A 121,896-nucleotide genomic window follows, 5' to 3' on the forward strand; every position below is an offset into this window, starting at 1 on the left:
TAGTATTTTATAGAAATTGTTTTCAGCTGTTTAAACTGTTTAGATTCTATATATTACAATACTATATGGCATTTTATTTTCTATATTCTGTTTTTATAAATTGGTTGAACATTGGGTTACCATGAAGTGCAAATCTAGCCACCCTGACAGACTGTTCATTAATCACAAAAACTGTTAAGCACAAAAACTCAAAAAGAAAACCTATGATTTATTGTTGAGCTGTGACTTTTTTAAACCATAGGTTGTCACTCAATCCCAACCCCAACCAAAGATTTTTCATTTATTTATTATAGGTCATACCCCACATAGCTGAAGCTCTGTGGGCAGTCCAGAACAATTTAAAAAGAATTTAAAGCATAATATAAAGTATAACAAATTAATATTGTAAAGTTAAGACTATGTTATAAACTAAGAGTCAGAATTAGAGTGAAGCCTAGCAGCAGTACAAAGATTTAAAACAGATTGAAGTTAAAATTCCTGGGAGAATTCCTGGGGAGAAAAGGACTTCACCTGGCACCAGAGAGTCTAATGTAGGTGGCTGATGAGCCTTCCTCAGTCAATTCCATAGCTCCTAACAGAAAAGGAGCTCTTCCTAGTAGGCACCAGCCTGACTTTCCTCAAAAAGACCACTGAGGATGGTTTAGGGGTTTGGACATGTTTATATGGGAAGAGGGACTTGTATTCAGTGAACTGTATGTCATCTCTGGCACAGGTTTTGTGTCTTCTTAGGTATCTTCAAACCTAAAGCAGGGTGCCTAGGCTGGACCAGGCCCCCATGGCTAGGAGAAGCAGACAACAAACACATCCTGGGTGCTGACTTTGAACATGCCATCTGGATGGAGAGGAATTGTACAAGAAATCTTCTATCTCAGGGGGCTGAAAGTAGCCTAGACTGGAGCAATGAAAGAAGTTATCAACAAGAATACTCACAGAATGCTTCTTGGTATGTTGTTTCGCTGTATGGAATCATTCCTGCATGTTGGATGAGGGTTAGGCTTTAGTTTGAGGGATATATGGTAATTATAACTTTATGTTAGGGTTGGGATTGTTTTTCAGGCAAGAGTTAGGCACACTTGGTTTCATGTGCATGTCCAGGGACTTGGAGGCCTAGACTGGACAGACAAAGCAACAGGCCAATAATGAATAATATACTTGTGCCTGACAGTGAGGGTTTGCCTTCATGTTAGGGCTAGGTTATTTAAATAGCAATTTAAACAATTTAAATTCTTGTTTAGCAGTTGTAAGGATCCTAAATGGGGCTTACAAAGTGAATGGTCCACAAGAACATGCTCAGTGATAAGTTTGGGTCATATCAGAATGTAAATCTTTCACAAATGATAACCAGATGAGGAGCTTTCTATAGACCAGATAATGTTTCCTTTGGAAAAACTAGTTTGGGAGACCAAAAGACTATTATTAGAGAACACGAAATTAATTTATGCTATATCAGAGCTTAATATACTATGATTAAAAATTGGAGAAGCAAATGGATAGCTGGAATATTTTGAGGGAGTGCCAGCTAACCTTTAGTGTTATGCTGAGGCCAGCAGATGGAATTTCCACTACAACTTGAGTTCTGCTATTTTTTCCCTTTAGAAATTATTGGTTCCATCATCATATCTAGGCCAAGTCATTAGTATAAATAGTAAATTCCTATAACTCCTAGAAGCAGGGGTTAGCACCTTGTGACTCTTCAGAGTCCTGAACAAGTCCTATCAGCCCAGGAAGCTTCAGCCATTGGGTGGTATAGAAAAGTAATCTAGAATAACATAGCAGGGGCGGAGGAACTGTAGGCCAAAACATCCGTAAATTTCTCATTCCCTGTCACTTAGGACCAATGCATTTCAGGGTCTCTGTTGGTGTTCATATGTTGGTAAGATGCCTCAGCAGCACTTAACCTACTTCTAGCTGGCGGAAAAGGCCTGACATAGCACTCTCGAGGAAAGAGCTCTCAACAGAGGCAAGACATTTCTTTTATGAAACATTCCTAAATTTATCGAACCTCCCTACTGTGCCAAAGCATCACGTAGCTAGTCATGGAAGTTGTGGGGGTGAGGGATCTGGAGGATTCTGCCAGATCCTTAATTGCTGGAGATGACCCTGAACCTACAGACCACATGTCTCCTGCTCAGAATAAGGTCTATTAGCATAATTACATTACTGCTGTTTCATTGCACTCCTTCTCATTGTCTGAGTGCTACCAGATCTCATTTGCTATGCCTTATCCAGTTAAACCTACTTAAGACATTCTGATTTATGCAAATCCTTCTGGTATGTAACACTTTATCAAATCCCAGATAGAGAAAGGGAAATTATATGTCATGCATAAAACTTCTCCACAGATGTAGATGTGATTTTAATATGCCGGAGTGAAGATACAAACTGCAGGGAAATAAATGATGCTTGTATTTAAGAAGGAAAATTCTATTCTGGACTAACAGCTGAACCTATTATTATATTAACAAAGAACAATATTGAAAGGGTTTCAGCTCTTCTTGTTTCTAGGGCGTTTCCACATGACCAGTCGTGTGGCGCATTTGCACAAAGTAACCAAAATCCTCCCAGCCTGTCAAAGACAGGAGCCCTGGATATCCTTGCTTGGGGCAGGGAGCTAGGATAAAGCAGCCCCCTTTAACTTGCTTTCCTTCGGATATGCTGAGCTACAGTTCCCATCAACCCCAGCCAACATGGCCAATAGTCAGTGATGATGCAAGTTGTGATACCAACCAGAGCAAGCAAGATATGTATCCTATATCTTATTTTTCATTTGGTGAAGTCCATGAATTTGTGCCTCAGCTAATAAGGTTTTTAAAAAACTTTTAGTATGTTTAATTATATATTTATGCATTTTTTAAAAATACATTTGTTTTCATAACTGCAGATGAGATACTGTAGTAATCTGCACTGTTGACAGATGTGAGAAACTTGGATTGATACGAGTATATGCATGCACAGTATATATTTTTAGAGTTTTTCCTGTACCTTTTTGCATACCAGACAAGTGACGCTCTATATAAGGTTGGAACAGATTCGGTTATTTCTGTTACTGAGTTATATGACAGTACGATTTTGATCTTTTCTGTTACACTCTCTTGATTCTGCTCTCTTCTATTGTTTGATAACTGTATGTTTGTACTCAGCCTGTATAAAGTCATGTCATCACGCTTTTTTCCCACCAGTTCACTTACCTTAACCACTTTATAGTCTTTTAAGAGCTGCCACACAAAACATCTGATAGGGGTAGGATACCATAATGGTGCTGTTAAATATTAGTAACATTTGCACTGTCTCTTGGAGTATTTTAATGGTGGTGATCAGTTATGGAATACTTTGTTGACACAGTATTAACTGCAATTATTGACCCGGTTCATGACAGAGCACGGCTTAAATAATCTTTAAAATCATGTGATCACCATGGCTTGTTTAAGCTGCAGCATGTTCCAGATGCTGTTTGCCTAATTATCTGACCATCTATGGCTTGTTGTGCTCTCCAGATCCAGGTGGTGTAGCTTGTTTGAGGGCAAACAACTCTCAAATGACCCACCAATGAGCCACCCAGGTAATCAGACAAATGGTTCCCACCATGTCCCTGCACAAGCCTTGGTTTAACAAACCTCTGTGGTTTGTGGAGTCAAATGTTAATATGAATCAGGGTAATAACCTTAAGCAACAAGGAAATGTAGAGAATTGTAACTCCACCAGTAACACGAGGGGGAATCCCACAGATTTTGCTGTCAGGTGTTCAGTCATGGCCAAATATAAGCAATCCTTTGACTCTTTTATAAAAGGCATTTTATTTATTTATATTTATAAAAGCAATCCTATTTACCTAAATCTACTCTGCTCCTTGTTTTTTAAACTTGGAATCCTAGCAATTTCATCAAGAGATTTTATTTTATTTTATTTTATTTTATTTTATTTTATTTTATTTTATTTTATTTTTTGAGGGGGGGGATTGGGTTTTTTGCTTTTTGCCTTTTGCTTATTACCTGTCCCACAGATAGGCCACCATAAACCGAGAGGCATTACTGAGCTCTCCTTGAAGGACAAACCTTACATGTTTTCTTTGTGGTCTCTGTGCAATCACACACAGGCATCCTGCTTCTGTTTTCTACAACTAACCCTATAAAGGCTGTCAGAGCTGTGAGTTGGAGAGTATTTTCCATGGAAGAGGACTTGTTGTGGAAATGTAGGATTTCCTTGCAAAACTCGTCTCCACCATTCACTGCTCATTCATTGATCAAAGCAAGGCATCATCTCAGATGAGAAGAAAAAATAACAGCGTGTGTCAATAACATTGACAAAGCAATCGCATGTCTTCCCCTAGAATGCTCTCCGGAATAGTCTTTTTACTATAGTGTCGAAGTCTGCCAAGTGCAGGTGCTGAGCAATAGCTGGCCCCCAGAGCAAAGTAGAATGATAAATTAAGAGTCTTCTATAAGCTGAGCCAGGAAGCCAGTGCTCTGACACTCATCTAGGGATTGGCAGGCAGAAGGAAAGCCAGCAAAGTGTCCCAGAAGTCAGCCAACTCAGGCCTGGCCTCATAATAATGATGGATCTCGGTCACCTGGTGAAGTGATCTCTCTCAACTCTAATCTAGGGGATCTATTCTTAATATTTCAGGCCTTTTTCATGCATTTTTTCCTACATGAAATCCTGGATAATCTACTACTGTGTTTCCCTGAAAATAAGACTGAGTCTTATATTAATTTTTGCTCCAAAGGACACACTAGGGCTTATTTTCAGGTGGTATCTTATTTTTTCATGTACAAAAGTTTACATTTATTCAAATACAGTCATGTCATCTTCTTCTGGAACATCGTCATAACTCTCTAAATGCCAAATTGGGTTGCAACAGACGTACTAAATGTGTTCGTCTGGATAATGATCTTAACTGGGGCTTATATTATGAGCATCCTGAAAAACCATGTTAGGACTTATTTTCTGGTTAGGTCTAATTTTGGGGGAAACAGAGTATGCGTCTTATTTTTTAAGTTTGGAATCCTAGAAATTTCATCAAGAAATTTTTTTGAGGGGGGAGGGGGACTGGTTTTTTGTTTGTTTGTTTGTTTTGTTTTTACTTTTTGTGATCAGCCATATAACCTTGACACTCTCACTTAATGCGGCGTTACATAAGTAATTGCAAATAATGCAGTTGCTCTAAACATGAGAATTAAATTCCATCCTGTATCTATACCATGACATTTCATTATTGATTGATTGATATCCCATCTTTTTTCTTAGATAAAATTCAAAGCTGCTTTCCTCCTGCTGCTCTCAATCTTATTCCTACAACAACCCTGTGAGGTAGGTTGGGCTGAGAGTCTGTGACTAGCCCAAAGTCACCCACTTGGTTCCATGGCTGAGCAGGGACTCGAACCCAGATCACCCAAATCCCAGTCCCACTACACCACACTGGCTCTCTCTTTTGTAAACAACCTCCCTTTCAACAGGATAAAAAACATGTATAATGGAAATAAAACATCCAGTAGAAGGACTCTTGTATATAATGTACACATCAATTCATCTGTCTTTCTGCTTGGCCTTGAATTGCTGTTGAATCCAGATAGTTGATTTTTGTTTGTTCTTCTTTCTCTTTTTTTCTAGAGGGGGTCTTTTCTAGTTTGTGGATCTGATCTACAAACTTTCAGTTTCCATTAGAGTCTCCCTCCCTCCCTCCCTCTGAGATCCTGTCCATGTGGTTGAGAATGTAAATTGGGTTTTAATAAAGTTGACAATGTGTATATTAAGAATCTATAAACAATATCTACATTGATAGCAATTTGCTTGGCTATAGCATAGGAAATTGCCTTGCTTATTATTGACTGGCTTCTCAAATCCTACAGTCATCTGATTCGTTGAGATTTATCCATCAATTTGTTATATTTCCTAAGGGGCAAAAAGATCCAGAAACTAACACATTTGTAGAAAAAAATGTTCTTTTTTCATAAATGTTTGGAATAATGATTATCAGGATAGAGGTTTAACACATACCTTTTTCTCTCTGATCTAATTATCTGTCATATAATTCATAATATTCTGTCTTTGAATATGAACTATTGATTTAATTTCAACTGTATTTCTACAGTATCATAACTTTTTCATTTTCTAAAAAAAGAAATAAATATAAATGAATATTTCAACATCACCTTTCAGGGTAAAATCCTTTATATGGCTATAGTAAATTGTACCATTAACAATGTGACAGAAATACAAAAGTACAACCACTGAATATTTGAAATAATATCATTTGACCTAGAATTTATATTCTGTCTTACTGTGCTGTCAACTTGTAGTTGCCCCCCTTTTTCAATGTGGTGCCAAAATCTGAAACTGTTTTCAGCACAACTAAACAGCAAGAGCTGATGAAAAAGAATGTTCAATAGCTGTACATTGTATTCTGTAAGGTATTCCTTTGCCTAAAGAAAATTCATTTTCAGGAATATTCATAGACCTTTATGAAATTATTGATTGTTCTCTTTCTGGGTTTGATACAAAAAAATGAAAAAGTTCATTCCTCTCATGATACATGGTTCTAAAAACTAAAAATATGGTTCTAAAAAACTCAAGAAGGTGTGGGGAATACAAGCCTTTTTGTACAATACAGTTGGAAAATCTAATCCATCATCCTCTAGACACTACTTTATTGCAAAAAAAAGCTTGATGTCTATTTAATGCAGCTGCCCCATGTTTGCCCTAACACACCATCTGTTTGCTCTGCCTCTCCACCCAACACATGTTTTGAACTAGTGCTCCTCAGAATGAAAAATGTACAGCCTACACTCAAGCTAATTTCTTTGACATAAACATGAGTGTGGTAGCCAAACGGGAGTCTTTAGAAAGAAGGAATTCTGACCTAGAAGGCAGAGTTTACAGCAAGAATAAACATAGCAGCAGGAAGTTATAATCCAATTAATTTCATTGCAGTACAAATGATTATGGTACTTATGTGTTAATTAATTTATTATATTTATATCCCACTTTTTTCATTCCATGGAACTCAAGGCAGCTTACATAAATTTCCTCCTTTCAAGCTTAACCTTTTTGTCCTGACCATCTAATAGTGCCACTAATATCCGTGTTTCCTGCCCTGGAGCAGTGGGAACACTCTGAGAATATGTAGGGGTTTGCACATGCTCAGATGCATACAGAAGCTGCTAAACTTTCCGGAGTCACTGCAGCAGCTCATCAAAGATGTTTTTCTTCTTTTTAAACCTTATCAGAGCCCATATGATAGTTTAACTATAGTTAAAACCACTTCTTGAAACTGGTCATGTAAGCAAATGCTGCTGTTTTTAGACAATTACTAATCCCCTACAAACCCATGGCTTCAGTTTATCATAAACAAAGCAGGTTATTTGTCATAGCCCAAAATAAGAGACCATGACTGTAATGAGTCTGTTTCTGTTTCACCACAAAGTCTTGTCCGACCCATCGCGACCCCATGGACAACATTCCTCCAGGCTCTCCTGTCCTCCACCATCCCCTGGAGTCCACCCAAGCTCACACCCACCACCTCAGTGACCCCATCCAGCCACTTCAACCACTGCCATCCCTTCTCCTTTTGCAAGCATTCATATTAGTCCATCAATACATTAATTAAAACTTGCCATTTTCCGTAAATACGGCATTCTTTTCCTCATGCACTTGCCCTGAAGGAAGAACTTTGAGAGGTGAGAACTGCCCCATCATGCTGATGATCATGCACTTGCTAAACAGTGGTGCCACTAAGGCAGGACTTTGGGGCAGAAATGTAGGCCCACATACTGAGCCGAATGGGTGGAAGGACCCCCAGGTACATAAACATGGCTATTTTGAATAGTCAAGGCATGCCTGCAGCTTGAAACAAGCAAGCCTGGCTTGATGACACGATTACCAAACCATCCACAAACCTAAACCAGCCCATGAGTGTTGGGTGCTTTGTTAGGGGACAATGTATGGGCTCAGATGACATCAGAAGGCCTTAGTTGTAGGTTGAATATTCAAAGTTACCTGGCACAGGCTGCAACTCACAGGGACTAAACTAAGCCACGGTGGGCTGCAGTGACTGTGCAAACACAGGTGTGCTCTGGATTTGTTGAACTACATCTCCCATTATCTATCGTCAGCATGGTCAGTGGCATGCTGAGGGAATCAGCCTGTGGAACGCTAGTCTGGAGAAACATCCCTGAGATTTATTCTCCTACCTTTTAGTTAAATAATACCAAGATCCCTACTATTTGCAGGATACCTGTAGGTGGTAGTGATATCTCCAGGAAGGAAACAAACTTAGAGGGTAGATTAATATGATTGTTATTGTTGTTAGTCGTGAAGTCGTGTCCGACCCATCGCGACCCCATGGACAACATTCCTCCAGGCCTTCCTGTCCTCCACCATCCCCCAGAGTCCACCCAAGCTCACATCAACTGCTTCAGTGACTCCATCTAGCCACCTCATCCTCTGCCGTCCCCTCCTTCTTTTGCCATCTATTGTTCCCAGCATTAGGCTCTTCTCCAGGGAGTCCTTCCTTCTCATTAGATGGTCAAAGTATCTGAGTTTCATCTTCAGGATCTGGCCTTCTAAAGAGCAGTCAGGGTTGATCTCTAGGACTGACCGGTTTGATCACCTTGTGGTCCAAGGGACTCGCAGGAGTCTTCTCCAGCACCACAATCCAAAGGCCTCAATCCTTTGGCACTCAGCCTTCCTTAAGGACCAGCTTTCACAGCCATACATTGCAACTGGGAAAACCATAGCCTTGACTATATGCACTTTTGTTGGCAGGGTGATGTCTCTGCTTTTTAGTATGCTGTCTAGATTTGCCATAGCTTTCCTCCCAAGGAGCAAGCGTCTTTTAATTTCTTGGCTGCAGTCCCCATCTGCGGTGATCTCAGAGCCCAGGAAAATAAAATCTGTCACTACCTCCATTTCTTCCCCATCTATTTGCCAGGAAGTGAGAGAACCGGATGCCATGATCTTAGTTTTCTTAATGTTGAGTTTCAAGCCAACTTTTGCGCTCTCCTCCTTCACCCGCATCAAGAGGCTCTTTAGTTCCTCTTCACTTTCTGCCATGAGAGTGGTATCATCTGCATATCTGAGGTTGTTGATATTTCTCCCAGCAATCTTAATTCCAGCTGGTGATTCATCTAGGCCCGCCTTTCTCATGATGTGCTCTGCATATAAGTTAAATAGGCAGGGCGACAGTATACAGCCTTGCCGAACTCCTTTCTCAATTTTGAACCAATCAGTGGTTCCGTGTCCAGTTCTCACTGTTGCTTCTTGACCCGCATATAGGTTTCTCAAGAGACAAATAAGATGGTCAGGCACTCCCATCTCTTTAAGAACTTGCTACAATTTGTTGTGATCCACGCAATCAAAGGCTTTAGCACAGTCAATGAAGCAGAAGTAGATGTTTTTCTGGAACTCCCTAGCTTTCTCCATGATCCAGCGTATGTTGGCAATTTGATCTCTAGTTCCTCTGCCTCTTCGAAATCCTGCCTGTACTTTAAATCATTGAACATTCAGGACCAGAGAGAATGTGCATGCACATCAAAGTAACGGATAAATTACTTTGATACAAACCTTTAATGAGATTCTGTGTCTTGAATTATGGTTAACATTACCTTATTCCTGTGGCAGGAAGTTTCTGCATGGCATTTCTCCCGACTGTGGTTTCCTTGTGAACTCTCAGGAGAAAAATGGAGCACTTCATTGTATAGATATTTATATATTATATTTATAATACAGAAATGTCCAGGAATATCTGGTACTGGCATCAAAAATCTCTGTGATCAGGATGATTCATGTGGCAAGGCATACCAAGCAGGGCAGCTGCAGCGAGGAGAGTAGCTATGCCGTTGTCGCCTACCAAAGAAATAAGGCAGACTGGTCCTGATCAGTGCCATGTCAAAAGGTATGTCCACTCTAATGACAGAGTGAATAGCAGTGGGTCTCAAAACTCAGTTGTCATACACTGGGCTTTCATAGCACAGTTGCCTGAGCCATTTACCCCGAAGACAAAACGAATCAGGTCAGCAGGGCCGGCCGTACCATGGGGTATCCATGCCACAGTCACAGAAGGTAGACCAAACTGGTTGAAAGCTTACCATGCAATTTATCAAAATGATTAGTTCTGTCATTCAGGTGGACAAAAGAGCTCCATCCTCACACACACACACAAAGAGGTCCAACATGCTTGGGCAGCAGGCATGGCATACCGACTTGACTGTTCAAAGCCATGGCTTGAATAGCCAAACACAGCCCACCACTTGGCTTACCAAGCATGCCTTGAACTGAGTCATGATGGGCTGTGGTACTCATGTCAACTCAGTCCATCTCAGCATTCTCCACCCTGCAAGAGGGCAGGGCTGACATGCCAGATTGAAAAACTTTGTTGTTCTCTCTGCTTTGCAGGGGAGGTGGGCAATCCTTTGTCAGTGGGGTTTCTTATCCACTGCAGCATTTGTTTTGAGCGTTATATGAGATATCTGTGATACTCCATGGAAATGAACCTATTTTGGCATGCAGTACCATGGCCAGCTCCTATAAAACTCAGAATAAAAGTTGCAATGGATAAAGCTACCTGCTGCCATAAGAATCACCCACCTCCTCTAATGATATGTTTAATTATGCACAGAGAAGCAGAATAATTATTCCACTTGTTTCATTTTGTTCACCAGTCTAATGCCACAAAGCTTAGAAAAACACAAAAACCTTTTAATGGCTGACTGCCAATCAATTTCATATACACACAGAGAAAGGGGGTTCCACTTGTATCACTGACACTAACAAAATCACTCACTTAGTGATGCAGCATTGTTTCTAAGGTTATTTTATTAATGACTGTTTAACAAAGCCCAGCTGGATAAGTGTGTTGGAGAAAACACCAGGCCCTCATTAAATGTCAGGGAGACAAGAATAAACATAACCAACATACAACATGTTTTTGTATAATTCCACAGAAGCAGTGCATTTAATAGAAACAAAATAAGCCCGTGTTGCAGGCCATATTTTAATGGCTTATGTTGCATGTAAGCGTGCTGTAATCATAATTTTTGCTTCTGAAGCAGAACAGGACAGCCTTTTGAAAGTGGAATTTTGAGGTGGGAAGGTAATCATCTGCCAAAGATTGGGGCACAGCAGAAATTGTGTTTTCTAAGTTCTTTCCCCATGAAGCAAATGCCAGATTTTTAACCATGTTTCACCAATTTAATTTACATACCATAAACAGATTTTGCAGAAAATAATCCTATTAATTTCAAAACTGCAGCATGGGTGACTTGCCTCACAAACAAGTCTGAGTTGGAATAGCTGCTTCTCTTCCTTGATTTTTTTTTCAGTGATCTGGTTAATGTATCTTAGTCTGTCTGCTAGTTGCATTTCTTGCTCAAGAGTAAAAATGTTCAAAGTTCCCTTGATTCCTGATACTTCTTGGGCTTAGGTCAGAAAGGCTCAAAAACTGGGTGGGTTCACACAACCTGACAAGCAATAGTGTGGGGGTTTTTTTTGGGCAAGTTGGTCTGCCCTGTGGTCCAAACCCCTTTGTGGTATTTCAACATGGTAAAAAGGTAAAGGTAAAGGTTTCCCCTTGACGTGAAGTCCAGTCATGCTTGACTCTAGGAGGCGGTGCTCATCTCAGTTTCCTAGCCGAGGGAGCCAGCGCTTGTCCGCAGACAGTCCCTGTGGTCATGTGGCCGGCATGGCTAAACACCGAGGTGCACGGAACGCTGTTACCTGCCCACTGAGGTGGTACCTTTTTATCTACTTGCATTTGCATGCTTTCAAACTGCAAGGTTGGCAGGAGCTGGGACAGCACAGCAAATACTTCTATGCCTCCCCTCTCATATGAGCAGCAATGCCAAGAAACAGCCGGGCAGTGGCAATGGCAACAGCAGCCGGTTGAGGGCTGCAGTGGATTCCCCGGTGTGGCTGGTCTCCTTTGCCAGAGGGAAGCTGTTCCAAGATCTAGCACGGAGCCTTCTATAATTTCATCTTTGGACTCTCCGGATTTTTTAAAAAAGGAAAAGTTCTCCCAAGGATTGTTTGCTACCGTACATGCTGCAGCATCACTCACTCATCATGAGCAAAGCTAAGCCAGATTCTTCTTACCCCCATGTAATTATATAGAAACAGGAGAGTGCTGCTGCTATGATATGGATGAGTATCATCTCACTTTTAATACATCACAAGACTTCTGCTAGGAGAAGGAACAGCACTCAAAACCCACCACCACCACATAGTTTTTGGGTTTTGGGTTTTTATGTCTTTGTTTTAGGTTTTTGTTTTGCTTCTTCCTCTCTTCCACTTTGGCCATAACTCTTCAGATCGATCTGTCCCACTCCACTCCCAAGAAGAGGGAGGTCATCTGGGCTGAAGGTAGCTAGAAGAGCCTTTCCCTCTTTCATGCTTCAAGGTTTTTCTTCTTCTATTCCAGTTTTTAAATTGTTAAGTAGTTATGAACAAAGTAAAGTGTGTCTGGACTGTCGCAATATGCAGTTTATTTGGGTGGCGCCATCTATAACTCTGGCCCCAGTGAAGTTCTACGAGAAACGCTGTGTATAACTTACCATGGTAAAGCCAACAGGAGAAGCAAAAACCTTCTGGGTGGCAGTGAAGAAGGGCATGAGGCCTTTTGATGAGTCCCCCGCTTTTTGCACACTTGCTTTCCAGAGCATTCCCAAGCCAATGCCTCTCTGGTAAGCCAGAGCAGGGGTGACAGGGGAATCCACAGAGGTGAACAGCCTCCAAACTAGCACAGGAGGTGCTTTGCTCTGGCATGTGTCCTGACGGCAGCTTTCATTTTATGGACTTTTTGCAGTTAGTAAAATAGGTATTCCTACAAGATTCCACCAGCAGCTGTCTTCTAGGATCTGCCACCTCTGGATGGCTACAGCTGCCATGAAACACTGGTTCCATCTCATCCCAGCCAGTCCCATTCTGGCACCAGGCACCATGCTTTGGCAATGCCCACACACACTTGTATCAGCAGTCCATGAGGAAGCGTGCATCTTTGAGATACACAGGCTCTAAGAAGCGAATGCCTTTTTGGTGCCATAGCTTGACTGGAAATTGCAATGAATTTTATACCTAGAAATGTCTGCAAAGTGAAAATTGAGCCAAGCAGGACAGAAAAATTGATTGCTCCTTAATATATGTTGCATGCTAATAAATTTTAGACGGTGATGAATAAGCCTGGAAAAAAATGGTGTCCCCGTTTTAATAACGTTTCAGTAACAATAAGCACAGTCAAGTTCTAAAGAAATTTATCCATTTGCACCTTGTGCCTCAAAAGAAAATGCAACAAGATTACTCAGCGAAATAGGTTCTTGGATGGAACTTGTAAGATTAATCAGGTAGCTCATATCCTAAGTTGCTATTATATTCACCGGATGCACATCTCACTGTGGAATCCTACACTTTAGTTACTAGGGATGCAATCTGCCCTCAGTGCACAGAATCCTCTGAAGGCGGTGAGGCATTCAGAGTCCCCATTCTATGGCCAGAGGACCTCAGAGCTGTGAGTTCAGATAAGCTCCCCGCTTGCCAATGTTGGGACTTGGGAGGCTGTACAATTGAAGTGACAGTGCAGAATATTTGCGTAGACTGAACCAAGTCAGAGTTTCCACTTGCTCAAAGTCTGCTTTTTATTAATAACTAAGATATTATTAATATATTAGTTACACTTATTCACAGGGAATATTTGAAACACATTCCAAAGCATTTATAGTTAAACCAGTTTTTCATATTAAAATGGAAAAGAAAAAGGAACACTGAAATCAACTTGAGTGCCATCTTTTTCACAGAAGGTGGAAAGCAGAAAGAAGGAAGGAAGGAAAGAAAGAAAAAAAAAGTTTCCGTTAGTATTTTTATGAATAAACCAAAGTTCTCCATACTATGATACCTAAAGAGTAAAATAAAAAAATGTAAGAAACGTCCTCAGTGTTCAAAATCACTTGATTTGTAACCTTGTGCTAAGGGAAGGCTGAATCATTGTGGGATTGAAATAACAGGAAAAGGCAAAGTATAGTCATCAGTGCTTCCTGGCGCCTGAGAACATACTGGGATGTCCTTAATTAGGAGGACAAGAAATATCAAATATGAAAAGGTGTATACCAGGGCACATGCCAGTGTGGTGTAATGGGTCAAGTGTTGGACTGAGGTTTGGGGAAAGTGAGGTTTCAGTCCACACCTTGCCATGAAGTTCACTGGATACCTTTGGGCCAGTCACTGAATCTCAGTCAACCAACCTCGTGGGGTTGTTGTGATGATATTGCAAAGAGCAGAAGCATCTAAGCTTCTTTGGATTCCTTGGAGGAAAGAAATGTGGTATATAAATGTAATACTATGGTTCTTTTAAAACTCAGCCTTCTCCTTATCATGCACAGAGATCTGTGAATGAAGCTGTGGTCCTCATGCCACCTCCTGTGCTAGTTCACACTTACAAAAGAACCTGTGTATGTACACAGTAAAAGATGCCTTAGTGTGGCCTTGCTGGAGGAGTAGCTACTCAGATGAAGGGCAAGTAGAATCAACCAATCTTCCCGGAGATAATTCTTCCCTCCCTCCCAGGTAGAAACAGAAGGAAATTTTCATCTTGATGAGCTTTGAGTCGTTATATACAGATTCAAGCCGGTAGCAACGGACAGGGTAATAGGGAACAGATGCTGAAGTCCAATTCTTTTCTGCTAAAACTCCATCACATTGAAATGGCTTTGTAACTCCCATTTTTCCAAGTTAAGGAACAGGCGGTGCATGTATGTCTTGTTTATTAGCATTTAACAAATTGGCTGGTCCGCCTTCATTCTGCTACCTACATTTTTATACCACTTTTTCTTTTGCATAACTGAATCCATCTTTATATTATTCCTCATTCTATGTTATCAACTGTGACTTAAAAGGAAATCTATGCATGTATCCATCCCCATTTTGTGTATTTGTTGCACCATGTTCTGCATCATTTTAGCACAAGATGCTTAAAAAAAACCTTGTAATGGCTTTGCTTTAATGATACAGCAACTTGTTCCATTTCCCATTTTTTCATTAGCTGCTGGTTAAGAACATGTGTTCTCAGAAACTGGACAAATCCACACATACTCTGCATTACTAATCAGACGGTCTCCAGAAAGGAAACATCCCATTTTCACTAAATGACTTCTTGCCACGTATAAGGACCGGAGGTGCGGGGTGGAGGGGAATGAAAAGCTTTCATGTTGTGCTGCACAGGCAACTGTTGGCACAAAACCAGACCCAATAAGAGAACAAGTCACTCAGCTGGACTGGCAGCTCTGACCACAGATTCAGAGGGGGCTGACTTGATGGGCTGCACTGTACGCTTGAAGCTTATAATGGGGATCAGGATTAGAGTGTGTTGGAGACAAGACCCTGACAGCTGCAATTACTCTTGGTTTGGCTTCTGTATTCTTAGTGCTGCTGGGATTTGACCTGAGGCACACAAAAAGAGCGTCAGGCCCTGGTAAGTATTGAGCCTGAAGCCAGGGGTGTATCACCTCTCAGCCCAGAAGCTTTTATCAGATGACTGCTGGGGTGGCATGGGCCACACATGCTCCTCCACTCGCGCACACACCTCTCACATTGGCTCACACCCGGACGCTATTCACACATTGCACTCACACACATACACGACTTACCTGGGAAACTTTTTAAAATTAGTCTATCATTTGCACAAATAATTTTTTGCAACTATTGTTTCTTCTAGCTTCCTGCATGAGGTGTTCAGCTGCGGGATGTTTCATCTAGGGGAATGTTCCCTGAGTGGGCATATCTCACTGCCTGCTGTTTAATTTCACTTTTGTCTGAGTGTGAGTCAGCACCATTAATCCAGTATCCTGTGAGGGTTTTCTTTATTTCCTGTAGCATTTTCTTCCCATCAATCTTTGCATTCAAGTAAACACATTTGGTGAAGTGCAGCCCTGGTATACTTCCAGTGACTCAGGCCTGGTGACACCAGGGAGTCATTCAGTTGTCTGAGTCACTGGCTTCATATTAGCAAGTTACTGCAGTTTCTCCATATTTTATCCTGTTATAATCGCTCTATGCCTTGCTCTCCTCATTGATCACTGGTATATCTTGCAGCTTTGTTTGATTCATAGATTGCAGATGGAGGGTTTGAGACCTATGGCATGTTCAACCTGGGCACACTGTTTAATCTGATGTGACTGGATGATGTAAGCACAAAGGGTTGTTTTGCTAATTTCACAAGTTATCTATGTTTTTATGGAAAAGATCTGTTGTGGTTGCCGTCATATGGTTCTGCAGTGAACCATGAGTGAACCAAACAATTCATACTCCAGAAACAGCATTATTCACTGCTCCAGGGAAGTTACAGTCATTCATTTTCAGGTGCCAGTCTCTCATTCCTGCTTTGTGGCGAATATGGCAATGCAATTGTTATGCCCACACATACCTGCATGTACACTGGTGCTCAAAAGGGGATGAAATGCTACCCTCTTGTTTTAAAATGAACCAATTGAATCTCACCTAACTGGAAACAAAACCACTTCCTTCTTTCTCTCACTGTGCAATCCAATATATATCATCAAGTATATCCCACCAAGCTTGTTCTTTCATGTGAACAGGGCCTCAGAGTAAGCAAAATTTTCCAAGTCAGTGCAGGACTACAAAAGTTGCACCTTTTGCTGCTTTAGACCCCACAAAAAAAGAACACCGTTGATCCAGGCATCCAAGTGTGTGAAATCTGTTGGTCAAGAGCTGGAAAAATCACCCCATGATGCCTACCCGCATAGCACATCCCAGAGCAAATGAAATTTTCCAAGTGAGGGCAGGGCTACCAAAGTCACACCCTTTAGAGGAGGGGGACCCCTGACACCTGTTGTAAGTCATGGCCTCCAAGCATGCAAAGTCCAGGGGATCAGTCGAGGACCTTGAAAATCACACTGAAATGCCCACTCATAGGTCAGGGTCCCATAGCAGGTGACATTTTCCAAATCAGCACAGAACTACAGAAGTCAGGTCCTAGGATGGGGGAGGCCCCACAACACCTGTTCTAGATCTGGGTCTCTGAGCATGCAAAACATATAGTATTGGCTAATGGCTGTGAAAATTGTTGCACGATGCCCACCTACAGGCATGCAGGGACTGCCCTAGAAGTACTGTCTATCCAGAAGTACGTCTCATGGGCTTCAGTAGGATTTACTCCTGGGAAGAAAATATGTTGGATTGTATCCTGTACCTATAATTATATTCTAAGTAATTCCATGACTTACCTGTTTTCAAGCTGTCCGTTTTAGAGACGGAACACTGTTGCTTTTTTAAAAATGCTGCAGTTACAAAAGGATTCCCACAGATGCTTATATTCAGGAGGGGCTTTTTCTCTGATGGATTTCCACAACCTTAAATATTTAATTATAGGAAGAGAATACTTACATAATATCTCTCTCCCCCTTCTTTTAGGAAGCTTAGGATGGCTTTCTGCTTCCCATGCTGAGACTAGCTTAACTTTAATAAGGACACAGCTGCATTTCCCCTCAGATTATTCTACAAATATAGGATGTTTGTCAATATATGGTGGGATGAGGTCTACATTTATTTTCTGCCAAACACCCCAGCTTCCCAGCTCTAGTGTTCCATCCAGCCATCATGTACACATATACACACCTGACCTCTGCTCCCCCATGCCTGTACATGCATTACAACAGGCTTTCAGGCTGATTCCTTCTGACCACTGTTCTCACCTTGCTTCCATTCAGACAAAAAGGACTGAGCAAATGGCCTCACATACAGTTGTGGATGGTTTACAGTCTGAGTAAACAAATTGCATTTCCCTAAATAGTCATATTGTTATGGAGGCAATATGCTCTCCTTTAGATTACTTTGCATTCAGAGAAGCTTTGTTGACTTGACAGGTTCATACAGCCACAGCAAAAATTATAGGGGTGGAATTAAGTCTTGTGGTATCTGTCAAGGGCATATAATGGTTGTCTGCATCACATATAAATGAGTTAGACCCAGATTTATTCAGCACGTTGCTGGTGTTACATGCCATCACGTTGTCTCTGACTTATGGTAACCCTATAAATAAATGCCCTCCAAAATGGTCGTTCACAGATGTGCCCAGCTCTTGCAAACACAAAGCTGTGGCTTCCTTTACAGAATCAATCTGTCTCATAATTGGTCTTCCACTTTTTCTGCCTTCGACTTTCCCGAGTATGATCATCTTCTCCAGAGTTTCACCTTCATTGCTGCTCTCTGCCAGTAGTATGGTATTATCTTAAATCACTGATGGATCTTCCACGCATTTTCATTCCTCCTTCCCCTAATCCTAATCCAATTAGGATATATTCCGCATACTGATTGAACAGATAGGGAGATAAAATATGTCTTTGATCATAGGAAGCCATCCCTTTACTCCATATTCTGTCCTAACAGTAGATTTTTGTCCACAATGCAGCTGATACATCAGGACAATCAAGTGCTAAGGCACACCCATTTCTTTCAGAACCATCAATTGCTTCTCATGATCCAGAGGTTCTGCTGTGATCTATAAAGCATAGGTCAATATTCGGAAATTCTTTGGTGTGCTCCAACAGCCACAGACTCAGAGAAATCAGTGGGATTTGACTTAGCCATGTCTGTCAATCTAGTCACGATTACAGTCTCATTAATTTCAGTGGCTCTACTCCACATAACTAATCCACATTCAACCCACTTCTTCCATTCCATGCCCAGAGACCAATTAGTACTTAATATTTGGTGGTAGCCAGTGAAGGCTTTGTATTAGCAGAAAGCCCTTCTGCTTGTGTAAGACAGGACACCCAGTTTTTGCCTAGCTACTGCAGCTGCTTGCGCCGTGTCCTGTGCTGTTTCTCCCATTCAGGAGCAGCTTTCCAGAGGGTACAAGGGCCTGCAGTGGGTTGCAGGGTCTAGTGGAAATCAGGGATACTTTCCTGCCTTGCAAACGTGAGAGTGTTATGACACCACGGGATACAACCCCGCTTCTCCCTTTCCACTGCTTTATCATCAGGTGCTGTTCCAGAATACCAAATTTTGGAAGACTTGTACAAAGCCCCAAAATATGAATATGAAGTACCCTTCCTTGAATTTGGAAGACAACAGGAAAATATTCTATTTCACATCATTGCTTGTTGAAGTAATTATTCAGGGCACAACCCTATCCAAGTTGAGATGGAAAGAAAAGGCCTACAACTCCAAGTATGCCCCAGCCAGCTGGAGCTGCAATATTTTGCAATTCCCCATAACCTTTCTAATTTATAGCCTTGGCATAGCACTTGCCTTAGTGCACAGCACACTGAGACAGCTCAACACTGCTCAGAGCTGTTTTCTGTTTTGTTGTTTTCGCGTTCAGGTATTCTTGGCTAATTGTATACACCTTATACAAAACAAGAGAGCTTACCAACCAAAATGCATTGTAAGACAAAGCATTGAGGACAGAGATGGCTGTGAGTGTAAACAGAGGGAAAATATGGAGATCTCTAGGTGTTCTCCCACAAGCAGTCATGGCCTGAGGGACAAGCATATTTTTGCATTGAGCTTTTTCTCCTCTTATCATATTGCCTAGAGAAGCTTCATTCATGCAATGTAACATTCCTTTGACACCTGCGTATTTCATTGGAGCAGGCATAGCATAAAGGGAGTCTTTTGCATAGATGCAATATGGACACCCAGTAACATGCAGAGCAGTCTTCCCCAATTCGGAGTCCTCCAGATGTCATGGATATAATTCCCATCAGCTCCAGTCATCATAGCCACTCATGTGTGATGGGAATTGTAATCTAAAACATATGGAGGGCACCAGGTTGGTGAAGTCTGGCATGGATAGCAGATTCATCCCCAGAGCTTGAAATAGTTGGTGCTTCTGTCTTTCACAAGTGCTTCTGTTTGCAAAAAAGAAGTCTGCTTTTCACCCTACATTTTGTAAGGGAATCCTAAATCATCTTCTTTAAGAAAATAGCACTGCATCTCCAGAATTACAACTCATGAATAAAGTCTACCGTGAGTTTAAACGTTCTAACAGTACCGACATTATTGTCATCAAGGGGAGGGTGTAGAAAATTTCTGAGCATTTTGAAAAGGAACTTGTAGCTGTTCAGGCAAGCAGAAATACAGAAACGAATCCAACAGAAAATTATCCCACATTTTTAACAGGTAAAGTAGCAGAAATCAGTGCAAGAGTTGTCCCAAGGAACAAGATTGGTCAGTACTTTTTGCTGTTATTCCCACGTACTTACGTGAATCCTTTTAATGAGATTTTAAAACCAAATGAACATCACAGCTTGTGATTAGAAACAAAGAGCACCATCTGGTGGCAATAATAGCTTGTAAATAATATAGAGGACTGTAAAAGTACACTACGTTTCCAGTTGAAATCAAAACTAGTTTGTAAGTTTACAGCAGGAAATACTTGGAAAAATATACTGACTATTGATTTTGGAAAGGGGGCAGTCATTCTGGTCATTTAAGTGCTTGGGAAGATGGGATTGAACACTTCACTAATGTTATGCCCACTTGTTCTAATATTTTTAGTTGAGTTTGATGAGTTTTTAACATACCTTAAAGTAGCAGAAAGGGAATTCCAGTATCAATCGCAGCACCAGTCCTAGGGAAGGTGGTTTTTAAAATAAAAATATCTTCATTCAGATGCTGCTTCCAGACCGAAAGTTGCTATGAGCCTGCCACCACTAGCGCACATGAAAAAATAACCACAACGCAGGCATCTCTTGCATGGAAGGACAACTTATGGCAGTTCAAAAGGTGATTTAAGATCCAGAAAGTGAAGGGAGAAAATCTGACCTCACCACCACTCCAGCTGAGGATTCCCCATGGCTGCTTTAAAGTTACAAAAGGAAATCCCTTGTAGGAGCTACTCGTGCAGGTTCTGCTTCGCATCTGTTTCTCTCCAGAGACAGCCACTTTTTATTTCCACATTCTGGTTCAGCTAAAACATCCACACTTTATATGGCAGCAAAATGGACAAGAGAGGCACACACAGTCAAGGTGATATTTAAATAATAAAAAATTAAAAATGCAATATTATAGATGCATATTCAAATGTCAAGTGTCCTGTTATTTAAAATATGCCTTTGTATCATTGCATGTCTGTCACATAAGACTTTCCAGATAGATCTTCAGTCACTGTTTAGACTACAAGTCCTTCTTGGATTCTTTTTGAGGACAGCATTGATAGCGGCATTTAGCAGCTTTTAATGGTCAAAAGCTGAACGCTCTCTTTCAAACCTAATGAAAGAATAAGCTGGATTTAGCCAAACACATATCCTAGATTTTAGGAAAGCCAATTTAATAAACCTAGAACAATGATGTTGTGAGCCGCCCCGAGGCTTTGGCAAATGGGGCGGCATAGAAATGTTTTAATAAATAAATAATACATAAATAAGCAAGCAACTCTACTCAGAAAGGGAGTCCAGGAAGGGTGGGAATTTTTAAGTAAGGTTGCAGGCCACTCTCATACAAAACAACAGAATAAAGGAAAAGACAATGTCCCTGCCTTCAAAGCCTCATTCTGAGAGCCTCCCCAGCATGCTTGGAAGCCATGCTCATAGGCACCTGCCTGCCTCCTTGGATGCTCTAGGAATATGACATCTATAGTAGGAACCATAGAGACGGACCCCACAGTGGCTTTTCTCCATTTTTTGTTCCCGATTAACTTGTAGGGGAGTGAATTAAAGCTATAGATGTATGCGGCACCAGGGTTTTTTGCATGGTTGGATGGCTGAAAATGAAGATTTCTGTGAGAACTATTGTTTTCATCTGAGCAGTGTAAATGCCAAGTCTCTGAACTTCGCTTGAGTAGAAGTTCGCATTGAGAGAGTGACTGGGCCCTTGCCACCCTGGCAGGTACCCAACGCATCTCTTGGGGGCAGAAAGGTTGTGCTCTACTATTTAATATCATGCAGCTAGAATTACAGCTCTTTGACAATCATTTTAGCAGACCATTCACTGTGAACAAAAGAAACATTGGTAGGCATTATTCAAGGATGCTGTGACCTTGATGAAAGCTATTCTCTAGAGGGAGACGAACTATATTAGACAAACAAGTTTCAATGGCTCTTTGCCAACTGGCAACAGATTGCTTTTGTAGGAGTTAATCCATCCAGATTAATACAGAATTTTAATAGCTGCTTCCTTGGAAGTCACAGGTCAGCATTTGATCTCTCTGATTAGAGAGAAGTGCTGGCACAAGGTTGAGATATTCACACCTTTTTTTACCAATGGTAAAGTCAGCCTAAAGTATCTTTACCAAGTCATGTGTAGATGCCAAGAGCTGTTTTTTTGCAGTAAGCCCGCATGTAATAGAGAAAATTGTTGATTAAAGAAAATGCAGAATTTGCTGTGACATGTCAGTTCCATTTCCACAATGAAAAATGATGATTTAATCTGGAATTAACATGCATATGCTGAATAGCTGTTGTGGAGTATTTAAATATCATAAGATACTGCATATTACCAGGGCTCAGACTGAAGGGAATAATTCTGCAGCTGATTCCACTGTCCTCCCGTGCCTGCTGATATGTGTGTGCAAGAGCCATGGGCACATACTGGAACACATCAGTGGTAACAAGACGTGTTTATTAACCAGTAACAAGAGTTCCTCTCTCTTTACACCCTTTGTCTGAGCCAGTTTGTGAACTTCATACAAGGTTATTTCAACTTTCTTTGCAGTTTGCTTTGCTTTGCATTTTAGTTTCTTCAGACACTGTGCACTCCACCCAGGGCCATTACGGAAACTATTACACACAACACACCTTTATATTACTGTCACACAATGGACTATCAGAAACTTTGTACCATCTAAGATGGGGAGAATTGGACACATCCCAGCAAGGCTTCATTCCCTCTTGTAGCAATTCTCTGGCACTTTAAACATATGATTTCATTTTAGATTTCTCCCTAGGGACAATAGTTTCTTCTCCTCTTGCTGTATGATCACTGTCCCCCTGAAGAACAGATGATCCTATAACACGGCTACCTTCCCTGCTTTTAGTAAGACAACCTGCCAGTCAGCTACATGGGAAGATGATACTGTGCTACTAGTGGTGAATTAAAATAGTGCTAGAATAGATCTAAAAATAATGCAAATTAGAGGCTCAATACTGAACCGCTGACCACTGCCACATTGGGATCAACTGTAACTCTGCCCTACTGATAATTGTTTACTCCACAATCCAAGGTTGCATTCCAAAGAGGTATTATTGGTCACTTGCCAAACAGAGGCTGTTCTTCCCTATTCATTAACTCGAGCTCACATAAATTTCCCTCCTTTCCTTTCTTCTAAAGCTCTCAAGCAATAATAGTTAAACTTCTTTCATGGACCATTTCCATGCAATGTTTTCCAAAAACATGTCATATCAGAGGAAAACATACATTTCTTCCGCACTCCATCAAGTTAGGCACTGAATCAACAACTAGGTATGTTCTTAAAGAGAGCAGCATAATGTGCTGAGTGTTGTTAGGCATATCTATGGTGTTCGTGATAAGCTAGCAACGCACGGATGTCAAAATGCACATTTGTTGAGAAGTGCCTCTTTTTAGCTTAGCAGATGCCACATTTTCTGAACTATTTCACAAACTATCACTTTAGTTTGCTGGAAAAGATGGAGTTCCACTTATTTGAAAGGTGGGTGGCACAGTAAACGATTGAACTTGGGCCCCAAATCTAACTAACTAGGGAAAACTGTGGACGGCTTAGCTCTTAAAGTAGGTATCACCTTGCTGTGTTATCTCATTGTTATGATTTCCTGTGTTCATTACCTGTCCGTGTTGGTTGTGCAGAGAGTGCAAAAGAAATTAAAGAATGCGGATGTGCATGCAAATGGAACTGCAGAGGAGGATGCAAGAGCATGAGCAGCCCTTTTCAGTTCAAGAAGTTGGTTCCAACAGATGGACGGCCCCAGGGATAATGGCTTTTCGTAGACTATGTGAATGGCTGGAGGTATCCCTGCCTTTCCCTGAGTGGGATGGATGGGGCCAGCACTAGTACAGAAGATCAAACAACTGTAACTGCTGGAAAGGATAATCTTTCCACACAACTCTGCATCATGTCACAAAGTAGCTGACATCCACCTCTGCCTGTCTGTTTTTGGCAAGAGATACTAGACATTCTCTTCAAATGTTTCCAGGACAGTGTCATATTCTGGTCTAAATCAGGAGCTCACAGGCCAGGCCAGGCCAGGGCAGCAAAGCAGGCCAAATGTTGTAACATCTAAGAGAGCTTCTAATGAGCAAGTTGCTCTGATATGGTCTGAGGCTGAATGGAAGCCATTGATGTTTCAGTCTAGAAGCCTCTTAGGTTCCACCCCTTCCTACAAAGTGGAAAGTCTTAAAGGAACATATCTCTGGCCAAAAGTGAGCACTCCTCTGACTCTCCATGATGACTGAGCTGGCGTCCTGGCTCTATGGGCTAGGATGCTCCTGAAGATAGGGTGTTGAGTCAGTCCATTTACTTGATCTTGAGCTTAAGGGTCTTGAGGATCTCAAGCACTGTGGGCTCTCATTTCACTGTTCTGGCTCAGGGTTTTCTCTGCGCACACCACTTGCTTCTCAGCCCCCAAGTCCTTGTTCAGGTCATTGCTTGAATATAGGATCATGATAGTCAGGGTGTATTTATTAGTTGCTAAGCCAGTCTTTCCCCAGTCCCTTCCAGATGTGTTGGCTACAAATCCCATAGCCCCAGTGACTGGAGGCTGCTTTTCATAGCAAACTGCTGTATGCAGTGGCTAGCAAATAGATCGTGTGATTTTTCTCCATTGCACCAGAATTTATTTTGGAAATTTGTAAAGGAGTAAAGGGGAGAAATAATCTCAGAAGCATTTGGGAAATTGCTGTATTCAGGCAAATTGCTCAGATGTGCCCTCCATATTCATTTCAAGTGGTTTCCATTACTCTGCTTGTTCCTGCTAATTTTGCTTTCGTTCTATATGACAGGCAGATGCTAAGCAATTGCGAGCAAGCACCAGATCCATATTTCGGCTCCCATCTTTCTTAAGTCAGTGCTACTGACTGCTCAAGCTAAGCCCCTGCTTGAGCATTAAGAGATTTGCTGTCAAAAGGGCCAGAGGACTGACAGGGAACTGAAAATACCTGATAAATGGTTGGATCTAAAGGATTTTGAACTGTTGTACCAGCAGTTAGACAAGGTACCTGGCAATTATCCACCTGAGGAGACACCCTTTTGGTAGGTTTGAGGAAAAATGCTTAAGTACTTGTTTATTCCCATAGTGTTAAACTGTTATTGCATACCTAATCTTGTATTTTCTGGGTTTACATGTTGTGAATCATCAGAGAGCTTCAGTTATTGGAGAGTACAGAAGTGTAATAAATAAAATGATGTCTTTTAAACTCACACTTCTCCTGGGTATATGGTGTCAGTTTATTCATTTAAAATCTAGGATGGAAAAGAGACTCTGTTCAAAATGACATCTAGAAAGCCACAGGAAATAGACAAAACTGGTACTGGGTGGGATTGGTAGAAACAACTCACCATGAGCACATTTACAGCGCCCCCTATACTCCTCTAGACCACAGCCACATACATGTCATTAGTTCAGCTTTGCAGCAGCTCTGGGCTTAGTCCAACTCATTTCTCCTGCTTGACTTCTATGGGACAAGGGGGTGCAGAGCCACATCCATGTCAACAATGTCAAGACCCACAAAAAGCAGGCACCCTGGGGATGTGCAATAGAAAGAAATTACAGTTTATTCAACATACAGGAAGCATGCATGTAGGCAGTCTTCAAGAGGCTACAAGGAATTTCACTGTACAAGATGAGAGTGCTGTCAGGCAGACAGCTGCAGATGCTCAGAGCTCTCATTAAATAGGAAAGATAAAGGCAAAAGAAGAGAAAAGGATTCAGAATAGGCAAGAATCTGCATAAGAAAAATGTATCAGGAGCTAGGAGACCAGACTGGCAACACCGTTGCCTCTTTAACAAGGCATCAATCAAGATTAGCTAAACTGGCAACGTAGCGAGCTTGGAAAGCTGATGGTGTCAGTTTCAGGTGTTCCATGGGAAGCATGGCAGCCCTTTGGCTCAGCGGGACCCAACCACAGTGGCTCTATTCATTTTGCCACAGCAGAGTATACAGGATGGTATAAATCAACACTTGATCACAGCACAGAACTATTATTATATTCTGTTGGACAGGAAGGCTGCAAGAATCCTTCCTAATTGGTTCTCATCACCAAACTTTTCCTTATGAACTTTAAATAAATACCCAACGTAAGGCAGGAGATATAGTTGGATGCCACATGCTGTCACCTGCAAGAACTTAGGATCCCACAAATGCTCCTATGTGACAAAGGGACTATGGCTCCTTTAACTTTTCGGCCACTTAAATTCCTGCTAAAACTGTATGCCCTCCACACACACTCAGCAAGGTTCTAGGCTTCCACTGGTCAGCAGCATCCCTGCAGAATTGTTTCTAGAATGTTCCTCGATATCTCCTGCCACCTGTGATTTCCAGCTTCTCTCCCATGAAACCCTTCTTTGTCTGGATGACTGCCTGAACTGATCCTTGTTGGGTCTAGCCTTTTATACTCTCTAACCCAGGGGAAAGCAATGTCCAATGGTGAGTAGTTGCATTCCCCTCACCCCCGCACAGCACTGGCAAAAATCACAACAATTTTCAAAGCAACTAATCCTGTTTGCAAGCAGACTTACATACCCAGGAAGCTTCTGGGAGCACCATTCTGCTTGCATGCACTCCTCATATGCTCATTTCCTTGCAAAATAGCTGCCGTTTTTGCTGATACCATGATAAATTTGGCAGGGACAGAGGAGCAACAAAAATGGCCCGGGGGTCACATGCACATGGTGGGCATGTCGTGAGCGAAGCCGGCTGGAGCCGCGGGTCAGACTAGATGGCCCGGGAGACCCCTTCTGACTCGCTCTGTTTCTATGTTTCTATGCAGCCTCTGGGGCTGTGTATGCCTCTCTCCTGATCAGGCCAGGACCCCCTGACAACAACTCTTACAGCTCCTTATTAATTGCCAGTCCTTGTCCTATATTCACGGGCTGGTAATCTTTAACAAAATGTTAAATAATGGGGTATTATAGCCTGATCCTTTTATTATCCCTTCTGTCTTATAAACACCCAGACCAACTGCAACCCTACTAAAGAGCATTCACTATTTCCTTTGTTGAAGTATCCATGTGATTGACTGCAGGTTGTCAAGCCCAGGTCTTTTATACAAGGAAACTCTTAGGCCTTGGTTAGAGATAAGTTTCTCACCTCTCCTTTAACCTTTCTAATAATACCATTGCCACGTTACACATCATCCTTATTTAGAACTGGGCACAACATTTTAACCATCATTTCCTTCAGGACTGTTAGATGGTGCGTGGTGCTCCTTGCCTACACCACCTCTGTTCCCCTCATGAACTGTTTTAGTCGTTCTGCAAGCATATCTCCATCAGCACATTTGGAGCATTCCAAGGAGGGGAATTTTAAAAGGAGTAATCAGAGGGCTTTTCATTCATGATGCTCCAGCAAAGCTCTACAGGAAGCAATAAAATGGGTTGAGCTGCAAACAGGAAGCTATTGGTTAAATGTCCTGGAGTCCTGAAAGAGGTCTCCTGAAAGAGAACAGAGCTAGGCTGACACAAAAGCTCTCTGTTAAGCTTTCTAAAGTGCCACAAACTGTCTCTGAAAAAACACACAAGAGGACAGGACAGAAAACACTGGATTGCAGCTATTGGTCACTTACATCATCTGGACATTCCACAAAAATATGAGTGAAGAAAGAATTGCAATTCCAATGAAGAGAGCAAGGGTGGAAAATTCCTCAGGGCCTCAAAAGGCACCTCAGATCACTGATGTTATGAACTTAATTCTGAGCCCTTGCCCTTGGCTTTTGCTATGACTATAGATCCTGATCATTTATGCTTAGAACTTTATATTCAAACAATGCATTATTTTATTGCCATTTGTAAAAACCTCACCTTTCAAAAAGTTGTGCAATTATACTTTGGACATTTTTAGATGAAATGATATTGTATGTTCTATCAAGGAGTCAAAATCATTTTCAGGAGCTGGAATTATTGAATGCCTAGCAGAAAAATGGCATATTTTAAAAGGGTTTGTTTTAATATTTTAAAATATTTCTAGATTTCCACAAAGATCTAAATCTATGAAACTCTAAGAGGATGAAATGACTTCATGGAATTATTTTGCAATCAAGAGTCTTTGGATCTGGATATTAGACGTCTAGATATTGGCACTAATCAGTGCTTTAAAAAAAGACTTGATAGATTAATTATGACTGGCAATAATCTCATGAGGTTAAATGTTTAACCATATCACTGAGATGTGATAGGAAGATAAATTATTTAATACATTTATTGCCTTTAATGCATGTCAAAAAACGTTAATTTTATCCCATCTTGCATGTGCTTTCCAAATAAATCAGAAAAAAGACGGAAAATTTCATAGGGAACAGCAATTGGGGGATGGCTTGTGGCTCAATAATAAAGAGCACAGACGGAGCGTGCAGAAAGTCCCAAGTTCAATTGTCACTTCTCCAGGTGGGGAATAAAGACACCTGCCTGAATATCTGGGAAACCCCTGCCAGTCAGTGTTGACGGTATTGCTCTAGATCAGTGAGGCGAACCGTTTAGAGACCGAGTGCCCAAACTGCAACCCAAAACCCACTTATTTATCAGCAAAGTGCCAACACTACAATTAAACCTGAAAACTGAGGTTTTAGTTTAGAAAAAACAATTCACAGTCAGTCCAAGAAAAAGTTTATATATCCATGGAAGAACAATGACCTGCCATGCAAAAGCTCGGATGAGACGCAGCTACTGAGTCACGGCACATGAAGCCATCGCCTGGTGCTGCTACTCCTTTCTGGACATGGGCATATCCCCTCTGCGTGCTCATGTCTGATGCTCAGCTGCTGAGGCAACTTGGCTCACATGCCAACAGAGAGGGCTCTGCATGGCCACTGTGGCACGCATGCTGCAGGTTCGCCACCAGTGCCCTAACCCTGCCCTGGTGTATAACCCTAACACTAATCTAGGGCTAAAGTTCCATGGAAAATAGGGAGATGGTGAAAAAGCCTTCCTTGAGTGGGTTTTCCTGCGCAGCTCATCATTTTTGCTGATTCTATATGCATTCCAACCATCAAAATCATGCCAGGACACCTTGCTTTTCTAACCCCAACCCTACCCTGGTGCACACCCCTAACTCTAATATAAGGCTAAAACTCCATGGAAAATAATGCGATTTTGAAAAAGCCTTGCTTGAGTAGGTTTTTTCACACAGCTCATTATATCTGCCCATTCTAAATAAATTCCAGCCATCAGAATCATTCCAGGACAGCTCCTTTTCCTAACCCTAACCCTACCCTGGTGCACACCCCTAATTCTAATATAGGGCTAAAGCTACATAGAAAATAGTGCGATCTTGAAAAAGCCTTCCTTGAGTAGGTTTTTTCACACAGCTCATCATTTCTGCCCATTATAAGTACATTCCAACCATCAAAGTCATGCCAGGACACCTCATTTTTCAAACCCTAACCATGCTCTGGTGCACACGCCTAACCCTAATATATGGCTAAAGTTCCATTAAAAATAGGGCAGTTTTGAAAAAGCCTTCCTTGAGTAGTTTTTTCTGCACAGCTCATCATTTCTGCCCTTTCTAAACACATTCCAACCATCAAAATCATGCCAGGACACCTCATTTTTCTAACCCTAACCCTACCCTTGTGCATACCCCTAACCCTAAAATGGGGCTAAAATTCCATTCCAAATCAGGCGATTTTTGAAAAAGTCTTCCTTGAGTAGCTTTTTCACACAGTTCATCATTTCTGCCTATTCTAAACACATTCCAGCCATCAGAATCATGCAAGGACACCTCATTTTCCTAACCCTAACCCTACCCTGGTGCACACCCCTAACCCTAATATAGGGCTAAAGTTGCGTGAAAAATAAGGCAAGTTTGAAAGAGCCTTCCTTGAGTAGCTTTTTCTGTGCAGCTCATCATTTCTGCCCTTTCTAAACACATTCCAACCATCAAAATCCTGCCAGGACACCTCATTCTTCTAACCCTAATCAGTGATTGTGAACATTTTGGAGACTGAGTGCCGAAACTGCAACCCAAGTAAACTCATTTATTGCAAAGTGCCAACACTGCAATATAACCTGAAAACAGCAAGTCCAGGCAAAATATATATATATCATTTGCAGTGCACTGACCAGCCATGCGAAAGCTCAGATGTGGCTAATGAGTCGCAGCTTGTGATGTCATTGCCTGTTGCCTCTACTCCTTTCTGAGCATGCGCATGGCCCCTATGTGAGCTGTTATCCAATGTTCAGCTGCTGGGGCGATGCTGGGGCAACTTGGCGCGTGTGCTGAGACAGAGGGCTCTGCGTCCCCGCTGTGGCACGCATGCCATAGGTTCGCCACCACTGGTCTCGATGGACCAAAGATGTTACTCAAGATGAGGCTACTTCCTGGGTTCTACGGCCTCTACTTGTTGCAGGGCAACAAACTGTGAATGAAACATGTGTTGCACAACATGGTTCTGTGTCTCACTCCATCCCATCATGCTTTCTCTTCAGGAAGATATAACTAGATGAGCATTTCCATAATTTCAATCCCACTGAAAGTGGGTTCTTTGTTACCAATCCCATGCACCTTACCTTGAGCATTTCATCCAAGTATTGGTACTGTGGCATAGTAAAATATGACAGTAGGAATTGTTTCATGGCGACAAAATCCTTGAGTCTATTGTCTTTCATTATATAACAAATGCCTTTTCTATCCCTCTTTCTCATCTGGCAGCACTCTAACCTCCAACCCATATTTGAACCTGAAACCTCCAGAAGTCCAAGACTGGTACCAGTAACCACTGGCATTACACCTGGCATTACATCTTCACATGTTTACGCTTTGGTGTCCCATGAATCACTCTTGTTCTATACTACCCAATCTTTTCTTTTCCTTACCCAGGCAAGTGGTTTTATTTTTGAACAAACTCTCAGGCTTTACCGGTTTCATACAGACAGACAGACAGACAGACTTTACAGGCTCTGGTTGAAGCCAAATAGCAGCACATTGTATGCCACTACCGTGCATAGCTTTAAAATTCCTTAAAGAACGGACATAGTATGAATATGTGCATGGGTGGAAAGAAATGCTCATAGCTGTGTTTAAAATGCTTGGGTAGGATGCTGACTGGGCAGTTTTTCTTTTGCTTGTATCTGTATTTTAGGCATATTTCCTATCTGAATTATTTTAGAGCTGATGAGTTGGTTGCGCTGATGCTTTATAAAGAGAAAAGAAAAGGCACCTGAGCTTTGTCATCATCAGCCCCGTCATTCTCAGTAGTAACTTGTGTTCTCTGATGCAAGAAGGGGGTGGTTCAAGCTGCAGTGCCATAAACTCTTCACTGCAGCATATTAAGACAGCACATGATTTAACTGGCTACTCAGCAAAGGTTTTTTTCTTATCCCTGCATTAAACTGCAGGTGGCACGCTTCGTGTCTGCATGCATTAAACAATATAAATGCACATTTGCATGAACATTCAAAATATTATTATTTTTTACTTTCATTCCATTTTCCAAATACAAAGACTCTTCAGGAATGCAGAGCTTATCTGAATTTGGTTTCTCTGAATCACAGTCACTGGAAGCATATGGCATGATGAAATATTGATGCACAGGTAGAGAAAGCAGAGGGGGGAACACAGCTTGAACACTAAAATCCACTGTCACACACCAGATCTCTGGTGCCTCGCTGCGGCACTAAATCCTTAGCTGGGAGCCAGGAAGGTATGCCTTTCTTCCATTCAGAAAACTTAAGGATGAAAGGGAAAGCAGTATCTGTGGATGCATAGAATGATGATTTCTTTTCTGTAAACTCTCATAGAGCATGAAAGTCAGTTTGGGGGGTTGTAGTATAGGGTGTATCTGTTTAAAATTCCCTTGGCAATTTTGTCTATTTTGTTCACTTTAGTTTGCTCTGTTTATACTTTTTCCATTGTACATCTTTATGTATTTGTATATGTTATGACAATAAAAATTAGAAAAGAAAAGAAAATGTAAGGATGATCCAGTCATTATGAACAATCAGTGGGCACCTCCCTCTTTTACACACCCACACAAAAGCTAAGAGGGTAGCATAACAGCCAGACAGATGGGAGAAATGTTGGTGGTACTTATGCAATAAAAAGGATAAAACCGAATTTCATAAACAATTTTAGCAAAAACTTGCACTGGACTAAGAAGACATGAGAAGCAACCCATGTATTGTGCAAGCTACCTTCTTCAGTGAAGGAATTCCTTCTGTGAATTTGAATTGCGTTTCAAATCCAATGATACTGTTTTGTTGTTCAGCTTATCTTTCCTAGAATGTTTTTCTGATATGATTTTAAAGAGCTGTATAACTCATTATAGAAGGGTTTCTAGCAAATCATGCAAAGGGCTGTTCTTAAATAATTAAAAGTCTGCCTCGAATTACTGGCATGCTCTTCTCCCTTAATGCAGCAGATGTAAATGGGGACAGAATATGGCTCAGAGGCATGGATTAAAGCAACTGAATTTGCTCTTGTTATCTTGTGTGAATGATAACATATTTTTACATTGATTTTTTTTTACATTCCCAGGGAAAAAAAGATTAAAGCATGACTATGGATTGAAATTGCTCATCACACTAAGAAGGCCATAGAGGTGAAAGGAGGATATGCCCTCCTCGAGTGGATTCTCTTTGATCTTGAAAGCCAGCCGGTGGAGCATAAGTATCACTTGAATCGTTAAGTGGCATTATGTTTCATCCTATTTTGCTGGCAAAAAGTCAACATCTAAATTATTGTTGTTCTACCATTCAACGGCCCCATAACCAACAGCCTGATTCACTAAAAGGATACACCAACACTTGTATATCACATCTTGATTGGCCAACTCGTCCAGTGAGGATGTAGCCTTTGGGTCATGTGATTGATTTCAGGCATACCCCCTCACTGATACTCCTCCCATTTGGACGATGTGATGCATAAAAGGTCTGGCCATCTGGCCACCCAAAAAAGTACGTACTGCTGACACTGGCCTTTACTGGAAACTCAACACATTCACAAAACTCCAGGCTCAACACACTAAAAGCATGTACCACTACTCGGACTTTGTGATGCATAAAAGACCCATGGCAGGTCTGCAAAAAGGGGATATGCTGCCTGTATGGGCTTTTATTGGAAGCATAATACACACACACAACTACAATCTCAACGTATTTGCAGCCCATAGCTCCACTTATATGTCAGATCCTCTTTGGCCCGCTGGCCCAATGAGGGGGTAGCCTTTAAATCATGTGGATCATGTTCAGCCTGTTTCCACTTGTCAGTAACGGGGTTGCTCCAAAACAGCCACCACAGTAGTCACAGGATCAGTCCCAGGCTCTGCTAGAGCTCCCAGGCCCCTGAGGAGTGCCAGCTGGGAGCCCTGGGGGAAGCGAAAACTCTTCCCTCTAGAATAGGTCTTAGCAACACAGTCCTTTTGTTTGCTGTAGCACCTGGTTCCTGCTGTGTATCCGGCCCTGCCATGTTGCCTCAGCAACACAGATCTTCCTGTGTGCTGTAGTGCCTGACCTGTAGCCAGCCCCTCTACCTTCGCAACATGGGTCTTCTTGCTGGCTGTGCTGTGGTTCAGCTCCTGCACCTTGCCTGACCCTCACCATGTATCCTGTGCTGCCATGGCTCCTGCCTCAAGGTGCTTGCGCTTGTTTCTCTTCCTTTCCTTGACCCTTGGCTTGCCACAACTATGGACATGCCTTGACCCTAACACACATTCCTTGTTCTTGATCTCAGACTTCTCTGTGACTACAACTTGGACTTTCTTTTGTGCCCTGGATTCTGTCTTGCCTCGACACACTAAGAGAACACATGATCATGTGTCTGTCACATTCTTCTTTGGCAATCTGGCCCAATCAGGAGGTAGTGTTTGTGTCATGTGGTTGATCTTAGGCCTGGACCCTCATTGCTATTCCCCCACTTGGCAAAAAAGGGCCAAGCCAGGCCACAGAAGGGTGTTTTAGGGAAAGTGGGGTTTTGTGTTTTGGACATGGAATTTCTCTCCGCCTTGCTTTCAGGTTCTTGAGCAAATTACTTTTTCTTCAGTCCTACTAGTTTACCTTCTGATACATGCCTATGTCCCCATGGAGGCCATTTTATGACTGGGCAAGTCCTCAGGGCAGCATTTTTGGTTAGAACTGGCTTTGGTTAGAATATTGAACCAGGAAATTTCAGATTCAAATCTCTACTCTGCCATGATGCTCCCTGGATAATCATGGGCTGATCATGTCTTCTTAGTCTAGTCCAGGGATCTTGTGAGAATAAAACGTGGGATAGCAGCTCCAGCCCAAGGCATCTTGCCCTCCCCCATCCCGTTCATGTACTGAAGCTGACAGGATTGCCCTGGCAATTGAATTCTGGCAACAGGACAGTGTCTTTTACTGCCCCTGGAGATGGCAGACCAATTCAGGCACAAGGTGGACTGAGTGGCACAGAGACCTCTTCACCGTTCTCCATCCATCACCATCTGCTGCTTGAAGCAGCCGCTTCATTTTGTTTAATGAATGGGGATGTGAGGCTGGAGTAGCTATTTCGCCACCCTGAGCTTCAATCACAAAAAGAAAACAAGGAAAGGAGGATAATGAGAAAGGAATGTGGAGTTGAGACTTTATCCAGGGCAGCAAAGTGGTTAAAACCAGTCCTAATGCGGGTGTCATCAATCCCAGGGCTTTTCAGCAGAAAAGTATTTTTTGACTTCATGCTTTGTTTTTTATATAGATGTTTAAAATAAACTTGCAAGAGGTTCCTAGGTCGTATAGAAGCCCAGACAAATAGCTTTTATTTCATAACAGAACAGGAAAAAATAAAGAATATGTGGAATTTGACTATGGCTTTCTAATGCTGCCATAGCAACATGACTTGGATTGCTTGGATTTGAAATACCACTGCAGTAAAAAGAGAAGGAAGGAAGGAAGGACGACGACCTATTGTTGAATGATACAACTGCATTGTTGCTATTAAGAAGAGAGTCTGAGTATTTCAGAAATTTGAGAACAGCCAGGATTCTCTTTGAATAGTCCCTTCAGCTACCAATGTGACATTAGAAGTGATATGATATCAATTATAATTTTCATTTTGTTTATCCAGTTTTTATTCTGCAAGCTGCCGTGTATGTGCCACTATTTATTTTCAGTGGGAATAGAATTGGGAAACCATTTATGCTCTGCCCACACCTGTGGACAGTATTAACATGAATATCTGCCTTGTGTGGGGACAGTACCACAGTTCAGTGTTGCAGAGGGTGGCCATGTGTCCTACTTTACACAGGAGAGTCCTCTATTTAAATGTACTCTTTATTTGAAGAGCTGCCTAGTCTATTTTTATTATTAAATTGCCTTTATATTTTACCTTTCTTCTTGCAAGGAACCCAAGGTGGCTTACAAGGTCTTCCTCCTTTGAATTTTATCTTTTATTTATTTTTATTTATTTATTAAAACATTTCTATGCCACCCCTTGCCGAAGCCTCTTCACAAGAACACTGTGAGGTAAGGTAACTTAGGCTAAGAGTCAGCAACTGGCCCAAAACACCCAGACAGGTTCATGGATTGGCGGGGACTAGAACCCAGATCTCCCAAGTCCAATCCAACACAGTTACCCACTACACCACACAGTCCCTGTCTGGTTTTAAAGAGAAAGAACCCTAAGAAGGGACAGAAGCAGGGGCCTTGAAGTTGCCAATCAACATAGAGCACCCCAATAGCACACTGAGCAGGCACAAACCTGGCTGCACTCTTCCCGGCTGTTGTGAAATGTGTTTTGTATTTATATTTAAACTGCTACATGCAATTGTTCCTATATGTAACGCATCTACACACCCAAATTAGCAAGTGCAGATTTTATGCAAACAGGAGCCTTCTTTGATCCTCTTTTTCAGGTGTGCATACATAGTTACCTTAATTTGCTCATTGGATGTTCATTGTGAATGAATTGTGTGACCTGCACTGTGATTCAGTCCAAGCTCTGGCATAGCATACATCTTGGAGTCTGCAGGAATACTGAAACAGGTCTCTGAACTTCTACCCTGTCCCCAATTTCTGAGATATGAAGATCCTTCTTTGCAGATCTTTGAATCTGTAGCTGAGATTCAGCCTTAATTTTTGTGTATACTATTTCAATCACTTTTGGCTATTTTACAGGAATGTGCACACAAACACACACACATGCATCTTTATGATCTGGGGTTTTATTAACAGTGAATTTGCACATTTTCATGCAAATTTTCATTTCATGTTCATTCATGCACCCATACTAAGCCCAACACATTTAAAAGTAATAATAGTCTCTACTTCACTAAATACAATGAAACACAAACTGAAGCATGGTCAAATGCGGATAATTTGCTTCAAGGCCTTCTTAACTTGAGCTGAAGGGATTGGGTTGATTATGGTTGACTGGGAGAAAGTCTCATTGTACTGTAAGAGTGAGAAAGGGGACCTCAGCAGAGGTTTTTGAAGGAAAATATTGCTTCTGCTTAGAATACTACTGTGCTTATTCAGAAGCAGTATATGTGTGAGCAAGTCTCAGGTGCTGGGAGAAACCACTGCTGACCCATTTAGGAGCTTCCAGAGGCAGCCAGATGCCTATTACTGGAAACAGGTGGTTGGGAGTTAGGCTTCACAGTAGCCTAGCAAGGCAAAGCTTATGTTCTAATGAAAGTACATCAATATGCTGTGCTTGTTTTAATTTACTGATAGTCTGCTGCGTCAGCATTCTTTCCCTCACGGCATCCTTGTGTGACCTAGCAGGCATAGTCAGATATTTTCAGAATTTGGCATTCAGGTAGTGGTCTGTCCTCCAATATCAGACACTCTAATTCATAGCAGCAATGGAAAAAGCATTCTTATGTAATCCCATTCTATTGTTTTTGTTTTGTTTGTCTGCTTTGTTTGTTTGTTTTAGAAGGGCACATTTAATTGTGCGAGCCCAGCAGACCAACCTGGGTGCAGGGGCCCATTCCTACTAAAATGGTTTCCAGAGTCATTCATTTAAATAGAAACAGAAGTTCAGTACATTGTAACCAGTGCTTTTTTTTTGTCATAGAATGCACCAGAACAGAGTTCCGGCACCCTTTTTCAACAGATTTTCCAAGTCATAAAAGCAACTTTTGAAAATTTGATGTTTGGTCCACGTGGATTTGAATTGCCCTGTCGAGCGTAGCAGGTCGGCGGCAAAATCATTAAAACGGTGCAGGCCATTTTGTGTGTCGAGTCCGATGCATGCGCACTTCGTCCACGCTGGTTGCGATGGCGCTGCTCAGCTTGTGCTTGGTCGTGTAGTTGTGCGCTGAGTGCTTACTGCGGGCAGCGACCGTTATAGTTCGTTACACAACTGACATGTGTGGGTGTGTGTACAGTGATTGACTACGTGCGAAAGTAAATAATTTCATGAGTTCCGGCACCTTTTTCCTTACAAAAAAAAGCACTGGTTGTAACTAACATCATCTGCCACATGGGAAAGAATATCAGATCCAACTCTTGCTCAGACGGAGCTGGTTGCATTGTGCAGCTACTTGTGCTTGTTGTTCCACCATCTATACACCAGGGGCTCTGGCAGAAATCTTTACCAAAGTATCTTTTCAATGGAGATACAAGGGGTTTGGACCACCAACCGTTTGCACACAAAACACACATATTTCACCACTGTGCTTTGGTCCCTCTCCTATAATTCAGAAGCCAGGCACATAAAATCTCAGCAAAATACAGTGGGGCAGGGACAAGGGGAAGGATTCCTTGACCATTTAAACACGAGAAACAAAATCCTTTGGGTTTTTCAGAAAAAAACGTGTGTATGGTATCCATAAAACAAAATCTGAGGCACACACTTAGCTCCGTACATGGTGCTTTGCCTAATGGATTTCCCAGTGTTCTGTACAAGTGAACTGAACAATCAAATTGAGCATGAATGTGTCTCAGTTGAATGGTTAACTCCTGATTTAATTAATTTTACTAGTGGACCAGTGCTTCCACTCAAAATGTGTGTAGAATTGGTCTGTATTCCCTTGGCACTGCTAATCATTGTAGCTTCTATTGTTTCTCTCTCTAGTGCCATATCATTTGCTAACAAAAAAGGGAGCATCAAAATGAAAGGAAGGCTCTTTGTAAGTCACCAATTTAGATTTGGATTGTCATGAATAAAGGCTCATCCTTTTAAATTGATGCTCTAATGCCCTCCATGACAGTTTAATACACATCATTAGTACCACGCATTCAGGGTTTAAAGACATTGGGCAAGGACCAAGATATCTTTTCCCTAACCAGCAAAACAAGACACTGCTGTAAAGGTGAATGAGCAGCCTAATTAGGAGTGGTCCTAATTTGAATGTTTAGGGGGAGGAAAGGGCTGGAAGAGGGATCCTGAGCCAGGGCTGCACAAAGCTGGCAATTGCAGTTCCCAACAAGCTCTGCCTCTTTTTGTGCAGTGTTTCTAAAGTTAATGAACCAGAGACCGTCAGTCAGAACAACTCCAAGCCTTTCTCCAAAGGGGTAAATATTAAGAACATAAGAAAGGCCATCCTGCATCAGGCCAAAGGTCCATCTAGTCAGGCACTCTGTGCACACGGTAGTAAACCAGCTGCCCACAGGATCCCTCAAGCAGGATGGGTGCAAGACCTCCTCCTGCCCAAGCTCCCCAGCAACTGCTGTATGCAGGCATGGCACCTCTGGTAATGAAGGCAGCACATAGCCAGCAAGGCTAGTGGCCACTGATAGCCCTCTCCCGCTCCTCCATATTAATAGACTATTAACATGATAAGCTGTGCACTACCACATACATATTCATGTTTTGCTTAGATGGTGAAATATAATGAAATGCTTTAGGCTGCATGGCCTTAATAAGTCCTTTTAATATGCATATCTTAGGTTATACATATCATGTGAGTTGTGTATTGCAGCCTTCTCCACTCAGAGACCTTCAGATATTTTGGACAACAATGGCCACATTGCATGAGCATCAGTTATGATGCTTATGGGATTTGAAGTTCAAACATCTGGAGAGTGCCAGGTTGCAATAGTACAACTCAAAAGCAGCTCCCCACTCCAGGCTGGGGTGGGGGGGCAAACATTCCTGACATATAGGTAGGGTGCAGGGCAAAAGCTGTGGATTGGCAGTCATGGTGAGAACTGACTTTCAGATTAATTACCAGAAAATCCCAGAATGATGTCCCATTTGCATGATAGCTTATACAAATCTGATTGGTTCACTCTCAAGTTGGTGGCAACTAGCAAGCATTTGGACCAATGCAGGAAGCTTTTCCAATATACAGTTTCAAAACAGCTTCATAATCTAAATATATGTATGATGTGCCCTTCAAATACGCTATCAAATACATTACACCATTAAATAATACATAGATTAAAATAAGCTAAAAACAGCTAAAAACTTTACTGTTAGAAAAGCAGCATCCAAATAAAGCAAATCAATTGATATTTTTAAAGGTCAATATACCAAAATATTGATTGTGGGCAGAAAAAAAAAGCTGGCATCTGGATATTTTGAGCCCACCCCTTTTGCTATTGGCTCTGTCCACCACTGGAGTGTGTCCACATCTCCTCTAAAACCAAGTTTGGCTCTTGGGCTGAAAGAGGGCTCCTACTCCCACCTTATAGCGTTTGGAATTTGCAGGAATTCTAGGACCTTCCAGAAATCACATACCTTCAGTATTCTACTTTAGGTTGCCACCTCCTCTAGCAGTTTTGGACCTCAACTCCCATCAGCCCCAGCAAGCATGACCGTTTGTCGCTGATGGGAGTTGTGGTCCAAACTACACAGAGGTGTGCGCAGGCTTCCCTATAGCATAGCCAGATGCAAAAGACGGCAGAGCTGCTGCACCTATAATAGTTAAGTAGAAGAGGGAAACTCTTCCACACCATTATTAAAGGTGTGTTACGTAGGCCTGTCCTCTTTCACATCTGCCCACCTAATTCTTATACATTTACCTAGGAATGCAACATACAGAATTCAACAGGACTTACTTCTGAAGACATATACACAGGACTGTGCCGTGAGCTACTGGAGCGTGACTGATCTTAGCAATAAAAGTATAGACCCAGAGTGGAAGGGGTGGAGGGAGCTTGTTGAATATTTTAAAGACTATTTTTTGGTCTAATAGCCATAGATTTCAATATAGAATATGGTACTTAGCCAGAACCCTCCAGATAATGGAAATAAAAGTAAACGTGCCGAGCAAACAGCAAAGGTCAATCAAGGTTAATGTTCTAAGAATAAGCTTTTGGAATTCAGGTGATCAATATAAAATGCATGTTTTAGCTTGCCCACTAGGGCAGTGCGAAGCTCATGATTATGGCTGGTGGGTCATATCTGAAAGATATACTAGTGATTAGCATCTTGCTCATCTTCTTTCTTTAAATGCACTGGAGAATATATAGAGGTTTTGCTGCAAAAATGTATACTACACTTAATAACATATGAGGAACTGAGATATAAAGAAAAGCAATTAGCTTGTAGAACACAAGATCTGGGTTCTCCATCCCACTTGGCCATGAAGCACACTGGATGATTTTGAGCTATTCACTGAATCTCAACTAACCTACCTCACAGGTAAGGCCCGTTGAATACAATGGGCCATCCTCTTGTGGGTGTAAGACTGGAGCCTTGATGCAGTTTCTTTTGCAAATGGATACGGCATACACACCATCTGGTTTTCTTGCCAGCCTCCTGAGGAATGGTCATTGGTACACATCGATCGCTGGACATGTTCAAAAATTATGCATTGTCTTTCACACATATATCCAGAAGGTGGCAGTACATGACAATAGTATGCAAGCCATTTGCCTATAAGAAACTGCTCCTCCTAATTCAAAAGCTATCCATGATTTCAATCTTTTGTTGAAGTACACTTGACGCCACGTTTTTGTTTTTCTTGCTATCTGTTCTGGTGGAGAGATGAGTATGGGAAAACATAATTTTAGAAACTCCGTTTTGGTCACAGGACAAACAGAAATGGTGTTTAAAGTAACAGTGCTTTGCATGTAGACAGAAAGAAGTTCTACAGCATTCTCCAGGTAGATGTAGGACTTCTAACCAAAGATCCACAGGATTGTGCCATAAATGGCTAAAATGGTTTTCTTTAGGCACAGTGGGATTACACGTGAACCTACTGGTCCTGTGTCATATCCTATTATCATGTTTGGCTCTTTGACCCCAGTGTAAACTACCTCTGATGTAATAGATCGTTAGCTCAGACATCTTTGCTTTAGGGCAAGAAGGAAACCATTCAGTCTACACTGTGAGCTCTGTGGGGGCAACCATTACTAAACTAAAAAGCAAAAGTATATGCCACACCAAGAGCTTTCCAGCGACATTCTGCTGATGTAGGCTAAAGAGCCAAATCATAAGGCTATGTCTATATATCTATATTGAGTTGTTGGAAGAAGCAATGGGTTTCAATTGCAGGAAGGAAATTGAACATAAACACTGGGAAACAGCTTCTATTGTTAACAGCTGGTTATACTGGCACACACTACTTCATGCGCCATCATCCCAAATAAATCCTTATACATGGCATTGTGACAACCCATCTCTAGTATCTTACTTTGTGCAGTAAGATGGATCTTTGCTACAGCACCAGTACAGGGTGCCAGATGTTGTGTGCCTAGGTGGGACACGTCATAATTTTGCCCAAGGAAAACAGCTGTATGACCCTCCCCAGTTCACATACAGAAGCTGCCTGAACTGGCATAGATGATGGAATAACATCTTCCATAACATCTGAGGCAGCATGCTAATTTAGAAGGTCCAAGACTGGCTGTCTTGCATGTACTGCGTTGTCCTCCAATGGAGCAGAATAGCCAGAAAGCTCAGGAGAACAGCTGTGAGGCTGCCTGCTATTTATTGAATGGGTCAGTGAAGCGGGGTGGGAAGGCCCTTTCCACTAAACATGCTCGTAGGCATAGGTGGAAGGTGCATAGCATGAAAAGGAATGGCATTTTAAACAGTGACAGCTTGGTTTTGAGAAGGAAGACAGGATTTGATCCCACAATGCAAAGGCACACAGGAGTAATGCCTTTCAGACAGGATTTATCCAAATTGTTCCAACAGTCACAATCTGTTTACCCTGAAAGTTTTGTAGGACTTTTTCCCTGTCTGAACATGCATAGGATTGCTTCTTGCGTGCATGTTTGTGTGTTGCTGGTGCGCTACTATTTTGTTCCAACAGAAAGAAATAACAGAAAGCCATCTATTGTGCATCAAGACTTCCCACTATACTGGACAAGAGCACAAACTGTAGGTTTTCGAAGGTCACGGCTCATCATTTTACCCTCAACAGCACAGCCTTTCCCTGTACACAAATAACAGGACACCTTAACCCATACACCAAAAAAAAAAAAAAAAAAATCGGAGACACCGCCTCTCAGGGACGCGCGCCCCTCGTCCGGTCTGAAGAGCGCGCGCGCGCGCGCGCATGCGCACACTATCTTCTTCGTGACCTTCTTACTGCGGCTGCGCACTCGTCACTGAGCGCGCAGGCTTGTTGCTGCCTCTTGGAAAGGGACAGAGCGAGGAGTTTATGAGGCGGCGGCAGTAGTGGGCCGGGCCGGGCGCTGCCATGTTGCTGTCCGCTCCTTTTCGGGCCGTCTTTGCACGTTCGGTAAGGAGGGAGCCGGGGAAATGCCGCGGGCGTCCCTGGCGGTATCTGTGGACGGCAATACAGACCAAGGGCGCGGCGGGGATGACACCGCCGCCCGCTTCTGTTTCCTTGCCAGAGGGGAAGGGGCGGTGCTTGCGAACTTCCGTCGGTGTGTTTGTCAACCCTCGGTGGAGGAGAAATAGAGGTGGCGGCAGGGTGGGATAAACAAGTGGATAGTGTGAATGCCGAGAACTGGCTTTTCTGCTATACACTTTGGAAAGGCTTATATGTCGGAGGCTCACCGGCTTTCTTGGATGTTTAAAGCAAATGTACGATGGAGTGGTGGCTTGGTCGAGGAGGGCCAGAAGTGGGTGCGAAAGAGTTAATTCCCCCACATCATCTGAAAATTCCCCATCTTGAAATCTTTTTTCCGTACATTAGGACTGTCAGGATGATACTGTATATATTTACGTTTATAGACCTTGAGGTTTAACTTACATATCTAGGCAGCAGACTAAGCTCGGATCCTACAAAGTATATATAATGCAGTGGGAAGAGAATTAGAAGTGCAGCCTGGATGCTCATCTGAACTGCTTCTCCCCCCCCCCCGCCCCCTGGGCTGGGGGGAAAAAAACCATGAATTGTCGAAAGCCTGGATTGCAACACTATTGTGGCTTCATTCTGGGCCCCTGCTTCAATGGACTGAATGGCAGATCAGATTTAAACGTGTGCATCTGCTGGTGTCATGTCTAGTCTTGGCCCTGAGAAGGCTGTTCAGATAGTTTGAGATAGATTCACAGAAGATGAGTCTACTGTGACTACTGTAATTGGCCACAAAAACTGCACAGAACCTCCCAAGTCTAAAGATATTTTAGTCTTTGATCAGGGAGTGCTGAGTACAAGCAAGTGTGTTATCTTCATGCTCTCTGTGTAATCTTAGAGGCATCTGATTAGCTACTGTGAGAAATGAAATTATGTCATGCTGTTAATTCATGCCCCTGAGCAGATTTACTTTGCATTTGGCTTTATTATGTTACATAATGTTGGGCCCCAGGTGTCATCATCCTTGAAGCTGACCTGTTCAAATCAGGATTAATTTAAATCCTGTTGATTTGAATGGGGCTGCTCTCAGAATGACTTAAGTTTAGATCTAACTCGGTAGATGTAACTTGAAAAACAAAATGTTAATCTTCTATAAAATGTGATTTGTAGGTGGCACAGATCCGCTGCCTTCATGCAACAGTTGCACAAAATGGTGGTGGGGGAGCTTTGTTTGTGGTAAGTAATCTGTTTGAATAAAGCAAGTGTAGCTAAAAGTTGAGAAATTTATTTTACTAATGATTCCTTGGTTAGACACCCTGTCTTTCACACAGTAATATTACAAATTGTTTTTTGTCATAGTAATCAAAAATAGCAGGGTTGGTTTTTTGTTTTTGTTTTTTCAACTGTTGTCACAGACAGAATCCTGGCAATTACAGTTTAGTGAGAAGTGCTGAGAATTCTTTGTTAGGACATGGCCTTCAAGTTAGAATTCTGTCAGGGACCTTTGAAGGAGCTGCAGAAGGGACAAGCTGCAGTAGGATAGCCATCTTCAGGGGCTGTCACATAAACAACACAAATTATCTTTGGAGCTGCGACGGGTCCCCCCACTCTCCATATTCAGGAAGATACTTCTTTCAAAGTTGGCTGTTAAAGTGAGCAGGAATGGGAGAAGCATGCTAGGGTGATCTCTCATGAGGCTGCTAGCCCAACCCACTCTCTTCCTGAGCACCATCTGCCTCAGGAAGAGTGTGAATAGAGCCAACTGCCTCATGAAAGCTTGCCCCAGCATGCCCTGCACTGCTTCTGCTAACAAGCACAAAGGCGCTTTGGTGGTTCTACCTCTGCCATTGCTCAAGGTGGCAAATCCACTGGTTCTGTTGGAGGCAGTAGCATTCCCTTGGCATCTTCAGCAGCAGCCTCCTCAGCTGCAGCCCTTCCCCCAGTGAAGGAGCAGATGGTGCACAGGAGGTTGTTACTTTCAGTCCCTCTTCCCTTCCACCCAATTACCCCATGCCCACTTTTAAAGGTCTGAAGGAAGAGCTCATGTTTGGCCTGGATCTGTTGCATCCTTGGCTTTGCCAGAATAGCCACTGCTGCCTGCGCCTCCAATAGCACCACTGGATTTGCTGCTTGGATCAGCAGTGGAGGTAGAATCATTAAAGCACCTTTGTACTTGTCAGCAGGAGCTGGGGCGAGCTTTGGTGAGGTCGCCAGCCCAACTGTGCCATTGCTGGAATCTGGACTGGGAGTGTAGAAGGGTTGGGGGGCTCTGAGCCCTTTGTGAGCTGCAAAATAAACTCAAAGAGCAGCAAATGGTTCACAAGCCTGTTTGGTCATCCCTGCCATATGGTAACTTGGATGGTCTCCGTTGTTGCTTTATGGATTGTACAAGACAGATCTGTTCAGCTTGCCATGATCTGAAAGTATGGGTGGTATTAGAAAGAAGCCTCACCTAGGGACAGGCCCCAGAGCTTTTGTGCTGTTCCCTAGATCTTCGGAGCTGTTCCAGTTGCCATCATCTAACTTAATATAAACCTGTTTCTTTCCACTGAACTCAGCAACCTTGCTGAGACCTTAGAATTCACTCCTGTAGCAAATTAAAACGGAGCATAACATACTGGCATCAGTTTTTTGAACTAGAGGGGAGATCACCATCTGTCCTTTGACAGTTTCATTATTTCCATTAAGTCCAGAGCCCACAATTGCCTAACAGCACACTGTCACTGTTGGAGTCTGCTTGACTCTGCAGAGACCTGCTCAGCCAACTGCTACTGGGCTACTCCACATGTATCTTGGGCCATTGTGGGGAGCAAAGCCCTGTCAAGAGGAAAGGCAAATGCATTGGCTGTTTATATATCAAATAGTGTCTCAGAAGCTTCCCTCATCTGCTGCTTCAGTGGGGCACAGGCCCCTTACCTTTGAAGAAACCACAAGTAGGTTTGCATGTTAAAAAAAGGTGTGAATAATCAGCAAGTTTCTGAATTTGGAGCAGGAATATATGTATAGCAAGGCAATATATGTATAGCATGTTGGCTGGCCTGAGTGTTTTTGGAACTTCTTGACTCAGCTTTCTGGAGAGTACCATACCAAACACTGATGGGTGCGTGGTCCTCCTTGGCATCAGGAATTTGCATTAGAAAAAGGTGAATAGATTTGGAAAGAGGATCGGTGCTTCTTTCTTCTTTGTGCTCAAAAGTGTATTGTGGCCCTTTGAAAACTCATTTACTGTGGCATAAAAGGATTTCATGGACAGAAGTCAACTGTACAGAAAGTCACTTTGCAAAAATGTGGCTTTTTGTGTAACTACAGAAAAATGGAATTTGCTGAAATAAAGGTACAGCAGCCCAAATGATCTCCAATTCATTGGACTAGCTGGCTTTTTCCCACATGTATTTCCTCTCCTGTTGCCCCTCCTTGAATCTTTCTGCCTAAGCTCCCCACCCACCACCAAATCAAGTGCCCTCTTTCCTGTCCATAATCCTTTTAAAAATAAGAGTGTCCTTAGGAGACAGTGCTGTTTAAAAACATGTGCATATGTGTATGTTAGAGCTAGAGACAATTGATTTGAGATGACATGAAAAAGCAGCAAATTATTCATTGTTTATTAGTATGATATTTTCACTGCCTACAGAGAGAAGAGATGCTTGTAGGATTTTCTGCCTTGGGGCCAAAATAAGACACATACATAAATACAAGTCCATCGGCTTTCCTGTTTCTTTTGCTCTTTTTGAACAAATTATACCCTTTAATTGCAATATTCCAGTCATGGGAGCTATTGCACCAAGTTTCAATAAAATGTATCAGGTCACATTTGCCTTCATGTGTTAAGAGTTCACATTTAAAATGTTGGCTTTCCATACTCTGGGTATTAGTGTAGCTAATATACTGAAGCTCATGTGTTTTATGGTCTGGCATCTTTCCTATAGTATTGAAAAGACTATTTGGGGTACTACTAGAGTTCTTCTCACTGTCATGGTTCATAAGCCTTCATCTACTGTTGCCTTCAAGTTCAGTAGGATTCAGTAGTTCAGTAGGATTCAGTTTAAAGCCTTCCCGATGAAATTGTTCATGCTGTGACCAAATACATTTCTTTTCAGCTCTTTTGTGAGCAGAAATCCATTGCTTGAAAGCAGTCCGTCTTCCAAGTAGCATAGTCTGTGGTTCCAGAATCTAAATCTTTCATGTTGGCACCATATTCATAGCCAGTCATTCACCTGCAGTTTTACTTTCACTTTCTATTCCTCTTCCAAGAAAGCTAACTAGTGCCCTAAATTCTTGCATTTCCTTCCCAAAGCTTCAAAATCTGATGTGCTTTCTTTGTAGTGCCATTAGGTGGTATGATTTGTTCCTATGTGGATTAGAAAAAAGGGATAGGTACCTGTAGGCTTTCTGAGCTTTGGCAGTTTTTCAGTCACATGTTTAATAAAGCTGTAGGTAGATAGCTCAGCCTGATGAGTCCACTGGAGAATCCTTTCCGTACACTGCAAGCTATAGAATAAGGAGAAAAATGTAGATTTATGGATCCTTGCATACTGCTAGGGTGCAGTCTTGAGCTGCTCAATTGATGTCTGACTTCACTGCTGCTTGCGGTGACCTTGTCTCGCTTCCTAGAATTCCTCAGGCATATACAGATAATCCTCATTGCCTCATGGACTAATTAGCTGCCCATGGGAATCCACAAGTAGGACATGAGTGTTAACAGCACCATTCTGCCCAAGTTCCTCAACAACTGCTATACACAGGTATAATGCCTCTGTTCAGGAAGTAATATATAACCATCAGGACTAGAAGCCCTTGATAGCCTTCTCCTCCATGAAGGAGAATACTAAGCTAGATGAACCAGTGGTCTGACATAAGGCATCATCCCATCATCTTGAGATACCGACCAACCAGTGACAGAAGATGAAATACATAATTAGAAGAAGGTAGAGTTGTTAATATTTCTGGAAATGGTGAAGCCCTGGCCAAGGGGGGGCACTATGTTCTTTCTAGAAAAAAGAAAATTGGGGGGGATTGAAAAATATACAATGTAATCCTTATTTTGTTACTTCAATACTTTTTCATAGAAAAGGCATGTTTTGAGATGGATTTGAAGGGAAGTGGACATCACATGGCTGGTTTGGAAGGCAGTACCAAGCAAATGCTGTGTCTTATTTATGTTATTGCGGCCCTGAGACACTGTAAAGGGTGTGATTTAAAATAAATAAATAAATAAAAGGGGTAACATGTGCCTCAAGGACACAGAATATTTTCTGACAGAGAATAGTGGAACAAACCCAAGAATCAAAGGAAGTACATACAATGGAGAGTACAGGAGGGCAATGCTATGGGGGCTTTGAAGGTAAGGCCAAGAAACTTCTGCTGGATCTAGGAAGGGAGGAGACGTCATGTGATGTCTGACAATCAGAGAATTGTTTTGCAAGCAAAGTGCTGGAGGGAGCTGAGAGGACAAAGCTGAGACAAGATAGAATTAGAAAGGTGAATTTTGCTTTAGTCCAAGTGAGAAATGACTGGGACAGGAGCTGTTTATGTTGTATGTTAAGGCAGCAGGAAGATAAAAGTGTTGCAGTTGCTTTATAAATAACTCAGCATGCATGCATGCATGTATTATATATATAGAGAGAGAGAGAGAGAGAGACAGAGCGCGCGAGCGAGCGAGCTTAGCAATGTTAGACAAAGTTTCTATAAAAGTAAACACTTTGATGAAGAATTGTTGGCTTTTATCCTGGAACATTTGGGTCAGCCTACTAAAGGTGACATTGAAATGGCAATAAATTGTTCAATTACTGTGGGTTTTTTGGTTTGTTTGTTTAGGTATGTTTGCAGTTGAGAGATAAATAAATGCAGGTGCTCAGTAGCAAAAACTTTTACTATCCTGCTAGACTAGGGGGCAAACAGTCTTGCTGATAAATGTCAGCATAATGAAATTTAGTGGCATCCTTCGTTTTATGGAATATTTGATCACAGGAAAATAACAGGTACTTGGTTTACTGTAACAGTTGAGAAAAGTAACTTTGCAAGTGCAGGTTTCATACATGAATGAGAAGATATACTTGCATGTATGAAATCTGAATACTGATTTAGATAACCTGTTCTGAATACTAGGACTGTTGTTCCTACATCATAGGTACAAGTTGAAAAATATGTAACAGATTCATTTTATTTATTTTTTTCATACAGCACAGAGATACTCCTGAAAACAACCCAAGTACCCCATTTGATTTTACACCGGAAAACTATAAGGTATGACATAATGGATGACAAGCTGTAGTCCTATAAATTTAAATTGTTGACTGTTATAATACTTTTTTCCCTTTTGACAGAGGATAGAGGCAATAATAAACAACTACCCAGAGGGACACCGATCTGCAGCAGTGATTCCAGTCCTGGATCTAGCCCAGAGACAGAATGGGTGGCTACCTATATCAGCTATGAATAAGGTATTTCACGATTTTTCTTGGAATATTTTTCTTATTGAAGTTATTTTACTGGTATTAAAATATTCACCTTCAAGTTTTGGCAGAATTTAAATTTGGTATAATGTGAGACAGGCAATAGTGTGACTAAGTTTTTTAACCTTACTATTTTAATGACCATAAAGTTTCTATATTCTGAATATTTCAGTAAGTTGTGTAATCTTTAATTCAGGGTTCTGAGTCTAAATAAAAGTACACTGAGTGCTCCCTACTGTTTTGCCAATATCCTAATACAAGCCTGTGGTAGTACACTCAGCACTACCCTAAGGAATAGGGGGGAAAAGACATTTAAATTGCATTTTTAAAAATGTGGTGGGTTTCGTAGGGCATGATCGTATGGATTCTACTTTCGATTATCATAGGTAGACCTCTGAATTCAGAGGCTTACTTGACAAACTATGCAGGATGGGAGGAATGGTGGAGGCAGCCTTTACTTCCCTGTCCTCCCATTGTGCCTTCTTCACTTGATGTTCTAGGCGGGGCACGCTGGAGGGGGAAACAAAGCTGGATCAGCCACAACTCACATCCTTGCCTTTCCCCTCCCCTCCCACTAAAGCTGTCTTTTCTGCAAGGTCAGGTTTCTGATCTTGGAGAGCAGCCAGTAACAGCTTTTCTCCCATGAGAGGGGCAGGGGACAGAGCTCTAATGCCACTCTCCAAGGTCAGTGTGCAGTCTCCAACATCAGATTGGGGATCCAGTACATCTTGTGGCCCTTCCAATGTTGTCAAGGGTCCATAGCATTGCTCCCTTCATCTGAAATAATTTAAACATTTTCTAAATCTACCCTTGCCAAGATATCCTTTAAAATGCTACCAGTTCATGGAATGAAACCTTGGAAATCATCACACACTGTTGGGGAAACACAAAGTCTGGAAAGGAATTGTATTAGCAAGTTACTGCAGTTTAGCCAGACTTGAATAATTATTACATTCCCTGGAAAATCCGGTGACTTCAGAAATACAAGGCTTCAATCTATAGTTGGAATTAAAATTGTTTTCAAAACTGTAGGTATTAGTTGAAACTGCTCATTTTTTAAAGAATAGTTAACTTTTCTCATTGTTATAGGTTGCTGAGGTTCTGCAGATGCCTCCCATGAGAGTTTATGAAGTAGCAACATTTTATACTATGTTCAATCGCAAACCTGTTGGAAAATACCATATTCAGATCTGCACCACCACACCTTGCATGCTGCAAGACTCAGATAGCATATTAGAAGCCATTCAGCAGAAACTCGGTATGATTCAAAGCATATTTCCCCTACAATGTGCAGAAGCTTGTTTTATGCTTGCTTTCTTAATCTAGTTTACATTGTAGACCTTTAATGGATATAGTGATGGTGGTGAAACCTGTGACAGCAACTGACCATTTTGCCCTAGTGCCTTACAGAAATGGGATGGACAGAAATGGCCTATTTGACTGGCCTATTTATAGACTCAGAGTAGGTATTGAACAGAAGGAAGGCAGGCTTTCTTTTGTCCTATGTGTATCTTGAAAAAGGAAGAGCCAGTGGTCTGAGAGTTCAGTAGAGTACAGGAGGCAGTTTAAAAATAAGAGCTGCAATTTGGGCAAGGGTATATTCAGAAATAATAAAAACTGGAGAATTGTGTGTATCCCGATGTTATAAAGTGACTTAATTGCAAATCAGTTTGAAGTAACCCACCAAATATTTGGTTGGAAACATGAAGCAAATTTTAATGGGGAATGTGTACTGTACTTTAGCAAATATGTGAATGAATACATTATGTTAGTGAAATTTTGAGTTTGTTAAGCAGAACTCACAAATAGGGAGAGTTGAAACCAATGGCCCTTCAACAACCTTCATGGAAAGTCAAATTGTTGAAATGCATATTTCTTTGGACTGCTGGAATTAGTGTGGCAACAATTTTCAATACCTTTGTTTTTCCTTTAAAAATTAAACAATACAACAGAAATACATGCTATTGCCTTTACAGTTTTACAAGTATTCTTTTAAGAATTTATGTTTAATGTAACATATAAATCATAAAGTATACCTCTATTTTTTCTCTTGCAAATATTTTAGGTCAAATTCTTGTAGTGTACTGGAACAAAAAATTAACATGGGGTATTGTTTTTAGTTTTGTTTACCAAATACAAACAAACATGCTGATTAAGATTTCTCTAGGGCAGAACTAGCAAGTTCTGATCCTCTAGTTGGTTTTGGCTTTACAAGTTTAAATGAAAAGTAATAAAGGCAAGATCCACTTTGCCTAGATCCACTTTCCCTGAAAGTATAATGCAGGACTTGGTTTTGAAAGATTGTCTATTATCTTTCCTCCCTCATCACGCTTGCTTTTAAACACCAAAAAGCAGAGACATCACCCTGCCAACAAAAGTGTGTCTAGTCAAGGCTACGGTTTTCCCAGTTGCAATGTATGGCTGTGAAAGCTGGACCATAAGGAAGGCAGAGGACCGAAGGATTGAGGCCTTTGAATTGTGGTGCTGGAGGAGACTCCTGCGAGTCCCTTGGACCGCAAGGCGATCAGACCGGTCAGTGCTAGAGGAGAGCAACCCTGACTACTCTTTAGAAGGCCAGATAGTGAAGATGAAACTCAGATACTTTGGCCACCTAATGAGAAGGAAGGACTCCCTGGAGAAGAGCCTAATGCTGGGAACAACAGATGGCAAAAGAAGGAGGGGACAGCAGAGGATGAGGTGGCTGGATGGAGTCACTGAAGCAGTTGGTGTGAGCTTGGGTGGACTCTAGGGGATGGTGGAGGACAGGAAGGCCTGGAGGAATGTTGTCCATGGGGTCGCTATGGGTCGGACACGACTTCATGACTAACAACAACAAACTTTTTACATTGTAAGACATGGCTATGTGTGCAACCTCCCTAGCTCTTTGATTCATGGGAGAGAGATGAGCACATTCGATCTTCATAGTTTTTTCTTAAACATATCACAAGGCTAGTATGTGTAGAATGTCTTTGCTACTGAGGTGCTAGTATAACAGCACAGTTCTATAATGGCAGTTTTATTTAAAGTAGTGCTTCCATGCTCTCTATGGCATTTAATTGCTGTCTTCAGAGATAAAGTAAGGATTTTAAAAAGGTTGAAAACTGGGCTAAAATGTATGTACTAGTTTTGATTCAGCTGCAAAGCTAGATTCCACAGTGTGCAGCAGCAGCAAAGTTCCTACATGTGTGGTCCTACAAGTACAAATGCAAGCTAAGATCAGTCTGGGGCTTCATGCAGCACTCTAATTTGCTCATGATACTCTATTCAGTTAGGGATAGGGTTAGGTACATAACCTGATACCATATCCATTGTGCTATCATCTGTGTTGAGGCAAATCACTATGAAAAACTGTTTTGGTTTTATCACTAGTTGTTGCTTTATTACAAATTAAGTTACTCTTCCCTTAGGTATAAAAGTTGGGGAAACAACACCAGATAAACTCTTCACTCTGACTGAAGTGGAATGTTTGGGGGCTTGTGTAAATGCACCAATGGTACAAATAAATGATAACTATTATGTAAGTACAAATGGATTTCACAAGAAAATGCTAAAATGAGTGGTATATTGCCTTTGGTGTGTATATATGTATACCCGAGTCTGTTGGAGGCTGAAAAAGCAAATGTTATTAAAAACAGGATTCTCTGCTCTACTTTTGGTCTTATTTCAAATGATGACTGTCATTCCATACTTTGTTTATTCTGTCTAGCTTAACCGTTATATTCATAGAGTAATTGTTGAAATGGGTTGGATATGAACTGTTTCTTATGGGAAAATAGCAAGCGCATCAGTATTTCTCATACTGTGTGTGTTCAGTTCTTTTAAATACATGGTGTCCACCATAATGACAAACTATAAGCAATGTACCAGACTTCTGTTGGACAATGAAGAAACTTGCCCCTGCTTCAGAGCTATAATTTATGCCTCATATTTTCAGATGTCCATAAAATTCTTCACAGTACACCATTTTCAGCTTGGTGCTTAACAAGCATATAACAAGTATGGTAGACAGGCATTTAATCTTACTGTACTGCTAGGCTTTTTGATTCTATGAAGAGTATTTTCAACTGTAACTGTTGGTTAGGGATTAAATTTTAGAGGAGTAATTGAGTTTTGGTCTGTTGCTGTAAAAGCAAGAGTCCAGTAGAATCTCAAAGACTTACTCGTAATCTATTTATTATGGCAAAAGCTTTCATGCACTCTAGTCTATGAAAATTTCTGTCATAATACTTTATTATTAGTCTTTCAGGTGCTAAAGCCTCTTTTGTTTTCATTTGAGAATGTTCATTTTTCCATATTTCACGTTACAGGAAGATCTGACCACAAAAGATATTGACAACATAATCGATGAACTGAAAGCTGGAAAAGTTCCACAACCTGGACCAAGGTATTTTATCTGTATGAAATATTGTAGGGAACCATACTGTGGAAAAAAATAGAAACACAGTCTCTATGTAAACCAATAGGTAGTACCTTCTCATAAGTTCCAAGCTTATTGATATAACTCTTGAAACACTGAATATAAACTTTCATTCCCATGATGCTTGGGTTCTTCTGTTACATGCAAAGACTGCCCGATGCAGACTTAATTGGTTATTAAATAAGCCAATCTGGGATACAACCTGTTCTAGATGAGGTTGCACTCCCTTTGAAGGTTCAAGTTTGCAACTTGCAGGAGATATTGGAGCCAACATTACACTTGAAGGGTCTAATAGTTGCTGTGACCTTGCCATTTCCAGCTGGTGTATAAGCTGAAACTGGTCTGGTCTTGTGAACCCAAACAAACTACTCTTGGTGGTGCTACATGCTTCTGATAGAGATCACAAATTATTGGCAGGCTCATATGAGAGGAAGCAGTCTTCAGCTATTCAGAGCTTTATAAATCAAAACCTGCTCCTTGAAGCAACATGGCAAGGCAAGAGATACAGCAAGGTGCAAGGACATAAATAGCAGGCAGGAGCAGGGAAGTTCAGGCAGGATGCAGGCACAGCAGCAAGCAGGAGGACCTGTACTGCTGAGGCAGCATGGTATGGCAGGAAACACAGCAGGGAGCCAAAGCAGGCATTACAGCAAAGAGGAAGACCTGCATTGCTGAGGGAGGCACTTGCTCTTATATAGTTCTTCCTCCAGAAGTCCCAGCTGGCACTCATCAGTAGAGTGGAAGCTCCAGAAAGGCCTGGGCCCAATCCTGCAGTTATCAGTTCTGGCCACCAGAGCAGCCTAGATCCTGACAGTGATGAATCACTGTGGCCACATCCACGTTACTGAGGAAGGAGCATGGCTAGTACATCAGTTGGACTTGTGCAGCAACAATGTCTTTAGTAGCTGTATTGCATACACAGTCAGATTGACTTCTTTGTAATGATCATTCCATTAAGTACACCTGAACTGTGGCCCTACTGGTTCTTGAGACTTTTATTTAGAAATAGTATCTGCTTTGATCACTTCATCACAATGCCTGAGAGTCAGTGGTGACCCAGCTGCCTCCTGTGTGATGCTTTCTCTCTGCTACAGTTGCTGACCTTTGGCAAGGCCTTTAGTTTTGCCCTGTTTGCTTTAGAAATGGGCTGACTGCTGTGACTGGGGCTAATATAGGTGGTTTTGGGGGTAGGAAGTCAGACGACCTACTGCTTATCTGAGTGTAAGGAGGAGAATGCAGACACAATCAGTCAATTAGCTGTGATGGGGTAGGAGGCCAAGAGCAATACATCTGGCTAGCTGCAGCATAGCTGCTAGAGGTGAAACAGAAACTGATTGCCTGGAGAAGAGCAATCAGTATGCAGCTGCTTCAGGAGGGGCTTCAAATCATGGTCCCAGGAATCAGTGCTCCAATTTGAAAAATTGTAGAGTTCACTTTTATGTTACACCTTGATGTTAAGAGGCTAGGTTTGCTCTGGAGAACAAAATGCCAGTGTGACTGAGTATTAGACACTAAGACCAGGAAAATCCAGGTTTAGATTCCCATTTGGTCATGACATTCACTGAGTGATTTTGGAGCAGTCACTAACTCTTCAGCTTTAAGCTACTTCAGAGAGTTACTGCACGGATCACGTGATGATACTTGCGGGGAGGACAGAATAAAATTGCAATGTACAATTATTTTTCTATGTATTTTAATAGCCATCTTGTATTAATAAAAACTTTAATCTAGATAGGCTGATCATATGCAAATTTATGCAGAGCTCAGAAGCAAGCACCACTGACTTCAATGGGACATTATCCAAGTAAATGGGCTTAGAACAGCAATCATACTTTGCATTTGGCAGCTTCATGGATTTAAATCTCGACTTGGGGTCATATTTTCATAGATCCTATTTACCACTGACCAAACTCTTGGGGGGAAAAAAGTGTCAGATGAGTCAGACTGTTATTCACTCTTGCAGACCACTGGTGCAATATTGAATAGTACTCAACCGTTAATTGCTCTCTTCCTTTTCAGGAGTGAACGTTTCTCCTGTGAGCCATCTGGTGGTCTCACTTCTCTGACAGAGCCACCAAAAGGACCTGGCTTCGGAGTTCGGCCAGACCTTTAAGACTATTGTTCAAGCTGTAAGAAATGGCTTGAAAAAAATAAAATCTGAACTGTGGAGAGACAAAAACAAGTATGATGTTTCTTTAGGACAATTCACGTAATGGAGACATATCCCTTGAAATTAAAACTTACCACTTTTGTTAGAAGTAAAAAGAAAGTCATCCCTAAATTCCCCTACATCCATTTTGACCTCCAAATAACCGCACTTTACATCAACTATATAACTAGAAATAAGAAAAATTTGCCTGAGGCCAAACTATAATCACCAGTTAAGTGTAGGGAATGCAACAGAAGATAACATTTGATGGCCCTCTTGAAGTGAAACATAGGCATTCATAAACTATGGAGAAAGGGGAAATTACTGCACCAGGTCTAAGCCTACACATAAAGTAACATTTCTTATACAAGTTCAGCATTATCTTAGGGAATGCTTCTAATCATAATAGGTAAACTATTTGATAAACCTTGGCTGTTTTGGTTGTGTTAAGTGCTTGAATCAGTTTAGACTCTTTGGGCACTTTTGGGCACTTTTACTTTGGGCACTTTTACTCCTCTCTTCTGCTGGTACTAATGAGATGGCTTAATCTGATGTATAGACAAAGCTACCTCACAACAGGAAAACAGTCATATGATTATATGAATTATTTTTTTTTGTAAGAGTATACTTTTGACTTCAGACTGGTGAAATGACTCTTAGAGTCATCATGCTGTCAACAATAGGTATATAAGGTTAAGAAACAGACAAAACAGACAAATCATAGGGTATACTGAAAAATCCTAAACAGAACAATATTATTGGACATGCAAAGTAAAATGTTTTCACTAGTGCATTGCAAACATTGCAAACATTATGTTTAAGTTACTAGGTCTTCCACACCAATTAAGAAGAGAAGGTAAACCAGAAGTCTGTGAGTTATTTTTTGCTTATTTTAAGTACTACGAGTAGTACTTGTAAGTACTACACATACACATTGGCACATACTTTAAAAAGTATAATACTCAATATGCAGTGTTCACTTGAATTAAAATTGTAATCTACATCTAGAATTTGGGAGATTATCTTTAGTTTCATGATTGCTTCTGCAGAATCCTCTGAAAAGTTATTTTTAAAACATCTGTTCTTGTGAGATTAGACAGATGTTCATATTCTTTAAAGCAACCCCTATTTAATCATGTTTTTGGAATGGTTCAGTCGCTAACTTGATGTTGCTGGAAAAAAAGGATTTAAAGAACAGCCCTGTAAGTATGGAAAAAGCTAATTACATTTGTCAGTAAAAACACAAAATTTAAATATCAACTTTAATAAAAGATAAGTTAAAATTTTAATGTGCCTAGATTTCTAATTTTCACCAGTCAAATAAAATTATAAATTGCATCCATTGTTAAAATCTCTCACAAAATGCTGATCCTACATTATTATTCTGAATGTCTTATGCTTATTATCAGCTGTCTTTTTTTCATACTGTGTTTACACACACTCAAATAGATTTAGAAAACCTATGACAACATTTCCATATTGCCATATAAAGGTCTCTGGGAGGCAGATATAAACTTAAGAACAATCCTGAAGCCATAACTTTTTCCAGAAAACTATGCAATGCTTTTATTTTTAATGCTTCTTTACAGATCTAAAGTCAAATTTATTTTAGGTAAAAAACATTGCAACTTGCTTTGCTTATTAAATTATCATTAAAATTTTAAAACCATTTAACAGTAAACTCAGTAAATTTGTAATTTATTTCCTAATAAACTATGCCTTTAAAATTAACACACTAAATATGATTAAATACATTTTCCCCCATGGCTTCAGTAATTTCCAAAAAGTTTACAGCTGTACTTAAGCCTTCCTACTCTGTTTTTTAAGAAACAGTTTGGAAGGTATAAAGGCCAGATGGCAATTTATAAACATCTTGTCTGAAACATTTTATTTATAATTGTGAATAATTTCATAATCCAAAATTCATTTAAATTTGAATTAAACAAGCAAACAACCCAGAAAAACTAAATATATGGTCCTTGGAAAAAAGTGATTTTTTTCCCTGTATTTTTCTGTTTCTTCCAGGCCTTCACATCTCTAAGCTACCCAATATACAATATACAATTTTTATAAGTTAAACTTTTACTTATATTTCTTAGTCTTGTTGAAAACAGACTAATTAAATTTGTTAAAAGAAAGCCCAGAGATTCCTAAATCCCATTCTCAACATTTAAAAAAGAAAATAAAACAAGTTTTTGAGAATGGAAATAATCACTAATTATGTACTATATACAATAGGAAAGAGGTACCTGTGGCCCATGGGCCATATACAGCTCACAGGAGTATGTCAACTGACCTGCCATCTTCTTTCCTAGGTCTTGTCCCCTTTCCTAGGCAGGGAAAGCCACTGATCAGATATAAGTTTTCCCTGCTGAACAGTGGGAAAGATGGATATCTTGTAACTGTGCAGCAAGATAAACTACCTCTGATCAGCTGCTGACTGGAATGTTTTCCCTGCAAGAAAAACAGAAGAGTGCAGGACTGGTACTCAGGAGATCTGAGTTAGTCCCCACTCAGCTATGGAACTAACTGGGTGAGTTTAGACCAGTCAGAGTCTCTGTCCACAGGGTTGTTGTTGTGGGGTTAAGACTGAGAAGAGTATTATGCAAACCACTTTGAGTTCCTTGAAAGGGAAAAAGGTGGGATATAAATATAATAAATAAACCCATATTTCTAGAATTCAGAGTCACCCCATGAAGCTTGTAAGTGGGAAACTTGGGACAGATAAAAGGAAATACTACTTCACACAGCACATTCCTACACTGTGGAATTCATTGCCACAGGAAGTAGTAGCGACCACCAAATTGGATAGGTTTAGAGTGATTGGACAAATTCATGGAGAAGTATATTAGTGGGTATTAACCCTGTTGGCTTTGTGCTACCTTAGTTATCAGAAGCAGTATACCTACATATGCCAGTTGCTGAGGGGCTTGGCCAGATGAAACTATTGTACCCATCCTTGAAGGGATCCTATGGGCATCTGCCACTGTATGAACAGAGGGTTGGACTGAATGAACCACTAGTCGGCTACAGAGTTCCTTGGCAAAAGCAGAAACAGCCTGGGCTGCCAAGTGGCTCCTATACATACACAAGTGCCAGCAGCCACCAAATTGCCCAAGCACTTCCTCCTCCTCTTGCCATATTTGCTCTATTTCCCAGTCACAACCCTATCATAAAGGGACCCAATGTTTTAACAGTTGTCAAAACTTTTTTCCCTAGAAAAAGGGGAAGATGCATTTTTGCATTTTCCCGAGTACCTAAAGGCATGCAAAAGTGCAAAACCAGCACCACCATATTGACCAGTTGGGTGAGAGAAGATGCAGACCTTGCTACAAAAATGAGTGTCTTTTGACAACTGTCAACAAAAACCAAAGATGATAGAGGGGGTGGGGACACAATCTGGAGCTTTTTCTGGGCAATGCCTTTGATAATACCTGTTGCACCCTGGCAGCAGACACTTACTTGGCAGTGGCTCAGCTGTGAAGTTTTGCAGTTGTGAAAGTATGACTAAAACAATCTGTTAACCACATAGACAGTTTTTGGCTGTTGAGCAGCATACAGGAGTAATAATAAATACAAAACTACTCTTTATGCAGTTTTGTTTGTGCATTTTTTAAGGTTCTGGCAGTTACAGGCAGTCCCTCCAGGTTGCTGCTTGAGCTTTTTGAAGGGCTGTACATGGAGTAACCAAGGATTGTGAAAGTTAATCTGGCATTTGCAGTCTCTGAAAAGAAAAAAGCCATGATGAGGTGAAAATAATTTGTCATGATATTGGGAACCAAGTAGGCAACTCATCCTCTTGTGAGGTTCCCTAGAAAACCTTGGGAGAATCAAGGAAGAAGGCAGGGAAGCTGATTAAGTGTGGGTTGCTCACATGACAACCAACCTACCATGGTTTAGTGACAGAGCTATAGTGTGTGACACATGAATGCACCCACTGTAAGGCATTACATAATAGAAGCACCTCGGAAGAGTTGTTTATATATGTAAAGCAGTGTAGAGAAAAAAGTTAAGATGCTGACAAAACTGTCAACTTCGCTTTAATGAATTGAAATTGATTCTTTGTATCAAGTTCTATATGTTAATGACAAACATTTTTCTTGACTGAAAATTAAGTTTCCAAAGTCACCACTACCTCCAGTTGCTCGTGTTCACTCTATCTTAGCATGCTGGCAAGCAAATAACACTATAGAAATTATAGCATTTTCTCCTGGATTTTGAGAAAAATATATAATACTATAGATAAGACTGTTAAATTACTTTGATCACTATTAATGTTCCAAAAACATTTAAACCAACTTGTGTACTCACAACAGCAAATACTTGCCATGAATTCAAGCTACCAATAGTGCCTAAGGTGACAGAATTGGTTATCTCCTGCATCATCTTCCCTCAAACTGGTTCCCTAGAGATGTTCTGGATTACAACCTGCAGCATTCCTAGCCATAAGTCACCTCAATGAAGCTGATATGAGTTGTAGGCCAGAACCTACAATGTGGAACTATATTGCAGAAGGCTGGTTTTCAGTGTTGTGTTGTAGTTACCAGATGTTGAAAGTTTGTTTATAATATAAAAAGAGTTGAGCCAAGGTCAGAACAATCCTATGGCCACTAGACTTCATGTAAACAGCCAGAGGAATTTTCAGATCCCCAGCTACAAGGATGGAAAACTGCTCCATCCACTTAACTAAGGATATATACTCAGATTCTGCTCCCCATCCCCTCGAAGCCTGCAAGGAAAGAAGCATGTCCACTGCTTCTCTAAGGCTGGAAGAGTGGTCATGAAGAAGGGCTTTTGGGAGTGTTTGTGGGGAGCAGGGAAGACAAGGCAGCATCAAGATACAAGGTATCCTGCCTCCTTCCTTCCCATGCCCAAAGCAGTGCACTTAGCCAAAAATGACAGTTAAAGTGCTTTATAGGGTGAGCAGTATTCAGAGACAGCCTTCACTTCTGAGCCTCCACCTTCTGGAGCATGCCTGCAATCTCCTAAGTTCTGATGGTTCAGAGTTCAGAAAAATCCTAACTAGACTGTGCCTTAACTGTCTTACAAGAACAGACTACTGAAGGAAGAATTGATTTACTCAACTTTTTGGCAATAGCCCTATTCTACAGCCATCCTGAGAAAATCAGGCTTTCAAAAAAGCTTTTATTAGTGAAGATTCATTTTAGAAAAAAACAATTTTATAGATATCTTTACATTTGATTAGACAGTGAATGTGACTCCTTTGGCTCCGGTCTGTTGCCACCATTGAGATTTTAGACCTTCAGATGCCATCTTTAACATAAGTTAAAGCTTAAATTGCATGACAATAATTCACAGCTTTAAAACTGTGTTTTGATTTGAGGTTTTCTGGGGGCTGTGCTTCAAATAATTAAGTTTTGTTTTAATTAAAATTCCGGACCATTTTTGAGTGCAATCTGTTAAACAGACGAATGGAGCACCAAACAGGCTTATCGTATACCATAACCCACCATCAAATAAGGAAGAAAAAACCACTCCTATCTGCGTTCCAAACAAATCCGTTACCTGGCAATATTGCTATGCAGGAGGCAGACCATAAGAAGCCCTACGGTTACTAAAAGAAGGGCGCAGTTGTTCGTGCAAAGTGCTCTCCTTACGTTTTCACACGCCGGACCCCAAGGAGAACAATTCAATACACCAAAGCCCCAAGTCCCTCCGCCGTCAACTCTCCCCGCCACCACACGCGATTTTATTAGGATGCAGTAGATCAGCCATCAGACCAGCCACGCATGCGTGCTCGATGTTTATTAAAACTCACTGCGCCACGGTCGCCGGAAAACCCTTCCCTCGGGAAGGGAGTAACCTGAATGAGTGGCCCCGGGACGAGCACGTCTCGGTTGCCATTCGGTGCACGGGAGGCGGCCAAGTCCGCGCGCTACACTCTTCCGCCTGCCTTTGGAAGACCACCCCTGGCCACCGCCGCTGTTTCCAGAAAGTTCCAGCCGCACCACCCAAGAAGAAAAAGGACCGATGGCTGCGCCTGCGCACTAGAACCCTTTCGGTCTCCGCCCTCTAATCGTGTCAAAGCCCGTTATTTCCTTATCTCCGTGTGTGTAAGCTAAGAAGAAAGTTACATTTCTCTCTGGAATGCCTAGAACTTCTTAGAAATGTCAATTATGACGCCCGTCCCTACTGTTGAGTCTTCTTACCCCTCCTCCTCGTCAACTCTCACGACAGCAATGCATGCCTACCCGTTCTTCTGGCCCGTCTACGGTCACGTGAGAGGCGCTTCAGCCAATCCGAATGGCTAGTCACAAACCGACATTCTGACGGACGGGGGGGGGGAGACTGAGCGACTCAAGGGAGAGGGGAGCGACTGAGCCGAGGGGAAGGGGTGTCGTCAGAACCCGACTCTTCGCAACCGGCGTGAGACTCTGGGCGCCGCTAACTGGTAGGGGGTGACTGAGGAATTCGGCTCTCGTCTAAAGGACGGCACGTCTTGTGAGGAGACTACTTCCTTCCGCTGAGGGAAGGTAAGGAGAGGAAACATCCATTATTTCCACTGCAGACTGGGAGGGGGGGTAGAGGAGGCGGCGGCAATTGCGTGGATGACACCCCTTTTTAGGATCGGGATGAGGGCGAAAAGGCGAAACTGAGGGAGAAGCAGCAGCTGTTGCGATGGCTTTATGCTGGTCTGAGATTTCCCCCTTCCTTTCCTTGTATCACGCGTACGTGTTTGTCTGCCTCTTTCCTGCCAAGTGTGGCTCCATTCCTAGCCTTTTCTGATGTGGAGGTGAGTGTAGATCCGCCCCTTTCCGTGCCTTGCCATGGGTGTGTGTCGCTGTCCCCACGCGCCGAAGCCCATCCTAGTAAGAACCTTCCCTGTGGCTCCCTCAATGGGGGACGGAGTGGGGGCAGGTCTGGCTCGCCGATCAGTGAATCCGACTCCTTCGGCTCCGGTCTGTTGCCACCGGGCTTTGGCTGCGCGCTTGTGAAGGGAGCGAGAGCGCGTTCTCCCCCTTTCTTCCCACCCCTTTGCTCGCGCTGCCGTTCCTCGTAATGGAGGTGCCGCAGCTCCCTCGGTTTCATGCAACACGCCACGAACCCTTTCTTCCGTCTCCTGACACACCTTCCCTCGGTAGTCCCCAAGCTTCGGGTGCGTTGGAAGGGGATTGTCAGTCAGAAGAAAGGCTCTCTCTCTCGGCAGCCGCTTGCTCGCAGCCTGTCACGGTGCTTGCTGCAGCTGGAGCCATGGCTGCCGCTGCTGTCAACTGCTACTCTTTCCTTGTGGGGCTGTGTCCCTGGTATGTTTTCTCTCGTTTTCTCCGCCCCATGTCGAGGCTTCTATTTTTGTGGGCGAGCGCAGGGCAATCGTGTTCGGTAATAATGATAATGCTGATAGAACTGAGTGCTCTGGTCTGCAGCATTGTCAGCCTTTTTTAAAAGGAAGAGGCGGTGGTTAGCGCGCGCGCGCGTGTGTGTCTGTGTGTGTGTGTTGCGCGCTCCCTCCTGCGAGCGTTTGCGTATGTCTCTGCGAAGGCTTCCAGGGAGAGAAAGAGAAAGCAGTCAAAGAGAATGTGCTTTAAGTTCTAAAGAGTGGTTCTGGAGCTTAGGCGAAGAACCATGGCTGATTTCGTTCTGGTCACTAGGGTTTAAAAAATCGTAAAGCAGGGGTCAGAAACCGAAAAATAATAATACAGTACTCGCATTAGTTTAGCCAAGCCGGGTAGTCTAGCGTGCTGCAACGCAGACATCGCCAGGGTCCTGTTGTTGGTGAATTAAATGTGATGCTTTAGGTTATATCGTTCGTTTTCTGCTGTACTCGATGAGTGCAGTGCCTTCCGTTTCACTCGTGTGGGTGCTGATATTCCTGTTTCGCTTTTGAACATGAAACAGCATAAAAGTCAAAAGTAGGTGAAGTAGTAAGCACACCCTGTAACTAAAAATAGTCATGGTGTTTCTTAGAATTAAAACAAAAAGAAGCACGCTGAGAGCCATTGGTCTGGGTACAGTGTATTGATGCTTGGGTTTGGACAAACCCCTTTCCTTGTAAGCCCTGTTGACATTTTAATTGAATTAAAGACCTATGCACCTGATCTGGAAAGGATGTAGAAATGAAGATGGTCTAGTCCAGCTTCCTTCCTTCCGTATGCTTCTCTAAATAAGATAGATGGTTATTATTGAATTCCACTGCCCCACAATTTAGTAAATTTACCAGTTTGGTAAAATAATGCACAAGACTAATGCAAGTGAACCAGATCACGTACTACCTGTGGAGAGCTGCTATTCACCAGCTGCTCATGATTGCTAGCTTATCCAAATTGGGGAAATATTTAATTCTTTCTGATTTAAAATGTAGTGAGCAGTTGATTCCTGAGTGTGAACCAAACACAATCACTGAACATTTTCAAAAAAATGATTTTGAGGGATTCTTTCAGTGTAGATCCAGTTCACCTATAGCAAACTCTTGCAATTTCTGATCACTGTAAAAAAGGCTTAGCCTCCCAGATCTGAAGTAAGGTGTGAGGGATCCTTCAGGGCTCCAACACATCTTAGCTCAAAGACTGTTTAATAATATAAAGACTATTTGTTGTTACTGCCAGCTTCTGTTTACTATTCAGTGAACCAGGCCTCACAGATTCAGAATAGTGATCACTATTCCGCTCATCATACTGAGTTTATCATTAGAGATTATAATCAATAGCTGCATTTATGATTATTGACCTACATTTCCCCTCATGTTCTATTACCACTTCTAAATCTAATTATTGAGTTTACTCAGATGTCTTCTTTTTTCTATCAGGTGTACTTCTCTTAACCTTAACAAATGATTACTCTTCTGGTGTTATCCTGTTGCACATTTTTCATCCTTTATAAAATTTAAATTTGTTTCTGTTGAACATGAGTGCCCAGCACTGAACACAGTTTGAAAGGATGTCTCCCTAGCATATTACATTGTAATACTAAACTGTCCTAAAAAAATCCCCACACCTGCTTTTAGTAATCAGTTCTGCTTTGCTTACTGATGGACTATTTTGCTATCTCATCTGGTGCCATTTTATTCTGCTGATCCTTGTATGCATTTTAAATTCTTAATAAACAAAGAGGCCTGTTGAGAATATCCCATGAAAAGTGGAACTTTAGTGTGTGTGCATGCAGAGTGGTATGGTAATCATCACAGATGCTGTCTGTAACATGTTAATAAGCAACCTATCTTTCTTTAAAAAAAAGTCTTTACCCATTAAACTGCCCTTGAGATAATTTTTTTATTCATGCAGGGTAATTCCATTAAAGCATTTTAAAATGATGTTGTTTGAATCTCTTCTATCATGAGAGGAAGGGGAAAATACATTTCCCTTCAGTCTGAAGAAGTGCCATTTATATATCCATAATTTTGGTCTCTTGTCCTACATGCCAGATTCTCCTGCTTATTCTCAGAAACGTTCTGAAACTTGTGCATCATTTCTTTGCTTGACATGTATGCCTTGCACTTTGAATTGTGTTATTTATAAGAAGGCTTTGGTCAGCTGTTGAGGAGAAATGTATGTAATATAATTGTTACATCCATATTGTGTTAGCCACCAGTAGCTCTACCCATACCATAGAATGATGTGATGCTATTGTATGATGTTGGTCTGCAAGAAGAAAATATGTGTATAACTGTCAAGGTAATCTTGCTAGCTTTAAGCAGAAATCACCACCTCATATGACAGTATTGTTAGACTAATGTAGGTTTGAGTTGCAGCTGACCCACTGTTACCTTGTTACCTAACTGGGACATTTTTCCAGGGTTTTAGATTCTGGTTCCTAGTTGCGTTGCATGCATGTTTCAACCTGCTGTGCTAAAAAGCTTCAGAAATTAGACCAAGGAGGCTTTAAACACTGGAGTGAGCTACTGCAATATGGTCAGGACAGCAGTCTGTGGGACACCTGACATTACTGGTTTCCTGCCAAAAATTGGCAGCAAACTGCTACATTGTGCTACACTGGTTAAACTTGCCACATCTTCAAACTAAATATAACCATTTTGATACTTCATAGTGGCTACTAAGTGCTGAAAGGGACAAATCTAGCTGGCAAAGAAGCTAAATTTATTTATTTATTTATTTATTTATTTATTAAAACATTTTTATGCCGCCCCATTCGCCGAAGCCTCGATATAAGCCATAACATAAATTTCATGTTATGGTGCTCTACAGCCATTACAGAGGCAATTTTCCCAATTTTAATAATATTTTGGAAGGTAAAAGGGGCCACAACATGAAGCTCACTGGCCACATATTGTTTAGCAGCTTGCTTTAGTTGCTTTAGCAACGTTTAAAATCCAAATATTTACCAGAGTAATTAAAAAGCTGTATTCCCATTCTGATGGTCATGGTTATTATTGGACCATCCACAATTTATCATAAATATGCGTTGGAATAATGAAGGGGGAAAGCCCTTGTTTTAATTTTTTTGTTATCATCACGACTGTGTGGATCCATAGGCTATAACAGTACTGAGAGCTTCTTGTAGTCTTCAAACATACCACCAAAACTGGATTTATTTGTTATGACTGAGCTTTTCACATACTTGTTCCTTCTTCCTCTTCTCATATTTTCTTTCTTTCCTCAGACCTTAGTTTGAGGACTGAGTTGAGCAATCTACAGTTGGTGCAAACTATAACTTACCTCCATAGCAGAACTGGAAATCCAGTTTGAATCCTAGTTTCTAATTCTAGCATGGGGGTATGTTATTGTATTGGTTGGGTCAGATAGCATTGCAAAGTACTATTCAAACTAGGTAGAAGGTTGGCATGGATGTTAAGGAAAGAATTCATGAGCCCAAGGACAATCCATAGTTCAGGATGATCCACTTCTAAACCACATCTGAATCACCTTTTATTATGGTTATGTGGCCTCCCTGGTTCCCCAAATAATTGAAAGTTATAAAGAAACAATAGAGGAGCAGGCTCTTAAATTAAATAAGCAATTGGAAGGCTTAAGAGGTAAGATTGCCAATAATAATACAGTTATTATTTATGTTATTTCTATATTGCCCAATAGTTCTTAAATATAGCAACTATAAAAAGCAAAACAATTCCCATACACATAATTTTAAACAGAATTTAAAACAATTTGAACAACTAAAACAATGTATAAACACATAGAGATCCATATAATCGCTTCCCACATAGCATTAAATGTCACTGAATGCCTTGGACAGTTTACCTGGTGCCAGAAGTTGTTGCCAGAAGGGCCTCAGTGGGGAAATCATTCTATAAATGGGGAGTCACCACTGAGAGAAGTATTACACTCCCTCAGCTTTCCTTGGGGGTGGCACTTGGAGGAATGCTTCAGAGGTGGATCAAAGTGTCCAGATAAATTCAGGTAGGGAGAGGCAGGTATTGTCAAGTCTTGAGGTCCCAAGTTTAGAATTAAATGCAAATATTGGAACAGTAGTTTGTTATATAATACCAAAAATACAGAATTGGTTTGCTAGAAAACTGTGCCAAATAAATAGCAATTTAATTGGTAATTGAGAGAGATTAAGTGAATATTTAGGAGAATATTAAGAACTGGGGCCTCTTTTAGATTAGAAGCAAGCCTGTGTTCATATCAGATTATACCATAGTGGTTATAAAATGTTGTAGAACTACTTGCCTGAAATCAGTGGGACTTACCTCCAAATAGATACTTATAGGATTGCTTTGAGAGTCTCTCTTAAGGGCAAAACCCTTAAGATATACTCTTAAGGATGCAATCCTATACATGATTGAAGAGGAAGAAAAAAAGCTTACATCATGCCTCATACAGATTGGGCTGTGTGACTAGTTAATAGAGTTCTGTCACAAGGTGAAATTGGGTGGGATCTTTAGGTAGTATTACTGTCCAGTTCTGAATTACTTTTAGTGGAAATTACATTGCGCTAGCATAAGCGACCTGTAGCATAGTGCAAGTAGCATTTGCTGGCATGGCAAGTTTTTCAGGGCATGGAATTTACATTAGCGTTGAATTGGACGCTGTCTCTCATTTCTTCATGCAATCAAATATTGTGTTTGGATTTTGAAGGAAATTAAGCCCTATTTGCAACTGGGACCAATTTCAAGTGAGTGGTTTGCGACACACAGATAATACAGATAATACAGTGGCATTTTCAAAAACACATTGTAGTAATGGTGGCTCCAAAGAAGATAGAAATATAATTACCTGGTATTGTTTTATTGTGATGTATATAATAAAGATATGTTAAAATTTTGTGGGGGTTTTTTGATTTGCCAGATTATATGCAAGTCAGTACTGAGTTGAAAGTTAAATGGGAAGAACTTTCAATTTAAGTGTGTGTGTGTGTGTGTGAGAGAGAGAGAGAGAGAGAGAGAGAGAGAGAGAGAAGGCCCCCTGAAATTGCAGCAGGGAGACATTTCTAAAAGCTTTATTTAAAAAAAAATCTTATAATTGGTGGCAGCAGTGAGGTGTATTGTATATATTTCTTTTTCTTCTTAATTTTCTAAAAACCACCCTGGCAGCTACCATAGTTAAGAAGCTTCTCTTTGGTGGTAGGTGTCATTGTCTTTGTGCTGGCCCTCATCCTTGGAAGTAGCATTGTTCTTTGATCTGCCTTTTTTAACTCCTACAATGTTTTGTTATAGCACAATGCCTGGGGCATTTTAGGGCTGGGTGCAGTGGTGGGGGGGAATAATGCCTGCCGTCCAGAGATTACCAAGAGGAACCCATTAATTGTTGTTACTTCTATTAAAAAATAAAATATACACTACTTCCATTGGTAATGTCAGTGTAAAACCCCACCATGAAACCTTTCAAACAGTCTGCCTCCCAGATTGAAAAATAGCCTCATTATACTCTTCCATTTTTCATCCTTACTGATTGCAGTGGGGGACATCCTATAATCACTTCAGAGTTTAAGGGATCAGCACTTTTTCCTGATGAGATAGTTTTTTAAAGCTTCCATCAGTTGCCTGTGGCAATGGTGGTGGTGATTGCACTTTAGTTAGTGCAATGGTGGTGGTAGTTGCACTTTACTATACTGAGCTAGAAAGTTCCTTTGTCTATGCCTGTATTGTCTAGAGAAGCAGGCACAAGGAGCATCTTCATTTATCTTGCTCGGTCCAGGAACTCATAGGTGCATAAGAAGCTACCTTTTTCTAAGTAAGGCAGGCGGACTTGCCGGCCAGCCGGCCTGCCTTCAAACATATATCACCCCACACCTGAAGCCTTCTAGGTGGTTACTCTGTCTAGCCCAGTTTTGTCCACACCAATTGGCAGAAACTCTCCAGGTTTTCATGTATTTTTCTAGACCTGTATGGAAATAGTAAATATTGAATTTAGAATATTCTACATGCAAAGCATGTACTCCAGCACTGAGCAGTAGTAATAATTGCTATCTACAAGTACTCATATAGCACCAGAATCCAGAATCTCTGCTTTTGCAACTTTTAGACAATGAAAAATTATCTGCATAAATAAGAAGCAGGTTTGTGCAGCTCTCTGTACACAAATAAAAATATGGAAGGAACAATTCTAGATTGCCCCGTAGACATTGTTTGGGGTGGGGAATGACTCAGTTAGTTTGGATATCCACCTGCAAGTTTGGGGACAGCACTCTAACACTGAAGCTGAAAATAGGAGCTCTGGAGCTCTAACACACACGCACGAATGCACGCAAACACCTGTTCTCTTGGAAGTAGTGCAGAGAGAACCACGCTGGCATCTCTCTGAGGCTGGAAAAGCAACCTCAGAGATGGGTCAAGGGGAGCACAGAAGGAAGAGAGAGAGCAGCCAGAATACAAGGTATCCTGATGGTGCTCCAGTCTTCTTTCTTTCCGCTCCAATATGACAGTGCCCAATTCAACACAACTGATAGCTGAAAATGACCATCTAATGAACATGCTGAGCAAGGAGGTGAAGATTGCCTCTCTGTATTGGATGTCAGAACACCTGAGTTCAGAGGTTTACAGGCATCACCACAAGATTGTGCCCTAAACAATTCAATTTCAGGACAGATAGAAATACAAGTTTTCAGGCTATTTAGTGTAGAACAAAATGAGTGAGGGGGAAACATAATAAAGGTATATAATTATGCATGATGGATAATTATAAGTGGATAAGGATATATTTTTCTGGGCCTCATCTAATACTAGAATAGATATATTTCTAGGGTCATTTTCATAAATCAGCTGGAATACAAAATATGAAAACTACAGCAGTAAATAGCAGGATAAATACAGCTATAAAAATGCTTCACTCACAGGTTAAACATGTAAAAGCCTTGGAATTAGAAAGTTCCTGCCAGCAGAAAAACAGTGCTCGGCTTCAAGTAACCTTTCTTGGGGAGAGCATTCCATAAATGTATACTACCACCAAGAGTGGTTTTTCCAGTTGGCATTGCCTTAGATAGAAGAGGCACTCAGATGTTCTCTGAAGATAACCATAAACAAAGTACCCAGGTCTGTGGTAAGCAATTGAGTAGGAGCTCTCACAAAAGTGTGCACCTTTGCTTATGATGCTTAAGTGTTTATGAGCCAAATCAAAATAATTATGACTGCTGGCCCTTCATGGAGTATGTGAAAAGGGTTAGGCTTAGGGTTAGGTTCCACAGGCGCTTGAAGAATAATTTCTCACCAAAGACAAGGCTATCTTTGGTGGAAACTGATGATCTGCACATAATTTCTATCTGGGAAAACACCCAAGATTCCCATAAAATTTGGAAAACCGACCTAATCCAGTTGTGATTAAGCTACAATTCTCAAACTCCTGGTTTTCTTTAACTAAATACATTTTAAATCAACTGGAGTTCAGACATAATGATTGAAAGGGGCTACTTTTGTATAAATTGCAGTTTCTATAAGGGGAAATGAAATTTTATTCAAAATAAAAATTTTCAGTCTCTTTGCACACATTGAGATGGAAGAGGGGAGCATAAAATCTTAAATGCTGGTATAGCTTCATATACTGGAAATGTACCATTGGCCTATTTTGCAAATAATCACATCACATAAATTTTGGGGGCCATGTGAGAATGAGCAAGTTGCCCCCCACCTGCTCACCACTTCAGCTTTGCATCTACTTTCAGCAACAACCAGAAGTGCCTCATTCCTAACCCTAATTTTTACATGGCCAAGTTTGGCACTCTAGATTGTCGAGGGACAAGCAACAAAGAGTTTGAACCCCTTGTTGTTGCTTTAAACCTCTGGGTTGGCTGGCTGGTCTTCAGCAACCCTGAAAGCCAGGTGTGTACTTCAGATCAGGCAACCCAGGAACTGTTGTTCCTAGGCTATTGCTGAAAGCTGATGCAAAGCAGATGTAACAAGTGCTCAGGAAGCAGCATGCACTCTTGCTCCACCATAGAAAAGCCATGGGTTAAACATCAGTGAACTGGTATTAGATGGCAACCAGGTCACTGCATCATTTTAGAATGTTTAACCTCAAAAAACATGGCCTTACCCCAATGGTTCTATTTTCATTTCATTTATTCATGAATGAGTCTTCTGTATTGCTTCATATATTAAAATACCTAGGGGGTTCATGTTAAAATACAACATAATATGAAGGTTGAATATGACAAATGATTAAAAACATTAGGGACATTTATAGCATAATTCTATGCATGTTCAGACAGAAAAAAGTCCTACAACTCCTGTCATGCCAGCCTTCAGAGCTCCGTCCCACCTGACTCCCCTGTACATGCAGGAGGACATAACCGAAGTGAGAAAGTATCTATTGAGCTGGGTTTAGGAGCAAAAGCAGCTCCAAAACTGCTGTGTACTCCTTCCCTCACCTTCCCTCCTTCCAGCATGGGAATGTGATTCTCTTTGTAGCACTTTGCTTGGTAGTAGGTGGCAGCACATCAGACGTAAAAGATCTCCCTGAATTTTCTGCAGTTCCCAAAGAACTGGTAAAGTGGGAAATCAGTGCACTGTTAAGCACCCTACATTTTCAGGGCACTTGAACTTGGTGAGCTAAATTGTGCATTTTTTGTATGACATGAATTAACCATAGTTCTCTCAGTGATGCTAATAGACCTACTGAATTCACTTTCTTTAGTGGAAATGAGATTTGTATATAGTTCAAGGAAAGATTTTAATAGAATCATAGAACAGTAGATTTGGAAGAGGCCAAGTAGGCCATTGGGTCCAATCTCAACCAAATTCCCATGAAATTAAATTTTGAAAAGGGCAAATAAATTTGCTTCTTGTGTGCTTAGTGTTTGCTGTGGAGATTGTGGTGCTATACTGACATTGCTGGTGCATGTTTCTGTTTGAATAAGGATCTCATATGGAGTTTTATGGAAATGCCATGAAACCTTGGCTCTCTCCATCCTGAAAAAGTTGATCTTAAAAAAAAAAACAAAACTTTTTTTTTTGTAATTGGGAAAGAAATGGTACATAATTAAATATGCTGGGAGATACATTAGCTGAAATTAGCTTTAGCTGACAGGTTACAGGATACTGTACAAAACACTTGTCCTGATTTTAGAATATATGTTGCTAACCTTACAAGCTTCTGAACATGTTTATTACACAGCCTGCAAAATCAGGTAATTTTAAACTAAACTGTTTTCCCTTATTTAATAGTGAAAGATACAACACTTATGTCACCATCCATATTGGTTGGATGAGCAATCTGTTGCAAAATGTTCTGGCATTTTCCAGTGTGCTGGTTTAGGGATGTCGCTGCCAAAAATATTATTAGATTAAATTCCTACATTGACAAAACACTGAATGAAACAACTAAAATACAATCAAAAAACAAGCATTTATATTCTAACAGAGTAATCCTGTGGCTTCCTTACAGCGTCAAGAGAGCCATAAGATTATTTAGATCCCTAGCTCCAATGCTGAAAAACAACTTGTCTGTGGAGCTGGAGAGCCATTCTGCAAACCGCCACCCCCCCCCCCCGGTGCCCCCACAGCTGGCACAAAAAGCACCATCTCACTTAGGTCACTTGAGCAAGCCAGAGAATACCAAAGGGGCATTGGAAGGGGTGTGGAGTGGGAGTCACTGTCACCAGGATACAGTGACCTCAGCCACCTTCCCTCCCACTCCAAAACACCACAGTTGCACAGCCAAAATCAATTGACTGAATTGACTGGCTGATGTACAGGTTGGAAAAATGTGGAGGTGTTCTATACTTCTGCACTCCTCCTGTCCTACATTGGATATAACCCTCTGAGTTTACAGGGTTATAGCCATCCTTACTGGAGTGCTCCCTAAATAACTTAACATGTGGTTAAAATGAAACATGTCAAAATTTAAAGCATTGTTTTAATTTCAAGCCAAGAGGGAATAATGTCCAGTGATGTTTTTGGGTTAAAATGGAATTGAAACATGGTTGTATATAAACAGAATAGTTTCCATTTGTTGCATAGTTAATGCAACGCATGTGCTCAGGCATTGCTGATTAGTATGCAAATATTATCAGAATTGTTCAAGATAAAGAGCCAAGCTAACATCTTGTGGATTCTGTTGTCTCTTATTCAAGCAAGTGGCTGCTGATTGATAAGAACAGCAGCAGTGCCCTTTGCCCTTTTTGGGGTTAAAGGGTAGTAGATGAATTATTATATAAATAGTTATTTAGATGCATGTCACCCGTATACTACTTTGTGGAAGAATCACTTGTCAAAGGTAGCAATGAGATATTGACTGGGTTCAGATAACATAACAATCCACACTCAAGGGCTTAGTATGATTTGAAAGTGTACTGTTGTTGAAACATAAGATATCATGTTGCCTGAATCCAACTACACCAACAAGTCATATCTTATATACAACACATAAAGAGAATCCATGGTTTGTTCTTGGGTTATGAACTATGGGTTGTGATTTATGGATCGTTCACCATGGTTTATTATCTTAGCCGGATTCAGAGAATATAGTAACCCACAGTTGTTGATATTATTGTTGTTGTTGTTGTTGTTGTTGTTGTTATTTCCCTTGTAATTCCCATAGATTGGAAGCTTTAGGAAGTTCACAACATTAAAATACACTCATTTAAAATATTCAAAAGTATACAAAAGCTTAGATATACAATTAAATTAACTACATATTAAAATTAAATCACTACATAGCTTAAAATACAACAAAAATATAAACAGTAAGATTAACCCAGCACAAATTCACAGGCCATTCCCAAATGCCTGCTGAGATAAAATGGTTTTAGCCTGGTTGCAGAACCATAACAGGAAAGGCACCAACCTACCCTCTCTGGGAAGGGTATTTCAGAGCCTTGGGACAACTACCAAGAAGCCCCCTCTCCCACGTTCCCACCAAGTGTGACTGTGAGAGTGGTGGAGCAAATAGAGGGGCCTCCCCAGAAGATCTTAAAAGCCCATGCACATACATCAGGTATCCCAGCAGGCCATATTTCAGCAGCTAGACCTCCCTCTGATATCAAGCTGGGGGAAGGCCCTTGCCCTTGTGGCACCCCAAAGTGGCTCCCACAAAAGGAGCACCCCTCCTTGATGTTGCCCCTCTGATGGTACTCCAAATATTTATTATGAATTAAAATTGTTTTATTATTTATGATTAAAATAAAATACTTATTTATGAAACCTCAAGGTAATATTTTTCATGTTCTTAACATGGTATATTGTGTCCAGATTAAACTAAGGTGCTGTTAGTAGGTGGTACAATTGACATCACTGCAGTTCAGCCTTTTCTTTAGGAGTTCAGGTTTCATTCCCCGTTAAGGACAAGATTTCAGTTCTGGAGATGCTCTTAGAGATCTAGCTTTCCTCATGGATGTTCAAGTGGCAACTCTAGTAAGGATTTCATGTTATTAACAAGTAAGGATATACTAGATGCAGCCTCTCCCAGGTAACTAGAACCTTGCCTTGGTAATATCCAGGTTAGGTAAGTACAGTACAGAACATAGTGGCCAGATTATTAATCAGGATTTGACATGGTGAACATTTTTATTTATATTTTAGGAAGCTTACTTTCCTGTTTCTTGTTTCTGGATGCAATTCATGGGGATTGGCCGTGGTAGCAATGCACACGCTTTGTATGCAGAAGGGTCTCCAAACTCCCTAGGTTGGACTGAAAAAAATTATTTGCCTGAAAACATGGAGACCAACTGCCAATCAATACCAGAAGTACTAGGTAGGTCCTGTGACCTATAGTTCCTTAACCAACTGGATTTTGCTGGACTGAAATCCAGCAAAACCCATGGCCTCTCTGGAGTTCCTGTGACATATTCATTTTTTCCTCCACATGAACACAGCACCAAAGGCAAGGGAAGGATGATAGTGGAGGTTTTTGCTGCCACTACAAGTTTGTCTGTGACAGTGGACCTTCCCCTAAACTTGCAGTCCTAGTGCTACTGTAGTGAGGGTAAATTGAAAGATCAGCAGTCCATTAATTGCCTTTTCCGAAATATTAGAAGCCCAAATTAATTTTAAATGTGATATTATTTTAATTATTTGTTAATTGCTTTATCATTTATATTGTAAATTTGTGCATAAGTTGCCTCGTAAGCTAAGCCAGAAAAGTTTCTTAAATACTTTTCAAAAAATTTCTGTAACAATTTTCATTTTAAAAAATCTCAAAGTGTTTTACAGTATAAAATAGCATGAATCATTGTCCCATCAAGTCATCTTTGACTTATGGTGAACCGATGAATGAAAGCCCTCCAAAATGGCATCCCTGCTTAGCTGTCCTAAATTCAAGACTGTGACTTCCTTTATGGACTCAATCTATTTCATATTTGGTCTTTCTTTTCTAACAAGACAATACCCAATAAAACAACAGGTAGGTGACAATACTACTAACACATGGTTTCCATGTTTCTACCAGCAAGTTTTGCAGCAAGAGTAGCTGTGGGTGCAGCCCCAGCCTACATTCTCTAGGTCTGTCTAGCAACTGTCAAGGCACCTGCAGCCACCCTGTGATTAGGTGCTCTACCTTTCCTTTCTTCTCTGCCTGCACACTGCCTTCCTGAGGCCCAGCTGCAGCTTTGGAATCATGGAATGCTCCCTCCAGCAGCCATGACCTTGGAGGTGGCTGTGCTGAGATTATTTTATTGGAAGTTGGAATATAAATCTTCCAAACAAATAAAAGTAATCTAGTGATAAGTTTAAAAAATTAAAACCACAGTCTTAGTAAAAATTAATTCATAAAACAACATGAAAACCCTGGCATGCACACCCTTCTCCTGCCCCCGAGCCCTTGTTGCAAACTTGAGCAAGGGCTGCTGGCCAGGTCTTTTCATTCCAGCTATGAGGGACCAGAGGGGTGCTTAACTTTTGGAGTCCCAACTCTGAGGTCACAGGCCATCAGAGCTTGGATTCTGAATAATCTGGAGCAGGGCTTGAACAAAGCAGGAACAAGTGTGGCCCCTGCATTGCTACGCCTTGTTCCAGTTTCTCCCTGCCTGCATTGCTATGCTTTGGTCAGGCCTTGCTCCAGTTCATACCTGCCTTGTTCCAGTTTGTTTCTGCCTCACTCCCGCCGGCACCCTTTTCTGCTCTTCCTGTCTTTCCTCGAGTAGACCCTGCCTTGCTCCAGCCTGCTACAACCCTCACAAATGGGCAGTGATGTGTGTGTGTGGCTGCACATATTTTGCACCCTTGCAGAAGCATAACTGGTTGTAACAGTATTATTTGAAACAGTGTTTGGCAAAAATTATCTAGTTCTGTAAGCATTTTTTTAAAATACGTTTTCAGTCCCCTTCCCAAATTACAATTCTGTTTTGAAGTAGAGGATCTTTCCTCCTACCTTAATGACCTCCCTTTCACTGCAGCACTCAGAGCCTTAACATCTCTTGTTTCAAAACCCCGAAGACAAAGAAAGTTATTTATAAAATATAGTGGGCAGATTTTTCTAACCATTTGTGTCAACTGAACTGGAACCCTGTGCTCATGGATGTTGCTGTATCAGCTCTTAAGCTGGAGGAGTGGCATGGTGTTCACATGCACATGATAGGGATTTACCCTTAATGGTGGCATTAAAACAATTTGAAATAAATACAGGACAACATGTCAATGTGGCGTGGATTTTTAAGAAATTGTTCCTTTTTTCCAAATTTCTGTGTATGGTTGTGCCACAAGCAGTCTTTAACTAAACTCTTGAGTACCAAATAGACCATTTTAACCTAAATATATTTTTAGCTAAATATACAAAGGGATATTTCACCAGTATTTTAAAAACTCCTGCTATTAGTGTAAGGAAAATTGTGCCAAGTGATGTTAAATCCGCTGTTAGCCACTTGCTAGTAGAATATATGTTTATCTTGGCTACAATATGATAGTCAGTAGAGGGTGTCTGTAGCCCCCCACTGAGCAGGAAAAAAATGTGAAAAGGTTGTGGTGGATGAGAAAATCCTAGAAGGAGTGGTGAGAGCAAGGGAAGTGTTTTTCTTCTGGGGGAATGTATTCATGCACTTGGTGGGTGTTTGTGTGTGTGCGTGTGTGTGTTTGTCATGGCTATCTGAGCCATACTGCACCAATTTCAATATTTTGTTCTTTTGTTGGCATTTTTTCTTGCTCGGTTTCTGGTTGTTTTGGAGAATTTTCTTTCTTTCTTTCTTTCTTTCTTTCTTTCTTTCTTTCTTTCTTTCTTTCTTTCTTTCTTTTGTTGGTATTGTGTTTGAAAACTAATACACAGAATACTGTATGGTGCTTTTTGTTTCTGCCTCAGCGGTCCCTGATGTGGTTTTCCTGTTTTCGACGATGTCCAGCTATGGAAAGATTGAAACCCACTGGCATATGTGATTCAGCATTTGAACCTTAGACCCAACCTATTCCTTATCATCTTTTTTGAGCAAGTCTTTTTTATCTAAACCACACCTGTTTGCCTTCATTTGGTGTGCATTAAAAAGACTTGATTTGTGTTTTGGATACTGTAATGCTTTTGTTTTAATCTGTATTTTATTATTTTTAGCTATTTAGAACATCAGTTTTGGTAAAACGGTAGAATAAAAGGTGATAAACAAGAACAACAAAACTGAGGCTGCCATACTCTGGACACATCATGAGAAGCTAAGACTGGAGAGGAAGATCATGCTAGGGAATATCAAAGGCAGAAGAAGAAAAGAAAGACCATGTATGAGATGGATTGCATCCAGAAATGTACCAGCAGCCTAGAATTTAGAAGAGCTGGGCAGGGCTGTCACAGATAGGACATTTTGAAGGGCTTTCTTTCATAGGGTCATCCTAAGTCTGAGATGACTTGAAAGCACATACCAACATCCAACTAAATGTAATAAATAAGAAAGGGCTTAAATTGTTGCCTATGTTACTGATATGAAAAGAAGCAATCACAGCATCCAACGTTATGCCAGTAGAAACTAGTTTCCTAATTATGTCTAAGTGTGCAGTTTCATGGACTTAATGTACAAGCACTTTCCCAATGGAAAGGTTCAGTGGAATTCTAGTAATGCTGTTTGTGAATGTGGGATGATACTCTTCCGTGTATATTCAGTTATGGCGTTGCTTTGTTATATTCATTCTAGAGAAGAAAAGAGTCACCACCAATGTGCTTTTGGGGGTATTTCAGCATTGTGTTCATTGTTTAGTTAATATTCTGCCCTTCCAATAAGATCATGTGATCAGTGCATCGGTCATCAGTAATTCTGACCTTCGCTTGTTCAAGGTCCCAGAGCAGTGATGTGGAAATAACTGTCCTCAAGAATTCAGAATTTGGTCATCTCTGCACAATAGCTGAAGCCTATAGAGGAACCAAGCACTGTTTGAACCTGATCAGTTAATTTGACCCAAAAAGCAGATCAGGAAGAATGATCTCAGCTGCTTTGGCAGGATACTCTAGATGAAAAGGTAATCTTTTCAGGCAGGGTAATATATTAACACTGTCTCTCCTATAGAAAACCATGGCAGATAATCTGTGGTTATCTTGCATTCCACCTGTAGGTGGCAGCAAGATATTAGCTCCTTTGGATGGTAGCAGCTAACAGTTACTGACATTTTGACCCTTTCAGTTCACCAGTTTCTCAGCTCTGATTTTCTCACAGTCTGGGCAGACACCCCACTTATCCATCCATATTATGACCTCTCTTGCCATCTCCATCTAGTAAAGCCTGCATATCATTTTTCTCTTCTCAACACTTTTTTCAGTATTGATGAGCTGGGTTCCATTTCTTTCTGTACAACTAAGATCTTTTTGAAATTGTAGGGATTCTGCCGCAGTCAAGGAAGTAGGGATTGATCCTTCAAAGATGTCCTAAATCTTTAACGTTGTGTCCACAAGCCTATGTGAACAAAGCAGATTGTGATGCTTATTTTAAAAAAAAACTGTACTTGATAAGGAGGCAAAGCCAAAGAGTGCAATCCAAAATTTAAATCAATGATCATAAGAGTCATTTTCATAAGCTCAAAATTCTAAAATGTTTCTGGTCAATCTTTTTTTTCAAAGACATAACTTACATGTAATTTACAGGTAGTCCCACAAATGATCCCACTTAACTAAAAAAGTTGATGGATGACAAAATAATAAGAAAAAAAGACTCCCTTTTATCCTTGGAATGGAAAGAGGGACTGTTGAGAGAGAAGGGTATGAACCATCCAGGTGTACATCTGTCAGTTCGACTGGTCATCCTGTATGAAAAAATCTCATGTTAAAAAACAATGCAGGTAGGGCAATGGACATAAAATGGAGAAAATTCCATTTAGTTTTCAGCAGAGCGGGCCTACTAGGACAGAAAGCACAGTCCTCAGATGCTTTGTGTTGTTGTTGTTGTTGTTCTTAGTTGCAGAGTCATGTCCGACCCATCACGACCCCATGGACAACATTCCTCCAGGCCTTCCTGTTCTCCACAATCCCCCAAAGTCCACTCAAGCTCACACCAACTGCTTCAGTGACTTCATCTAGCCACCTCATTCTCCTCCAGCACCACAATCAAAGGCCTCAATTCTTCGGCGCTCAGCCTTCCTTATGGTCCAACTTTCACAACCATACATTGCAACTGGGAAAACCATAGCCTTGACTAAATGCACTATTGTTGGCAGGGTGATGTCTCTGCTTTTTAGTATGCTGTCTAGATTTGCCATAGCTTTCCTCCCCAGGAGCAAGCGTCTTTTAATTTCTTGGCTGCAGTCCCCATCTGTGGTGACCTTGGAGCCCAGGAAAATAAAATCTGTCACTACCTCCATTTCTTCCCCATCTATTTGCCAGGAAGTGAGAGAACCGGATGCCATGATCTTAGTTTTCTTAATGTTGAGTTTCAAGCCAACTTTTGCACTCTCCTCCTTCACCTGCATCAAAAGGCTCTTTAGTTCCTCTTCACTTTCTGCCATGAGGGTGGTATCATCTGCATATATGAGGCTGTTGATATTTCTACTGGCAATCTTAATTCCAACTAGTGATTCATCCAGCCCCGCCTTTCTCATGATGTGCTCTGCATATAAGTTAAATAGGCAGGACAACAGTATACAGCCTTGACAAAGTTCTTTCTCAATTTTGAACCAATCAGTGGTTCCGTGTCCAGTTCTCACTGTTGCTTCTTGACTTGCATATAGGTTTCTCAAGAGACAAATAAGATGGTCTGGTACTCCCATCTCTTTAAGAACTTGCCACAATTTGTTGTGATCCACACAAACAAAGGCTTTAGCATAGTCAATGAAGCAGAAGTAGATGTTTTTCTGGAACTCCCTAGCTTTCTCCATGATCCAGTGTATGTTTGTAATTTGATCTCTAGTTCCTCTGCCTCTTCGAAATCCTGCCTGTACTTCTGGTAGTTCTTGGTCCTCATACTGCTGGAACCTAGCTTGTAGGATTTTGAGCATAACTTTGCTAGCATGTGAAATGAGTGCAATGGTGCGGGAGTTGAACATTCTTCGGCATTGCCCTTCTTTGGAATTGGAATGTAAACTGACCTCTTCTTAATCTCTTCTGCCTCTGTTAGGTCCCTGCCATTTTGGTCTTTTATCATGCCCATCTTTGCATGAAACGTTCCCTTCATATCTCCAATTTCTTGAAGAGATCTCTGGTCCTCCCTATTCTATTGTTTTCTTCTATTTCTTTGCACTGGTCATTTAAGAAGGCATTCTTATCTCTTCTAGCTATTCTCTGGAATTCTGCATTCAGTTGGGTGTATCTTTCCTTTTCTCCCTTGCCTTTCGCTTTCCTTCTTTCCTCAGCTATTTGTAAAGCTTCCTCAGACAGCCGTTTTGCATTCTTGCATTTCTTTTTCTTTGGGATAGTATTAGTTGCTACCTCTTGTACAATGTTGCAAACCTCCGTCCATAGTTCTTCAGGCACTCTGTCTATCAGATCTAATTCCTTAAATCTATTAGTCACCTCTACTGTATATTCCTCAGGGATATGATTTAGGTCATACCTGAGTGGCCTAGTGCTTTTCCCTACTTTCTTCAATTTAAGCCTAAATTTTGCAACAAGAAGCTCATGATCTGATCTACAGTCAGCTCCTGGTCTAGTTTTTACTGACTGTGTAGAGCTTCTCCATCTTTGGCTGCAGAGCACATAGTCAATCTGATTTCTGTGTTGACCGTCTGGTGATGTCCATGTGTAGAGTTGTCTCTTGGGTCATTGGAAAAGAGTGTTTGCTATAACCATCACATTCTCGTGGCAAAATTCTACCAGCCTGTGCCTTGCTTCATTTTGTACTCCAAGGCACACTTGCCTATTATTCCGGTTATCTTTTGGCTTCCTACTTTAGCATTCCAATCCCCCATGATGATAAGGACATCATTTTTTGGTGTTAATTCTAGAAGGTGTTGTAGGCCTTCATAGAACCTTATCTGGCCAGGGCGACTTCTTTTATATTGTTATTTATTTTATATTGTTAATTTTATATTGTTATTTTTGTATTTTATTGTATTTTATTTTGTGCTGTGAGCCGCCCCGAGGCTTCGGCAAGGGGCGGCATAGAAAAGTTTTAATAAATAAATAAAATAAAAACCATTCAACTTGCCTCTTCAGCACCAGTGGTTGGGGCATAGACTAGGACTACTGTGATGTTGAATGGTTTGCCTTGGATTCGAACTGAGATCATTCTGTCATTTTGGGGATTGTATCCCAGTACTGCTTTTCCTACTCTTTTATTGACTATGAAGGCTACTCCATTTCTTCTGAAGGATTCTTGCCCACAGTAGCATACCTGATGGTCATCTGAATTAAATTCACCCATTTCTGTCCATTTTAGTTCACTGATTCCTAAGATGTCGATGTTCAGTCTTGTCATCTCTTATTTGACCACATCCAGCTTGCCTTGATTCATGGATCTTACATTCCAGGTTCCTATGGAGTATAGATCTTTACAGCATTGGACTTTCCTTTCACCACCAAATACATCTGCAACTGAGTGTCCTTTTGGCTTTGACCCAGTTGCTCTTTCTGGTGCTACTAGTACTAGCTCTCTGCTCTTCCCAAGTAGCATATTGGACACCTTCCGACCTGAGGGGCTCATCTTCCAGCGTCATATCTTTTTGCCTTTTGGTCCTGTCCATGGGGTTTTCGTGGGAAAGATACTGGAGTGGGTTGCCATTTCCTTCTCCAGTTGATCACGTTTTGTCAGAGCTCTCTGCTATGACCTGTCCGTCTTGGGTGACTCTGCATGGCATAGCTCATAGCTTCATTGAGCTAAGCAAGCCCCTTCGCCACGGCAAGGCAGTGATCCATGAAGGAGCATGTATGTATGTTACAGGAAAGAATGAATGGAATAGAAGTGCAAGCAACAGCAGGGAGTTGGTCCCGATGACCTTCATGGCCCCTTCCAACTCTACTATTCTATGATTCTGTTATTCTTATTGGGGCTCGATAGAGAGATGCTTGAAGACATGAAAATGTTATGGCCAGCCTATCAATATATTACACACACACGCTAGGACTGATAGAAGTTGTAGGCCAAAACATTTGGAGGTCCAGAAGTTCCCCATCCCTGTTCTAAAAGGAGAGTTTTCAGTGGGACCTCAGCTGACACCTTGATTTTTAAACAATTTGCATGTATCAAAATTCTGTTTTGGTTTCTTATTATACTTGTTCAACAAAGACAAACATTTAAAGTTATCCTTTACTATACTATATAACAATGTAATATATTTAGTCTTCCTAAAGTGACAAGGGTTGAACTGACCTATAGTTTATCTAGTATAATGTTTTAGCTAGGACCCTCCTTGCATTTAATCTTCATCCTGTGTTAAAATGAAACCCAGCATTATTCACATCTGGGGAGTTTTGTTACCCCAGACAAAAGAACCTCAAGCAAGGAAAATGGTGCATATGAAAGGACTTTGTTCTTGCTGAATGTTTCCCTGGGGAAATTTCAGTCAACAAATAATGGCTTTCAGTAAGTACAGATAATTTATTAATTATTCCTACCTGAGATTATGCATTACAATCAAATCTGCAAAACATGGCTTATCCTATTGACTTTTGATCTGCATAACAATAGTTTGGTCTTCTAAACTTTAGCAGAGTATTAAAAAGCTTCCTCAGTAGATTTTAATTATGTTTCCTAGAGGCTGCAGCTCAGACTCTTGACTGTTAAAAGAGACTAAAATAATCTTTACTTACCCTTGTTTTGGTCTTTTGTTCGGGATCACCAAAGTACCCCTCCAAACAATTCTTATGGAAATTTTGGAACGTTTTGTTAACCCAGGCATGTATTGGTTTATAGAAAAAAGCCTCTATAGGGTAGGAGGCTGAAATGTGGGGACTTTATGATACACAGATCTTGACAATGTCCTAGAAAAATTAGATTATACATCTCATTTCTAAAATACATAAAATAAAGTGAGGTAGGGATGGCCAGATGTGCCAAGATTCATAACACGCTTGCAATATTTTGTTTGATTATAGATTGCTTATTGAGGACAGAGGGAATTTGAGAAATAACTGCAATATTCATTAATGAATATTAAAGAAAATGTTGTCTGCATTAAAAAGAAGAATGGAAGGAACAACCTAGAATCCAAGTCAAGGGAAATCTTTTCTTCATACCAAGTATAAGTTAATGCATTGCAGGAAGGGGGAAAGGAACTTCTTATCCTTAATTAAGGTGCCAGATTTTGAAGAAATCTGCAAATATATCCAATCTTGTTTAAAAATGATTAATTATCTTTTGTTAATATTGAAATTCTGCAGAATTAAATAGCACTCCTGGTGGTAAGATCGGCTAGTGATTCAAGCATTGGGTCAGGATGATTTAGCTTATTTATCTATTACAATTTTGTATCACTCCAAAGCTCTCCAGGACTCTCTGGGTGGTGAACAAATATATAATTATACAAAGAACAACCATAAAATTTATATAATAAAATTCATAAAATGCAACAATAATACACTCTAACAGATTATTGCAACAGTCAAAAAAAATTTCCTCAGGTACAACAGCTATAAAACAATCATTACCAATTTTTAAAAATATAAAATATTAACATGTTAAATGTCAAATTAGCAGTTCTTAAAATATATGAAGAATAAAAATGTCTTTGCCTGGCACTAGAAAAGATAGCAATGAGGGTGCCAGGCGTATTTCTCTGGGAAGCATATTCCATAGATGGGTGCAACCACCAAGAATTTTAAAATTATGATTTAAATCCCCAAATAAGGATTTTTTAAAAGTATAGCTGTAAAGTGAAATGTCATTTATTGTTTTTATCCTTTCTAAATAAAATCATTTACTAATTTGTTTCCATATTCATAGAAAGATATTAGAGTTACAGAGATCATGGAAGAGGTATAATGTTACTCAAACAGATTAGTTTAACAATTATGGTGATTAGCCTGTCCTGTACTCCCAGTATGGAGCCATAATATATGAACATTAACTATCGTGCTATGTAATTATGACATTTTCCTTCCAAAGGCAAGCATTTTGATGAAGGATCCATAAATTTCATTTTGAAATATGCTTGCATGCATTAACCATTTTATTTATTTAAAAACCATGTAGTGGAAATTTTAAAACAATTAAAATATGTATTTATCCTCTCCGCACTAGGATGATAAATCATTGTGCCTGCCGCCGTGTTGTTCACAGTACTCTGATAGTCTGCACTGGAAAGGTCATTCTGGTAACGGTCTAGATTTGTTGGGTGTACGTAGGCTTTGGGAGGATAATGTAGGTTTGTTCCATCATTTCTGTGTGTTGATTGATACCTTCTGTGCATGAGCAATACATAAGTTATATCCATTTGCACGATGCATCGGTGACTGTTGGTGGAGTTACTATAAATTTATGACATTGGCTGTTGTTTTCTCTCTTCTTTTTAGTGGTATTGTTTTGCTTTCTCCTTTGTTGTAGGAAATGCACAGGATGACAGTATTATTAAGCTGATGGTAGTACTAGTGTGACCTAAGGGCCCATGGTATAGTGAAACTGGCTTCCTGATTTGCATACACAAATACTCACCTTGGCATATTGTGTATTGAATAAGAGCAGGTTAAAACATACATGTTTCAGCAAGCATCTGTGGCAACTGAATGTAGGAAGTATCAGTGATCAAAGATTGCAAATAGAACTTCCATTGTAGTCATCTGCTTGCCCAAATGATTTTAGTGCAACAATTTTCACATCCAGATGTAAATATCAAGTCTTAACTGAAAATGTTAAGTCAAAAATAATACAGCGCTAACATTAGCACTGTTTTTCCTGAGAGCAATTGCTGACAGCACACATTGAACAATGATTTATTTTCAGTTGCTTAATAATAATAGATGTAGGTAAGAAAAAAGGCTCAAAATTTATTAGAACAATTGTTTATTGAATTGCTGCTTCCTAAAAATAAGTTTCTATAATGTTTTTAATTATCTCAGTTGCTTTAATATTTGTAATAATTTCTTTTTAGGTTGCTTTGGATAATCCATAACAGTTAAAAATAAGCTGACTTCAAGTTTGGATAGAGCTGGCAGCTTGGATCTAACAACTGTGATTTTATTTTAGGTAATAAGTCCTTTTCTATCTCTCTCAGTTTCTCTCATCATTATATGTTCCCTTTTGTTTAAAAATTGAAATGCCTGTATATTTGAAACTTGCACAAACCATTGAGGAACATGAAGAATTCTGTTCTCTCCCAAGAAACTGGAACTCTCTGAGAAGATGGGCAGGTTTAGCCCATCATTAGTAACTGTCTCTTGTATGGCTTTCCATCATATAAATGTCTGTCCACCTATATGAAGACTATATGTTACATTTCTGGAAATGTTACAGTCATAGAAAAAGAATGTGTGTGTATTTTCTGGAAGAAAAAACAAGAATTAAATATGTGGAATACTCATCAAACCTAAACATATTTTAAGACTATGAAACATGCTATGTATTTGTCATATAAAATATATCATTTGGTATATATATAAAGTTTAGGAGACATATCCAGTATCACTGTATTAGCATAAACCAATGCTAGCGCAGTGTCATTAGTGCTTGTTAGGCAGAGGGAAAAAGTGGCAGTTTGGCATCAAAGCACATTGCTGAATTTCCGCAGCAAATCAGTGTTCCCCTCTTCCACTTTGCCTAATGAATGCTAGTGATGTTGTCGGGTTCGTTTATAGCAGCCTAATGTCGTTATTACTATACTGCTTTAACATTGTAAACTGCCCAGTATTATTTTAATTTGATGCAATTAAAAATACCCAATTTAAGAGAGGGAGGTGTAAGCAGCTGCACCTTAAGGTACCCAGGGCACAATTCGTGATGGGGAGCAAATTCCCACTAGAATTTTCTTCTGAGTAAATTAGTTTAAGTTTGCCAATTGGGAAAATAGAGGGAAGGAACTGAAAATAGTAATGACCAACACTAGTAGACAGAGAGACAACTTTCGCTTCAATTTCCCTCGAAGTCTCACTGCACTCGGTAAGGCTTTCTTGAGTCAACATGTATAAGATTCCATAGTTTACTGTATTTAATGTAGCATGAAGACCTAGCAATATTATGCAAAAATGTGTAGAGATAAAATTCAAGATTTATTTTAAAAAAATAACTAGGGCTATAACTATGGTGTGGCCAGGAGGGGAAAAGAGAGATAATCGGTTATGCTTTATAATACTAATGAGAATTCCAGTGTTAATTCATTTCCATGCACAGCACATATTCCATGTTTTGTAAAGAGAAAACATTACTCATCCTTATTTATTTATTATATTTATAGACTAGTAAACCCTATATATGTGAAAGTATTATCAAAGATTTTATTTTATTATCAGTGAACTGGTTCAGTTTATTGCTACATGACTGGGCCTCATGCACTTCACAGTCATTGGGCATAATGGCAAGAAGGTTAGCAGAAACTTCATTTCTATTTTCAATAAACTATGCATCGTTTGTTGTTATTTCTGAACCCAGACAAATTAACAACTTAAATATGATTTAGGGCAGGATTAGGCAACCTGGTACCCTCCGGATGTTTTGGGGAAACTACAGCTTTAATCAGCCCATGCCCGCATGGCTAATGATTAGGGATAATGGGCAATCTACTTCAAAACATGGTTTAGGGAAAGAAGGTAGATTATAAACTAGATTTTATCCCCTGTGAAGCTGAGAAAGGCTTCTCATCTCCTTACAGCCATGCCAGAGGGGAAGGAGAGCTCACTACCCCCCAGCTTGTTTATGTAACACTAAACCACATTTTAGTGTTAGGTTCAAATCAGGCCAGTATCCAAAAGTCTTATTCTGAACTTTGTGAAATTCACAAAATGGAAGATTTGTACAAATTGAAACTGTTTAGAAGGAAGAGTTGGTAGAAATTCTGGTCTTCCTCCCTGCTCCCACCTTTACTTGAATTTAAATAAATTCAGTAACCACTTAATGTTACTTGTATAATTTGGGAATTTCATGTATGCAGATAATTATTTTTGTGTCTTTTTCTTGGCAGATGCATAATGATCACACTGATGCAAGATAAAGTTAGTGAACAACTATAAAATGCCCAGATTTGGGTCAGCAAAGGCAGTTCAGATTCAAAATTCTGACAGTGATAGCACCATGGTGGAAAAACCAACTGGAAGAAAGGTATAAAAAGAAATTTTATTAGTTTGTGGTAGTATAGAATATATACAAGCCAGGAAAGATTATACAGGGTATGAAGAGATAATATTATGCAGTACTAGGTAGAATTGTAGGAGGCAGTTGTTAAAATAACTATTCCCATGCTGTAATCAACTGCTACCTACTGTATTTTTTCCTCTATTCACTGATGGCAGTATTATGCCTTCCAACATTTCCCTGCATAATTTCTAGTAGTTTATCAAATTACTTTCTTGAAGATATAGCTGATTTCTACCAAATCGTTTTCTTTCATTATGTATTTGCAAAGCAATTCTATGGGGCAGTGGGGAGAGGATCTATGGGGCAAACCACTAGCTCAAGTGGAAGGTGGAGCGGAGGCAGATTTTCCCATATTTTTTCCTCCATTGTGTCTTGTTAAATATTCCCTGCCACTGACACCAATTGCAGGAAAAATAAATATGCCAGTTCTAAAAATAAGTATAATTATAACCATACTTATAATTATATAACTGCTATATGTTTTACCCTTGTCAAAAGAACAAGAGAGATTTTGGTAGAGGGTCCCTTTCTCCCTCCACTCCCAACAAGTTCTGTTTTTCCCTAGCAATGGAACAGTGATGTTGGTAAACACTTCCAAAGCTAAAACAAGGTGATAGACCTCTCTCTATGCCTTTCAGTGTGTCTTGGGGTGTCGGTTCAAGAACCATAGCATTGCAGCCTTAGTGAGATTTTATGTTGTGAATCTTTTCAGTAGAATTCCTTGTCTCTTATTAAGCATATTGTGAAAAGACTGTTGCCTGACAGCATCCTAGAGGTACTTAATTCTTTCAATAGGATTTTAGGAAAAGCTGCTATCCAATATTTTGTGTTGATTTAATCATTGTCTTTAAACCAGTTGGTTGACTGGCTTTACATTTAAATTTGTATATTATCGAATTATTAATCTGGACATGTGTTTTACATACCGAATAAAGTGTGCTAACTTAGAACTTAATAAACCAAGGCTCAGCTAAAGTTGATGGTGATTTAAGCTTATTTTAAGATAAAAATAATAGAAGGAAAGTATTTTTTATTCCCTATGAAGAAAATATTCAAATTGCAGCTGCTTAAAACTTTGTTTATTACCTGGTACACTGAACTGGAAGTAATAAAATAAGCTTACAATATAACTGAATTCATGACTACTCAGAAGTAAGTCCCACTGAGTTCAGTGGAACTTACTTCCAGGTAACTGGATATAGGATCACAGTCTGAGTCAAGAGGAAACTTTTGGAGACTTCATTCAGGTTTACTCTCTAAGTATAGATGGATATTGCCATGGGGAAGGTAACAGCTCTATATAAAGTGGCTAGTGGAATAATTTTTGTCCTTCTCTCAAGTAAACGCAAAAGAGCAATGCTGTGGCAGCATTGAAAGGTTCAAGTGTGGATTGCAACTGAATCCCATGGATGTCAGTGGTACTTAGAAGCAACTAGCAGCAGGGTCTAAAGCAGGGGTCTCAAACTCAACTTACCTGGGGGCCGCTGGAAGTAGAGTCTGGGTGAGGCTGGGCCGCATCAAGTATGCCACCACCGCGGTGGGGGTGGGCCGCTCATCCCATGGCCGGCCCAGGCGTGCCGGCGCTTTGAAGGCCACAGGGCCCCTCCCCCGTGCCCCGCCCGTCCCAGCAATTGGCCCACGGGCCGCAAGTTTGAGACCCCTGGTCTAAAGTCACCACTTCAGAGGACTTTTTTTAAATTTCTGGTTGCACTAGCAGATACAAAAATAGTGTTCCTTGAGAAATTGTACTCAGCAATTAATATGTGATTATCCTAAGCATGCATGATGCTTAGTAATAAGAATATCACCATAAGAAAAGTAGGAAGCAAGAAAAGTATTTGCCATGAGGAATTTATAATCTAATTATAATTGACTCTAACCAGTTACTCAGCTGAAATGTCCATTGAGTAATCTACCAATTAAACAAATCAGAGCTACTTAAGCAGAGGTTATAAGCTTTAAATCCTAGATTTAGGAAACTATCTATTCTGTCATACTAAAAAAAATTCAGCAAAGACACAATATAGGCTCTCCTTTTATCTGGTTGCTTGCTGTTCCTTCTAGCAATAAATGAGAAGAGGTGAGGTGAGGTGAGGTTTATAATGTTACATGGTATCTATCTCACAGCCTGTAAAATACATTAGATAGGTAAGGAAGGCTCACTGGTCAATGGAGCACAGCTCTTAGTGCAGGGATCTGAAGCTTATATATTCCAGTTGAGAGGCCTTTTGTGGGTAGAGAATTCCTGCCTGCAGATGCTCTACAGAACCAGTGTGGTGTGAGGGTTAGAAAGTTGCACTGGGGACCTGAAAGATGTGGGTTCTAGGCACGAAGTTCAACTGGGTGACTTCACACAAGTCACAGTCTCTCAGCCCAGCCTACTCCCAGGGTTGTAGTTGTGAGGATAAAATGGAGCTATGTAAGCAGCCTTAGGTTCCGCATAAGGAAAAAAGCAAGATATAAATGCAATGCAACAACAATGATGATACATAGATCCTGGCCTATGCTATTTCATAGATGCACTATGTGCTAAGTCCTTGCTTTTAAGCCTCTAGTTGAGTTTATTTGTTTTGTTTTATTTAAAGTTTTAATATACCATTCAATTAGCAAAAGAACTCCCAGAACGGTGTACTTCAGCTTGACTTCAGTAATATTTTAAAAGATAGCAACTTCAACAAAATATGCCCAACAGAAGTCTATCTACCTAATGTCTACAGTGAGTTTTAGTGAGATAGTCATATGTAAAACACTTAAGATACATGAATATCTATCAGAAATACTGTGCCTTCAGCTAAAGAAAAGAATAGCCTTCTAAATGTTGGCATTCAAGGTTTTTTTTTAATGAAGTTTTATGAATAAGGATTGTTCTCATTTTCCATATAACCTGGTAAAATCAAAGATGGCAAAATTATGTCAGGTAAAAGGTTGTCTTTTATGCTGTTTGGGTATTTGTGTTCTGTGAGACTTTAACAAGGTGTTCTCTGCAAACGTGACAATTTATGACATATTTTTATGGTGAAACTGCTTGTCTAATAGACATAATCATGGCTACATCTAGTGAAGCAGTGAGTGGCTTCTGCTTACCTGTATTTGTTCAGTGCCAATAGTGCAGCAAGCAGCTGTGTCTTTAAAATGTATTGAAATAACAACATGAGAGGGTCCATATTTTGGAGTACAGAGGTGTAGCTTCAATATACTTACCCTGAGAATGCAGGAAAATATTTTGCAGAAAATCATTTGTTCTTTACTTAAACTCTGGTTTTCGGATCCTATTTAGGAATTTTACAACTATGCTTACTGTATTTAATATTTTAAAGGATTCTGCTTCCACACATTAATATTATCTGCTTCAAAGCACTATTTCCATTAGATAAGTAACTAAATTTTAAAATATCATATGCAGACAGTGTTATTTCAAATCTGCTTTGATTTGTACCTACTATTTTCTCCATGTTCATTCTGGTAAATATATAAATATATCAGGGTTGGTCAGTCTCTTTAACTTGGAAAGGCTAGATCCTTCCCTGTCAAACCACTTAGAATGGGGCTTCCATCCATCCATGCTATTGCTGCATTCCAAGCTTGAAGAAGCTTTCATTCTGTTACTTCAGGGGAAACTGCTAAATTCAAAGCACTTCTGGATCTGGCAGGTGCACCATGTGAAATATAGGAGATGCCCCAAAATTTGGTACAGCAGCCTGCCTACTGGACTGAAACCCATGCATGCTGTTAAACAGAACTTCGCATGCCACTTCTCAATTATCAGCTTGCAAAAAGTGAGAAGACTTGGATGTCACAAAGAACTGTGATAAAGCAAAGGTCTTTGGGGTGTCTCATATCCAAGAAAGCTTAATGGTCAGAAGTGATTAATGTAGCCCTGTTACTCACCATACAGTGTGCCATCTTGTCAGGCTGGTTGCTTCCAGAGTCAAATAAAGGGAGTGTCAGGGAAACAGACAGAAAAGCCAGCTAGGCACAAGTGCATTTTGACAATTCCTAAAATAGTGATTGTGCTGAGAATGGTTTCCAGTTAGCCATTTGCTAGTTTGAAATAGAAGGTTTGGTTTTTTGAGAATGGAATGAAAGCTAAGTATTTGTCCAACACAGTATTGTACTTCTCAGTGTATATGTAGAAAAATGTTTTTGTCTTCATGTGCTTTTTATAATATTCTGAAGAAAGTAAACTTTGGTTGTATACTCCGTCTGTTACTCAGATGCACTCTGTGTGTGTGTGTGTGTGTAACAGAGAGCACGAGCACAAGCGAGCGACCACTTCTGTTTCTTTCAGACTAGTATGCCTGTAAGATTTATTGGTGGTGGTTGGAATGAAACCACCACTTCCTACTGCACTTCACTTCTCAGATTATTAAGATATTTGCATATGTATTCATTACTGGTATGTTTGTGCCTAGTCTTTTTCTCTAAGATGTTGATTTTATATAGGTTTTAATATATTTATTCCAGCACAGTTTTGCACAATAAGAACTATACTCTGCCCTGTGTGTGGGGAGGGGGAGGGGCAGGGGGGAGTTTATAGAAAGGTTTGAGATGCTAGCTTCTGTAAAACTCTGATACTACAGTATTTACAAGGAAGATATGTATTTTCAAAGAACATTTTCTAGGAAGCCTACTAATTCTAGATTGCTGTAATCTGAAGAACAGATTAAAGACAAAACACTGTTAATTGGTTAACCAAAGGCTTTTGCTAGCATGTGTTTATTTTCAGGGATGTGTTAAATCACTGTTAATAGTTTTATATAAACATTGTACTTATAACTTAGCATGCTTTTTGTTTGTATCAGAGCAAGGACAAGATTGCCTCCTACAGCAAAACTGCAAAAGTGGATAGGAATGATATGGGGAAGGAGATGAAAGAAAAGTCTTCCATGAAACGTAAACTTCAGTTTAATGTTAGTCCATCCAGAAATGAAGATCGAAATTCAGACACAGGTACACCTGCTTTTATTTTAATTTTCTTTTACCTCATCCTGCTTGTGCCCAGTTTGTTTTAATTATCTCTCACAAAGGATGCAAAGTAATTGTGAAGTGCTTACATGTATTCATTTGTTAGTCATTAGTTCAGAGAGCTGATTTTCTTAAACTGTCAAGGGCCAGCCAAAACATTTTAGGCTGTACAGTTTTTAGCTACTCTTTCTACTGTACATCTGCCTTATGATTTGTCTCTTTGATAGTTAGCATCATGACCTGTAATACTTGGTAACATGTCCTTTGTGTAGGTAATTGTTGCTCTTAATTTCAGCATTTCAATCTGCCCATGCATAGTCACTGAAACAGTATAAACAAACTCATTGACTTAAATAAGATTTAGAGCACATTATTAAATCACCCTGTTGTAATAATGAGATTTAAAAGTATTGAGATATTAATGTAATAGTTCAAGAATTTGTAATCAGCTGCATAAAATATTGCAAGTCATAAAACATTACAACGAAATATTTGTTGACAATCATTTAAATTTGAGATTTGGGAACTTTTTTCCTGTGTAAAATAGTAATGATCCATCATTAGCTCTGAAAGGAATAGATTTCTGAAAAGAATAGATTATTGCCTGAAATGTTATTACGACTTTGATTTGGTGCTAGGTTAGTGCCTCGAGAAAATATTAGTATTTATTGCCAATACAATAAGAAAATTCAATAAAAGTAACATCTTTATAAAACACCAGAATGGCACTTGATTCCTTGTTGATGAACAAGTCTGTCAAAAAAAAAAAAAAGATATTATGCAATGCTGTGGATCACACAGCACATTCCACTGAAATTATAACTCAGTGTGAAAGAGAGTGTCTTCCTGATCTATCTTCACCCCTATTAGCTCTTGTACTCCAAATTGGCTGTAAAGTAGATGATCTACAAGTATACCGTTGCTATCTGTTACCTGGCCAGATTGTCCATAAAGAAAACCAGTGTGGCTTCAGCCTCAAATCATGCCAAAAGCCAGTTTGATGAAGGTCCAAATAATATTTACCTTTCAGGAAAACCTGGAACTGAGACATTATTATGCATTTATTACTTTACCCAAGACTGGGAAACGGAAAGGTTTCAAACAGCTTTCTCTAAACTTTAGAATCTAAAGGCTGCAGGACTACCCTTTCCTTCAAGGTAGTACTCATAATTTAGCCACCTAGATGTCAGTACTGGCAGTCTTAATTAGCCAGAAAGAACAAGGATCAAAAGCACAAATGGTCGATTTAACTGTCTGAGTATCCTTTCCCTGCTCTGCAAGCAAGCTGAAAGGTACACTTTCTACTGAAGATGATATACTTATCTGCAGCCTAGCTGGGTTGCGAATTAGGAGACATGGCACTCATCCTTTCAGGTATGTGCCAAAATCATTGCTGGGGAACTGCTATTGTAGCATAGCCTTTGCCATATATGGTGCCACAATGTTTCATTCCGTCTTTCATGCTGTTCGACATCTACATGCAAGGGAAATCATTCAGAGATTTCGGTAAGGGTATCACCAATATAGAAATGACACCTTACTCTTCATCTCATTTCTTCTCTTGATCTTGGCTGGTTAGTGAAAATCCCTGAACTGTTGTCTTGCAGCGGTCTCTGATTAGATTATTAGTTTCTGATTAGAAGTTTCATTCAGACAAATGTGAGATGCTATAAGTATACTGTTTTTGTGGAGGATATATTCCCCTGGTGTAGCAGGTTTACAATCAAAGTAGTTATGGATTCAGCCCAGGTCCTGCATACCTAGTTGGTAGCACTGGCCTAGAAACCTTTTGATCAGGTAGTGCACTGTATTTCAGTTGAACTTTTTCCTGGAAAACAAGGCTTGACTTCTAGATAATGCATGTCTTGTCACCTGAAGGTTAGCTTACCATAATGTGTCCTTTGTGAGGCTGCCTCTGGAAATAATCCAAAAGCTTCAGTTGCTTCAGGATTAACCTTCTATCTCTCTAACTAGAGCTGGGAGGTGTGTACCCATTACATCAATGCTTAAGTCAGCATCACTGATTATTAATTTGCTTCTGGACTCAGTTCAGAATGCAGGTTTTAACCTTTTAAAGCTCTAAAGAACCAGAAACAAAAATACCTGAAACATGTTCATATGGATGCAGGTAGCTGAGACATCTGCTTCTTTCGGAGCCCTTCTTAAGATAGCTCTGCCACTAGATTTCACTCTAGAAGACATCATCATCACATTGCATTTATATCATACCACTTTTCCTCTTGCAGGGAGCCCAACTTTTTAGTTGTAGCATTCACAATCTATAAGACATAAATGTGACTGCTTTGCTACCTGCTCTTGAAATGAGTAATGAAGCTGGTTTTGTTTCAGTGTGCTTTTTCAGATTATTTTAGTAGATATTTGGCTAATTATGCTGCCTTCTTATATCTGTTTTTAGTCTTCTAAGATTTTGCTGTAACTTATTGCATTCCTTATTGTACTGGCCAAGATGTGCTGCATAGTATGCAACCACAGTGGATTGCCAGAGCTGCACAGTTTCCCCAGTTAGAATGTAGTAGGTCTGTCACCCCTTGGAACAGTTCTATCAGAAAACAGTGTGTGAATGCAGTGGTACTGGAGTTCTTCTCTTTGGATTTCTTCCCCCATCTTTCAAAAATATTTCTTCTCCAATCTATGAATCCTTGGATTTCTTCTCCCAAATCACAATCACAGAGTAGGTTTTAAAATTAATTTTAGCCTATGCTTAGCTTACTCAGTTTCCTCTTGAGTTTTCCTCCACTATCTCTGGCCATTGTTGTCCCAGTAGTTTCAGAGCATCCAACTCATCAGTAAAACAGGGCCCAAAGTGGTCCTGCCCAAAAGGAGAAAATATCTTGGGTTTAATTCCAGAGACCAACCAACAGCAGAACCAGAAGTTCAATCAGCAAGAAAATTCCTGCAGCTGCCAGTAAACCAACTACATCAATCAGCTTCTGAGAACTGGCTATCTCAATAAGTTCCCAAACAAGCATATTCCAGGACTGTTGTAAGCCTGAAACTTATTAGATAGTAATCTGCCCATCACAAAGGGTATAACTGAAATACCCAGCCACATATTTATCTTCCTGTCTAGAATAAAATTTCTGGCCAAGTTCCTGATCAGCCAACTGTGTTGGAGCAGCTGAGACTGGCCTGAACTTGGGAGCTGCATGAATGCTGTAGTCTCCAGACCCATTAGCTAGAGTCTCAAACTCTAACTTTGAGTCCACAGCCATTAGCAGAGGCAGAGAAACTGTGTGTGTGTGTGGGGGGGGGGGGTGTGATACACTAATAGGATTCCAAGCATGTTTTGATGCCAAACACTGGAAGACTACTGGACAGGATCAGCTGGTGAGGGAAATAGAATTAGAACACAGTGATCACCTTCCTAATCATCAATGTTTTGCTTCTGCACTATAGAGCCTAATGTTCACAGGTAGGAGAGTCGGTCTACCTACATAGGCCTTAGTGATAGATGGCAGGTTAGGATATTCTTCTTCTAGGGTCAAGTCTTAGATTTATTTCTTTAAAATAGTGATTGGCTGCTTTTAAGGGCAGAAACTCTGCTAAGGAGGTTTACATGATAGAATTTTTTTGCAAAAAACTCCATAAAATGATAAAACAGCAAAACCAGGGTGATTTTGCTCCAAAATGTGACGTTCAGCAACAATGCCTTCGGGCTGAAGGGTTGCTGACAAGGCATCTAGAATAACTGAGAAGTGACCAGAATAGGGATAAGTAACAAATAGTAAAGCTCCTTTTCCCAGAAATAGTGTATTGTTGGTGGACCTGGTTCTGGGGAATGGGAAAGATAATTCGACAAACAAATCCTAAATTGTAATACCAGCTTGCTCTTGGAATAAAATCTGCAGAATATTGGGACTACTCATAGCTATATTTCACAAATCGATTTTAACTTTAATACATAGCACCAATTAGCTTATTGGACTGTAGATGTCAGTTTATTTCATTTGTCCTTTATGTTTTTAAAAGTAGTAGTTAGGTTAGTTTGGCATGATTTGTTCTTTGATTAGGTACATACTATGGTTTTGAAACACATTGCAAGTTGTCCCTGTTACTGCATCAGAATGCCAGCAGAGCTTATAAGAACCAGTGCAAAGCAAAATTACGTGTTCTGCCTTACCAGTTACAACATGAAATAGGTTCTGAAAAAGGAGTTGGTTTGTGACACTTAAAATATAGCCAATATTTGTTATTCTGGTTTATCTCTATAATAGAGGGGTTGATATCCTATGTCAAGCACCTGAAGATCAAATGAGTATGAGAGAGAACTAGTTAAATGGAAAAAATACATATTTTGAACATGCAGTTGGGAGCTCATGTTTATGAGGCATTCTTCCTTTCTGTTAGAGAATGGTTACAGGCCCGCTGCATGCACTTACTTGATTTTATCATGTTTATCTTCCATTTACTTCCTTCATAGAATTGAAGGCAGCATGATGTAGGATTCCCAGATTGCTTCTGGTCCAGAAACTATGCAGACCCAGAGCTGCATGAACCCCATGATACAGGATTGCATGCTTTCTTCCCATATGCTTAGGCAGCACCACAGAGATTTAGTTGTGCAGCTTCTTCAGTTATGACTTCCACAACAGTTTGCAGCATGAACCATTCTGCTTAAACTTGTGGGATGGAGTCCTGAATTGCATTCTATGGGCAATCTCCAATAGGGTGCTTACACCCCTGCTGCAGCACCCTGCCATTCCAAATGAGCAGAGAAATGTTCTTTTCTGAAACAAGGCAGGTCAGCAGACCTTGTGTAAAGGAGCCCTGTTGACCTGCCCTCATCCAGAAACAAGCATTTCAGTTCCTTTTGGGGCTTCCTCTGGGAAGTGTTAGGTCTCTGCTGCACAAGAGGTAGGTTCCACTGGCACAGGAGAATTGGTAGATTCACCTCTTCTGCAACAGAAACTGTCAAGTGCAACAAAATTGGTGCAGGCATATGTACCCCTTGGATACTGCCCAAGGTATAGTAAAATTAGGAAGCATTTTGAATTTTTTATATATGTAAGGTAATGTTTAATGCTACTCGAATAGTTAAAAAGCCATTGTGATTCACTGTACTATATTCTTCTGCTCCAGAAAACAGCAAAATTAACCTTGTAGATATATTCTGACACAATTTTTTTAATGAAACATACAGAAAAGCATGTTTTCTGGGTGTTTTTAAATCTTGTTATGAAGGATCATAATTCAGCATATTGCAATCTCACCTGATTTAGTTGTTTCATCATAGTGTTTGTCCTAATTGTCCGTGTTCTGCTTGTGAGTTCATTTTTCTTATTTTAAAAAGTAATACTAAATATGAGTAAGTAAAATAGTGCACTTCAGTGCATAGTTAGAATTTGGATGATCTATGATCTAGGAAATCAAGCTGTCCTGCCAGGGTTGTGGTATATTTGGAGTTGTGCAAGTTCAGAAACAACCTCTCCTTCTTCTTCAGCATCCCCCACTCTCACCCAAATTAGTAAAATATCCCTGAAATAATCTGGAAAAAGGCTGTTGAAATGAAATTGAAGTTGATAGCAAAGGACCAAAGAATCTTGCAAAAGATTTATATACTTATAAACCAAAGTCTGTTATCACTTGTTAAGGAGATTAGCTTTCATATAAAGCAACTCTGCAATGGAGCACTAAGCAAGAAAGACATTTCACAGTGAAGTGCATTCTTCTGCAATATTTTCATGTGAAATTGCCTCAGTTATTGTTTAATTAATAGGCATCTTAACAATAGTAGGGCTTGTTGTTCTAGGTTTTGTTAGGCATTTATTTAAAAGCACTGTAAGGTTAGTATACAGATGCTATGAAATATCCAAAAAGTGGTGTGTCAGCATTTCTATCTTGTATGCCACACTTCCTTCCTCTTGCTCTCCTCCATCCCTTTTCTCCCATGTCTTCTTCATTCTGTAGATTCAGATCCAGGACATACAAATGAAAACTGGGGGGAGAGATTAATATCTTCTTACAGGACATTTTCAGGTAAATGGATTATCAGGTGTACTTACTATAGTTGCATTGTTTTCCTATTAATATCATTACAGTATTTATTTTTCTGTGGTAGTGAATAGCCTGCAAATAACTTCCATGACAATATGACTGTAAAGTACGCCACCTTTTATCAGAGAAGCTAAAATGAAATTAACCATGTACAGAAGTGTATTTCCCTTCCAATGAAATCTACTCACATCTACTCACAGTGGCAATAGCCACTACTTTAGGACATGTCTTATTTTAATATTACAGATCAAATGGAAAAGTATTACACAGCAAGTGTGATACATATAGTTGTATATTCTTTGCTGCCGGATGTCTAACAATGCAATCCTATGTAAGTTCAGGGAAGAGCAAAGCTACAAATCTACCGCTTCATCCCAGGCCTTGATGGCTTGAGCTGGTCAGGACAGAAGGAGGGAGCATGGGTGTTTTTATTTTAAAATTTCCCTGATTGGAAGCAATGGGAGGATTAAGCATAGTTACGAGTATGTTAGCCATTTCAGGCTCCTTGAAAAGGAATGGATCAACTTTGGATTCACTAAATCCAAAACTGGATCTGACCCATCCGTGCCCTTCCTTGATTCTCTGGAACACCTACTCTTGTTGCTTCTCATGGGTGGAAGCTGGCCGCTGGAGTGCATGCCCTCCATCCTAAGCTAGCATCCTCTCCACCTTATACGGACACCCGTTAGTGTTCAGCTGACTGATTTGTGGGTTAGGATTTCTTTGTCATAACATTGTAAGAGTGTCTTCAAGTCTTCCAGTGTTAAGAATGTTTTTAAACAGTGTTACATGGATTACACAACTGCTAACAAGCCATTTAAAGTAAAAGTTAGAAAATAAATATTACAGACAACAAATCATGCCAAACGTGTTTGAATGCTTTTCTTTTTTAACTGTAGAAGCTCTTCTTGAAAGGCATTAAGTAGCCCAAGCCGGACAAATCTAGTTTTTCTCAATAGTTGATCTCAAATCATTATACTTCACATATGTGTATGAAGCATGATAACCTTTTCTGGAGAAGAATAAATTAAAGAGAATAAAATGATAGTTATTTTTGATAATGAACGTTGAGGAGAGATATAGAAAAATCCTAATAGCACTGAAATTCAGGCAAGAAATGTTTTAGATGATAATAAGACTAAGAGATGCTTGAAGAATATTTTACAGTTATTGATCATCTCTTTAACTTCTGTAAACAATATTTATTTCATAAAACTAATTCTAAAAGAGAGTTAACAATTTACTGAATCTTTAGCACAAGCTTTTAACAAAAGCAATGCTGTTGCCCGTGAATCAGATATAGCATAACAAGTCTGTGCTCGATTACATAATATAAAGCTAATTTACACACACATTTGTGTATTTTACGTTGAGTTTTTGTAGTGCTTGTACAGGAGGTGGACTCTTCAAATGTGGCCACTAAGGCTGGAGACAAATACGTAGGCAGATGGAAGGAGGAAACTAAGAAGTTATGTAACTGGTTAAAATACATGTAAGAAAAAGCTGGACAGTCCTTTACAAGGGCACATTTATGCTTGGTTCTTATAATTTTGGTGGCAAGTTGTAACTTTGTATCACTTGTGAATTATATGGTTGAACCAATTTCTGTAGAGAACAAATTGAAAGCTACTGGTTCTACCAGTGAAAATTTGGCAAGAGCAATAGATAAAGCCTAAAGTTGCAATTCTTGTGCACACATATCTGAAAATAATCCCCACTAAACCTAATGGAACTTATTTCTGAGTATACATGAATATCATTATATCATACAATTCTCAAACACATGAGCATAAAATTCAGCAAATTCATTTTTTCTCTTGTATGCTTTAAAATGCCACCAGATCCCATCCATTCATCTATTGGAAGATATGTTGACTTGAAACATAGAACATGAATAAGTCACACACATACATTCATAAGATTTGTTAATGGTTATCTATTACTCAGAGTTTTTGCACATTTTTTCAGAGGGATTCATGTAGTATCCCTGTTCTAAGGAGCCTTGGGTCATACTTCATGTAACAGTGATAGCGGGAGGAAAAGGATGGAGCATCCTTCCTTTCCCATGTTTCAACCATACAAAATTTTCTCTTCTGCTTTTTTCTTCTTATCAGAAAAAAATGGTTCCTTCAAGTCAGTGGTGCAAGTAGGTAATTTTAGGTCTCAGGGTGTTAACCCCTGCCCCCTTTAGATGAACTTACCTATTACATCAGTTGCATGACATGCAACTAACATTTCCTCCTCCCCACCTCACCTCAGCCATTTCATGCTTTATAACAGTTGCAAAGCCATTATTAGAATGAAAAGAACCCCAAGCCCTATCCCAATCTTGTTATTTGAGAAGGAATACTCTAACATATGTCGCTTTGCATTTTATACTCATTTAAATGGTAATTCCATCATGATTGCAGTAATAAAAATGGAGGTTGCTTCTCCTGTCCAGATGCTACATTTATTTAACTTGAGAATAACCAACGTTTTGTTGTAAGAAAGGATTTATACATGTTGAAGTAAAGTGAGTATTGATAATCATGTAGATGCCCAACCAGCTGCCACCTAACTATAAAAAGTTTCCAAAGAATAAGAAAAGATGTTGCATCAAGCAGTGTTAGTCCCACTAGGCTGCAACATACCCATGACATCCCAGGGATCAACACTAGACCTGTTAGTCCCTACTCCAATGACAAAATTATCTTGTGGGAGGTTATTTAAGGGAATCCTGGTTTGCGGGCCCCTGGACCTGGACCCCAAGGTGTAGCCCTAACTGCGCTAGTGTTGCTAGTCACAGAAGTCCACCAGGAGACAAAATAGAGAGGAACATGTATGCCTTACCTGTGTCCTACCTGTACCTCATGTTTCAGAAGTTCAGTATTGACCTGAGGCTGATCCACAGGTCATGTCATCATCACTTCTAGTTTGTTTTTAGAGTGGTGTTTTAACCTCTCAATAATCCCATGAACTATTGTATGCTTTGTCCAATGCCACGCAGTAAACTTACCTATCAGAGATTTAGCCAGGGCTCTTCCACATCTAAGGACTATACTCCAACCATTACAGCACACTCAGCTCTGGTAAGCAAAACAGTTTAGAGAGAAGGTTTGATGTCCTTTAAAACATACTAAAAACCATTTGGTATCTTCAGGAAATGTATTAAATGCTATTCTATCCATTTGTAGATTTGTGTTTTATTTGGAATGTGTTGTTATTGGCAGCACTTTGCCATTCTTACAAATCTACTGATATTTCCAGAGAAAGAAGTCCCAGAAAAAAAGAAAATGAAAAAGGAAGCTGGAAATAAAAAAGCAGCACCTGTCAGCATTCTTTTTGGTTACCCACTATCAGAGCGCAAGCAGATGGCCCTTCTTATGCAGATGACAGCCAGAGATAACAGTCCAGGTAATGCCAAACACTCCTTCCTTCTGTATGCATACCTGCAACTGCAGGCCTGTAACAAGAGGGAGCTGACTCTTTTTATAGCTACATAAAGTGGTTTGGATTTTCTTTGGGACTGCAGCATGGAAAACAAGAATTAACCAACAAACTCACCCTCATACTGGTTGGGCTTAGCGCGGTTCCTCAACTACAATTTAGATGATGATGATGTCATCGTCGTCATCGTCACATTATTTGCATTCAAAGAATGAACAGTAATATGTTGTTTTGCCTTGGCCCCTTTGAGCCATAATAGGATTTACTGTATTTTTTGCTCTGTAAGATGCGCCTGACCATAAGACGCACCTAGTTTTTAGAGGAGGAAAACAAGAAAAAAAATATTCTGAATCAAATGGGCACATAATCACAGGCACATTCCCCGTCACTTCCCCATGGGCTGCACATCTGACAGACTTACTCCACTCACGTATTTGCTCTATAAGATGCACAGACATTTCCCCTTACTTTTGAGGGGGGGAAAGTGTGTCTTATAGAGCAAAAAATATGGTACTTCCTCATGTACATGCATAAGATGCATAAGATTGGGCTGTGAGTTAACAATTTCTACTAGTCATACTTGATATTTTTAATTTGGTAATTTTTAATTTGCAGTTTTATTTTTCTTCATATTATGGCACAAGGTTATTAACCTCATATATTCAACTTTTCCAAATAAGGATAGTCTTGAAGGTTTAGTGATCTTTTGAGCAAGTGTACTTAAAATTAACATCTGTGAAAATGGATGTCGGATATGAACTAACTTTTTGTAATGATGAATATTACACCATATGGGTTGCACCCACCGGTGTCCTTTTGTTAATGCAAAACTTCTAATGCTTGCAGAAACCCAACATACTACTGTCAAATCCAATACTTTGCTTGAACAAGCTTCTGTGCAACTCATTGCAACCTCACTGGGTTAGATGCTGCTGCTGCTAGTTGTACTTGTTCCTCTAATGATACAACACTATCTCTTATTCTTTTTCACTGCTATAACACTGAATATAACCCAAAGTTCTTTTTGCTATTATTAACTAATTTGATACTTTTTGCTACTAATAATTATTATTGAACAGTTTAGACTAAGCTGTACTTATTTTCTTTTGCATTATATTCATTATTTTTACTTTCATGTACTGTATGTGTTCTGCTGTGGCTAGCAAACAGGAAAGGATCAAAATCTCTTTTATAAATGTTTAGAAAAAGAACAGGTATCAATATTATTTTATTCGCAGGATTAATTCAGAAATTTTAAAAATGTATTTTATGAAAATAGAAGTGAAATGCCTATCATCAAATGAGTTAGACAGAGTATATGCCGAACCTGCATATTTCAGCTATGGGAAAACAGGGGCTTAACCAGTCAAGGAGGTGGCCAGGTTTTGCTCATGTAGAATGTTATTCCCAAATTAAATGCTTTATAATTGACCATGGAAGTGAACAGCAGCTATTTGTATGAGAGAAGTGCATCCATTTTTATGTACCCATGTGAGAAAGCATATGTCAGCTACCATTGCCCCTTTTCCTGGCACCTGCAGTGGAAAAATAGATTCTCCGCCTTCATACATACAAATGTGTGTGCACACATGCGCACAGATGTGTTCCTAAATAAGGACAGGTTATAGTGACAGGCAGAGTTTAGTAGGAATTGTTAATTACTAAGCACTATTTGGTATTTCTCTATTCCTTTGTCTCACTGTCCTTGTCTGACACCTGTCTCTCTTGTATGCCAGAGTGGGATTGAACTTTAGGAAATCAAACCTAGCTTTGATTGAGGTATATGGTACTCAGCCTCACTCTCATATATTATATAATATATTATATATAGATAGATATATTTATATATCTGATGAAATTAATGAGTTGGTCACAGGCCTTTAGTCAAGCAAGCTTCAGTCACTATGGCACAGATATTTATGTTATGTTTTGACATTTATTCTTTAGATCCCAATGTAAATCACCCTTTACAAACAGCACCAGCACAAAAGAAAACACCAAGTTCTTCATCAAGACAAAAAGACAAAGTCAACAAAAGAAATGAACGAGGGGAAACCCCCTTACATACAGCAGCCATTAGAGGTGATATTAAACAAGTTAAAGAGTTAATCAGTCTAGGTGCAAATGTGAATGTGAAAGATTTTGCAGGTAAGTTTGATAAGGAGTTGATTTTTTACAGATCTGTCATATTATTAGCCATTTTCAGGTGTCAGATTGTCCTCCACATTTATTTTTACTATGCAACAGACATGTGAAAAGATTTGTGCAGCAGATTTGCACCTGGATCCTACATACATGGATCCTACATACATTTAATGGAAGAAAGCCCTGTGCATTTCAGTAGAATGTACTTCAGATCAGTGTGCCTAGAATCAAAACATTGATTTGTTTATTTTGTTGTACTGTCAAAGTCATTTGAATGTGCCAGTGTGATGCAGAACTTAAGAAGGTTGCCCTGTGAGATAACCTTTGCTAGGAGAAAGACGGGGAATATGACCCTGTTGGTTCTCCTGGACCTCTCAGGGGCTTTTGATAGCCTCACCCATGGTATCCTTCTGGGTAGACTGGCTATGTTGGGAGTTAGAAGTACTGCTTTGCAGTGGTTCCACTCCTGCTTGACTGGCCAATTTCAGAAAGTGGTGCTGAGGAATTATAACTGCACCATGGCAGTTATGCCATGGGGTACCGCAGGGCTCTATTATATTCACTATGTTCTTTAACATCGACATGAAGCTGCTGGTGAGGTAGTCCAGAGATGTGGGCTGAGATGTCACCAATATGCTGATGACACTCAGCTCTACATCTCTTTTTATTCTAACCAGGGTGAGGCAGTTGCCTTTCTGAATCAGTTTCTGGGCTTGGTAATGGATTGGATGAGGGCCAATAAACTGAGACGCAATCCAGATGAGAGAGAAATACATTTCATTGGATGGGGGTCATCTATCTAGCTGGGGGATATATATTATACCTGTCCTGGATGAGGTTGTACTCCCCCATGTAGATATAGAGTGCATAGATTGGGAGTGCTCCTAGTTCCTGAATCATCATTGGAGCCACAGGTTGACTTAGTGGCATGAAGCATCTTTTATCAGCTTAGACTGATTTACCAACTACAACCCTATCTGGACAAGCAGAGCCTAGCAACGGTGCTCTGGTAACCTCTTGTTTGGATTCCTGTAACACTCTCTATGTGGGGCTGCCTTTGAAAGCAGTCTGGAAACCTCAATTGGTTCAAAATAGGACAGCAAGGGGACTAGCTGACAAGAACATATTATGCCAGTCGTCTTCCAACTCCACTGGTTATCAGTTGAAGTCCAGGCCCAATTCAAAGTAATAATATTTAAAGCCCTAAACGGCTTGGGGCCAGACTCTATGAAGGGAATATATTTTCTTGTACGTACCTATTTGGACCCTGGGGTCATCATCTGAGATCCTTCTCAGAAAGCCCCCTCTAAGGAAATGAAGAGGGTAGGGGAAGGGCTACTACTAGAGGAAGGGCCTTTTCAGTTGTAGCACCCCATTTATGAAATCAGCTCCCCAAAGAGGTGCACCTAACACCTATTCTTTATTCTTTTTGGTGCCTGGTAAAAACCTTTTTATTTGCCCAGCATTGTAATAGTTAATTTTTATTTTATTTGTTCATATTGTATTTTATAGTACTTTCTAAAAATATATTGGAAAAAGTAACATAAGGCTGTGCTCACCTAATTTGCATTTCAGCTTCTTTAAGATGCCACATAAATGGCATTGCATAATTTAAAATTTGCTGTCATGGGCAAGAATTAACTGTGCACTCCAAGGGGATTTTCAAATTGCTTGCCTTTCATCTCTTCCTCACAAAAGGCAGATACTTTCCTCTCAGGACACACAAGTGAATGGAAGGAAGGGTGTTAAATTCTAAAAAGCTAGCATAAGAGAGAATATAGCCCCTATATCAAACACACATTCAGGAAGTGAATACATATGGGTTGAGTGTGGGTTGTCATTGAACTGTGGGTTATATGAACCCATCCATGCAACCATTACAAAGACCCACAATTCACAACCCAACATGCAAGTATGTGTTCTGTTCAGATTAAGAAACCCTGTTTTGTTTTAGGGTTTTTTTTAGCTTGATTGGTTTCATGCAACACAACAGCCTACGGTTCAACAGCAGCCTACACTCAACTTATAGTAAACTTTGAGCATCTGTCATCATGTAGTCAATGTTGTACCAAGTGGTCAAGGCAGTGATTAGAGCATAGTTTCTTAATTAACCTATAGTCCTTAGAAGTTTGCCATGCAAGGCAGCTGTTTGGAGAGTCTTTTCTGTTAGAACATGCCACTTGTCAGAACTAAAGTCCTTTATTAAAACAGCAAGCTGGCAAATCACAGCAACGAATGCTATTAATTTATTTTTGCTTATGTATGTAACAGTAGCCTTTAAGCCCACAGACTGAAAAATAATTTCCTATTAAATTTAAAACATATATGTTAAAATAGTATGTTTCCTTAGCAGTGAAACTGCATTGTCTGTGGTGCATAAAAAAGATCTCAGGTTTATAACTGCAGCTTTTTTTAGTAAAAACTTGAAGGGCTCTATTGTCTTTATTTTTAAATTATTTAATTTTGTTTATGAAACACTAAAATCTGCTATTAAGAAAACCTGATTTTCTTCTTTCATAATAGGCTGGACACCACTCCATGAAGCTTGTAATGCTGGTTATTATGATGTTGCTAAGGTCTTGATAGCTGCAGGAGCAGATGTGAATACTCAAGGACTAGATGATGATACACCTCTCCATGATTCTGCAAGTAGTGGACATAGAAAAGTATGTGCCATTCATGAATTGTATAAAATGATATTATATAAATATTGGTGTAAAGATCACAAGTAACTAAAAGGATAATCTAATATTTCAGATCGTGAAGTTGCTCCTCCGACATGGTGGGAATCCATTTCAGGCCAACAAACATGGAGAAAGACCTGTTGATGTAGCGGAAACAGAAGAATTGGAACTATTACTGAAAAGGGAAGTTCCCATTTCTGATGATGAAGAAGGTTGTTCAGGTTAGAAAACAACCTTTAATTGCATTTCTTTAGTCATCTGTGAAGGTACATACCATGTCCAAATGTAGTGTTACACTCTTAAAGGACCAGGACACAGAATCCTGATCATGCAGATAAGGGCTGATATGGTTCTGTTATTTCCACTGAGTATCCTGGAATAAAGTAAATAAACAGTAATCTAAGACAGATTCAAACAGGGACAGAACATGCTTCAATCCAAATAACAGGGTAACAAGGACATGAGAGAACATGATCTCCCTAACTGCATGTAGGCCATTACTTACTCCCATATAAATTAAGATTATCAGTTTGTATAGGAAAATAAAATTCCACACTAACAACTGAGATGGAGGCAAAACTTGTCTGATGCTGAACAACCTGGCCTCCTCAGGAGAACCAGTAGCTCTGATAAGTAGAAAGCTGCCTTATGCCAGGTTAGTTTTGGGTCTGTCTAGCTTAGTTTTGTCTACACCAAGACTGCAGGGAATTTCACCCTAGCAGGCCCTCCATGCCCACTGATGTCATATCCCCCAATTCTCTGCTGAAAGCTATGCAGTTCTCTCAGCATGGTAGAGAGGAGGAGCTGCTGTTCCCTAATTTGGGCTAACAGAATAAAAACATATGGCTAGAAATGTATTCAATCTGTATGTGATTTTCCACAATTGTCATTATAGTTGAGAAGTTAATGTATTGATAACTTTTTTCATTTTCTATTCTAGATCTTGAAGAGGCTCCATCTATAAATCCTTCAAGTATAGATGGAAATGTTGATTCTGAAACAGAGAAGGAATCTGTAGTTAATGATAGCAAGCATGTTCCTAATAAGACATCACTTTCATCTGCTCTTGATGAATATGAATTTAAAGATGATGATGAGGATGAAGTCAAGAAAATGATTGATGGCAGACATATACCTAGGAAGGATATGAGAAAAGAGGATGAAACAGAAATAGAACAGAGTAACTTATTTCTTAAACAAGAAAAGGTAGCATTTCCAAAATCATTTAAAAATAAAAAGCAGAAGCCCTCCAGAGTCTTATATTCAAGTTCCGAAAGTTCAGATGAAGACATTCTTCAAGACAAGAAGATAATCTCTCCTTCATGTACTGTCACAGAAATGGCAAATTCTGATACAAAGGTTAAAAAAGAATATGTTTTCAATGAATATAAACAAAAAGGAAAAGTCAAAAGAAAACTAAAAAATCAAAGCAAAAATAAAGAGAACCAGCAATTAAAGCTAGAAAAAGATAACTCCAGAATGACAAACATCAGTGCTTCCGTATTAGATTCCTTAGACAAAAGCAGGGAAGAAGAGAATTTTAGAAAAACTTTTAACCCCAAGGATGATTCTTCTTTACCCTTACTCCACATGACTGCTGGGAGATCCCCCAAGCATCCCTGTGGATTAATTGAAAAGCAGTCAGTACCCCTGAAACAAGAGAACGTTAAAACTTGTTTATCCCCAGGAGGGTCAGAAATAACATCACAATCTGAATTAGCTCGATATGACCATAATGCAGATCCGGAGTTTCTGCTGGAAAGCTCCAGTGGGAAACCCTACAAGAACAAAGAAAAAAGTAAGCATCAGAAAGAGTTTCTTTCAGAATTTGGTGAAAAATCCTGTCCTAAACTTAAAGAGGAAGATAATAGCCCATCCTTCGAAAACCCTGAATGTTTGATGAAAAAGGTTGATAAGGAGGGAAAAATAATTAAGAAGCATAAATTAAAGCATAAAGAAAGAGAAAAGGATAAACACAAAAAGGAGCAGGATGGAGAGAAAGAAAAACACAAGCACAGGGAAGGTTCTAAGGAGCTCCAAAGGAATACTGAATTTGATAGAGAATTTTGGAAAGAAAATTTTTTTAAAAGTGATGAGGCAGAAGATAACTCAAGTGTAGACCATGAATCTCAAACTTCAGAGAGGAAATCTAAGTTGGAAAAAGTTTTGATGAAAGAAGATAAATATGTAAAAGAGAAAAACTTTCAGAAAGAGAGAAATTTTAGAGAGGAGAGGGATAAAAATAAAAAAGAAATTGACAAGGAAGAGAAAACAAAAGATAGTAAGGAAGAAAAAGAGAGCATATTTACTGAGAAAGAAACAGAACTCTTTTGCTTAAGCGTTAGAGACATAACAACTATGTCTGTGGTAGAGAAAGAAACAGACATTGAGAAGCAGGAAAAAAACAGCAAGGAACATAGAGAAAAGCTAGAGAAGCGAAACTCTGCAACTGAAAAAGTAGAAAGAAAAAATGTAGACAAAGAGAAAAAAATAAAATGTGAACATAAGTCCGAAAAAGAAAAATCAGAAAATGAAAATGTTGAAAAAATGAAAGAAAAAGAAAAGTCATATTTACAGCAATCAGAAAAAACTCATAAAGAAAATGACAAATTAAAAAGTGTTAGTATTATTAAAAAGATTGATGACAAAGAAAAAATCAAAGAAAAACTTGACAAGAAGCACGACAAAGAAAAAAATGATAAACACCTGTCTGAATGCAAAGAAAAGCTTGGCAATGAAAGGAAGTCCAAGGTTTCTGAAAAGGAAGGTGAAAATTCAAAACTGGAGAAAGGAAAAAACAAAGAAAAAGAAAAGGAAACTGACAAAAAAGAGAAGTTGAAAGAACGGGATAGTTCAACAGTTGCAAATATAAAGCATGTACCAGAAGAGAAGAGGTGCAGTAATGAAAAAACATTGACTTTGAAAGAAAAGCCAAAAGATGAATTGCTGAAAACTCCAGATGGAAGAGAGAAGGACAAGAAAGATAAAGATATAGACAGATATAAAGAACGTGACAAACATAAAGATAAAATGCAGCAAAATAATGTACCTAAACTAAAACCTGAAACTGAAAAGCTTAAGTCTAAACCAGCACCTAAAGACACTCGGCCTAAAGAAAAGAGATTATTAAATGATGATCTGATGCAGACAAGCTTTGAAAGAATGCTTAGTCTTAAAGATTTGGAAATTGAACAGTGGCATAGAAAACACAAAGAAAAAATAAAACAGAAAGAAAAAGAAAGATTAAAGAATCGCTCCTGTTCAGAACTTAACAAAATAAAAGATAAGGACAAAACAAAACATGCACTTACTGAATTAAAAAACAAAGAGCTGATTCGTTCAAAAAGTTCTGAGTTGTCAGATGCTTGTGCGAAAGATAAACAGCCGAAAGATGCTACAAGTAGCCGGTCACAGTCTGTTGACATAAAGAACTTGGCAGCTGGTGGAAAACCATCCCTACTACTGGACAATACTTTAAGTAGGTCCCCCAGATCAGAAAGTGAAAAGACAGAGCTAACATCCAGATCAGTGTCTATGATTTCAGTTGCTAGTTCAGAGGATTCTTGCCATACTACAGTCACTCCTCCAAGACCCATAACTGAATATGATTCAGACTTTATGCTTGAAGGATCTGATTCTCAAATGTCTTTTTCACATTCACCATTTTTACCCAGTGCCAAATCACCTGCCCACCACGAGACTGACAGTTTATCAGAGTTGCCAGAACGTAATAAAACACCCATTTCAAACAGACTTCCACCAGCTTATGTTAGATCAGCCTCTGTCGAAGATGTTAAATTTGTTATAAATGATTGCAGACCAGTTGTAGAAGTACGAAGATGCAGTATGCCAGCTGTTGTTTATGAAAATACAAAGCAGAACCGTGTTTTGGAAGAAAATCACAGTACTTTGCTCTCTTCTCAGAGTCACAGTTCTCCTAAGCATGAATCACCATGCTGTAATTTGCTTGAAAAGGATTCCCAAATTGGAATGTCAAACTTATATTCCAGTTCTGCCTCATCACCAACTAGACCCAATTCTAACAAAACTAATGCATCAGATGCAGTCATTAAAAATGTTATGCTATCAAGCCCACCAGGAGAAAGTCATACATCTTTAGAGCAGAGTAACCAGAATAACATGACCTCATCAAGTAAACCATGGGATGTGCCTTTGGATAGATTTAACACATTAAACAGTGAATGTACCTGTTCAAATTATGCAGGTTGTGAGCAACAAGCAACAACAGCTCCAGTCATACATAATTCTGAAAATAAAATCATGAAAGAGCAGAAAAATGTGGAACCTTCTGTTCATCATGCTGAAAACATAGCAAATTCCACATTACCAGAATCAGGAGCATTTTTGTGTCTTCCGTCTTCCTGCCCATCTCGGATTCAGCCAGTCATAGATACTGTCTGTGTATCAAAACATGCAGCTTTACCAGATATTATCAGCCAAGAGTCTTCAATTATTAAGCACCAACAAAGTGCCATTCAAGCTTCCAGTTCAATTTTAGATGTAGATGCTAACAGTAAAAAGAAAATGGAAAAACAATTCTTATCAAGCAATAAAAAGTCAGATGTGCTTATCACTGTGTATCCTGAAAGCTTGACTAAGGATATTTCACAAAATTTTGAAAAGGAGTTCACTGCAAATGATCCTCGCCCACATCCTAATGCAAGTTCATCTGTAGTTAGTAAGCTTATTTATAAGACATCACAAGCTGATGAACTAGATAATAGCATGATAGATATTCAGATCCAAGGTGAAAAAGCCCATTCTGATGATCTTTGTTCATCCCTTATGGGTGGTAATAAAAATGACGTAGATCTACAGGATTTAAATGCCAGAACACTTAAAGGAAGTACAAATGAGTATAACAGAAAACTTTTTCATGTTGACAACATAGAAAACAGTTCAGTGGAAGAAAATGTGCAGCAGTGCCTTTCACCCTGTTTGGAAAGCCATTCACAGTTGACTGGACTTGAAGAACATAAATACAGCCCAACTATTAAATCAGAACTGGAAGAAACAATAGAAGATCATAAAGCACAACAGTATGAAGTTCCTCAAAGAATTACAAGGAATAGAGCAAATTTGCTTGCTAATCAGAACAAGCAGAATCTAACTGTTTGTCCCCAGACATCAGAAAGAGATTCTGAATCATCTGCCTCTATTAAAGGAAGGATAAGGCTGACTGAGGAAGATGATGCTCAAGTGCATCATCCACGTAAAAGAAAACTGTCACGTGTTCCTCAGCCTGTACAAGTGAATCCATCTTTGATGCAAGCTAAAGAAAAGACTCATCAGTCCTTGGCAGCTATTGTAGACTCTCTAAAACTAGAAGAGATTCAGCCATACAATACAGAGAGAGCAAATCCATACTTTGAATACTTGCACATAAGAAAGAAAATAGAAGAGAAGCGTAAATTACTATGCAGTGTTATTCCTCAAGCACCTCAGTATTATGATGAATATGTGACCTTCAATGGATCGTATCTATTGGATGGCAATCCCTTGAGCAAGATATGCATTCCAACTGTAAGTAAATGGATATGTGAGTTAAAGGGAGAATGTATACTCTCAACAATCATCAAAACATCTCAGCTAGAGTTGTCTGAGATGGGAGGAAGCTAAGTTGCTTCCTTCCTTTGCAGCTGTGCATGAATTGAAAATCAAGGCTTGCCGTGCTTCTCTTCATAGGCCTGTAGTGCATGGTATATACAGTGTTGTGGAGAGTTGGCAATTCTCTCATGTAAACAGTGCTTTTTTTGTATAAAAAAAAAAAAAAAAGACACCGGAACTCACGTCGCCGGCAGTAAGCTTCAAGGGAGTTCAGACAAATCTATTCACTCTTGGCTGAATTATTGAATGAGAATTGAGAAATGGGCTATTACTGTGTCTATGAATTTATAGCAGGTAGATCAACAAATAGATAAAATGATGGTGGTGGTGGTGATGATGAGTGGGAAGAGGAGCATGTTCAAGGGAGTAAGCATGCGACCGCACACACCAATCCCAAGCCGAGCGAGCAGTGTATCTGCCTATCTCACTAGCAGATAGCAGATAGCAGACACAAAAGCAGCCTGCAGGCACTATGTGAATGATGTTTGCTGCTGATCTGCTACAGTTCAAAATCACTTCATAAAATCCATTGGAAAAAAAGGTGCCAGAACGCCGTTCCGGTGCATTCTATGACAAAAAAAGCCCTGCATGTAAATATCAACAGTTACATTTTATAACACTTGTTAAAAACATTATAAAAATGGTCATTTGTTTTATTTTGGAGTGCAGCATCATGCTCATTTCATCACCTACATAATGACTTTTATAACAAGAAGCCATAACATAAATGAAAAGGGTTTATAACTAAAATATTGCAGAGACTTTTGAAAAACAGACTTTTTCTTGGTAGAAAATTGTGTAAGGAATTGTTAGGAATTACTTCCTTGTCACCTGACACGGACTTGACTGCATTCATATATAACATGAAAACCATAGTTTATGTGGATGAGCTTGTATAAGTCATGCACATGTGTACTCTTCCCTTTCTTCCTCCCATTATAGCTGTGAGCAAGATTTTGGGAGCTTTAAAAAAATAACCACAATTTAGTTTTACCTCTGAATCTTAAACTGTGGCCAATCTTAACAATTATTTACTATAATTTACTAAAACAAGCCATTTTTGTCTAGCATCATTTGAAGATGGCTTGATTTGGTAAACTATAGTGGATAAAGCAACTTACACAGTTTCAGATATCACCATCACTCTGCCATAAGCCTGAAACAGAACTGAAAGCTTGTGACTGTGCCAGAAGGGAGGTGCATGGACCCAAAGTGCTGCTTAGAATACTAAACCATGGTTTAGCTTTATGTGCAAATACCATCTTTGACTTTTGCCTCTGCTGAATATGCAGAATCTTCACACATTGTTTCTTGCGCAAAGGACAAATTCATACTTATTATGAAAATTGCCAATCAACAACTGTTTGAAAACACCTTAGTAAAAGTAAACACAAGAAGAGAAGGTAAAATAGTGTGCTATAAAGTTCTCTGTCAGTGTGATTTCTTGGAATATTTTTGAAGATTTGGACTTCTGAGAAGATGTAACATAAACATCTTCCATTTCTATTAAACTGTGTGAGCAAGACAATGGAGATTAACAACGGGAAAACTTTACATAAAGAGTTTCCAAAACAGGGAACTTTTAGAATGGGGAAATTGACTGAAGGAAGGGAATAAAGAGTATCTTGCATCTTCATTTGAACTCACCACCGAGTTCTTAATTGCCAGAACTGAAATAGCAAACAGAAAAAACTTTGAAAGCTCTAAGGCTGGCTTCTCCAGCCTGGTGCCCTGCAGACATACTGTATTACAGCTCCTTTCAGCTTTCAGCCAGCTGAGGCTGCTATACTTTAAAGGCTGCAAAAAAATACAAAGCAAACTTTATATTTCAAAGTATTACAACAGCATAAGCCAAATATGTCGCTTTTTAAAGTCATATTTTTCTTTCAGTAGAATGTATTTTTTGTTCAAGCCAACTCGTATATACTATTTCATGAACTTGATATTTAATGGAATTGTTTTTACAGATTACACCACCACCTTCACTGTCAGATCCACTTAAAGAACTCTTTAGACAACAAGAAGTTGTAAGGATGAAACTTCGTTTACAGCACAGTATTGAAAGGGTAAGACTAACATACAATTCTTGCTAACATTTATTTAGCATTGATACAGCCGTTTTAAAGCTAGAGGATGAGAAGGAAAAAAATAAAAATTATTAAAAATACCTAAAAAGTTAAATTGAATATTTCTGCCCTCAATGCTTGGTGTAATCCCTTACAGAGAAGGTTCCAGAGCAAAATCTCAGCATATTCTCTTGTTGTGCCTTAGTTCATGAAGATGTGGAAAGGTTGCTTTTGCTAAATCAGAAAACAAAAAAGAAGGAACGGTGAGGAAATGGAGAGGAGGTGGGGTAACCCCATTTTGTGCCTGGATCTCTCAGTGGCTTTCAATACCATCAAGCAAAGTGTCTTTCTGGGGTTACTGTTTGAGTTGGGAGCAGGGGGTGCTACATTTGAGTGGTTCTGCTTCTCCTTGGTGAGTTGATTCCAGTAGATGGTACTTGGGGACTACTATTCAGCCCCTTGAACTCTCTGACATGGGGCACCTCAGGGGTTAGTCTTGTTCTCCATGCTATTTAATATTTACATGAAACTGCTTTTGCTGGGTCATCTGGAGTTTTGGAGTGCATTGTCCTCAGTACACAGATGACACACAGCTCTGTTTCTGCTTTTCATCTTCAGCAGCTGAAGATATGCTGAACCAGTGCCGGGCTGTGACAGTGGTCTAGATGGGAACTAACAAACTGAAACTCAGCCAAACATGGCTGAGATGCTGTTAGTGGGTGGTTCTTCTGACCAGATGGAGGGAATGCAACCTGTTCTGGATGGGGTCACACTTCCCTTGAAGGTGCAGATTCATAACTTGGAGGTGTTTCTTGAGTCAGCTTTATCACTTGAGGGCTAGGCAGCATGGAGAGCCTTCTACCAGCTTTGGTTGGTGGACCAGCCATGCCGCTATCTGGACAGGAATAGCCTGGTCATCTCTAAGCTAGATTACTGTAATGTACTGTATGTGGGGCTGCCCCTGAAATCTGTTCAGAAGCTTCAGCTTGTGCAAAATGCAACAGCCAGATTAGCAACAGGGACCAGAAGGTCCAATTACATAACACCGATTCTGGCCCACGTGCATTGGCTGACTGTATGTTTCCAATCCCAATTCATGATGTTGGTTTTAACCTGAAAAGCTTGGTACAGCTTGGGACCACAATCCCTGACAGAATGCCTCTCCCAGCAACAAACTTACCCATACACTATGATCAAGATCTGGGACCTGCTTCTAATTGCCACCTCGGAAGAAGGCTTGTCTGGGGGCAGGAAGGAACGAGGCCCTCTGTGTGATAGCCCCCAAATTATTAAACAAGCTTCTCAATAAAGCCTTGGCATTGATTTTACTATATTTTTGGTGCCAGAATAAGGAAGCATTTACCAACTCCAAATAGCACTGGTGGGGAGGGTATCGCCTGCTGTTTTTCAACAGACATAGCAGTATAGACTGGTTTGTTAGTTATAAAAATGTGGTTTTAAATGTGTTGATGTGTACTTATTGTATTCTTGTTTTATTCTCTACTGTATTTATTACTATTGTTCACTGTCCAGAGAGCTTCAACTAGGAAATAAAAAAGGTTGATGAAATGATATGTTCATTAAGTCTACATTTTAATTTTTGTTCCATTAGGAAAAACTTATTGTTTCCAATGAGCAAGAAGTACTGCGTGTTCATTACAGAGCAGCAAGAACTTTAGCTAATCAGACGTTACCTTTCAGCGCGTGCACAGTACTGTTAGATGCTGAAGTATATAATGTGCCTCTGGACACCCAGGTAAAAGCAGACTGCTTCTAGGGTTTTGTGATATCTAATTCATGTTATTGTTTTAATCCATCATTAGAATTTATTTTATATTTGTGACAGTATGAGGTAACTGCTAGATTAAGAATAGTACCTATTAGTGTGAAATCTAATCTCTTCCTGTTCACGTAATTGTTGAGCTTTCACTTTTAAAATGCTGCAGTGAGCAAACAAAAAAAGACTCTAGAGCACACTTCAGTACTCCACAAGCATAATGGTTGTGTGCAGAGGATTTCCCAGAAGCTCCATAGATCCTTTTCCTAAAAATATACATAGACAGCATAACAGGACATTAGAAGGAAATGGGAAATATTACTGCACTTCCCATAGCCCTTTTAAGTTGTCTTCTTTAGAATGCAAAGCAGAGGTGGAGACAGCAGAATGAGATATGGGAGGGGTATGCAGATATTTTCCTTCTAATGACCCTTTAATGTGTACTTAGGTAGAAAACAAAGTTTAGTAAAACCTGCAGAGTCGGGTGGGGTAGAGTAGAATTTAAAAAACAGTCTAATGTCCCAGTATAGTTACGAAAAGTATTATCTAAATCTAATAAATTAACCTAGAATTATTATGAAAATCATGGATTTTTCTTGAAATATTGTGGACTAGATGAACCTGTTGGTCCAATCCAGCAGAGCTCTTCTTAAGTTACTATGTTCATGTATTTATGCCTTAAGGATGTTTGCATATTTTACATATGTTGTCCAAAGATTTATAGTTGTAAATTTTAAATGAAACATAAAAACTATCAATATTCCAAAACAAGGATTAAAATAGCATGGAGCATGTGACCATTACAAAAATGCTGAAACTGTTTTGTGGTGCAGTTACATTACAAAGCCTGCAAGCACAAAGTCTTTTGTAAATTACTTCACACAAAATAAAGAAAAAAGGCAACTGAGATATTAATATATTTTTATACACTTAACCATAATGATGTGAATCCAAATAGCCATGAGCTGAAGGAGAATGTGTTACTGATGTTCCATGAATGGTTATACAAACACTACTGATTTTGGCTATAGCATATAAATTGTAGTTGACTGTTTAAAAAAATGGTTTAAAAAGAGATTACATAAGAGTCCATGAGCAGAAGAGACTTTTGGAGACAAGCTACTTTTTTTTTATCACTGTAACATTTGAAATATATAGACCCATCCAATATACTTGGTTTAGCACAGAAATGAATTACCATTATCTAATAACTAACACTGGCTATTATTTCTGATTTACAGACTGATGACAGTAAAACATCAGTTAGAGATCGATTTAATGCTAGACAGTTTATGTCATGGTTGCAGGATGTGGATGATAAATTTGACAAACTAAAGGTATGTATCTTATTGGACCTTGCCAGAAAATCCTTTTCACTAGAAAAAAATACACCATCTAATGCTTGTTAGGTTCCATCCCACACTTTGGACCATTTCAACTGCAAACGTAAATATTTATTTATTCAAACTCTCAGAGAGGCTTGCTATTCAATAAAAAAAACAGAAGGTCCTTTCCCTCCAAAAGACATGGCACAGGGGAAAGAGGGAAGAAGAAGCGGGGCACTGGTTTTTAGGTTGCATAAAAACCAGCTGGGAAGGAAACTGTTGAAAAAAGAAGAGGCAGAAGGAGTTGGTGTCTCAGCAGAGACAAAAGTGGTTGTGCATCTCCTCTCCCTCCATTCTGCAGCCTGATCAAGATACTGTTGCCAGGTCACAGTTAAGGAAGAGCCATTGGCAACAGGTTCCTAGCATATATGAAACTTCAGCAGACTCATGAGGCTCCTGCATTCATGGGTTTTCAGAATTAATGCATTGTCATAGCTCTGTGTTAATTATGCCTGTCTGTGAAACTGCCTGTTTATATTATACTAAATGGGGAAATCAAGGGCAAAATCCAGTTTGTCATTCCAGTGTGTTGTACTAGCAGATACTAGGTTCCAAACTATTCACAGGAGAAGAACCCAGCCAAACTGAGATTTGTGCAGATCCAGGTGCATGTTATGCTTGCCCAGCAACACGACACAGTAGAGTTCCTCTAGCGTTGTTTGAATGCACAGAATGACACAGTTGGATACTGTTGCAGGGCTCGTTAACTGGACTTTTTGTACTTCATAGTGCCTTCATGAGACTGTTCTTGGTATATCTGTTCAAGTTCATAAACTATAAAAATGTACCATTTAATTGATTTCAGATTTAGTCCCTCTTGAGGTAGACTATTGAAATTAATGTGTCTGTTCTAAGCACACCCATTGAAACGAACCCATTGTGTTTAGTGAGACTTAAGCATGCGTAACTTCAATCTCGATGTTAAAATGGCCCTTACATTCTTAGCTTTCAAGAGATGTGAAATGGGATCCAAAGGGCCACATAGACCTTGGATGCATGCAGCAGAGACAAATTTGTGAGAAAGAGGTCCATTTATGGAATTAGCCTCAAAAGCTGAAAAGAACTTCTGAGCTGAGTGATTGAAAATACATCCTAAAGTAGGCCCCTCTCACCCCTTAGGTCATGCATGCCAAACACTGAAAATTGTTTCCAGTGTAATGAGAGTTGCTGCAGGCAGGGGGAATAAAGAGAAGACATATGTATGAACACAAAAGAACTTCCATTCACCATAATACTGTCATTGGCATTTGAGGTTGTAGTATATATACAATGAATTACAGATTTATAAAATGGTGCAAAATAAACACCTGCCTTTAAAGGTCCTGCTAAAACTGGAATGGTGAACATGCTGAGGACAGGAGATATTAACACCCAAGTGGTCCAAGGCTACTGCATTCTTTTTGGGAATATTAAATTGCTTCTGAAACATTTAATGAAATTTAAACATATCAGTACAGCTAAAAAAAAATAGCATTCATTACTTGTACTAATGTTTCCATTGCAAATTCAGATTATACAAGACTCTGCAGGATAGGTCATTACAGAATAGGTAGGATCACAAGGTTCGGACCAATGGGTTTGATAGACTTGGAAACTATGAAGTTGACACTATATAGCTGCCTATGCAGTGTTCACATTAGAAGTGTGTTGGGAATAATTGAATATTTATCTGTTTATTTTGAAATAGACATGTCTCTTGATGAGGCAGCAACACGAAGCAGCAGCTTTAAACGCTGTTCAGAGACTGGAATGGCAGCTTAAACTACAAGAACTTGATCCAGCAACTTATAAATCGATCAGCATTTATGAAATTCAGGAATTCTATGTTCCTCTTGTGGATGTTAATGATGACTTTGAATTGACACCTATATGACAGCTAGAATCTCTGCTGTCTTTTACAGCTAAGGTTATGGGACATAAATGAAATTGTTTAAAATATAGCACTAATGTGGAATATTGCCTTTTCCAGTATTCCATATATTCCTTCCGAAATGCTTCACAAGATCTTATTCAATATTGTAAATGCACATACCATTTATTACTAAATGGTATTTATTTTAGGTTTTAGATCAAAAGCATCTTCCAACAGATCTATTTATGTACAATAATCTTTCACTGAAGATTTAGCAGCGCTGGCAGCTGTTACAAGAAATCCACTGAAGTTCTTCCTATTTAAAGTTCACTTTAATGATTTTTATTATTAAACTTAAACTCCTATAAAAAAAATCAACAAACCTGTGGAAGAAATTATAAGCTTATAGGAACATGAGGAGTGAGAGTCTGTTCATCTTATATAATTTATAGGTTAACTGTACAGTTTTCTTTTTTGAAAAGATGTAATATTGTTTTCATTTTTAAAAATAACTTATTTTATACATATTGTGCAAATGTAAATATTCTTGTATTTAATGTTCAGCCCTGTATAAAAATAGATATTTTAATTGTAAAACTGTTTTGTCTAATGTTTTATTGGACCAAAGTTGTTGTTTCTTATGTGTGGTGTATAGACAATTTTCTTTTAAAAGGCATGTGTTTCATTTAGCTGCTTGTACATCACCATGACTGTTCAGATTTGACACTGAGCAGTATTGCATGCTAGCTCAGTTCAAGTTTTCCCTTAATGTGTGGTACCTAAACTATTGCGACTTGTGGTGCCATTCCACCATGCACTGCTTCAGTACAGCATCCATTCATTCAGAGAAATTTGCATGAGTGCCTCTTTCAGTGTAGTTTGCAGCAGTGCTTAATGGATTACACCTTGACTTCCCAGAGCCATTTGTCTATTGCTCTGCTGCTATAATGCCATGCCTATGACTTAACTATGCTGAGAGTATTTTGTTCAAAATCTTAAGGATGATCAAATTGCTCTCTAAACAAGCCTTTCAGTGTCTCCTCTCCTCCCTTCCAGATGTCCCTCAATGAAAAATTCTTAAATTGTACATTGTCTATTTTAATATTTCCCAGTTGAAACATATGTAAATAGTTGTACATACAATGTTTAATAAATTCTATTGGTCATGCTAACAGATGGTTGAATCCTTGTGATGGTGAAATTTTCATTCTTGAAGTTTTATACAATTTGACAAAAATAAAACTTGGAAAGTTCCATGATAACATTGTGCTTCTATATTCTAACCAGTCTTCCTGTTATTTGTGAGCAACTGATTAATGCAACGTTACTATAATACTAGCAAAAACAGCTGCCATTACGATGGGCAATATGTGGAGGTGGGAAATGTAGATACTGCATAGGCTCAGAAGAATTTGACTAAAGGAGAATGCTGAGAACCACTTGGGATGGACACAGGTTTTGCCGTGTCTGAAATATGTCCTAGACTGACATCCATTACAAAGAACCAGTGAGAACTGAGCTGATTGCTATTCTTAGAATTACAAAATAGTAGAGGTAGAAGGGGCCAGAAGGCCATCAGGTCCAACCCCCTGATCAGTGCAGGACACCAAGTTAATCCATCCCTCTCAGATGACTATCCAGTTGCATCATGAATGCCTCTAGTGTGGGAGAGCTCATAACCTCTCTTGGTAATTGCTTCCATTGTTGTACTGCTCTAACAGGAATTTTTTTCTGATATCTTGCCAGAATCTGACTTCCTGTAAATTGACTCCATTATTCTGTGTCCTATACACTGGGATGATTGAGAAGAGATCCTGTCCCACCCTTTGTGACAGCCTTTCAAGTACTTGTAGAGTGCTGTCGTATCTCTCCTCAGTCTTGAGGACCAAAGACTTCTTGAAACTAAACATGCCCAGTTCTTTCAGTCTTTCCTCATAGGGTTTGTTTCCAGGCCCTGGACCATCCTTGTTGCCCTCCTCTCAACCCTTTCCAGCTTGTCTGCCTCTTTCTTAAGGTGTCTAGAACTGGGCACTATACTCCATATGAGGCCTATCCAGTGCTGAGTAAAGGGGAACTCCCATTTCACTAGATGTGGAAGTGATATTTCTATTAATGCAACCTAAAATACCATTTGCCTTTTTTGCAGCCACATCACATTGTTGACTCATATTCTGCTTATGATCTACAACAATTCCAAGATCATCTCACTTGCAGTATTGTTGAGCCAAATATTTCCCATCTTATAATAATGCATTTGGTTCTTTTTCCAACATGCAAAACTTGGCATTTGTCCTTATTGAATTTCATTCTCTTGTTTTCAGTCCAGCACTCCAGCC

At 39.9% G+C, this 121,896-nt stretch overlaps 2 protein-coding genes and 1 long non-coding RNA gene across 6 annotated transcripts; 2 read left to right on the plus strand and 1 right to left on the minus strand.

Annotated features, from left to right (window-relative positions):
- Window positions 1-42,505: 42,505 nt before the first annotated feature.
- Window positions 42,506-55,730, plus strand: NDUFV2 (NADH:ubiquinone oxidoreductase core subunit V2). The gene is made up of 8 exons (XM_044426567.1): window positions 42,506-42,661; window positions 43,853-43,918; window positions 48,863-48,925; window positions 49,006-49,122; window positions 50,224-50,392; window positions 52,542-52,651; window positions 53,442-53,518; window positions 55,571-55,730. The coding sequence occupies exons 1-8, from the start codon at window positions 42,620-42,622 to the stop codon at window positions 55,662-55,664; spliced, it is 738 nt and encodes a 245-aa protein (XP_044282502.1). The 5' UTR covers window positions 42,506-42,619; the 3' UTR covers window positions 55,665-55,730.
- On the minus strand, window positions 46,268-61,854 carry LOC123021630. The gene is made up of 2 exons (XR_006414360.1): window positions 61,227-61,854; window positions 46,268-47,170 (listed from the first exon to the last, which is right to left on the minus strand). It is a non-coding gene; the product is annotated as an uncharacterized LOC123021630 (long non-coding RNA).
- Window positions 61,855-62,014: 160 nt separating this feature from the next.
- On the plus strand, window positions 62,015-120,822 carry ANKRD12 (ankyrin repeat domain 12). 4 transcript variants are annotated; one of them, XM_044426562.1, is made up of 14 exons: window positions 62,015-62,194; window positions 85,420-85,514; window positions 87,442-87,578; window positions 92,417-92,564; window positions 98,508-98,576; window positions 101,844-101,990; window positions 103,971-104,171; window positions 106,692-106,834; window positions 106,926-107,073; window positions 107,793-112,396; window positions 114,448-114,546; window positions 116,159-116,302; window positions 117,565-117,660; window positions 119,396-120,822. In XM_044426562.1, the coding sequence occupies exons 3-14, from the start codon at window positions 87,492-87,494 to the stop codon at window positions 119,579-119,581; spliced, it is 6,072 nt and encodes a 2,023-aa protein (XP_044282497.1). In that variant the 5' UTR covers window positions 62,015-62,194; window positions 85,420-85,514; window positions 87,442-87,491; the 3' UTR covers window positions 119,582-120,822. The 4 variants fall into 4 exon arrangements, with proteins under 4 accessions (XP_044282497.1, XP_044282500.1, XP_044282501.1 ...); XM_044426564.1 differs by lacking the exon at window positions 62,015-62,194 and adding an exon at window positions 62,310-62,454; XM_044426565.1 differs by lacking the exon at window positions 98,508-98,576 and having other exon boundaries at window positions 62,022-62,194.
- The last annotated feature ends 1,074 nt before the right edge of the window (window positions 120,823-121,896 follow it).

This window comes from Varanus komodoensis, unplaced genomic scaffold (genome assembly GCF_004798865.1).
Source record: "Varanus komodoensis strain SLA01 unplaced genomic scaffold, ASM479886v1 scaffold17, whole genome shotgun sequence".
Taxonomy (NCBI): Eukaryota; Metazoa; Chordata; class Lepidosauria; order Squamata; family Varanidae; genus Varanus; species Varanus komodoensis.

Bases quoted from the DNA above. Each gene is read 5' to 3' on its own strand.
- ANKRD12 (XM_044426562.1), top strand. From the start codon at position 87,492: ATGCCCAGATTTGGGTCAGCAAAGGCAGTTCAGATTCAAAATTCTGAC. The intron at 87,579-92,416 runs GTATAAAAAGAA...TGTTTGTATCAG, and splicing joins AAAAACCAACTGGAAGAAAG to AGCAAGGACAAGATTGCCTC. The intron at 107,074-107,792 runs GTTAGAAAACAA...TTTCTATTCTAG, and splicing joins TGATGAAGAAGGTTGTTCAG to ATCTTGAAGAGGCTCCATCT.
- NDUFV2 (XM_044426567.1), top strand. From the start codon at position 42,620: ATGTTGCTGTCCGCTCCTTTTCGGGCCGTCTTTGCACGTTCG. The intron at 49,123-50,223 runs GTATTTCACGAT...TCATTGTTATAG, and splicing joins CTATATCAGCTATGAATAAG to GTTGCTGAGGTTCTGCAGAT. The intron at 52,652-53,441 runs GTAAGTACAAAT...TTCACGTTACAG, and splicing joins AAATAAATGATAACTATTAT to GAAGATCTGACCACAAAAGA.